Source organism: Trachurus japonicus, chromosome 1, assembly GCF_045865225.1.
Source record: "Trachurus japonicus isolate A0001 chromosome 1, Traja_1.0".
NCBI classification, from domain to species: domain Eukaryota; kingdom Metazoa; phylum Chordata; class Actinopteri; order Carangiformes; family Carangidae; genus Trachurus; species Trachurus japonicus.
The window spans coordinates 11,968,495-12,073,595 of record NC_140907.1 but is presented as its reverse complement, the minus strand read 5'-3'; the positions used below and the strand labels follow the sequence as shown (position 1 = coordinate 12,073,595).

Sequence of the window (105,101 nt, the reverse complement as noted above, 5' to 3'; positions counted from 1 at the left end):
TGTGTGTGCATATACATTTATGTACTTATGAGCACAGAAAAAGTGTAGAAGGGAGACAAAGCACAGAAACAATCGTGTGTGTGTGTGTGTGTGTGTGTGTGTGTGTGTGTGTGTGTGTGTGTGTGTGTGTGTGTGTGTGTGCGTGTGTGTGCGTGTGTGTGTATTTGTTGGCTGTTCTGTGAAGTCATCCTAATTAATAGCTGAGAGTGTTTGGCTGAAAGTGTTGTGCCTTAAATTAGAAAACCCTCTGATGTCCAACTTGGCAGCGTAAACTAGCCACATTAGCACACATGTTCCTAAGCGTCATATTGATAATAATAATATGTTAACTATCTTGGTATTTTCCTAAACAGCTACAGCAGCTACAATGAACTATTCATGGGAAGAATAATTTATGTAGCTACCTATTGGAGGCCCATGAATAATAGTGAACTTCAATCACAGTGAAGGAGACTCCGCATCAGCAATATAGGGAATGAGAGCAGGCTAGTGTGTGTGTGTGTGTGTGTGTGTGTGTGTGTGTGTGTGTGTGTGTGTGTGCGTGCGTGCGTGCGTGCGTGCGTGCGTGCGTGTGTGTGTGTGCGTGCGAGCGATGCTGATTGAAGGAGGTCTTGGTGCAGTGATCAATACTCTATGGGTCATAGTTAGTAGTTTTATGAGCTAGTCATCCTATTGCCTTTTATTTTATGTGTCAGTCACCAAGCTCACCCCCCGTCCCCCAACCCACCTCTCATAATCCCGCACACATAAAAAATACTCTCACACACGCGCTCCATCCATCCCACTGGCAATAAAGATTGTGCTGACAGGGCAGCCTTACAGTAGCCACCGATGGCTAACGTCCAATGAGAAAGGGTGTGTCCATGCCTGGGCACATGTGTGTGTGTGTGTGTGTGTGTGTGTGTGTGTGTGGGTGTGGTTGTGGTTGTGCATGTTTCTCCCATATGTCCACTGCCATAGGATAAGAGATAAGGAGTGAGCAAGGGGAAATATGTTGATAGTTGTTAGTATTTTAATATAATTATGTGAATTGTCAAATTTAAACACTAATAGAATAGAAAAAAATATTTTTCCTTTTTTGGTTGGTAGGTAGGCTATATAAATGTTTTTGAGAGGGAGTAGGCTAGTGGGGCATGATGGACACAGTTGCAAAGAAAATGTTATTAATAATAATTAATGTTAATTCTACTCAGAGGAAGCATTTTAGTGCATTAAATGTGTGAAGTAAAGGTTTGCATTCTTTTGGTGGAAAGCAGCCATCTTATTATGCTTCAACCTCTAGACACCCTCTATTCCTCCCCTGAAGTTAGCATGCTAACCTGCTAGCCCAGCGTGCCCCCACTGTCTGGTCACTTTCTGTCATTATGTCACCATTTAGAGTCCAGTCTGCCCTGAAGAACAAGCTGCTCAGAAGTAGTATAGTAAAAGCAACGATGGCTTAATCACTTGGCCCCAGTTGTGAATAGCTGTTATGCTACAGTAAGACAGCTATGTAGCACTAAAATAGCTCACTAATGAAAAAACTAAAATAAAGTAGGATTTTGAATGGAGTTGCTATATTTAAATTGTGGTCTTACTACTTTTATACACAGTGAGGATATAGTAGCTATTTTCACTAGCCTATACTTAGGAAAATCTACATGTTTTGTTGTTGTTGTTTTTTCCCTTTAAACACAGGAAGTCACACGATTATGTGGCTTTAATTCTTATTTTCAAATGAGAATCTTTTATGATACAATAGCCTAGTTGTTTTCATGAAAATCAGACCCACCACACTATTATAGATGAGACACAAACCTCATACAGACTCTCTTTGTCTCTCCTTTTTAAAACTCTGTGAAATTACCACCTTCTTTGAGAGGAGCACAAATCAGTGTTTATTGATTATGTTTCCTGTCTTATCCTCGAGACACATACACACACACACACAAACTGCTGATGGAGCAGGCTTTCCGGTGCAGCGGAGATCTGTGAATAGATACATTATAGGCTACAGTATGTACACTCAGAGAGGCCATGCATATTTGATGGATATAAAAAGGTAGGCTATGGCTAGGGGAGAGTTATGTTGGCTCTGCCCACTCTCTGAGCACAGCACACTTTCTACTGCTACTTACAAAATTATGCAGCATTATTCAGAATAGCACAAAGAGTCTAAATTACAAACAGGATAATAAGAATGTTTTGATTGCTCTATAGAAAACCACATTTGTCCCTTGTGTCATCGGTCCTGGCAATCACCATCACCCTTTGATTATATTTGTCTGTGCCTCTAATTTCATTTTGCTCTCATTCAAAGTTTCACCCTTAAATGTCTGCAACCACAGCAGAATGTGTACTACTGTGTTGGTTTTAAAGCTGCTCAATGAATGTCTGGGCTAAAAGCATTTTCCCCTCCTCTCAGTTCGCCACTCTCTCTGCTCCGGCTCCCACACAGCCTCTCTATGCTTTACATGTGACTTTGCAGATATGATGTGTGTCCTTGAAAGAGACCTTGGCTTGCATTGCAGTCATGATGATGGCAGTGAAACAAGCTCTTTGGCTATGTTGCTGCCCCTCAGTGGACAGTACAGAAAAGTGCATCTGATTGCAAGAGATATTTGCACGGCATGGTGGAGCTAGTTTGGTTGGAGGGATTTCCCCGAGTGACTATGTATAATTATAGCCTCAGTTGTAAATCATTCATGAACATTTTTTTCCTCTTTGAATGAGCAAGTAACTCCACACTGCAAGGAAAAAATGTTCTTTGTATGATGGAAACAAGTCATAGAAATATACACACAGGTGGTAATGACTGTAGAGAAGTGAAACAGTCTGTTAGAATTAGACTTAAAATGCTCACAAAATAACAACTAAACTCCGAGAGGACATTTATATTTCATTGGTTTCCTGATGGAGAGTGCCATGAAGGAACTGGTCATCAGAACAATGCTTTTCAAAAACTGCCCCATGTTGGGATTTTTGGTTATAGCATTTAATGTTTAAATCATATAAATATGACCAATTCCAAGCCAAAATACTCTCCCCAAAGTCTAACACTGCAAAAATGCAGCATCTGAAACACGCTAGTATAAACTGTAATATGAGTAATCATTTCCTCATACCAGCAAACTGCACAGCTTTGGTCCCACCCAAATATCAAACTGCACCAAAAGTGTCATCAGCTTACAGGAAGAAAAGATACTCGGTTCTTATGTGTAGTCTGCCCTACTTTCCTGAGTGTTGTTCAACTTTAACTCCCCCCCCCCCCTCCTGAGGGATCATTAAAGTTTCTTCTCTATATTCTAGATTGATTCAATCAGATAAAGGAAGCCGTCACAGCCCTGCTCTGTCAGGGTCTCGATGTGGAGCTGCTATTCACCTCTCAAAATACCTAATAGTGTGTCAGAAAACAAGCTATTAATGGGACATGAGCAAGAGAGGTATCCACGCTGTCCTAACATCATCATGTGGCATTGTTAAAAATCAGTCAGTGTAACATGAATGCTCCTCCCAGTGTTAATAATGGTGATGTCAATAAGATGCTGAAAAAGAAACAACCAATTCACCTTTGAAAAATTGAACTGCCTGTACCGATCCCTGTATATTCAGTCAGTCTCCCCCCTTCATTACCTCCTCATCTGTGATGCAGCAAGAAGGCAAAAAAAAGCAGGGACCAAAGAAAGAGAAATGGACAGACCATTAAAGAGAGGTCAGATAAGGCAACTCTGAGTGGTAGCAATTGATAATCTGTGTGCCTGGATAGGATTTTCCTTATCTACTGTGTTGGTTTGCTGTTGTTAGTTACTCAGCTTCAGCCAGGGGAAATCCTGCCTGTTATCTCACACAACCACGGTAATAAGGCGCACCCTAACCTGGCGGGGAGAAAAACACCACAACTGGGGTATTCTTTATCCCTCTGCAACATTTAACTGGGTGTGCATATGTGTGTGCGTGTGTGTGAGAGAGAGAGAGAGAGAGAGAGAGCAAGAGAGAGGAAGGAAGAGCGATGCCTTGCGGGTATACCCTGCATCACATGAGCACAATTATACAGCAGGGACTGGTGCTGGGGTTTCTTTTTATATTTGTACTTCGGATAAGTGGCACATGGTGGCATCAGGTATCCAATGTGACTGTTGAGGTTACATTTTCATAGAGATGCTTTTATCACTGCAGTGTCAAGATAAAGTTATTTGGAGCCTTATGAGAAAAGAGAAAATAACCCGATGAAGAATATTCTCTCTATACGATGATAGTTTTGAGAGTCTGTTTTTTTTAAATATTTTATTAAACCAAGTGAGAATAACTCAGTCACTCAGTCAACACACATAAATTTGGTCCAAAAAATATTTTTAAAAACGTGGCAAATGAATTCCCCAGAGGAACTTCACAACAGCATAGTGAACATTTGTGTAGAAAACAAGTACTGTATACAAAGTCTTGTATGATGTTAACTATAGAAGAGGAAGTGTGACCTGAATAGCATCTCTCACTCTGCTTCAGCACAAAAACCACATGACAGTCACAAGGTGTAAATCCCTGAGTTCTGTGCATGCATGTCACACATTTTCTAGTCGGCCCTCTTTTTTCTTCTCTTTTACTCACTCTCACACACACTTTATATCATGTATGAATGAGGAATCCTATATAACGTCCTCTTTGTTTCATTCCTTATACCGGCCACATAGGTTTAAGTTTTGACTTTGCTCTCTTTTCCGATATCATGATTTTCAAAGAGCAACTGCAGCACAGATACAGCGACTGCAGTGGAGTGCATCCCATTCAGTGTAGCAAAGCCCCCCGGATACATTTTCTCTTTGAGTGCATCAAAATGGATCGGTTTCTTCTGTGTTTCCCCACAGGTGCTGTTAAACTGATTCCATGGATGTGGCCACAGGGGAGGGGCATGCAGAGTACATCCTGATTACTTCAAGAGAATTTTATGGTTTCACGTTTCCAGAGTAAATAAGTGAATGAGGGACAGCACAGCACAATGCAATGAGGAACCAGCTTACACCAAGTAAGTTGGAAGTAACACAAGGAACATGTGGACAGAAAACTGGCAAAACCTGCACCAAAGTGCAGCAAAGTCAAAGAATCACGTTGTGTAGCCTATAACTGTGACACTTGGTTGAAAATAGATTATGTTCGTCACTATTCACAGGTCACATTTGTGGACACAAATAGTGCCGTGAAAATCAGCCAAATCATTCCAGACCTTTTCACTGAAGATTTTATATTACAAAATAATCAAACAGTATGTGCAGTTCACAGTAACTGAATAGAGACAACAGACAGCAATCCTGCAGTGCACCCTCGCTGTTAAAAGCTGTGGCTCAGGCCGAGAGTATATTCCTCCACTCACCCCCCCCCCCCACACACACACAGTAATAAATAGCAGTCCTTTGTGATATCTCAGGGTTGAGTGGAAGGAGGAGAGAACAGAGGGGGAGGTAAAGTAAGTGCATTGCAGTCTCTGTACACGTCCTACTGCGTCACACACAAACAGACATACACTTTCTCATTCCCTCTGACTCATCCCCAGGCCACCCCCTCCTCTTACCCCATCTCAGTCCGTCCTCCACACACTCACCTAACAATCGATCTGTCAACACTCTCCTATCTGATTCCCTTTCTTTCTTTCTGAGCCCACAGTCCTACAAACTTTGCTAACTATTTTTTTTTTCTTTAGGCAAATCCCAACCCTAAATCTCCTTCATCTGGCTATAGCTCCCTCTCAGGACTCCAAACCACCATGATGCTGTCAGTTCTTATGCAACCCCACTCCTGGTTGTAGGGGGAAATAGCCCTGCAATGCAGCACAGTTATAAAATAGCAGTAGGCATTATGGGGGCTGCAGTTGAGACAGAACGCCGCCATATCTATCACTGCTGTGCAGTGTAGTTACTCTGCTCTGCACTGGTTCTGCTCTGATATTCCCTTTTAGTCTTAATACGTCCCCATGTGAAAGACTGAGATCACACCAGGAATACCTTTGTGATACCTTTTCTTCAAGGTCAAATCACTATAACCTTCTCACAGGACTGTTTTCAGACACATTAGGCCTATATGCTCTCATACACTGCAAATATATATCACTTAAATAGTTAGAATTTAGGTTTAAGAAAAATAATGGTCTATTGTGTTGACCTAGCTGCATTAACATATAGCCTATTATTGTTACAGTAACAATAGCCTACTTAAAAACATTACGTTTTTTTAATCAGTCCAGCATGAGTGTGTGATAGTGATACTGAACCACTGGGTCCAAGAGTGTGAGATCATAAACATACACATACACTTGGATGTAATGCGTATTTCCGTTATAATCTGCGTTGTTGCCAGGTTATCTGACGTATCTGAGCGCTGGCTTTACAGCGGCATAAAGCTAGCCAAGATAAAACAATTCACATCCGTCTTTGTTCAACACAATAAGAGCCCTTTTAATTTTCATTGGTTTCAGGTTACAAGTCTTACGTAAAGATATGACTACTTGAAATAGGTCTGCTATCACAATGGACTCCAGTTTTCTTCTCAGGTTAATCCCGAACATTATCTTGAGATCCACACGTGCTAAGAGACTCGTTTCCTCTTGCTGGATGGAACATTCATAGTTCATTCATAATTCGTGCATACTCAAAGTTTAAATGCAAAAGTAACCATGCCAGTAAATGCACTCCATAAAACGTCTATTATTTTACTTATGAGTGTACAAAAGAGAAACAGGCAAATAATAATTATTTAACCCATTAAATTATAAACACACACACACACACACACACACACACACACACACACACACACACACACACACACACACACACACACACACACACACACACGTTTCAATGCTGAAAATGCAAGTAAGTGTAGCGTTTGCCGTTGTATGTTTTATTTTGAAGGTCCAAAGCGCGTACTTCCGGTGTGGCTCTTGCGCTTCCCTCCGGTAACTTGACGTCACTCTTCTCTGCTACTGAACCCCCACGGTGCCCCCCTCCTTACGTTTACTGATAACTATTGTAGAGCGAAAGCAGAAGCCGAAGAGTTGGATGTGACTATCGATGGTTTCAGCGTAGAGCACAGCGCACCTGGACAAGTCAAGGTAACTGTTTGTTCCTGCGGAGTTCGCAGAGAGACGGTCAGACTCAGAGAGAGTGGGACTGGGGAGTTGAGCTAACTTGGGTGCCATCATCCAGTCCATCGGCTAACCTTAGCTAACTTTTACTCCGCTGCTGCAGCACGTTTCAGTCCGTGTGTGTGTGTGTGTGTGTGGGGTGACCTGGGCAACGTGTCCCAAACTGTGGCAACAAAGCGCTGCGTGGGTGTGCAGATGATGGTGGCAGCAGCACCCCGGTGTCGCTGCTGCTCCCCGTGCTTGGTTGCTAACGGGACAGTGCGGCGGTCCTAGCAAAACATTGTTACCGTGGCTAAGGTAAAAGCTTTGATAAACTCTGGATACTGTTGGTGGTCGATTATCCGAGACATTTGTTCGGACACAAAAACAACAAAGTAACAAAATTTAAGTTGGCATGCACCAAAAAGCTGGATGCCAACCGCCGTAAAATAGAAAGAAAGAAGAAGTTAAGTTGACGTGATGCTGTCCCTGTGTGTTCGTCTTAAACTAACTTACTCGTACTAAACTTGGTCACTACATGAATATTTAACCAGCAAACTTTTCTGGCTGCAGTAAAGCGTGTGTTTGTTTTAGTCACCAATGACGACTAATGTGTTTTCCAATACGTTAAAATACACCAAAAACTGAGAAAGTTACAACTAGCTAACTGCCCAAGTGCTACACAATTTACCCTACTGTATACAAGATGCTAGATATAGATAATATCTCATATGGGCCAGCGTGTTGGAGGAGTCGCATTAAACTCCTAACAGCAAAAGTATACAGCTTTTATGAGAGACCTGGTAAGAGTAGTCGCTCCTATTGAAGACTGGCACAAAGAGGTTGGTTAGCTGTTTCGTATAAGACTTCCTGCAGAGTTTGCTTAGACCAGGTAGTGCTGTCATTTTATCTCATAGTATAGTTTGATTGAACACTATCAATTTTCGTCTAGTTTGATATTTACCTGTTTTCTGTGAATCATGGTGTCACTGCTCTGTTAACACTGTCAGTGACTAGCCAGTGTCCCACTGTACATCCATCTTATTGAGATGGTAAATGCATATTGCCCGTCCATCATGGGTGCTAATACTCACCAGACTTCACTTAAAAATTGCTGCAATTAATGTTATGTAATCAGCTATTCACATTTAGTCAATTGTTTCAGTAACTCAAGTTAGAATACATCAAATATTGTGCTTTTCTCCCATGTGATTAAGGAAGTTGGCTTATCAATTGAATTAATTGATAATTTAATTGAATAAATCACAATCTGTCAGTGGAGTTTACCTATGGAGTCCTGCTATATATATTTTTTGAATATTTAAATCAACTGCAATCACATTTAAAATGCAGAGAGTTTAAAGGTAAATGCATAACAACAGAAACAATAGACAGTGAAAAACCACAGAAAGGCGCCCTGGAGGAAGCTACATAGTGATTAAAATGGTTGAAGTGCTTCCAGCTTCTCTTCAAAGTGACTGTAAACTTAATACCCTAAGGGCAACACTCAAGGATCCTGAATGTTTAACACAACTGTTCCAGCAGAAAGAATTTCCCTGAAGACATGGAAACAGTCTTCATAAATCTAAAGCCTTCAAGGCTGTTTTCTATTTTTTAGTTTTCTGCCGGGGTTGGGTTTTAGTTTTTTTATTGTTTGCATTATAGTGTAGCCAACGTCTAGCTATGTGATTTTCTGTTGCCCTTTCCCCAGTTTGTTTATGTCTATATATTTATGAAATTAATTTGGGGAAACGAATATGGTAAAATAAAGTTACCTTGAACTCTTTGGGTAAACTGAAGAAAACAGGAATCTGCAGGTCCTTGAACTTCTTAAATATACAACGCTTGTTAAATTGAGTTATTGACTGCAGAGTCCTGTGTATCAGATATGGCAGCTGATGATCTTTTATGGCTTATTTTTTAATCTGTGGCCACAATATCAAGGTATCTGTTTTATGATAGCCTGTAAAGACCAGTAAAGTGAGGGCAAGCAGGCTGTTACATTCAACTGTGTGTGAGGAGTTTGTATGCAATAGAGACCATTTTCACTAAGGAACCGTGGAACAGAGAATTGGGTCTGGGCATCATCCAGAGTTGATCCTCATGCATGCACCAGTCGATGGGAGATGGCCTGTGTTTTGTCATCTACAGTAGTTGAAGATACCGGTTTAATCAAGGGATGGTGGTTGGGTTAATTATCAACATGACCCTCTGCCCACTGGTTAATCTTCAGACATTAACCGGTTCTATTCATACATTGGCCATTTTGGCCCATTCAGACTCTGAATGAGCCCATTCAGACTCTGAATGTATGAATGTATGAATAGAACCGGTTATGTCTGAATTTCAGACACTGCATCAGGGAGCAGACAGTAAAGTAAAGTCAATTTATTGTGAACAGCACAAGTCGCATTGAATCTGACATTTTCAAATCAGATTCAGGCCACTTTCAAATGTGGTACTGAATCAGATTCAGCGTGCTGCGCCTGGCGTTGTTGTTACTGTTCTTTTGCGCATGCGGGTCAGTTCGATTTCTGATATAGTCCACATTTTAGATGGTAATGTGAACAGCCAAACAAAAAATCCGATCTGAGCAAAAAATCTGAATTGAGCAATAGTGTGAACGTAGCCGTAGAGACTGATGGGGATGGTAAAATAAAACTAACATGCCAGTTAGGGATGCACAATATTGGATTTTTGCCAACATCTAATGTGCCAGTATTTTGAAACTCATTTTGAGCGATTGCTGATATAAAGCTGTAGCTTTTCTATATTTATTTTATTAAGTTACAGTGCATTTATTTAGAAATTAAAGCAGAAGTAAGCGATCCGGTCGTTTTGGCTAACTTCTTGTCAGCCGATGGAGTTAGCAGTCCCCGCCCTCGTCCCTACGTCACCACATTCACGTGCATCCCTTGGCTGCACACACAGAGAGGACCGCCCCTTTATGCCGTTCTCTCTCCTCATTGGATAAAGGTTGTAGGATACAAGGAAAGTTTTCTCCTCGGCTTACAGCAGAGCAGAGGGACTGAGAGACCCGTGTTTCAGACCAAACACTCTATATAAGTGATTGCTGTCGGAAGATATAACTATTTAAGACTTATATTAACTCAAACATTCCGCTTACTATTGCTTTAATAAAAGTGCATTTCCCAACACAGAACACTGTTCGCGTTATCACAGGCTACAGTAGAAAACTGTTCATGTTATCACGAGCTACAGTATAAAGACTGTCATTGTTTTAGAGTCATCTGAGAGGTTTAGTGTATGTGATAGACCTACAGTTCTGATGATATATTCAAACCAAATTGTGGAAAGTAAAATACGGTAATTCATTATGAAGTGTGTTGAGGTGGATGCGTGAGTTGTTCCATCTATTATCACCCTGTATGTTGAGTTTATAATACTCATGTCATGTTCTGATTGACTAGAGCCCCATGTGAAGAAAAAAGCCACCATCCACTTCATTTGAATGAGTTTTGTCTGTTGATGCAGTGAAAGTGAGTGCCAACACAGAGGATCCTGTAAGTTTGATTTTGGTGCAAATAGAGACTTTTGGACTTCTCAAACATTGAATAGAGACAGGGATGTTGTATTACAGATATGAGTAAGGACTGAATTCCAGCAGATCTGGATATACCATAAGCACCCATCTGGATACCTTAACTCCTCCAAAATGTGCCATGTTGTTCTTGTATTGCCATATAGAAATCCAAAATGCAGAAACGTTATTTCTCACAATTTTTTTTTCAATATTTGCATCGTTCAAAGACTAAAAATCATGCTTCTGTAATATGCATTGCATTACAATGATTCCTTTACACTGATATAAAGGAATTGTTTCCTGTAACTATGTGTTTCTCTTTATGAAATTCGGTGTAGTAGAGGAAGAGGCAAGACCTTCTAATTTGAGAATCACACCAGAGAATTTTTCTAATTATTTTCTGAATCTCAACAGATTTAATCTGAAGCATATTGTTTCTGACATTTGTCATTTAGAGGTAGATATGGCCAGAGGTTTATAGAGGCTGTACATGATAGCACAGCCACAGCTGAGACTGCTACAGCTACTGCTGCATGTCTGGCAGGATGCCACATGTTCTTTCTTTTGACCACTCAGCCGACAGTGGGCTTTAAGCCTAAACAGCCCAACCTCGCTCTCGCTCAGCTCCTCCCCCAGCTGTATGTCTGTGTCACCCTACCGCTCTCTCTTCCTTTCCCTTTTCCTCTGCTGCTTGATGGCTCGTGCATGCCCTCCTTTTGTTGCGGCTCGGCTAAGGAGAGAAATTTAAGAAAGAAAAAAAAAGGAAGGATTGGAAAAAGAGCCGAGGCTATTCACTGAGGCGTGGGATGGAAAAGCATACGGGTTCTTTGTGTACAAACCCTCATGTGAGTCAGATGGTCTTTTTTTCCCTCACTCTCCTTTTTATTGCCTTATTTTCCCATCCTTCTTTTCATACTCGCACTGCATCCTTCATATATCTTTATTCTCTACGTTCAGTATCCCTGCCTCCATTGCTGTGTCATCCCAGCCATTGTTTTTTTGCATGCGTACCTACCCCCATACCATAACACTGGCTGCTGATGCTGTGTTACCATGCTTGAATAAATGTAACGGTGTGATGAATGAGCTCTGACAGGATGACAAGATTCAGTCCAAGAGGTGTTTTGTGTGTGTATGACCTGACACATGAACATTGAAGAAAGGTACATCAGCAAAGAATGCGTGTTGCTCCGATTATTTGACACAGATTAGCTAAGTTAGCATTCACATGGTGATGTTGCATCTTTAAAGGTCTCACACCATATGGTCATAGTAGCACTGAACTTGGTGTTTAAAGACTACCAACTAACTAACTCTCACTCATTTGTGAGTTTATATGTCTGATTTATATTTAAGAATAATGAGGAAAATAAGGGATGATGAAGGGGATAAATAACAAAAATATAAGTCAAGAAGACAATCAACTAATTAAAAGAATAGTTTGATATTTGTAATTGATAGAATAATAATTATTTAAAAGAACTACAGCTGAAAAACAGAACTTCCTGGTGGCCTGAAAAGGGGAACATAGCATGAAAAGAAGACTGCCACAAATTTGTGTAAACAAAAAACAAAGACATGTGAGTGAGGCAGGGATGTAGAATCAGAACTGAACTGCCAACCGAAATAGTTAACATATTTTTACAGTTGTGCTTTAAGTGTATTATTAAGACCAGTGTGCACTCTGTAGGACTTTATTAGTGAAATCTGCTGGGATATCTGACAACCCTGTACTATTGTGGATGGTCTTACTTTGGCATACAATCTGCTATACAGATCATGCCTTTGAAAGGTACTACATGTTAAAGGTGTTCAGAAAAGAAAATTGAATTTGAGCCCACTGTGGGTCTTTACATTAGTGTAATAACTCATCTATCAGACCAGTGTTTTTCAACCTTTTTTGAGCCACGGCACACTTTGTTCATTAAAAAAATCCCGCGGCACACCACTAACCAAAAATGTTAGAAAATGACACAGTGCAGCCTAATACAGTAAAAATAATACAAATTTTGTCTCTTACAGTGTAGTTAGTTTGTTCTGACTCAGTAATGGTCACTGTGCAGGCTTCTGCCACTACACTCATTGACATAAAAAAAGTCCTATTTTATTAGCCAACTCTGCCAGACACAGATGCTCAACAAAGCCTTTTTTTTTTTTTTAGCTGTCAATCAACTCATAGGAGCTTGTCAACACGTGCACACTTCCACTCGTGCCTTCAGCCATATTTCACAGCAAACATGAGAGGACTTAAACTTATGTTGTGCACTCCCTGTGATAGAAAGTCAGAACAAACTCTGAGTGCAACCTGCAACATGTGCTTCACTCTGCCTGGTCGCACATCTCGCGCTCTGGAGCGCAGTGCGCGCAGCTGCAGCGCTTCAGATCGGTTCAGTTATATTTTTCACGCGAGCCGTGAGCCAAGAGCGCCGTCAAGCTGGGTAGACCAGGTCGTACCAGACAGGAAGTCGGGCACAAAAAAGGCGAGAGAATCCGGTCAATTTTCAAAATAAAATAATTAAATGATGATTAATTAAGTTGTTGCTCGTCCGTATATTTGACCGTTGCGTCTGCACACGAGACACACACACATGTTTAAAATGACGTGTGTGTGGAAAACCGAGTGAATACGAATAAGGACGGTGCCCCTTAAATAAAAAGGAGGCGCTCTCCAGCCGGCTCCCCGTCACTCACCTGCAGCTGCACAGACGAGCAGAGGAGCGCTCCGCTGGCGTGGATGAGCCGCAGCACAGCGGGAGCAGCGCGCGTGTGTTATAAAAATAAAAAACAAACAAAATGAGACTGGCCGGTCGGCACAAGCCTAGTCACAGACACTCAGTGGAGTGCTGAATCTCACTCGTTAATGGTTATAATCACCTATGAGAGTTGGTTATCGGTCTGAAAAAAAAAATCACAATGTGCATCGCTAGTTTGGATCAATTAAGTAAATTTGGTAATTTTCCACGGCACACCTGGCGAAAGCTCACGGCACAGTGGTTGAAAATCACTGTATCAGACGATGTAGGCCAAACTATGTGCAAATTTATATATTCGAGTAAATCCAGGATGAAAGTGGGGTAGTTTTTTTGCATTGGATAATGCAGGCGCACAAATTATACGTCAGCCTGCTCACGATTCATCAGCCACTGATATTGGATCTGTCAATCAAACGTCTGAGACACACACACACACACACCAAGCTCGGTCTCGCCCCAAACATTGAATATCCCGCCTGCTCGATATAGACCAATCAAATTTGTTTTCCTCACTCGGGTAAACTCGTGCGGCAATCCGTGAAATCTCATGGAAGGAGGCGCGACAAACAGTACAAACGGCCATTTCTGAACAGCTTTAAAATTAGGGATAAACTATAAGTATTGGCACAGATAATTATTGGCCCAAATACTCAGATAAATCCAATATTATTTTCTGTCTGTTTGCCCTCTAAAATTGAAACGATACATAATGTCATAACTGTTGTTGTTTATGTAATTACAGTAGTGATGTTGGTTATATTATTTGGTTAAAGCAGAAGTAAGCGATCCGGTCGTTTGGGTTATGCTGCGTTCCAGGCAGGCTTTTGAAACCGTAAATTACAGCTTCAAGTCACGACTTAAGACTTTGTAGCGTTCCAGGCAACCCACTTGTGTTTTTCCGACCTGTTTTACCTGTGAAAGTCACTATAACGGCCACTCGTAACTTCCGACCCGTGAACTCGCACCAGGTCGAACTGGTACCACTTCACAGGTCGGAAAAACACGAGTTACGGGCTGCCCCGAACGCACCATAACGTCTTGTCAGCCGATGGAGTTAGCAGCCCCCACCCTCGTCATGGATCTATTGGTCCTCGTCCCTACGTCACCACATTCAGGCGCATCCCTTGGCTGCACACACAGCCCTTCATGCCGTTCTCTCTCCTCATTGGATAAAAACTGTAGGATACGATAAATGTTTTCTCCTCGGCTCAGAGCAGAGCAGAGTGACTGACAGACCCGTGTTTCGGTCCAAACACTCTATGCAAGTGATTGCTGTCGGAAGATATAGTAACTATTTAAGACATATATTAACACAAAAATATCGCTTACTTCTGCTTTAAATCAGAGGCATAGCTATAATGTTAAATTCAAAAATGGTATCGGTTATCTGTATCGTCATCGGTTATGAGAAGCGGATAGTGATCGGTTATCGTATGGGTGGGAAAAAAAGACTTATTGTGCATCCCTAATTTGAATGCAAAAGTTAAGTCACTGCCAACCAGCCCCATGGCTAGCTGTTTAACAGCTTCGTCCAACTAGGAGGTACCAATTATGTAATTAGTTTAGATACAATTTGTGAACAGACGACATCATGAATGATAAATAGTGAAAGGTGGACACAAACATTCAAAAGAAGCGTCAAAGCAGTAGAAAGGCATAAATAATTTACAGTCAACAGTCACGTGATTGAGATTGTGGACTGTGATTCTACTTTAAAGGATGTTGTATGATCTTTTGTCCAGATATCCCACCCATGTCAAACAGTAAGGTTGCAGATTACAACCAACTGATTATATAGTAAACATGCAGAAGGAGCTATGGTGGTCTTTAGGTGATGTAAAGGTCTTCTCTGGAGCCATTGCATGGTTTGTCCTGGGTTACTACAAACATGCAGATGCTGAGAAAGAGCACCCACTCCCTATGCAGATGTTAAGCGTTCATCCTAAACTGTTTTGGTTCCCTGCCTGTCCTTTTTTTTCTTCTTTCATTGGCCCAGCTGGTCTGATCACGGCACTTTTACTGCTGCCGACACTCTGTGTGTTATGGTACATGTGCATGTTAGCAAAGTGTCCTGTTTATTGCAGGCAACTCCAAACTTGTTATGAAGTTAACTCAATTTGAGACCTCAATTCCTGCAGGAGGGAGAGCGAGATGATCAGATTCAACGCTGCCTGTAACAGGCCACGCCTAACAGGCCAAAAGACTTCTTACCTCTACATTATTCCCTAATTTACATCTAATTTACCAAGAAAAAAAACAGTTTGCTTTGGCAGAGCAAGAACCTTGGCCCTTTTTTAAATCAGTCTAAGTATTGTTTAACCAATTGTATAATAACTCTCTTTAATGTTGAATTTGATAAGAGAAGATTTCACTGACATGGTTCAGTAGACTACAGTAGAGTTTTTTTTTTGTTGTTGTTGAATTTCCATTTGTTCTTTTTTTTATTTGGCACTAGTTCATCTCGGACTCCTTATTAATGTAAGATTGTGAGACTCTGAGTTGGAGTTCTTACCTAATCTTAAATGACTGCTTAATGTGGATCAATATGTTGTTTGTGGCAAACTCATTCCATGATTTGCTCCACCCCAGCCTCTCTTCTGAATAAATAGCTATTACATGGTTCTAATTGCGGGTTTAAATTTTTGCATTTGCAACATGTTGTTATGAAGACACACAATCTGTTGTGGCGCGAAATGTAAAGTAAATTGTGTAACGAGACCAACATGTTAAATTGCCAGTCCGTTTACCCACTAGGTTGCACGTTGGAATACTGATCAAGCCTGAGCTGAGCTCCTTCAGAATACAAATGCGGATTTCTCCATCTATGCACTGAATAAAACAAATGGTAACAAAAGCCCAGATTGAAAGTCGTGTTATGGCGTCTCATCCCAGTGACCTGACATGACTTCATGAGTATCAAAAACAGATTGGCTCAAGTCAGGAGCCTTGACCTGAGCAGTGCCACAATGTGTTGAGCTTTTTTGAAGCTAGTACAGATCAACTACATCATGGCAGAAACATTGTAATCTAATACTAAAATCTTTCACCCTATGGCAGCATTCTTCATGCAGCTGAACTCACATGACAGAGCACGGGCCTTTGACATCTGTTTGACATGAAAGGGCTTGATATATTTGAAGTTTAAAAATGATTACTCCTTTATTTTTGCATTCCTCTCTGTCTAAATAGGACATCATATTGTTTACTTTGCTCCTTTGCAGTGATGTTAATTTGATATTATTATGACGAAGATGCCATCCACAGTGAGTTTACATGTAGCACTCATTTACACATCAGTCAATGGGACTACAGATGCCATTTAGCTAGTAGCTAACTCTGGTACGGCTGAGAGGCGTGCACTGTCCCTGTTAAATGAACAAATAATAAATAAATAAAAATAATAAATAAATAATAAATAAATAAATAATAAATAAATCAATCAATCAATTGATTATTAGAATATGATATGCAAAGAATAGCAAGCAATAGAAACAAGAAGGGATTTGGCATTTGAGCTTGTATGGCAACACCTCAGGCTGCATGGACTGTGGTAAACAATGGATCACACCATGGAGAACATGATGGAATTTAACATTTGTGCCACAGTGGGGACCCTGTTTTTTTAATTGCTGTTTGTTCTTTTTGACATCAGTAACCCCTCCATTCCTATTCCCAGAAATGCAAAGGAGAGAAACACAGCCCAGCTAAATCTAACTTAAGGGAGTGTATTTTGAATTCCATGCTCTCAATCCACTCAGGAATTTGAGGTCCCTGCAGTTTACCACACTGGCTCTGGTATACATTATGCATACAATAAGTCTCTGTGTGTTCTAGAAATTCCATCCAAATAAGTGTTTAGATCTGTTGGGTGGGCTTGTTGAATGCTCAGTTTGGCTTATGCAACTGTCATGATGCTTTCGCTCAGGTGACGGCAGGTAGCCTTCAGCTCCAGCTATAGATGAATGTAGTTGTATGAGTTATAGAGGGCAGATTTTGAAGGTTAAATAATGCCTATTTGAACTTCTGAATAGAATGCAGCTTTACTGACTGTATCCTAGTGTGACCAACCAAAACGCCCCAAAGCTTTTTTTTTTTTTTTTTTGCTTTGGTGTAACGTGAGAAAAGCTGCATGAAAAGTTAGAAACATAATGGTAACAAGGATTCTTGTTTGACAACATGGTGACACTCAACTTAACCCGTCAAGTCACTTTAGCCCGACCACTGATCTGGGAACAGATAAAGGAGGGAGTGCATGCTATCAATCTACGTACTACACAAGAACATAGAATGCATCACAGAGATTAGTGAATAGTGTAAAGAGAATCCATTGAAAGCATCTGGTGGGCATTCACCCATGTGTGAAACACTGTTATTTCTTATCATTCACGTCTCACCAGACAATAAGCAGAGACAGGCCTTTTGTGTACTTGATTGCCAAAGACCTGTCACCTGGGTGTGCACAAGTTCCTGTCTGGTCAGTATGTTTACAGACAACAAAGGTCAAATGACTGAGAGACACAGCAGAGAACATGCTAACAGAAACATGTTGAACATGGAGGGGTTACCTTGAACTCTCTGGGTAAACTGAGGAGAGAAGAGGCCTGCAGGTCCCTGAACCCTGGAATGAACCTTAAATAAACAGAGAGCCCTGGCTAAAGTCAGTAAAGGAAGACTCCTGTGTATCCAGCGTGGCAGCTGATGTTGGTTGCATTTGTTTTGTTTTTTTATGGCTTTTATATATAACTGACATCGGGCCAAAACAATCAACACCAAGGTAGGCAAATTCATCAAACCTGTTCTGACCAGCAAGGTGAAGACATGCACACTACACATGCTGTTACCACAGGAACAACCAGAGCTCTACTGTGACTCTTTTGTGGGTTTATCTGTGGGAGTCTGATGTATGCAAGTGTAGATAGAAGCCATTTCACGTATGAACTGTGGACCAGAGAACTGGGTCCCTATGTCTAGGGTTTCTCTCTTGTGGGAGCAGCATTCAGCCGAATATCACCCATATCAGATATTTTTTTCTTTTACTTGAAATACCGGTTGAGCTGTAAGGAGGTGGTTAAGGAGAGCCTTCAAGAATAATGATACGAGCGTCACATGCCCACTCGCTTGTTAATTCTTGAGACATGAACCAGGTCTAGAAGGAGCAGGTAGGAAAATCCAATTAATGTTCAGTTCAGATGACTTGGATGTCTGTGTTCACTACAGGTGGGCGATATATATATATATATATATCACCTACAATATTATCGTAAATGTTGTTTTGACAATGTGGAATTTTCTATTATCGAGTATTTACACTCAACAAGAAAACAATAGACGGTAAAGGAGAGGCGCAGTCCTTGTTCACCAAATTCATGTCTCAGAAGCCAATCAGTGGGCAGGATGCAGTCAAGTGGTGGTAACGTGATCCCCCACAAACAGTCTCTGTGGCAACCGCAACACAACATCGTCTGGCATGGAGGAAATATGACCCATTATTTTCAATGCGGCCGTGTGTCATACGCATTTGGTCCACGGCGCAATTGCCTTCAGTTTTGTTCAGACCAAACAAGTGCCCAGTACAACGATAACTCATCTTTGTGTTGTTAATTAACTTTTCCTAACCCTAACCTTCTTTCCTAAGACAGAGCGTGACCACGCTTAGAGCGCATGACCACAACTGTTGTGTCATCCAAAAAAAAAAGATAGTGTCCTGTCAACAAATTTGTTGTGACAAATGGCAAAAAAAAAAGCGTTACGGTATCGCAAGACAAGTACCGTACTTGTAACGAAAAGCCTCCGCGCGCACGCGTAACGAAATTTGGTGGCACATCTGTGGTCTGGTTTAGCACCTCCCCCAGTTATATTTCTGTGTCACTCTACCTCTCTCTCTTCCTTTTCCCTTCGGCTTCTGCTTGTTGGCTCATGCATGGCCTCAGTTTTGATGTTGGTTAGGTAAGAGAGAGAAATTTAAAAAATAAAGGAAAGAAGGATTGCAAAAAGCTGTGGTTTAAGCACGGGATGGAAAATCATATAGGCTTCTTGTGTACCAACCCGCATGTAAGTCAGAAGACCTTTTTTTGTGGCCTCACTCTCCTTTTTTGTCTTTATTTTGTCTTCTTTTCCTACTCACTGTTTATCCTTCATATTTTAATTCTGTATATCTGATGTGATGATCTCAAGCAGTAGGGCTGGGTGATCTGAGGATATCATGGATGATCTTGCTGTACGATCTACTTTCCAGATGAATGCGACAGCTCATTATGTTAAAACATGCAAACAGACATCTGATTACAAGTTTCAATTCAATCGGTGCCAACAAGCCCTGGCACTGGCACGAAATGGGGAATTGTAGTTCATGTAAGGAATGAGGGACTTGTCTGCGGGCAGGGAAAGACAGTCACCGGATTGTCATATAGTATGATCTTAAAGCAATATTAACATTTTGTCAAATTCGCCTATTGCCATAATCCCTATAGTTTAAGAGACGTCCACCAACCGGAAGGTAGGAGGTTCGAAGTGTCCTTGGGCATATTGTCCAAGTGACTAGAAAAGTGCTAAATAAGTGCAAGTTCATTTACCATTTACCATGTCGGAATGTATAGAAGAAGCTGTAGTGGAAAGTAATAGCAAACAATAAAAACTAAACAAGAAGGGATTAGGAATTTGAGCTTGAAGGCAAGACTACAAGCTGCATGGACTGTGGTAAACAATGGATCACACCATGAACATGATGGAATATACTATAACATTTGTCCCACAGAGGGGACAGTGTTTTTTTTTTTTAATCCTTATTTGTTCTTCCCCATGTCAGTGACCCCTCTCGTTCTATTCCCAGAAATGCAAAGCGGTGAAAGAAAGCTCAGCCCAGCTAAATCTAACCTTGATTTTCTATCCACTCAGGAATTTCAAGGTCCTATGATTTATCACATTGGCTTATCGACTCTGTTTTCTATAAATGTAAATTAAGGAATCTTTTTTTTTTTTTTTTACAAGAAGTAGACTTTGAATGTTTAATTTGGCAGCTTGTGCAGCTGTCATGCTGCATTTAGAGCAGCAGAGGGCAGCAAGTGACCTTCAGTCCAAATGAGATGAGCCAAGTATCACCACTGGTGCCCGAGAATGAACACATTTCATTGTGCTTTTGTATCGTGTGGAAAAAATCTAAAGATTCTTGTTTGACAACTAGGTGCCCCAACCTCAACCTCCAGGTGACTTTGGCCTGCCCACTAATGCAGAAACAGATAATAGAGGGAGTGCATATTTACCCTATCAGTTTTATCTACGTGTGTTCAACGCCCAGTAGAGTACATAATAGAGACTACCGGTAACTGATCGGAGCCAGTTTTAAACATCCTGCTTTCATAAGGTGTTCACCCATGTGTGAATCTTCCGTCATTTGCTGATGTGCATCTCAAAAGTCAGTAAACACAGAGACAGGCTATTGTGTGCTTATCACTTGATCACCAATGACCTGTCACTTTAGTGTGTGCAAGCACCTGTTTGGTCAGTGACGCTATAGACTAGGGTTTCTCTTTTTTCCCTCCGACACCGATAACCAATAACTTCCTGCTTGCGATGCCAATACCAATGGCTGATAACATTTTTAATAGTTTATATACCTGAGGTTTAAGAAAGGCTAAGATGTAGTGAGTAAAGATGAATTTAACATTATAGCTCTGTCTCTAACTTTACCAAATAACTGACATCATTATTGTAACTCTTCAAAAATCAACATTTATTACTTTATATGAGCAAATCCAGTCAATGTTGGCTAATTATAATCAGCTCTAGTAATGTCATCATCATTATCAGACTTCTGTATATTTTTGCCGATAATTGTCAGCCAATATCAGGCCAATAATTATCTCTACCTACAGTTGTCGTACATCCCTACTATAGACAACAAAAGTCAAATGACTGAGGGACAGAGGAAATAACACGCATTCTCAGGAATGTTCACAAACTACATTATGTGCTGGGTGGACAACAAAGCACTAGGCCTGCTTGAGGCACTCACTCGCTAGAGCCAAGGATAGCTGCGTAAAAGCATTTAATTCCTCAGGGCATAATTATAAAGAGAGATACGATATAGAGAGACGCGTCTATGTGGCATGTCTCTATTGATTTATAAAACAATAGAGAGATGCATACCGTTTCATAAACCAATAAGGAAATGCCTACCGGCTTATAAACCAATAACTGGTTTTGATGTTGGTCGAAACCGGTCGGTTTACTTCTCTTTTTTCTACTTTGAACACTCGGTGCATTAGTGTTAATTAAATTGTTTGTCATGCCTGATATTCTGCCCATTTTTTTGTTGACCCTTCACTATTTCCCCTGGTATCTGGTTTGATAGATCTGATGTGACAATGCCAGGCTCACCAGTGCCTACTTTTACCACCACCACTGCATCTTTTACACCATTTCTGGGCTAATGTCATTGTCATATGATTTGCTCACGTCTGCGAATAAGGTCTACTGTAATTGAACCAGTAAATTAATAGTGAACTATTAGTATAGTGAAGAGCTATCTTTCCAATCTGTTTTCCTCTGCCATGTGACCAGTGTTCCAGTTTGACTTTTGCCTTGCCATGCAAAGCACTGTCCTACAGCATGTTTTGAACCTCTGGAAAATGTGATAGCATGTGTTATTTATGTGAAATACAAAACATTTTTAGCATAGTTTTGTTGTGTTTTCATGCTTCAGCATCTGAATATTTGGAAGGCCCAAGTGAGTATGACCTGCGGGTGGGTTTTGGTTGGAAGTAATTAGGCCTGTCACAGTTATTCCGTAAGTGCCTGGTTGCAGTTATTTGAGCTTACTGCAATTATTTTTGCACAATTGTTAAAATCGTTTCCAATGATCTGTTAAAAAAAACAAACAGCTGGATGAAACTAACAGTTGTCATATTTCCATCACTATTTCTTCTGACATCATTATGTTGTGCACCCTTGTAACGCCGCATTATGTAATAATCTGACACATTTTGTAATTAAAATCTTGAACACAATATGTAATAAACTTTGCCGCATTTTGTAATAAGTTGTTACATTTTGCATCAGTTATTACAAATTGCAGGTGTTGCACTTTTTCATGAAGAAAATGTAATAATTTGGTGCATTATGTAATAAACCACCAACACCCGCCAATGTGTGGCACGAGTAGCCTATGTGAATATCTACATGGACTCCCAATTAGGGATGCACATTTTGAATTTTCTTTCTGACCGATAACCGACCCGTTAACTGATGAGATTACAATGCCCGCAGGGCGATCGTTTTTAAAAAAGGGCAACACCCGCAATTTGTAATAACTGATGCAAAATGTAACAACTTATCACAAAATGCGGCAAAGTTTATTACATATTGCGTTCAAGATCTTTATTACAAAATGTGGCAGATTATATCAAATGCAGCGTTTTTACATAATGACGTGAAAAATTATTACATAATGCGGTGTTACACCCCTTCTTCCTCTATGGTACTTGAATGCCACATGAGTGGAGCACCACAAACTGTTCTCAAGGTGCCTAATTTCTAATATATTATAGACGATGGCATTTCCATGAGCATCTGCTGACATCGATTTAGTTGCGAAGCCTAAAGGCAAACAGAATTTTTTATTTATTTGTTTCAATGTTTAAAGCCAATAATGGCTCTTCTTCTTCATAAGGTTTGGTGTATTACTATGTTTAGATTTATGCGATAATAGTGGCATAAAAAGATCAGAAAAAGACATTTAAATTAAAATTATTATGGCTACTAAAATTTCACGATTGTGACAGCCCTAGAGGTAATGGATAATATTATGCTTCACAGTCTCTTTACTGGATCTCATAGTCTCCTCTGTTTTTGTTTTGTAGGAGCTTTACTATCTGAGAATGCAAAGAGGCAGAGAAAGAATGGAGAGAGAAAAGGTTCCAGAGCTCAATCAGGTATGTTTGTGCTTTTGTCTCCTTATGAATGTAAAATTAGTATGTGTTAATAAAAAAAATGCATACATAAAATGTTAAAATGAACAACAGTTATTCATGGAGTTTCTTATACAAATGGCCTGTGTGTGTCATATGTGTTTCACTTCTGCTGTAGGGTAAGAGGAGATTGAGAGTGTGTGTGGCGACATGCAACAGAGCGGACTACTCCAAGCTGGCCCCGATCATGTTTGGGATCAAATCCCATCCTGATGAGTTTGAACTTGAAGTTGTGGTGCTTGGTTCGCATCTCATCGATGACTACGGGTAAGAGCAACTGGTTCGAGATAAAGACTTTTAGAGGAAGGAGTTTTGAGGTTTTTTTTTGTGGTTCACAGAAATGCAGGAATGAAAATGAGATACTTGTCAGTGAATTCTCATTAAATGTGATACATACGAGCTTACCTTCTTGAAATATTTGATGTTAACACTTCCTCAGTTCCTCATTGCTGCCTACGTGCAACCTGGACATAACCTTGCCAACCCTTGCGAGCCTGGTATACCTCCCTGTGGTTGGGTTGAGATGGATTTAACGTGAAACTATCCACAATTATCCAAGTTCTTCCTTTAATTTGTTTGTTTTCCTCATATCCCACCACACAGGAACACTTTTCGTATGATTGAGCAGGATGACTTTGACATCGGCTCCAAGCTGCACACCATTGTGAGAGGAGAGGACGAGGCGGCTATGGTGGAGAGCGTTGGGCTGGCGCTGGTGAAGCTCCCTGATGTTCTGCAGAGGCTGCACCCTGACATCCTGGTAGTCCACGGTGACCGTTTTGATGCACTCGCTCTGGCTACAGCAGCAGCGTTAATGAACATAAGAATACTTCACTTGGAGGGCGGAGAGGTGAGGAGGCTCATGTGTTGGAGTGGTGTTTACTGGTGTAAACGAGTCCTACTGTGATAATGTAGCCGTGAATTTTATTTCACACTACATTCACAGTGCATGTATGTTCAGTATGCCGTTACTCTTTTTTACTTTTACGTTTTTAGAACGCAATAAAGGAAGTACTCTTGTGTACGACATATCCCATCAAATGTCAGATGATTGATAAAATGCAGGGTCTTCAAGCATTTTGCGGTTTGCAGGAAATTTGCTGTAATTGTCACCACATAACAAATAACTCAAATATCTCTTCTCATCCTGATGTTTTTCCCCCCAGGTGAGTGGTACGATTGATGACTCAATCCGCCATGCCATTAGTAAACTGGCCCATTACCATGCCTGCTGCACACGTCGGGCAGAGCAGTACCTCATCGCCATGTGTGAGGACCACTCCCGCATCTTACTGGCTGGCTGCCCTTCATATGATAAGCTGCTGGCAACTCATCACCGAGACGACTATAAGGATATTATTAAGGCCTGGCTGGGTATGCAGAGATGCAGAGAGTAATTTGGGCAGAAAGGTAGTGGGAGGTGTTAGTGTGTATATTTGTATGTGATGTGTGGTGTGTTTGTTCATGTTGCAGGTGACAAGGTGCAGGAGCAAGACTATATTGTGGCTTTGCAGCACCCTGTCACCACAGACATCCAGCACTCCATTAAGATCTATGGACTGATGCTGGATGCCCTACTCTCCTTTAACAAGAGGACCCTCATCCTCTTCCCTAACATTGATGCCGGTTAGTTTCACCTTTTGGTCCATTTAGGGACTTTCCCCACTTGTTTTTAGAGACTTTGTTTTCCTTTATATGTGAGTGTTTTGTCAAAATAGATATAGGATAATTAAGATTAATAGCTGAACTGATGAAACTATCCACAGTGGGGATGGTCTGAGACCATTTTCTATTCCCTCTAACCACTGAATGTTTTTCTGACGCACCCCCTCCCACATAAACAGGTAGTAAGGAGATGGTGCGTGTGATGCGGAAAAAGGGCATTGAGCAGCACCCGAATTTCCGAGCAGTGAAGCACATTCCTTTTGAGCAGTTCATCCAGCTGGTCTGCCACGCCGGCTGCATGATCGGCAACAGCAGCTGTGGCGTGCGAGAGGCGGGGGCCTTTGGCACGCCTGTCATTAACCTGGGAACAAGGCAAACTGGCAGAGAGACAGGTGAGGAACCTGTTACCCTGCTTCCCCCTTGTGTTAATGTCGATCTAGTTTCATTCTCTTACTGTTGAGTTATGAATGTTCATTGGAAGACAAACATGGTGCCAAGCTCAATTGCATTATGTTAGTTATCCAAACAAAACGTTATTATTTTTAATTAATCTGTCTTTAGTTTGTTTTTATCTTCCGTCAAATGGACCATGAGTCTGCAATAAAGATATGAATGAATGTTTGATGCAACAACTGTGTTTATGAGATTTTACTCTCTGCCAGGTGAAAATGTTTTACATGTCAGAGATGCTGATACTCACAATAAGATCTACCACGCTTTGGAGCTGCAGTTTGGAAAGCGATACCCCTGGTAAGACCAATGTCCTTCTTGTGTGTCTTCTTGGTTTTTGGTGTTTTTTTCTCTTGTATATCCAGTATTCCTTTTTTTCCTGTACTGATGAAGTAATGGTATCCTTATCCCAATTAGGGCTGCCACAAACGATTATTTTGATAGTCGACTAGTCACCGACTATTTTTTTCGATTAGTCGACTAATCGGATCATACGTAAATTGAATGTAAAACATACAGTTTATCGCACCAGCATGCAGCTGCTCTTATATACCATCATTAGCTTTCAGCTTGAAGTGTTTAAGGTATATGCTAACTAAAATTAAAGACAATTAAGATGATAGTTCATTAAACTTTTAATGAAATATGCAGCTTTAACTGTAGCATAAAGTGCAAACAGCTCAGTAAAATAAAGATAAGGCACTGGCCTAAACAACACCAAAATAAATACTTAAAGGTTTTATAGGTTTTTCTTTCCTTCATTTGTCTCTGGCATTTAACAGCTACATTTAAATAAAATAAGGTAGACACCTGAAACTAAGGAATTATTCACAATAATAAAGTTTTGGTAGGCCTATAGGCCTATTCAAATATAACTTGTGCTCAGTGTAAATAATAGGCTAGTCGTTCTGTTAAAAAAAAAATTGAATAGTTTATAAGACCATCGTCTTGTCTGAAAAAATGTAAATGTGCCTTTTTACTGTCACAGAAGGAGAAACATGGAAAGACTCAACAGAAAGTTCTGTGTGAAACTGTCAAATGAAAACAAGTGAAACTGAGGTGCAGCTCAAACTCTGCAAGGTGTGGACTGTGATGAGAAGCTACCGGAAAATATTGACGTAGATTTATACCGGTAGAGAAGACTTGCTCGTTAAGACGAGCGCTCATTACGTGACCAGGACGCTGTGACCGGACGCGGTAACGTTCTAGTTCTCCAACACCGACTCTCAAAGTCCGCGATTTTGTTTTTAAATGACGAACAGCTGTTTTTCAGTCCGTGATTTAAAACGATGGAGCGGCGGTACCGCTGCTAGTAGCGCTTCTCATTTAAAACGAGAGAGAGAGAGAGAGAGAGAGAGAGAGAGAGAGAGAGAGAGAGAGAGAGAGAGATGAGAGAGAGAGAGAGAGAGAGAGAGAGAGAGAGAGAGAGAGAGAGAGAGAGAGAGAGAGAGAGAGAGAGAGAGAGAGAGAGAGAGAGAGAGAGAGAGAGAGAGAGAGAGAGAGAGAGAGAGAGAGAGAGAGAGAGAGAGAGAGAGAGAGAGAGAGAGAGAGAGAGAGAGAGAGAGAGAGAGAGAGAGAGGCAGGCTACACCGGTGCCGATGAGGGACAAGACAGGTAGAGAGAGAGAAAACCTACAGTCTATGATGTGTACTCGCCTTGAATGAGTGAGTGCACGTGTGTGTGATGCGCGGCTGTGGCGGCGGGTGCGTGTGTGGAATTAGTTGTCGACGATTTTAATAGTCGACGTAGTCGTGACTAGTCGACTAATCGTGGCAGCCCTAATCCCAATATGTGCTCTAATTTGCTCTCAGGTGATTTTAAGTTAAGTTTTATTCAAGTTTAGTTAATGACATCAACTAATGTGTATATCTCTTCTCCATCAGCTCTAAGATTTATGGGGATGGCAACGCAGTGCCACGTATTCTTAAGTTTCTACGTACCATTGACTTGGATGAGCCCCTCCAGAAGACCTTCTGTTTTCCCACGGTGAAAGACTCCATCTCTCAGGATATCGATCACATCTTGGAAACACAGAGCGCCCTGTCCGTCGACCTGGGAGGGACCAATCTCAGAGTGGCAATCGTCTGCATGGAGGTAGGCTGTGCAGACTCGTACCGAGAGAGACATCAGTGTTTTGGGTTTAAAGTGATACGCCAACATTTTTTTTTCGTGTCTTGCCTCACTCCCAAGTCCATGACAAGCAGATAGGCACCATCCTCTCGACTGTGCGTGCAGTAACAAGGGAGATAGAGCCGCATTGCCCGTAATTAGTTTAGCTCAAACGCTGGAAGTGTATCGGTAATGTTAGCCTGCCTCCTACCCGAGCCGAAATCAGCAGTCAGAAGCTGATTTCATTTTAGCTCTAAACTCTGTAAATATATCACTTTATCAACATTTCAAACATTTTTAGGCGAGAAAGTAGCTGTTTAGATCAGTAGTGTGTCGTTTGTCTAAATACCAGCTAGTTACAATTTTGTTCGGACGAATTCGGCGCTACTCAAGCTAGCCGTTGTGACCAACGCACTTCCGGTTACTTTCACGAAATAAAACACCCGTTTCCCTTTACATACAGAAAACCATGACGATAGAATTTGTGCTTTTACTTTGAAATAGGAAGCTAACCTACCCTCGATGTAGCGAGCTTGAACCAAAATAAACCGTCATTGCTTGAATCCTTCGTTTTGACCGATCTCGTCCCGTTAGCGGCATTTGACCGCTCAAGATGCCTTACCAGAGAGTTTTGTCAGCTCTGAGACGAAGATCGGTCCATTTAGAGTTGCTGAAGAGTTTCTCTGATGACTTTAGATGGAGGCAGGCTAACACTACTGATACACTTCCAGTGTTTGAGCTAAGCTAATTACGGGCGATACGGGCTCTCCCTCGTTACTGCACGCACAGTCGAAAAGATGATGTCTATCTGCTTGTCACGGACTCAGGAGTGAGGCAAGACACGAAAAAAAATGTTGGCGTATCCCTTTAACATCATTTTTATGAACTTATTTCTCGTGATGATAAGTGCTACTAAATGAAGGTAATAATTTCCCTTCATGATTCGCCATGTTTTTCAATTTTCCAGTAATTATTCATTAAGCATATTTTCCTTGTCCTGTCCTGTCACATTCCCTTCCTCTGTCCAGGGTAAGATAGTGAAGAAGTATACTCAGCCAAATCCAAAGACCTTTGAGGACAGGATGCAGCTCATATTGAGGATGTGTTCTGATGCCATGCGGGATGCAGTGTCCCTCAACTGCAGAATACTCGGAGTTGGTATGTAAACACACACTGGAGGTGACGTCGAATAGTCGACGATTGGGGTGCTCCCTGCTGCTGAACATCTGATTTTAGATTCTAGATTGAGATTTCTCTGTTTTTTTATGTCTATGGATTGCGCAGCACCCACACACACACACACACACAAAAACAAACAGCACTGTGGACTTCATGTTTTAAATGCCTGACAACATTCATTAATTCACCGCACACATTCATACTCGTCATCGCTACTCTCTCCGAAAGCGATGCTGTGCACGCAGCCTAATGAGTGAGATCAGGAAAAGGATGGACGGAGGTATGTCCTGTTATCTAATGCCAACTGAAGAATTTCTTTATTCGGGTGCTTTAGCTCTTTTTTCTGGAGTGGAAAAAGTCGCAAATGAGATCATGAGTCAATGGCGGAAAAAACAACATGATTCAATGATTAGTCGACTATGGGCAAAATCTGATGAATCAGATTTGACTATGAAAATCCTTAGTCGAGGACACCCCTAAAACACACACACACTCACATTCATTGATGGAAAAACTGACATGATGCTGTTCATTTATAATCATCATCATCATTATTTCAGGAGTGTCTACGGGCGGGCGAGTAAACCCACAAGAAGGTGTGGTCCTACACTCGACAAAACTGATCCAGGAATGGTCATCAGTGGACCTGAGAACACCCATCTCTGACGCCCTGCACCTCCCTGTCTGGGTGGACAATGACGGTAACTGCGCTGCGTTGGCTGAGAGGAAGTTTGGCCATGGCAAAGGAGTGGAGAACTTTGTCACAATCATCACAGGAACAGGTGAGCAAGCAGCAGCAAACCAGTTATGATTGTGGAAGCTAGCGAAAGCAAATAGGCTAAAACTAGTGTAACACCTGAAGACAACAACAAAGTCACACTGTTGATGCTGCTGTCACACATGTGTCTACACTGCCAGCCTGTCTGCTGTGCCTTAGATAATGGCCTTTGATAATGATAATGATAATAATAATAATAATAAATCATACTTTGTTGAAGAGTGGCCTGAAAAGTAAAGAGTTTTACCCAGAGAGCAGTCACAGGATTTATCTACTTTTGGCTTAACTGTTGAACATAATAGATGTAACAGTGTCTTTCAGTTTCTTTTCAAAATGTGGCCTAAAAATTAACTGTAACCATTCCGATGAATTGATTATGCTCCCTCTATTGAGTTCCTTTATTAAATAAGATGTGTTACTCAATAGTCCCAAGAGTCTGTGAAAGTAACTGTTTGTGAATTGTGAATCTGTCTCTAGGTATTGGAGGAGGTATTATCCATCACAGTGAACTGATCCACGGCAGTACCTTCTGTGCTGCAGAGCTCGGTCACATCATGGTTTCATTAGAAGGCCCAGAGTGTTCATGTGGCAGCCGCGGATGCATAGAGGCCTACGCATCCGGCATGGCTCTGCAGAGAGAGGCCAAAAGGCTGCATGACGGTAAGTGTTTGTTCCCATGAGCCTGAATGTTTTCAGAATGATAATAGTAATTAAAAGTAGGGTTGGAGATCCTGGAATGTAATGCCAATTAGGGTTGGGCACCGAACGTCCGGTTCCGGAATCGTTAAGAAGCCGTTTGAATTTCAATCCTTTTTTTCGGTCCCTAAATGTCCGCACTAGTTTGATTGTTTTACTCCGCTCGCACTAGTTTGAAGTAATTTGACCCGCCCCGCACCACCGCATCTATTTTCACAACCGTCCCCGCCGCTATTAAACGTCAGACAGCGGCTTTTTACTTTGAAAGGGCAGACAGAGGCGCTGTGTTGCCGGTAGCTTGTCAGTGTGGAGCTCGTGAGGAGTGAGAGAGTCACAGTGCAGCGCGAGTGCAGCAGCCGCGGTGGCCGCCGCCTCTCACTCTCCCCGGTCTGCTCTCTGCTCTCAGTGAAACCAACCCCGCTCTGCTGATGCGCCCAGCTGCCGTCTCACCCGGTTCCTTCACACCTCCGCCGGCTTTCCCGCCAACATCAGCGCGCCCCTGATAACACACTCTGGACTTCATCATCAGTGTTTTTAATGACCCGCCCCACCGCGCCCCGCACCGCAAATAAAGTAAACATTTCTTGACCTGCACCGCGCGTCACTAGTGTACAGGCCTCCTCAGCCTGAGAAGGCAGACATGATTATCTTCTTAAACAAAAACTGTTTTTGATTTGTCATCATGACTGCTCCAGTTTGTTTTATTTTGTTGCATATACAGTCACCTGTTCTGCAGCTCTTTGTATGTTAGACTGCTTGCCAAGTTTCAGTTTTATAGTTACAGTTAGGGACCCTGTGTGAAGAGTTTGTCAAATAAAAAAATATCCTGTGAAATAAGTTGTGACCTGTTGACCTGCACCTCAAAGAATCGGAATCGAGAATCGTTTAGAACCGGAATCGAAATAGAGAATCGGAATCGGAATTGGAATCGCTAAAATCCAAACGATGCCCAACCCTAATGCCAATGTGAGTGACGCAGCTTGGCGCAGCATCACTAACTTTCTGCCAGCTTTTTCTCACGGCTCATTCATGTGAAAGAAAACGCCTAACATCATAATAAACCACCCAACCGTACTTAGAGTTTAGGATTTAATCATGTGTAAATCTAGCCGGATGAGGGGAACATAGCATGGACTAATTAAAATGAACTTCATACCACACCTCTGTCTCAAAGGGCTTGACAATATAATATCACTCACATACTTGAGGCTACAGAACATCTGACCTGTGTTGATGTGTCTCTCAGAGGACCTGCTGAAGGTTGAGGGGATGGATATGAAGCTCTCAGAGCCAATCACTGCTGCCCACCTCATCAACGCGGCCAGACTGGGGAACTCCAAAGCTGATGCCATTCTGAACAAAGGTGAGGGCCCACATCAAACACGCATGCACACACACACACACCCATGTGAATTGTTTGTTATGTTTAATTAGTTCCAACAGCACAATGTGTTCATTTAACTTGGAAGAAGTTCAAACACAACGTATTACTTTGGTATGGGAACATACCAAAGTAATAACAGGTTAGGTCTGGTGGTGTACACCGTGTGTAATAATGAACTGTGAGAAAAAAAATTCCCCATGGGACAATAAAGGCTATCTATCTATAATAATTCATCTTTCCCTCCGCAGCTTCTACAGCTCTCGGCGTGGGCATCGTCAACATCCTCCACATAGTGAACCCCTCGCTGGTGATTCTGTCTGGGGTTCTGGCATCTTACTACCAGACCACTGTGCAGCACATCATCAAGGAAAGAGCCTTGTTCTCTGCCCAGAGCATCAAAGTTGTCACATCAGACCTGGAGGAACCTGCGTTACTTGGAGCTGCTAGTATGGTGTTAGACTATGCAACCAGAAGGACATATTGAAGGAGTCCTTCAATATGAAGAAAGGACAAAGCTGAAGTGAAAGTAGAACCTGTACTGCCCAGATAGATACATAAGCATATCTAAGGGATACATTCAAAGACTGAAAGACGGTGTGCCATGGCTGTGTTTGGGACACATTTTTTCAAACAACTTTTCTTAAATGTCCTGGTTGTTGATGAGAGCAGTTTTAGTTATATCCAAAAAAGAAAAATCAAATTCTCAAGCCTGAGAATCATGCCTTTTCTGGGTCAGCTGCTGGACTGATTATACCCCAGATATTTGCATGTGTGAAGTGGGTCCATTGCACAGACCAGAAATCCAACCTGTCTTTCAAACCTATAAACACAAGGTTTAATGAAGCCCCAGTTCATTTTCAATGAAGCATATTTATAATAAAACTGTAATAAAACTACATAGACTTCTTCAAGGCAAATTGACCCACACAGGTCAGGACGTGCTGACAATGATGATATAGTTTTTAATGAAAAAGTCTGTAAAGAAATGGAAAGCTTGTTTCAGATGTGACCAAAAATATTGCTGAGACTTGCGCCTGAAGCTTCATCTCCGCGCTCTCAAACTGTTTACCCTCACTTTTCTTTAAATCTTGTAGGGAGTATGGATTTACGTACATCCCTTTTTGAAATAAGGGTACTGATGTTACATTTCCATATTTTAATATTATATTATTTAAGGTGTTAAGAACAAAAGTGCTTTAACAAGGTTAGTATAGTTGGTGCTCTTGGGAGTTTTAAAGGTAATAAATGAAATCATTATTATAAAATCCATAGTGGGTTATATTAATTTAATTTGAATGCAGTAGCTACTTTAGCCTTATTGCTATTGCACTAGGATGGGCGTCTTAGGATGAAGCTTTTGACTGAATCAGGTTAAGCTTTTTTAAACTTCATTACCATAAATAAACCTTATGAAGATTTTGCCAGAAGCAAGTTTTCTTCTTGCCTTTCAGAGATGTATTTTTATCTCTGTATTCACTGTTACCAACTGTATGGTATATTTTGTTTTCGCAAGCATTGTAGTTTTAATTGTGCACAGAAAACATGCAACTTGCAACTCAAATCACATCTTTTCATTTACAGTCTGGAACATATACTGTATGTGGTTCCAGAAAGGCCAAAAGGTTGACTGTGCTGCTATTTCCAGAGGTAGTTTCCCATTGTATGTTTTTCTCTGTAACAATGCCTGAAACATTTCTCAGTGCAAATTGTGTGTCCCTCCTGGATATTCAGACTGAACAAAGTAAGTAACACAGCGTTGTATATGGGGAAAATGTTCGTAAAAGGAACCTTTCACGTTCGGAACCAACCATGTTGGCTTTTGCACTATACCAGATATCTTACATGGCTGAACCTCCAGCAAAGTTGCAAAAAAAAAAAAAAGAATCATACATCCACTTTCCCTGCTGCCATTTTTTGAAATCAGTATGCGTCTATTCATAACTTAGTATTGTCCTTCACACTAATAATTTGGATTATCAGTGAGTGAACCTCAAGAGTCAAGTTATGCATTAACTTTTGTTATGTTGTTCATTCATTTTGTTGATGTAAATTTTTATCCCTGAAATACAACTGTCATAAAAAAAAGTTTCTCTCTTTATCTTTTTCATGATTTATTCCAATCTCCGGCCCTCATTTACAGTATGTCCCAAGACTAAGAAAACTTAGTCACATGAGTTTTACAATTCTGTCATGGCAAAAATGTACATCTGTAAGCAAAGACATGCACATTTATTTGGAGGGGACAGATAGACGGCCTGTTGTAAGTCGGTCCTCAAGATGGTGCTGCAATCGCTGTGTGAGGTCACATGATATCTATGGAAATTATTCTTATGGCTCAGGCTAGAAGAAAAAAACAAGACTTTCTCATTATTTTGTTATAGTGACACTGGTTTGAAAAGCTGTACTACCAATGATTCATTAAAAAATGTAAAGTGCTGAATCACACACTGATATTGTTGTGATGTACACCATTGTATTTGCTCCCAGCTTTGAACCTTGGGTCAGGTGAGTGCTTGCCTGTCACCTGAGCTCTTTGAGACTATCTATGTTAATAATTAACCACCATGACATTAGACTAGGGCTAAGGACTGGGCACAACAAGTGTTGCCAGAGTGGCAGAGAGAAACCCAAAAGACCCAGCAAGTGTTTGACAAATTGTATGATCTAATGACAAAATTAAATAAAAGTTGAATATTTTCATGATTACACTAAAGCAGTGAACATCCGTAGGAAATACAATTCCTATTTCTGCGACAGCAGGAAGAAGGGGTGTTGCAGGTCGTGGAAGGTTTGTAGGCTTAACTGTCTGTAGGATACCCCTCATACATAATTTGTATCAGAATTTGGACAAGAAAAATATCCATACCTATACATAATATTTATGGAGAATATAGATTTGGGGTACTTTTAACATGTATTTAATTAGAGCGCCTAACAATGATCTCATTTATCATACAGCAATTAAATCTCCCCTGACTGCGGATTTTTCACAATGTGATAGCACGTAGCAGGTCATGGGACCCGTATGCATGATGAGTTAAAGATTTGATTGGTTCAAATTTGAGGCAGCTGTTGCGTGATTGGTGCACTGTTCCGTCAGTCTCCCATACTGGCCCCTGATTGGTTGTTCATCCGTTTCCGCTTCGCTAGCTTTTAGGCTTTTCTTTTTTTTTTTAAAGTCTTCCTTCTTCCCGTTGAGCTAATCGGTTTCGGTCAACCGTTACACCTGCCCCCCGTTTCTGACATTTATCCTCCTACAACTACCCACGATATGGATGATTTTGACATGCTGAACGCGCCCGCCGCCGGTAACGGTGTCGGCTCGGAGGAAGACCCTGCAGCCGCTTTCTTGGCCCAGCAGGAGAGCGAAATCGCGGGGATTGAAAACGACGAAGGGTTCAGCATCCTGGACAGCGGAGACGTCCCCTCGTCGCTGGGAGAGTCCAACGGTGGGTCACCGCAGCTGTGGTCAGGTACCGGACCTTAACGGTTCCGTTAAACGGAGCCCTAATTTACCCCTAACGTTAACCCTCGGTTCTGAGGGACAGCGCAGTGGACAGGCTGCTGGCTAACGTTACCGTTAGCTGTGCTAGCAGATGAGCTAAGCGTTGACGTTACCCTGTGTCTAACGTTACCGTTAGATGGAAATTACACAGAAACATATAAGCACGATTATATGAAAGTCAAACTAAAAGGAGTATGTTGATGTTTGCTATGAGGCGATGAAAGCTTTCGACCGTATTTCTAAAATGAATGAAGCTGTCAGATAACATCTGCTCTCGGTCATGTCATTCATTGCTGCCCATTTAGCTCTGAACACTAACTTAACCTGCTGACAGCGCTGTGTTTAGCTCCAGCTGTGTTTGCTAGCTAACCTTACACTCCCCAGAGGAAACTGATGGGGCTCAATGACCTTTGGCCATGACTGCTTCATTTCCTTGAAGCTGCTGCTAAGTTGTGGTGTGGCAATTGTAATCCATACGAAATGCTGACACATCATATTACGAAATGTGTGTATGACAGTATTGAGGATTCAGCAAGAGTAAGAGATTCCTAGTTACAGCTAAAGGCTCTTTGTGATTATAAAGTTGTTGTCTGTATCTCTGCGGTTTTATTTGATTTTTAACCAGTGCTTTCCCTGTTTCTTTTTAGATGGTGCTGTCAACGGAGACCTTCATGGGGTAAAGCTTCATTTATGTGCTTTTTGATCACAGTATTTTGTCAGCCCCGTTGTTTGTAGATGTGGAGTCCCTTAATATTCATATTCATAATTGCCCAATTGGGCCTCCGTGTGCACACGGTTTCGATCACTTGACTACTCAAAAATAGAGGTCTAACTTGCAGCCTCCCAACTGCAAGAGCTTACAATTTTGCACAACTGTCCACTAGGAGTCAATAGCTGGCTGATTTGGGGGGGTCAAAGGTCACAGTGACATCAAGACATCCCACAGCAATTTTATCACATTTATGGAGGTGTAACGATACACAAAAATGACGGTTCGATACGTACGCCGCTCGCTCATCGCCAGCGTACATTGAAAATGAATGGCAGCTGGTCGCCGCGGTTGCTCAAGTCGCTTTTGGTGTGATCGCACAGTAACAGTTCAAGCCAGTGACGGACTAACTATTGGGCAATGTGGGCAAATGCCACAACGGCCGCCTGATGATGCGCCTGCTCGGCCACAAATAAATTAAGAAAGCGGATCATCACGTCCCGATGGCACAGTGCGTAGTGTCAACACAGCAGCAACATGAAGTCATGGGCCCTCACAGTCCTGCTCTTGGTACATCCATGGGCCGTGGCCAACCCACTGGTGCTGAAGCCCGTGCACAACACAGCCCGACAGAGAGAGAGGAACAACCCCACCCCCATAGACACACACACATACAAGCAGGAGATTTTAACGTCTCCAAGCTCTGTTTTCTCGCTAGCCATAGCATTAGCGGTAACCATGACGTAACGGGCTGCACGTGTAGCTGCAGGCGGACAATAAACACCCGCAACTTCTGTTTCGGCAACTCATCTGTACACAGCCCTGTACAGAAACGGTGCAATACAAATACATGTATTGTTACACCCCTAGACATTTATATGAAGGTCTTTGTGAAACTTGCGTCTGATTCAAGTGTGCAGATACTCTTCTTTTTTGATCACATTTATACAGGAATGGATAATATAAAATGTACAATGTACAAAACAGCATGTTGCAGGAAACTAGTCTGAGAGGTGGGGGCATACAAGACAGTCATTTTAGTTTCTTCATTTTATAATGAAGATACAATCATTATATATTTAAATATATTTCTTATTAATCCTGCACTTTTCGAGTATTTGCATGGGAAATTCTGTGACTTGTAGTGTGATTTTTAGAGCTAACCTCTGCTGTTTGAATATCTGGCTTCTAGACTTGCCCAAACTTCCTTTTCCTATGCTGTGATTGCAACATTGCTGCTTTCTGCACTGTCAGGATTTCTTTCTAGCTGTGAGAGAAAATAAGCTGATGAAACCCTGTGAGCCTGATTTCGCTCCAAGAAGGCCTTTCTAACACCATATTGTAAAGCTTTACACACATACATACTGCATGCATGCCGAAATCAGGACAAGAGACTGAATACTGTAGCTGATCCAAATGTACTTGCAAAGTTCAGATGATAATTGGAAAAATATATTGTTAAATTATTCAAGATTATGGACTGTGTTTGTCACCATATCTCTGTAAATGTCATTGAGAACGTGCTTCTCTATCATCTTATTTATCATCATTCCCTTTGTGTCTCAGGAAAGCAACGGTCCATCAGATGCTTATGCAGCAATTTCCAATGCAGACCGGCTGCAGGCTGAACCTGAGAGCCTACGCAAATGGAGGGAGGAGCAAAGAGACAGGCTGGAGTTACTCGGTAAGCACAGACCAAAGGAACTGGAAAGAACCTCTGAGGTGTGAAGAAGTAAAGGTTGTTATTGCTCCAGCCAACTGCTGGAGTTTCCAGTGAAGCAGGTCTTTTTCGTGTTATGTCCTTAAAACACCAGTAAAAGAACATCCATGATAACGTTGACAGCCAAACCAAGCTTAATAACTCCTGCTTTGGCGTTTTTAGCACTGTCTCCTGCTGTTATCTATACCCTTGTATCTGCCTTCTCATGTATGTATCGTTCCTCTCCCTGTTCACCCCCCTCAGACGCCAACTCCCGCCAGCAGGAGTCAGAGTGGAAAGACAAGGCCAAGGTTGAGCTGGAGGAGTGGCACGCCAGGCAGAATGAGCAGCTGGAGAAAACCAAAACTAATAACAGGTATTGGCATCGTAGGGCTCAATAATGCTCCTTTTATGTACACTTTCCCCACTTTTTCCTATGAAAGTGTTGCTGCCTGTAACCATTCACAAAACATGCAAAAGTACGGACAAAATCAATGGACGAAAGTGTATAGACAGAGGTAACATTAGGTAATGTTACTGTTAAAAAAACAAAAAGTCAAGGTGATGACATGGAGGATTACGAACAAAAGAATCATAGAGATTAAAAGGACTTCATTTTGTTTATATTATTATCCCAGAACCCATCCACCTCTGTGTTCCAGATCAGTCTTAAGTTGTCAGATCTCGTGACAATGGCCTGGCTTGTTTCTTTAGCAACAGGTATTCAGTGCCATTGTGATAACTGCAGCATGCGGTGTAGACATGTTTTCTTTTTTTCATTAGGTCCATCTTATTTAACAGGCTCTTAGGTTGATCTGGTTGTCAGATGATAGTTACTGGCCAAGGCCTCACCTGATGCTGATGATTACCATTACTCTAATGAACTGACTTTAAAAACTGTCCTGCAGCACATGTTTTTTATGCCTCCATGTTGGCAATAACCAGAGCACGGGGCGTATTGTTTACGGGTTTTACCGTCCATCCCATCCTTACAAACAGTATATCTCAATAATCCCTAAAACGAACTTCTACAGATTTTGGCACAAATACCTACTTCGACTCAAGGATTGGACTTGGTGTATTGTGCCTTGAATGAAATTAATGGCAGCAATATTAACTACGACTCTACCTATGAGAACCAATGATTCGGTATCAAGTCAAGACTTGCTTTTTTTTTTGGTACCAATGTGTATGAACACAAACCGTACAGGCTGAAAAATTAAACAATGTATCATTTTCACATCTGGTGCGCACACTTGGTCCGCACTTGTATGTGTGAAAACACCCTAAAAGTTAGTTGTAATTAGTAGTTTTCTTGTTTAACTACTCAATAAAAAAAATTATTTTTTGAAATTATTAACATGTCAATGTAGTGTTTGGTCTCAATAAACCAATATACCCAGTAAAATGAGAACAATAGTTCTTTTGTTTAATTACTCAATGAACCAATATACCCAGTAAAATGAGAACAATGGTTCTTTTATTTAAAGCAGAAGTAAGCGGAATGTTTGTGTTAATATAAGTCTTAAATAGTTATATCTTCCGACGGCAATCACTTATATAGAGTGTTTCAAAGCCAGAAGCCAGAATCTGAAAAAGTTGGATTAAGTTTTTCAAATACGTCAGAATCCCTAGCGACCAATCCCGTTGATTTTTTTTGCATCTCATTTGTTGTTCACTGTGATGGTGACACTTCACATCTACTTATACAGTTCGATGTTCAACAACAGCATCAGTGGGTGACGTGGCTGAGAGGCGTTAATGCCACCTTGAATGCAGGAGACCAGGGTTCGAATATCAATATGAGCCTCATGTTTTGACATCGCCCCTCTGCCGTTACTGAGCAACCCGGTGGCTGTGGACGGGCGCAAGTCATGCTGCATTTGCATACTCATGAATATTCATAGAACCTGGATTTTTCAATGAGGGAGAAATAGTAGATGTGTTTCAGCCTCTTTGAGACTTATTTTAAACAACTTTTTTGTGAGAAAGCAATTTTAATCAAAAAATAGTAGTAGCTGAGCATTTTTACAAATTGTAAAATGCCTCTTTAGGGGGACTTTAACTACTCACTACTAACCAATATACCTAGTAAAAGTTTTAGCGATAAAGCTAATTTGTATAGAATTAAAATCAGGGTAAATCAAGTCATCTACATGAAAAAAGATTTAAAAAAAAAAAAACATGCTGCACCTTGGATTGATGCAGGGGAAATTCTTCACTGTGGCTATTTATATTGTCCGGGACAGGGCTCCACCAATGCAGGTTAAGCTTCCTGTTATTTTCGTGTGGCACAGCAGCTAAGAGACATTTCTAAGAAAGCGTCATACCAAAGAAAAAAAATTCAAATGTAGTTTTTTTTTTTTTTTTACTAATCTAGAATTTATTTAATATAAAATACACATTTTAGTAGTGTCCTCTTAACATAGAAGTTAAAATATAGTCTTGTATACTAGTTTTAATCTAATCTAGTTGAACACAACAGCACCCCATAACAATAATGTGCTGTTTTCTCCTATGGTTTGTTAAATATACTAAAACTGGATGGCTGGTACATCTGTGGCATGCGCCCAGGTACCTCATCATTCTAACAAGTTGACTTAACACTTAGTCTCAGTTTCTCGTGTGCTGTAATGAAGCCCTGCTGTCCTATTAATAATGAACTACAAGCAGTCCTGTCTGCTCTCATCTTGCAGCCATGTGTTTCTGCTTTATGGAAAACTGTCTCTACTTTTATAAATCCTATGACATGGATGGTTTTCATCTTGTTGAAACGTATAACTTGCATGTCTTATAGAAATGGGAAGTATGGTTCAAAATATGCAAAGAACTGGGGCTGCAATTAACAGTTTTTTTTTGTTTGTTTGTTTTTTTTAACCACATCTGACCTGATTACTTAATCATTTAGTTTATACAGTTTATAAAATGTATTTTCTTTTCAAATCGGTGAAATTGAATGTTTCAGGCCTCCCATGTTATCATTACTTAAAGAGACCCCGTGGAGTTTGCTTTCAAATGTGGATGAATCTACTTTACCCACACTAGTTAATGGGTCCATTTTCAATAAATCGTTTTGTCTATATAGTTATTTTGATATTATTATTTAGTGGTCAACTCGCCCAGCATTTCCGAGTTTCGGTTTCCCGGATGCGGCCCGGAAGGTCATGGGAATAACGCCGCCGAATCACCGTTTATATTCGTAACTACAACGGTATCTGATCGTCTTCGAACCTTCGACTTTCATTCTTGATTAATGAAAACATTCTTGGCAAATGTTTTCCTTTCGTCCGTCTTGCACCGGTCCAAGAATTTCACCGTGCATGCACGTGGAGGCTCATGGGAAATGTAGTGTGAAAACACTTTGCTTTCCAAAACTCCTTGTTGTCCCTTTAAGCTCCAAAGATCTGTGTAGTCAGGATTCAACTTATTAAAATCTCAAGGTGGAAAATTAGAATTTTATTCTGACTTGCTTAGTTTGCCTTAAATGTGAAGAGCTAACAGTGTCATGGAGATCACCAGTGCTGTGTAATTCAAGATTTCAGGGGGTGGACAGGATCAGCTGAGAGCATCCCTCAACCTTTGGTCACCCCCAACACTTCTGTTGTGCTCTTCCTGTTCCAGCCTTTGATTATATGCCTGAGCGTATTATTGTGTGGTAACCTGTACTGCTTGTTTTTCTATCCTATTCTCCCTTTTACTGCTGTCTCTCTTCTCTCCTGCCTTCTTGCTGCTCTGTCGTTTGGGCGGATGTTTGTCCAGGGTGCTGGATGAAGACTTCTACAAGCAGCCCTTCTCTGAGCTCATTGGTTATGTGTATGTTGCTCCAACTAACATCCTCCTCTTTATTTTTTGTTTTCTCCATCATCATCATTCCCCAGCATCTAACCATTGTCATCATATTCATTTCATAAGTTAGGGCATTAGTTACCAACTCCCCTCTGTTACCATGCTATAGTTTCATCTTTAGTCTATTTACCTATGTGGATTTATAATTGTTTGTTCTCATCTAACAACTAATTGCTGCTGCTTCTTCTTTTTTTTTATTAGTTCTTAATACAAAGTGCAGTCATTTTCACTCCATATGTCTGCATGCCAGTTGTGAGTGGTTACCTGTCAGGATATCTGACCAGAGAGAATGACTGCATGCCACTACACACTAACTTCCACATCTCTTCAGTCATATCCACTGAAATCAAGTTAATTCTGACATCACTGTGCCTATGTTGATTTTTTATCCATTATTCACATGCACATAATTTCCTTCTAACTCATCAGCAAAATATTCAGCAAAAAACATGTCATAAGTTTCCAACAATTATCACTGGCTTACATTAATTGTATGAAATCTCTCAAAGTGTTTTGTTTCTTCTTAATGACTTTTTAATATTTGTGAGTTTCACTAAATTAATCCACAAAGTAATAGTAGAGTAGGATGCCTATAGATTTTATTTGAAGCAATTGTGTGTTTATAAGTGGACGTGGTGTTTGCGTCAGTATCACCTAAGGTTTGTCAAGCTTCCTAAATACTCTCCCCAACTCCCCACATTCCCAGCCACAGCTATTCACAGACATGCAAAGACGGGGGCTATGTGCAGAATAGGATATTGGCAAACCAAACATTAAATTTCTTAGTTCTAAATCTGAATACAGTAACCCTTATTAAGGTGTAACTCCTAATAAAAGTGCATTAAAGTAACTTATTTAACACTATTAAGTGTTATTTTTACCACCTTCTCTTAGCTTTTTCAAAAAATATTTTATGTATTTTACTTGTCATGTAGTTGGCTTCATTTGTCGACAGAATTCAGAACCTGAACCTACTGTTTGAGGATATTTTCTTACATTATAGACTGCTGAGGGATCATGGATCATGGTTCTAGGGCATTCCTCGTCTCCTCAGAGAAACAGTTTTCTAGCTGTGTCCACACAGTATTGTTTTTTTGTTGTTGTTTTTTTCATTTTAAAGGTCATTCCCAGGTAACACTTTACAGTCTTAAGTTTCGTTGCTGCACCCACTGCCCCTACTGTGTCTCTTCTTTCAGTCTTATTGTTAACATTAAATGCACAGCAAGGTTTTATTGCTGGCCCCACTAGTCATGTCATGAATACACAACTGCTTCAAACTGAATTGTGTTCATGCTTTATGAGAATGTTAGCTGCTCTGTAGCTACTGCTGTCATACAAGATGACATGCCGATTCGCCTTAAGCTAGCTGTACAATAGCCTGAGCTGTGCAGCCTTTGGTTTTGCTATCAAATGACCTCTCCTCCTCTCCATTAGCCTGCAACACCATTATTTATGATGAATAGTATGGCATCTCTGCTGATTGAATATTTGTATTTGGCTTCTCCTTCCTGGAGTAGTTTGATGAGCTGCTCTTCTGTCTGGAAATTAGCACTCCAGTTATGCTTTTGTCTGGGAAATAGGTATTCTGTTGTGGTCATACAGTCATCTGTGCACACCTCATGCAGGGTATTTTGAATTCACATTTTGGATTTTCCAACTTCTGTTGAACAAATTGCAATTCAGTCTCAGCACTATAGATGTTGAGTGCTCCTGCAGGTCTGACGGGTACCACTGGTTCTCATTCACAAATGCACACAAAGCGTGTGAATACCACTTCCCACTCAAAAGGTGAACAGACACACCTACACAATCTCTAAACACTGCCAGGAAACTGGAGCCAAACATAATTTTTAAAAAATAGTGAAATGAATAGAGTTATAAGTGATTTTATAAAGAAAGAAAATCCTCTTTGCCCAGTCTTGGATTAGGAGTTTTATAAATGATACCTCAGACTGTAATGTCCCTTTGTGTTTGGCATGACAGTTCACAGCATATAGACACCAAACCAAACGCTGCACACTGTTCTTTCTGTAGAACACAATAACGAAAGAAAATTAACTTTTAAAAAAATGTCGCTTTTGCATGCTTGCTTCCAACATCTGCATTTAGCTCATTTTTGTTGTCTTTCATTTCGTACCCTCCCCTCTCTCTCTCTCTCTTTTAAATTCTGACTTGTGAAACTGTTTCTCCCTGTTTTCTTTTCCTATGCACCTTAAAGCACACACATTAACCATCCTTGCTACCGCCTAGACCAGTTAAGTAAAAATATAAAACCCCAGAACCTCCAAATACTCTCTATTTTTGACAGACCATAGATACAGTTGTTTGTGTGTCTGAGTGTGTGTGTATGTATATGTGTGTGTGAGTGTGTGGGTGTGTTAGATAAGTATGCCTCTTACAGCTACCCATTTTACCAGACCAACAGTTAGATCCACTGCCTAGATAGAGGTTTGGTATAATGTCCCTCCTGTGATGTTGTGGTCCTCCTAGTCCCTTGTGTATTTGTAGTTGGTTGTGACAGTGAATGTTCATTGGCTTCTCATCCCCCATTTTGCTTTGTGTACCGTGTTGTAGTGAGTAGCCAAGTTTGTGCTTGCAGGTGGGGTGGGGACTAGAAAAAAAGCCTTGTAAATAGAAAAAAAATATACGGCAGTGGAATTATTTAATTGTTTTGTGGGTTGGATGTGACAAGGGATTACGTTTGTTTAGCTTGCATCTCAAAATGTTTTGTACTAGTGGCACTGATCCATTCCTAGTTGTTTTTTTTAAGTTTTGTCTTTTTTTTTTTCACTTTTGTGTTTTTAATTTCCAGTATGTGGTAAGTTCTGTAGTAAATGTCTTCTTTTTTTTTTTTCGTTTGGTTTAATCGATGGTTTGAAAAACACTTGAACCTTGACCGAGAGCACATTAATTGATATGTTTCCACAATTATGACACATGTAATCAAAGTGTAAACACATTTTTTGCCACATTTCCAAATAGCCTGCTTTTCAGCCGCAGCAAAGTGCATGGCTAAGGCCCAGTAGTGCTTTCAGTTCTTTTGGTCTTGGTTAAAAGAAAAAAGAAATTGAATACCAGAACTTGTCAGTATTGTTCCTTTTTTAATCAAGTACAAGTATACAGATGAGCTTCTCATCCCTATACTTGGGTCTTGTTCAGGAAAGAGAACATTGTAAATATGCAAATAAGGGGAAAGTGTCACGTCAAACTCCCCTCTCTCTCTCAGTTCTCTACAGAACTGTCTTTTTAACCAACCAAAAATGCTTATCAGACCTCTTTTTGTTTTATTATTTATCGGCTTCAGTTTGTTTTCTCCTTGGATTTCTCATCAGTGTTTTTAACAGTGGGGCCTAAAAATCTCCAGCCACTTTCCCAAGTGGTGTCAAGACTTTTGGATTCCACTGTATGTACCAACCTTTAGTGTTGTAGAGAGTTGAACATACAAGTGACTGTACTGTCATGTGTACGCACAGTTGGGGGCATGTCACAGGTAATGGTACTGTTGCAGCGTGGATCTCTTTGTGAGCGTAAAGACAGGTGGATGTTTGTTTTGTGTGAAGATTGAACTGCCCTGAGGCGACCTCTGCAGAACCAACAAGACGCAGAACAATATTAAACACAGACTTATCTGTCTGGATTTATATTGTGGAGATTTACAAGCAATACACTAGCGCAGTATTTTTAAAATCGTGATGATTTCTCTGGCGGATCAATTGTGCCAGATTGAGCACCATTATAGTCAGGACGCCGCTGCCATGTTTTCGATGAGAACTTGTATTGTGTTTGTTGAGAGTCAGCAGAGGATTTTCTCAGGGCTGTACGTTTATCTGATGTTTATCTTACCTCTCCCTCCACTGACTGCTCTCTGGTCCATGTCCTCTTCTCTCTCCTCTTCCCCGGCGCATGCAGGGCGGCTGAGGAGGCCATGATTTCAGATCTGGACGAGAACAACCCCGGCACCGAGTGGGAGCGGGTGGCTCGGCTCTGCGACTTCAACCCCAAGTCCAGCAAGCAGGCCAAAGACGTGTCCCGTATGCGCTCCGTCCTCATCTCCCTGAAGCAGTCCCCACTCGTCCGCTAGGCAGCACAGGACGAGAGTTATTCCATATCATCCTCTATCACCTCACACCAACCAACCAACCAACCCAACTCAACTCCCAACATCCCATTTGTATTGTAAAGACAAGGGGGCGTATGCCTCTTCTGTCCATATCCGTTTGCCATACAAAGCCCTGTGTTCTCTCCCCCATTGGAAGGATCTAGCCAGTGATCCCATTCCCATCTATTTCCTCCGGGCAGGGCTGTAGAAGCACCAGCTCACCATTTTCTGCCCCACGAAAGGTTCCTACCTGTGTGTACCACTTCCGCAGACCGGTGAAGACCTTTTTAGTTCCTCTTTCTTGTGGTTGAACGAGATCATGGCCAGTTAGATCTTCACCCTGTCTCACGGGTCTGTGGTTACACTTTTGTAATTGTGGCGAGTTGGGACACTAAAAGGGAAGGGTTGATGTTTGTTTGGGCCGACAGCTACACTACAACCTGCCGCTCTGGCCCCCAAACAATATCATTCCCATCATGTTGTACTCTAACTCTTTACCTGTCAATCTTATGAATCTTTCATTAAACCTCAAGGGTTGATAGATGTAAAATGGATTTATTCACTTTTTGCCCTCCAACATATCACCTCATATTTCCCATCCTGACAAAAAGAAGTATCACCCGAGTTTTCTTTGTTTTGTTTTTTTTGTTTTTTTTAAGGACCAAACTCTTAAGACGACTCCAAATTCAGTGTGCGTCCTGAACTGTGTGTAGAGCCTGGCTGTGGCATGTTGTGTTAAATTTTCCAATCTATGCATTTCCTTTTGAAAAGCCTCTCTCCCCCTCCAGTCAGGAAGTGAACAAAGTCCAGTCATTACAATAAATGTGTCCAGTTTGTATGTGCGTTTAAACCTCAGCAGTGTGTGCGTATGTACTCTTGTGTACCTTTGTACATATACAGAAGGCAATATATATACAGTATATAAAACATTTATGTCACCAAATTTAGACAGTTGTGGTTTTAAAGAAAAGTAGATATCAGCCAGCTGTTGCTTGACCATGTGTGTTCATTGTCCATTTGATTTCAATATCAGTAAAAGGTAATGGAAAGTCAGCGTCCTGTCATTCTTCTACCTGATATTCTTTATATTCTGTGGTTGAGGAGTGTCGGCTCTGTGTTCACCTCAAGTTCACCTCACCACAGCTTCTGGAAAGACAAGTTCAACAATAATCTATCTTTAAATCTTTAAAATGATGTTTATTCCACGGTAGCCTGACTAATCACACAGTCCGATCAAGAGTAACGTGTCTAGCTCATAGAGATAAAGAAACGTGAAATATTTACTTTGCCGTGTCAGGCTACCCATCGCTCTGACCCATGCCAATCATAAGACTCGGACTAATCACACAGTCCGATCAAGAGTCATATGTTTCTAGCTCATAGAGGTAAAGAACTGTGAAATATTTACTTTAGCATTTTGTTTCGTTTTGTTGTGCATCAGTGTGTAACAAGGTTTAGCAATAATGAAGTAACAAAACAAGAGACTGCGACCTACATTACATATTACACATTACATTTAAATGAAATGCTTAAGTGTCCATTCTGATAGAGCATCACTCCAAACGCGCACACATTGGCCTCTAGTAGCTATTTGTTAATCGCGGTGTTTTATTCTGAAAAGGGTTTGAACATTGACCGGATTCTCTCGTGTTTATTTGTTTGACTTCCTGCCCGGCTTGACGCGATCGCTCGCGGCTCGGGCACAAAATAGACCAGACGCTTAAACGATCCCTGCAGGGCGCGAGCCGGCCGCGGAGGTGCACGCTGTGGTGCGTCTGATGTGACCAACACAGCTGCGGTTCTCGGCACTTCGCGGTTATTCGCGGCGCTTCCTCGTCCGTGTGTACCCGACGTGAGCGCTGGTATTTAAAAATCAAATGGCAGAGGGAGAATAGCGCCGTTTGGTAGCTTGGGCAGCTTGGGTGCTTCAGGTGGAGCGGTCCAACAGTTTGATCAGACCAAGGTGGCTCCTAGATTTCCTGTTTTTCAAGGGGGGCGGGGGCTCGTGTTTATGTTCTCTTAATTTCAAATTGAGAGTTGTAGTGCCTATTAGCTAGGGGAGACTGGGGACAGTTGCAACAAGGGACGGTTGCAACAAGCCTTATTTCTCCAATCAGAAACATGCTAGTGATGACACTCACACTGCACATTCACAGTTAGACCCTCTACCCACCAATAATAGAAAAGACATATTCAGCATCTGCTCCTGCTTGTACTGAGACAAAGTTGTTTTAAGGGTATGAAAGTAGCTTTTTTCATGAGCTGTATTTTTGTCATACTGTCCTGACCTTTTGTATGAATTAATCCAAACATACCTGGTTTGAATCACTGTTTTGTTGACTATCAAATGACATGGTCAGCATGCGTCAGTGTCATTGTGTCTAGCTAGTACATGATGTTTTGTCAAGGCTGACAGGGTGGGGACGGTTGCAACAACTGCCATTTGAATATGGAAGCACTATGCAAATGTATAAAATGAAACATTTTTAGCTTAAAATATACACAATATATCTATTTTTTTTCCTCATGATGAACAGAACAGCCAATTATATTAAACCATGAGAGACTAAGATTTCAAAATAATTCGCCAGATAACTTCCTATAATGAAATATGCAATTTGTAGTTGTATCTTATTCTATGGGACAGACGTAGCCACATATATTTTCCTTTGAAAATTAGAGGAAAAGTACATTTATTTGATGTCATACAGTGAATAAATCATCCAAAAGTAGAGTACATGTTTATAAGTTTCTTGTATTGCAAATAGTTCCATTCTTCTTGTTTCACACTGAGCTATTGAGTTTCATTACCACTGTTAACCTCTGCACATTGACTCAAGGCCTATGTTCTACGCAAAACAAAACTGTTCTCTGATAAATATTACTAAATAATACTATAGTATTATTGTAAGACAATGCATATTTTAGGAATACTATGCTTATTGAGACAAAAATCAAAAGTTAATTAGTAAAATTTAATGTATGTTTAATATGTTGTAACCGTCCCTGATCCGTGTTGCAACCGTCCCCACGTTTGGGGTCAGTTGCAACGTCTGGATTCTTCCATTCAAATGAATATTGTGATTGATGTGTCATATGTAACCATCTTTAAATGGTATGACTAATTAGCTGACAAATGTATGTTTAATCTATAAAAGTTTGGTGAGCCTAGTCCAAATAGTCTCCGAGTAACTGAGAAAAATGTAAAAAGTGTTGCAACTGTCCCCAGTCTCCCCTACATAAGGTTTTGTTGCACTGTAGCTGTTTCAAAAAAATATTTAGAAGGAATGGTGCATATTTTTCAGAAAATTGAATGTCTCCTTGCTCATGCCCTTTAGTCAATGGTTTGGCTCCTAATCAATACTGTAAATAAATCCAATATTCATTCATTCATTCATTCATTCATTCATTCATTCAATTTCTAGTTTACTTTTGAGTATTATAATTGTCACCCACTCACCTTTTTTGGTATGGCTGTAGTAGCTAGCCTATCCGTAGTCTCAGTATTTGGTCTCAAATTTATATTTGAATGATTCAAATATAAATTTGAATACATGTAAAGCAGTTGGATATGGAATTTTCTTCTCACTTTGTGTAGCTACACACAGGTGCTTCACTGTAGCTGTGTGTAAACACGAAGTTGTTGTTGTTGACCTAACTGATGATATTCCTCTCATGCCATCTTTTACTGTGTGTAGACTGTGGACAGTTGCAACACGTAACATTTTTCTCAGTCACTCAGACATTTGGACTGACTAGGCTCACCAAACTTTGATTGATTAAACATACATGTGTCTGCTAATTAGCCATGCCACTTAAAGATGGTTACATATGACAATCACAATATTCATTTGAATGGAAGAATTCAGAACTCTGCTCTGCTGTAAGCCGAGGAGAAAACTTTCCTTGTATCCTACAACCTTTATCCAATGAGGAGAGAGAACGGCATAAAGGGGCGGTCCTCTCTGTGTGTGCAGCCACGGGATGGGCGTGCATGTGGTGACGTAGGGACGAGGGCGGGGACTGCTAACTCCATCGGCTGACAAGAAGTTAGCCAAAACGACCGGATCGCTTACTTCTGCTTTAACTTTTCTCCAATTTTCATAGGAAAATTCCTATAATTTTGTTTATCTTTAGCATTAGTCATTCATGGTTTAATATAATTGGCTGTTTTGTTCATCATGAGGAGTAAAAGAGAAATTGTTCAATTTTATACATTTTCATATGTGCTTCCATATTCAAATGGCTTGTTGCAACCGTCCCCACCCTATCAGCCATGACAAAACATTATGTACTAGCTACGTAGACACAATGACGCTGCCACATGATAACCATGTCATTGATAGTCAACAAAACTTGATTCAAACTACCGTAGGTAGGGATTAATTCATACACAGTATGACAAAAATACAGCTTATGAAAAAAGCTACTTTCATACCTCTAAAACAACTTTGTGTCAGTACATGCAGGAGCAGATGCTGAATATGTCTTCTCTATTCTTGGTGGGCAGAGGGTCTAACTGTGCATGTGCTGTGTGAGTGTCATCACTCTAGCATGTTTCTGATTGGAAAAATAAGACAATGTTGCAACCATCCCCAGTCTCTATACAGCAGGGGTTCCCAACCACCAGGCCGGGGATCATTTGGTACCAGGCCACAGAGAGAGAATGAACAAATGTATAATTGTTTGTTTTGTCTAATTTACACTTCCGGTCGTTTATTTAGGAAATTTTGCCACTTTCTGTGCCTTTTCCCAGCACTGCACAATTGACAAGCAGGTCAACAAGCGTGAAGACTAAAACACACAACAGAAGACCCGACAACTGCCAACTTGAAGAAAGCTGCATTTAAAAGAAAAAAAAAGTGTCCTATAATTGTCAGTTCATTGCAACAGGTGACATCACACATGCTCCCACTGCACGTAGGTAAGGTTTAATAAATGTGGGGACTGGCCAGCTACTGTGTAGGTGCAGACTAAGGAGGGAGTAACAGCCAATACTTTATAATACAGCCCGTTACCCTCTAGTTACTGGGTAACTAGACAAGTACAGTGTAGGTGCATGACAACTACTGTGTAGGTGCAGACTAAGGAGGGAGTAACAGCCATTACTTTATAATACAGCCCGTTACCCTCTAGTTACTGTCACCATCACTTCGTTTCCTGCGGGTTTTATTAAAGCAGTCAAAAATGTAAGACACAATAGGTTAGTTGAAACATGAGACTAAACTTTACTACTACTTTACTGCCACGGGGCTAATGCTTGACTCCCTCACATTCTTCAACAGGACACAACAGCTCAAATACAATTCAGAACAACTTATATAAAGAAAAAAGTTTCACACCACTCAGGATTAACTTGTTTAAAGGGATAGTTCACCCAAAATTGAAATTTCACTCATGTTGACTAAGGGCTGGGAGAAGTTTTAGAGTTATCCGTGGCTTCTCTGAATTACAGGGGGTCTTGACGTAGCAGTGCATGTCCATATAACGGTTGCAAATGGATACCAACTGTCTTCGTAACAAAAAGACACACCAAAAAACATCCAAATACCTCCATGCTGCTCGTATGTAATGTCCGTCTTGTATTGAAGCCCCGAAATGCAAAATTGTCCCGAAAAAAAATTAAACAAGTCTATATTTCAAGCTTGTTTTGTAGCGGAAGCTTCTCGAAGCTCCTCTTCCCGGTTCGTCAAATTTGGACTCAGAGAAGCCACGGATAACTCTGAAACTTCTCCCAGCCCTTAGTCGACATGAGGGTGAGTAGATAATGAGTGAAATTTCAATTTTGGGTGAACTATCCCTTTAAAGTGGTAAAATGTGTAAGTGTTCAATCTAGTGTTAGTTCTGATGAGGTAATTGTGTGCAGCTTGGCAGTCTCCAGTGTAGAGACACAGGTTCAGCTTTATCTCATCAGTCAGTGAGACAATGGTGTTCTGTTTTATTTGTTAATCAGTAAGGCACAATATCAACTCAGTTAGTAAAGGCAAATATTAGTGTTAAGAGAGTTTTCACCCTAACAGCAGCCGTATTAGTTTGAATGAAAAGTGAAGCTGTGAGAAGGAGGAGCAGGAGGAGAGGCGCTACAGGGCTCTGTAGCCTGTTCACAAATCACCACATTTACAATAAATAAATGTTTTACAATGAACCGATCAGTCTGCATTACATTTTATTTTATTTTATTAAGATATACAACATGGTTACGGTACATGGAAAAGACACTTCACTACTCTAAACCAATAGGGTGAGACTAGGTCATGGGCACATTGCATTGCAGTACACAATGTAGACTGGTCAGATGTATACTGGTGATATTTTACGAATCAGTACGATCTAGGAATTTTTCACATACAGCAGATTTATCTTTTGTTTGCATAGGCTACTGCATACTACATAGGCTACTGTAGGTGCATTTTGGCCGTATCAGTACTACTAGCAGTAGCCATCGTAATGGTAACACAACCCAGAGGCAGTGGCTCATTTGGGGGACAACTGCCATTCCGGCATCCCCGACATACAGTAGGCCTCTAATTGTCTAAATGGCAACACTTAATTTTCTATCAAATGTCCCATCATTCTGACAATTTTTGCCTCCTATGGTCGGAATGGCGGTATTTTTTTCTTTTTTAAAACATCGTGCCTTTCCGATAATTCCTTTAATATCGTATTTTTTCCTCAAAAGATTTTGCACTGGTTGGGTTTAGGCAATGAAGACAGGAGTTTAGTAAAAAGCCCAGGTAGTAGCTAGACAGGCAGACTTAGTCCCTGTCTGCGCTCTGCTGAGCAATTACGCACAACCATGTGAATATTTCTCTATCAGCATGTCTTAAAGAAGGGAGTCACCTGTTGAGTAACGCACATTTCCTTATATGGAAAGCTTTGTCGGAATGGTGGGACGTTCGCATGTCGGGATAGCAGTATATCAGAATGGTGGGATGTCGGAATGACAGCATGTATCCGGCTCATTTGCATTTAAAGGGATGGCCACTGAAACAGGCCGTTTTGCACAGGGCTGTTTTGAGAGGATGAACAGAGTCCTGTGATGTTTGATCTTTGGGGTATTTTGACCGAAGCATGTCACAGACATGTCTATAAGACGTCTCAAGAACTATTTTAATTCATGGGAAAGGAGCATAATAAATCAGGCCTATTTTTTAGGCCTTTTCTCGAAAATTGCATATCCATAATAAAATGAGTATATCTCTGCAACCACAAGGTATATTTGAATACTTTTGGTGTCATAGTAAAGGGAAAAAAATGAGGAATTGCTGAGATGTGTAAATGTCAGTATATCTGTTACTGGTAAAGAGTAAATGAAGATGACACACAGAAAAAAATTAATAAAAATTAATATTCGCCTAAAAAAAAATCATATTTTTGATGAGTGCCCTTTAGAATAATGCTGATGAAGCTCAAACTCTCTATAAAATCATTGTACAACATGTGAACATTGTCTCTGCAGTGGTTGATTCTGATTAATTGAAGCAGGACAAAATTATTGAGATTTTACTACAAAATATCCAGGCGAACTTTCCAAAATGTCCATTTTTGGCACAGCTTGGAACCACCTGCTACTATAAACTATTGTTTAATCTTTATTTTCACACAATTTGGATAAACTAACTGAAAATAAATCTACTGGAACCGATTGGAAATAACTAACATGCTGTATTCATTGTCTCTGCGCCCTGTGCAGCTCAGAGAAGCTTGTTTGGGTGGGTTTGGCTTTCAGCCTCTATCTCTGCAGCGCAGTGGTCGATTCGAGTGAGTGGCGGCTCATTTTAACCAATAGAGAGAGAGGAATGACGCTAGACCCACGTCGATGTGATTGGCCGCACCTGCAGCCATGTGACAGCCATGAACCAGTCAGATCAGCAGATCCACGTGCAGGCCAACGTGGGGTTGTATGCGCGCGCACCAGGCTTCCGTGTAGGGTCCTAGAGCCGTCTGGCTTCGGCCCGGCTGATTCAGATGTAAACACTAGGCAGAGTTCAACTGGAAATATTGTGGATTTACCCATAACACAACCTTTTCACGGCAAAACAGCAAAGGTAAGAGCAAATGTACGACCATGTTTTGGCCACGCAGTGTCTGTTTTTGCTCGACTTTGCTGGTTGTTGTCTTCTCCCTCTGCCGTGCTGCTGCTAGCTGCTGTGTTAGCAGCTGTTGTTGGGTGACGCCCTGATGTTTACGTTCAGATGAGAGGTCGCTGATGTGTTTTGCATAATGTACAGTTGTATACGAGCCAGAAATGTGGCGACTGGGTCCACACAGAGGTGCTTTATGAAGTTTGATGTCTAGTTGTTTGTTTGAGTAGTGTTTGGGCTGTGTTTGGGTCATATAAACATGGTTTTTACACGTTGTAGCCCAGCTTCTGCTGTTTAATTTGACATATAATATGGCCATATTCTTTCATAATCAGTGCACTGGGGGCTCTGTTATTGTTATGCATGTCTTCAAGTCCCCCATATGGGGGACTCTGGATTTTAAGTGAGATAATGTGAACTCTTTTTACTCTTACTCTTTTATGTATAAAATAAGGAAGGGAACTTGACCTCAAAAAATAATATAAAACAATCTGATCTCAGTCCACCACACACCCAAGTCCTCAGCAGAGACACAGCTAATCAGACCTCCAGGAAATATTTCTTACCTTGTGTCCAAACAGTCAGCACCATTAGTCATCCAGCTCCAACTGGTTAATAATCCACCAATATTATTTCCTGTTTCCATCACAAGTAGCAGAAATCGACAGAACACCGATGGGAGCAGGACGCGCTCTTGGCAGCGAAACTGAAAACTGACAGAGTAACGTCAGGTTGTAGTCGGTTGATCCAGTGAATGATCAACTTTCCTTACTCTTAGTTTTCTTCTGGATGTAAGCGGTGATAAAAAAGAAAAAAGAAAAAAAGAAAAGGTTGGGAACCCCTGCCTTGCAGATTGTGTGTAAAATCCAGGAAGATAATATGGGCAGGGCAAGGGGTTCCCAACCTTTTCTTTTTTTATTGCCTGTAATCAACTGTAAAAATTTACACTGAAGGTTCTGAATGTAAGCAATCTCATGGTGAGACACTCACGTGATTGGCTGTAAAGGAGGGAGACATTTACACGTTTTTGTCACGTCAGGGGAGTCTCAAAAGTCTCACACACAAATGCAGCGAGGTTTACAAAAAAAACAAAAAAGCACTTTGTGCAGCTCCGACAGTTCATATATCAATGTAACAAGCTCCAAATATGTATTTGATGAAGATTGCAAATACTTTTACATTTGCAATTTTTTTTTCTATTTGTGTGTGCATCAGAAATATGTTTATGAATCTCGTCTTTTTTTTACTTAATGAAACATAAACATTAAGGGCCCTAGTTTCTTAGACCAGGTGAAGTCTAACATCAGCGCAGCTTCGCCACGTCAACGAGGTGTGGCCCAGGTCCATTTCGCAAGATTGGTGGGCCATGCAGTCCGACTTAGACCTGCGCAATCCCTCCCCTCGTCCCTCCCACCGGCGCAAACGGCAAAGAGGGAGGAGAGAGGGCAGGAGGGAGACAGGAGGAGGAGAAGTGGGATTAACACAGCCGATTCGGATCTTCACCAATCAAAGGAGCTCCTCTCCTCACCTTTAACTGCGCTGCGGGTGATGCGCACTGCAAGTTTGTCATTTTATACTTTGACATGGACGGAGGAGACAGCGACGCCAGAGGCCGAACCTCTCCCAGGAGGAAACAGCTGTTTTGGTCCGGAGGTCCGAGCTCAGAGTGACCAATAATGAGTTTACTAATATACTTAACCAGGATTGATCTGATACACTGAGAACGGCTGCCCAATGTAAGAAACAACAATTAATAAACTAATAAAGAAACTCACATTTATTCAAACCCTGTGTAAGCAAGATGAGAGGTGTAGGCTACACTAATCACAACATAAACAAACACCATGCGGAATGAAATCAGCGTAAAGGACGCTCTCTCTCTCTCTGTCCTCCTCTCTCTCTCTCTCTGTCCTCCTCTCTTTTTTTTCTGTGATAGAGATGCTGAGTATACTGTAGTAGGCTATATACTGACTATCTGATACCGAGGCTGTTGTGGTGGGCTAAGAGAGATGAAGATTTGTGTTTTGTTTTTCATTACGGCTGCGTGATGCGGTCGCTCTCCGCTCATGAATTAATAAGTAAATAAATAAATAAAGCGATCATCACAAGGGCAGAGTGGTATCTCGACACGGCAGCGACATGCAGTCATCCACCCTCAGTCCTGCTTTTGGGACATCCACAGCTGCTTTTCAGTGCCAGTTCGTCCCTGCTGTGTTAATTCAGGTGGAGTTTCCTTTACGCACCGACAGCCTTTGATCTCTGCTTTGATCTGACGTCAGATGTGACGGGACAATCTATATAGATATAAATTCACGTGTTGATTCCGTTAGTTGCATTAAATAGTGGTTATTGTGGATATTTATTGCATTGAAATGTGTCTGGAACTGTGGAGATCTGCCTGTGAGGTCTTGGTGACGTGTGTGCACTGCAGGTCAGTCAGCCAAACTTCCACTGCACCTGCTGCGCTCCGCCCTGCGCTGAGATTAGACCTGGTTGGAGGTGGCGAGCTTTCAGCGCAACCTCGGCGGGACATTTTCGCACAAAACTTCCACTGCACCAAGCTGAATCTGTGACGCCTCCCCCTGCTGCGCGGCCACGCCTATCTCAGCGCAGCGCGATCTGCCAATCTTCCAATCTGACTTTGCGCTAGGCTGCGCTGGTCGAAACTTGCATTAGACCAGCTGCGTTACCTTGCGCCACCTGCGCTGCGCCACCAAACTAGGGCCCAAAAAATATATTTGTGTTTTGAGTCACATATAAATCCCCAAATGCATTTGTGAATCTTCTTTTGTGCATTTATGAGACTGTTTTAGCTCTATAGAACATTACATTATTTGTTTTGTGCATTCAGTCTGCCTGCACAACATCTAAAAAAACATAAAGAATTAAAGCTGTTGTTCTCTTGTTTGCTGGGTGTGTTGCTCTCAGAGCACCAGTAAACCAGTGTGTGTGTGTGTGTGTGTGTGTGTGTGTGTGTGTGTGTGTGTGTGTGTGTGTGTGTTGTGTGTGTGTGTGTGTGTGTTGTGTGTGTGTGTGTGTGTGTGTGTGTGTGTGTGTGTGTGTGTGTGGTGTGTGTGTAGGTGGGATCACTCAGGTGCTATAAAAAGCTCATTGTGACTCCAAATCTTCCTACTCATTTGTGTACCTGAAGGACGCTGCATCACTTGGCATCTTTCACCTGAAAGGCTTTGAGAATCCTGACTCCTCTTCACCTTCGCCACCAGAATGCCTTTGCAGTTTGAGTTGTGTCCCGGTCGAATGATTGGAGGCGACCACCCATGCTTCATCATAGCTGAAATTGGACAAAACCACCAGGGAGATATTGAGATTGCCAAGAAAATGATCAAAATGGCAAAGGTAAATTAAGAAGGTTAAACTGTGGCTGTTTATTTTTATTTATTTATTTTAAGAATATTGTTGCTTTAATCTGTCAAAATTAATCCAGTCTCTTCTCTTCTCCTATCCCTGTCATCTCAGGACTGTGGTGCAGATTGTGCCAAGTTCCAGAAAAGTGAATTAGAGCACAAATTCAGTAAGCGAGCCTTGGAGCGCCCCTACAATTCCAAACACTCCTGGGGCAAAACATACGGCGATCATAAACGTCATTTGGAGTTCAGCCATGATCAGTACAGGGAGTTGAAAAACTATGCAACAGAGATCGGCATCTTCCTCACAGCCTCTGGCATGGATGAGGTAACATAATTAATCTATATAGAGCAGATATCTGTTAGGTGCACTTTGATTCACAATATATTTTGACATACTGGCTTTCCTTACATTATTGTATTCCTCAGGATCAAGTAGAAATACCCAACATCTTAGAAGATTCAATTGCCATCACTTGAAAGCACTTAAGAACAGAGTACATACAGTGGGTTTGTGTCCTAACCACGTTGATTTCCACAGATGGCTGTGGAGTTCCTCCATGAGCTGGATGTGCCTTTTTTCAAAGTTGCTTCCTGTGATGCCAACAACTTCCCTTATCTGGAAAAAACAGCCAAAAAAGGTACACAGCTGTACAACATATAACATCACATCTCTCTCTCTCAACAAAAAAACAAACAAAAAAACTGAAGTACATGTGAAGGTTAGGGTGGGGCCCCTAAAATGTTGCTGTCACACATGCTGAAAGGTTAGAATAGATTCCATTTAATTTGTCTTCTCTCTTTAACCGAGCGTTATAAGAGGGAAAACCCAAGCAACCTTTTAACCACACCTCAATATGTAAATTCTAGGAGTGGCCAAACTAAACCACGGGGATAAATGGTGCCTATCTGACAATTTCCTTCAATGAAAAACATGCAAAATGGTCACAGGTGTTGTCTTTCTTGTTTTCTTCCATTTCTTGATGTACTGATCTGTGTGTGTCAGGTCGTCCCATGGTGGTGTCCACTGGGATGCAGTCCATGGAGACGATACGTCGGGTCTACAAGACCGTGAAAGCCCACAACCAGAACTTCACCATCCTGCAGTGCACCAGTGCCTATCCTCTGGATCCTAAAGATGTCAACCTCAGAGTGATCAAGGTACCATGAAAGCCTTTGAACCCTTTGAACCCTTTGAATTTTATGCACCTGTTCACTACATTTAGATATACATTTAGAAACATGAAAGATGGTTACAATTGAAAATTGATAATCAGTTTAGTTCATCTAGAAGACAAACTGGGCGTGACCATGAATGTTATGTCTAGACAAAAACAAGCTCAACAATAGCTTCAATCCACTTGGCAGAGTGTCATCTGATATCACTGACATCATTGTTATATCATTGACAAACACAAATAATATCAGCATCAGCATATAAAAAGATACACATTAGTGGCAAATACACATATGTTTCACTCTTCTGCTGAAGGAATATCAGAGGGAATTTCCAGATGTTCCCATTGGATATTCTGGGCACGAACAGGGGGTCTACATCACTGTTGCTGCAGTGGCAATGGGGGCGAAGGTCGTTGAACGCCACGTGACCCTGGATAAGACCTGGAAGGGAAATGACCATGAAGCTTCCCTGGAGCCCTCAGAGCTGAAAGAGCTGGTCCGAGCCATCCGACAGGTGGAGATGGCCATGGGATCACCTGTCAAGCAGATGCTACCCTGCGAAAAGAGCTGCCACGACAAGGTTGGTTGTACTCCATCAGGCTGCCTCCTCCTGCTCTGATTTTTCACTCTCAGATTGAAACCAAATTCTTTGGTATCACTCACCCATAGATCTGAATGATGTGTAACCACTGAAGCAAAGTTGGGCATCCAGTTTGCCAAGTCTGTTAACCGTAAGGTAAAACTATATTTTTTCTTTGTCTTTCTGTGTTTGCTGTCCCAGTTGGGCAAGTCAGTGGTTGCCAAGGTGGCGATTTCCAAAGGAGCGTTGCTGAGCCTTGACATGTTTGCAGTGAAAGTTGGCGAGCCGAAAGGAATCCCTCCAGAGAATATGCAGCAACTGGTGGGCAAGAAGCTGAATGAGGACGTGGAGGAGGACGACAGCATTTTGGGAAGCATGATAGAATAAAGGAACATCTACAAAGGTTGGGAGAAAGAGGTAGGCAGACAGGCAAACTGACCGAGAGAGGGATTGAAAGACAGAGAATGAGAGACAGAGAGAGAAACAGACAAGAGGAAGGCTTACAGGTTGTGATGCAGTGTAAACCAAGGGCGCCGGAATGGGGGGGGCCAAGGGGCCATTGGCCCCCCCACTTTACGCCCCTGCCCTGCTCTACCGATCACTGATCACCATAGCCCGCTATCCCGGTTTCAATAATTCCCCCGGTCCCACCCACATCAAATGAAATAAACAAATAAAACATAGGCTAGAAGAATCTTTCATTTAAAATCAAATCTAATGCTACTCTGTCTGTAGTGCAGCCCAGTAGGCTAAGTAGTCCCAATTCAAGTCTCTCCGGCCATATGGTGCCCACGTGAATGCACAGCTGAACGAAGCTTCTCCGGCTTCCGTCGTCCTCCCTCCGCTTATTAGTCACCTTCACCTTCGTCACCTTCTCATCCTGTAGGCTTCATCCACAAACACTGTGGACCAAGTCAAAGTCCTTCCTAATTAATCAATATTAGAACGTCTCGCCTCTGACCAAGTGCACCATCTCAGGAAGTGCAACTTCTGCTCTGCCGGTGAGCGAAGGGAAGTTTACTTTGAAAAAATGCGAGGAAAAGATTAATTAACCTGACATGTTAATAGCCTAGTTCAGCTTGGTGATATGCCTTTAGTTATTATCAATTCCAGGTGTTTTACAGTTGTTACAGTCGTTTCACCTGGAGATGACGTACATGCCAGGTGATGAACCGGACTACAGCGGCAAGAGATTTATGACGTTACGTACAGTAATTCAATAATCAATATTAACTAGGGCGAGTATGGTGTCTGCTTATTTCCAGCATGTCACTGTCTGTTTACAAAATCACCATCTAGCTTATTCCTAAAGTTTGTGAAGTGTGTGTGGAGCGGTCAAGCGGACCTGCTGACAGATGTGCAGCTGACAGCCATGACATCACCAAACCTGAGCCACCAGCTGATCCTCCCTCGCGCACGTCCTGAGGACGGGACAAAGTCTCCTGGATATTATTTTTTCTTTTCCTTTATTCATTTCTAACTGGCTCGTTTTGCCAGTAAAAACCATAACTTGTGAGAAAAAGAAGAGACGCAGAAAACAACAAAATGGAAACATTGTAATAACTCCTGTGGCCACAGCTGGCCCGAGTGGTCTATAACAGCTGTCTTTATGAAGCGAGCACAGTCACGGACTGAGACAAAGTTATTTAGCTACATAAAGTCCAAACGTCTGTCTAAGCAGACGTTGACCTTAAGCATTGTTCCTATTATTAAAACATGAATGACAAGAATAAGAGGTGAAAAGTAGCCGCTGCAGACTGATGCGCCACAGACCTGATGAGTGCTCATAAACTGTTACTTCTGCTTTTACAAAGGCTGATTTTCTGCTTGATCCATGATGATTAATTTACCTACAGAAAAACTAAATGCATGGTAAAAGTAACATTACTAATATTTTAGAGATCTCAAATTCACAAATGATGTTTTCTATTATTAAAATTCTGATTTAAAAAATTGGGTCAGGTCGGACCACGGGCTTCTTTTATTTTTTTATTTTTGCCGTGGTCCAGCTGAGAGACTGCTCGTGAGTCCGGCTGCATCAGGTCCAGGCTTCAACACCTGGATCGGACCGGGTCGGGTCGTTGAGAACCTAGCAGTTTATAGAAACTGCTCAAACGGGCTTTAAGAGGTGTATTCACAACATTTTATTTACTTAAACCTGCAGCCAGACCAGCACAGGAGACCGGAGTATAGGGCTTTCTTTTTTTTCTCTTCTTTTTTTTGAGAAGTTACGGTAGGCATGACGGTCTGGGAGATGCTGGAGGAGGGGGATTACGCATGCATTGTGCTGGTATTACGCATCACGACCGGACACTACAAATGACTATTGCACCGACAGTGAGTGTGTAAATCTATGCCCCGTAACAACCCAACCTCCATGGCCCCCCCACCTCTAAAATGAATCCGGCGCCGCTGGTGTAAACAGACAGATAAGCAGAGACTGCTGATGGAAGAAAAAAAAAGAAGTAGACTAGGCTATGTGTTCGGTTTGTGTGTCTTAGTTATAGACGAGACGTTTGAAAGACAAATTCATTATAGCCTACAGGTCTGAATAGGAATGTGATACGGCTGTAAAAAAAAAAAAAAAAAAAAAAAAAAAGGTGTCTTAAAGGGATAGTTCAACATTTTGGCAAATTGGCCCATTGCCATAATCGCTATAGTCATAGCAGTAGGTTCGTTACCTTTAATTGTAGGTGTAAGCTATTTTTAGTACAGCGGAGCGCAGCAGCAGGCTGCTCAGAGCTACGCTATGGAGGCTAAGGGAATTTCTTGGTTTCCCTCATTAAACTCATCAAATACAAAATCCCAAACTCCACAGCGCTTTTGTAGACAAGTTGTGAGCTGCACAACCACCACGCTATGAGATAATGACGGAGCGATACGAAACGGAGCCGTTTTCGAGGTAAATTCATACAAAACCGCTGATGCGCGTTGCGTTCAGGGACAGTTTTTCAGCAAGCAGTCTCCGTATTTACCCTGTATTTACCTCGAAAACGGCTCCGTTTCGTATCGTTCCGTCATTATCTCATAGCGTGGTGGTTGTGCAGGTCACAACTTGTCTACAAAAGCGCTGTGGAGTTTTGGGATGTTGAATTTGATGAGTTTAATGAGGGAAACCAAGAAATTCCCTTAGCCTCCATAGCGTAGCTCTGAGCAGCCAGCTGCTGCGCTCCGCCGTACTGAAAATAGCTTACACCTACAATTTAAAGGTAATGAACCTACTGCTATGACTATAGCGATTATGGCAATGGGCCAATTTGCCAAAATGTTGAACTATCCCTTTAACAAGACAGTAATTTCAAGATGTGCCATGATATTGTGCCAAGCCAGTTTTACACCAACTCTGTAGCTACTTGGATACTCAACACTATATTTTTTAAGATATTCTCAAACCAAAAGGCAGACAATGGGATTGCATGGCTATAGTGTGATGTGTAGGCTACTACATCTTAAATGTTGTGGACATTTGCATAATGGGAACACATTTGCGCCGGCTACATTTGCATCCCTGCATTGCATAGCCTATAGGCTACTTTCTGCACGCCACAGGCCTCTAAGAGAGAAGTACAGTCTGTGAATGTTATTTCTGTTAGAATGATCTGTCCCTGCCTACTTAACCCCAACTGTAAATCACAATTTTAGCGTGAGATGTGGTTATATGTTTGAATGGGTTTCAATGACTTCCTAAATGTATTGGTGGGGCATTAAGTAACTGGGAATTTACCTACACCCTGTGTTGATTTTTAAGGTGTGTCAGGTGGCCATAAATGATTGTGTGTTGTTCATTTTGTAAATAAACATGACTATAAACATGGCTGTCTGGTTTTATTTTTATTTTTGTACAGAAATGGCCGTTTGTCCTGTTTGTCGCGCCGAGTTGTCACGAGCTGCAACACGAATTTACCCGAGTAAGGGAAACGAATTTGATTGGTCGTTATCGAGCGGGCGGGATATTCAAAGCTTGGGGCGAGACCGAGCTCCGTGTGTGTGTGCGTGTCTCAGACGTTTGAATGACGGATCCAATATCAGTGGCTGGTGAATCGTGTACAGGCTGACGTATAATCCGTGCGCCTGCATTATCCAATGAGAAAAAAAAATACACTTCATCCCGGATTTACTCAAAAATAGAATTTTGCACAAAGTTGGCCTACATCGTCTGATAGATGAGTTATTACATTAATTTTATGATCCAGAGTGGGCTCAAATTCAGTTTTCTTTTCTGTACACCTTTAAACAATTTTCTATTCAAATTTGAGAGGCACATAAAATCGGTAAAAAAAAAAAATGTGTGTAAAGCTAGGGGTTGGCGCCTATTTATTTATTTATTTAGTTTTAATTTTAATAATTAAATATTTTGCATTTTAACGACATATGATGGACTGACTACAAATTTATTCGCCCACTTTTTCACTTTCATCCGTTTACTGTAATAGGCTATTTGAGCCGTTTCTACATTGAACCAGAGAATTTCTAAATAGACTGGCTCTGATTGAACTACGAAAACGGAAGTCCTTCGCGGCCCGGATGTGCATCGCCGAAATAGTTCCGGTCGGCGGCTCATCCTCGGAAACAACTCATCACCACCCTCCTCCTCCTAGTCCAGTTCTCTGTGAAGTGATTACCTACTGTCGCCGGCCGCTCTTCGTGTCTTCTCTGCGGACAAAATGCCTCTAAAGTTTGAGCTGTGTCCCGGCAGGATGATCGGGGGAAACCACCCGTGTTTCATCATCGCTGAAATTGGACAAAATCACCAGGGAGACATTGAGATTGCCAAGAAAATGATCAAGATGGCAAAGGTAACACAAACCACACAGAACGACGATGTAATTGGTTTGCTTTGAATGGGTTTGCTTTTTCCTATCATCTAAAACAGCTTGCACACATAAACACACACACAATCACACACGGATGAACGTGCAAACGACGTCTCCACTGAACTCCATTGAAATATTAAGCAATTTAATAGGCTATGATGCTCGCCACAGCTTCCTCCAATGAGCCATTCGTTTGAATGAAATAGAAACCGGGTGTACTTTGTGATTATGAACCTTAAAGCCAGAATCAGTAATAAGGGTTAGAGTTAATATGCACTGTTTAGTATGTTTCATATGTCATACACCACCTTGCTGTGTAGGTTCAGCTCCTTATGCAACCGATTGTTGTAGGATAGTTTGAGACTACTGGAGTCTGGTCTGAAAATTCATGCATGGCCCGTCATAGTAGCTGCCTTAGGCTACTCTATTCAGACATAAGCCACTGAACATGACTGCTCTTGCTTATTCAGTTCAACAATATAATACAGCCAACACGTCTGGTTTCCTTCTATTAGTTGGTGTGGCTGTTGGGCTTTAAAACTGCATCAAAGAAACAGTAAAGGTGCCATTTACCTTCTGTTCAGTAAAATCAGATAAATACATAGAGTATACTTATAGGCTACTTGTTCTATCGGTAGTTTGGTTTCTGGCTGCTGCTAGCTTTGTGTTTTACTGCCCTTGTACATTTATTTCATTGTACTGGAAAGCAAACATATCTGACTCACACATTATAGCCGAGTTCAGTATTTACTCTGTGTTGATAACTCTACACCACCACCACCAATCTTGTGTCACACACGAGAGTTGCGTTTGGTTCTGTGGGAACTCTTGATTTGTTGATTTTTATTTTTATTTTATTTTAGTTTTAAAAAAGGAAATCTAATTTTTGCATGTTCAGATGTCCTTTACTCTTCAGTTGGATTTTCTATCCCAACCCTTTTGAATACTCACTCATATTCATCTTCACAGGACTGTGGTGCAGACTGTGCCAAATTTCAGAAGAGTGAATTAGAGTACAAATTCAACAAGCGAGCCCTGGAGCGGCCTTACACCTCCAAACACTCCTGGGGGAAGACCTACGGAGAACACAAGCGCCATCTGGAGTTCAGTCATGAACAGTACAGGGAGCTTCAGAGTTACGCCAAGGAGGTCGGGATCTTCTTCACTGCCTCTGGGATGGATGAGGTAAGGAAGATATGATTGAGGTGCTTGGTGGTCGAGTGGTTAAAGGGATAGTAGCATTTTTTAAAAGGTGGGTTGTATGATCTACAAATAGCCCCTAAGTACTTTAATTGCAGTAGCAGACTCTCTACACTCCTCCCGTTAGCAACGCCAGCCCATAGCCCTGCCTAGAGATTTACAACATACATTGTTGTGAATGGACCCAAAGGAACGGCCTATTTTCACGGCCTAAAAGAGGTTTTACCTGTTTTTCCATTGTTTGCTATAATACAATTTTTTCCAGCCCCTCAAGGTGCAGGAAAAACGCAGTTTTTATTTGGACCTAACCAACTGCTGATCGGCGGGCGCTAACCCTGGGCCAGAGGAATACGCGAGTTGGTTAGGTCCAAATAAAAACTGTGTTTTTCCTGCACTATGAGGGGCTGGAAAAAAATTTATTATAGTGAACAATGGAACTGTGTATTTTTTTTTCAGGTTAAACTTCTTTTAGGCCACGAAAATAGGCCGTTTCTTTGGGTCCATTCACAACAATGTATGTTGTAAATCTCTGGGCAGGGCTATGGGCTGGCGTTGCTAACGGGAGGAGTGCAGAGAGTCTTCTACTGCAATTAAAGTACTTAGGGGCTATTTGTAGATCATACAACCCCACTTTTAAAAAATGCTACTATCCCTTTAAGAGCAAGTCCCATGGTGGCTTTGGACAAAGTTCCCGACCATGCCGATATAACTGTGTGTCTTTCCACCCGTCTCTCTCCTCACCTAACCGTGTCTCTTCACTGCCCTGTAAAATAAAAGCAAAAAGAAAGAAAGATGTGATCGCCTGATGACATTTCAGGCAGGTTTAAGTTTAATCTCATCTGTTACTCTCTGTCATTAGATGGCAGTGGAGTTTCTCCATGAGCTTGATGTGCCTTTCTTCAAAGTGGGATCTGGAGACACCAATAACTTCCCCTACCTGGAGAAGACTGCCAAAAAGGGTGAGCCTGATGATCTGTTACAACTAAAATGGTTTAAGTTGACATTAACTAAGAGATCTCAACTATGAGTGAGCTAAAAAAAAAAAAAAACAGGGTATCCGCGGGGTCTTAAAAAGTATTAAAAGGTGATAAATCAATTTTGGGAAAATTAAGACCCTTAAAAAGTATTAAAAAGTCTTTTCACGACTTTATAAAGTCTTAAAATGTCAAGGTATTTTTTCTTAATTAGCTTCTGAAAGAGTTTGAGTCCTAAAAAACATTGTAAAAGTGTGTGAATTTATTCATTTTATTATAAAACAAAGATGAACCGGTACATAAAAAAGAAAAGAAGATTGATCTTTTTGTTTTTTGAGTGGAGCAATGTTTTTTTGTTTTGTTTTTTGATAAAACTTTGCCTTTGATTTATTATCCCAGCCTATTTTTAATTCTTGTTGTATCATAGTGGTCTATAGTCTTTATCACAAACTAAAACTGTTACGTTAAAAGTGTCACTGATGTAAATGATGATGATGTAAGTGGCGGTGAGGTGTTGAAAAATATTGAGAAGGTCTTGAAAAAGTCTTAAAAAGGTATTCAAATTAACTTCAAGATTCCTGTATATACCCTGTGTATGAGGTTTTACCATAGCACTCGTTACATTGCTGCCCTCATGTGTGTGTCAGGTCGGCCCATGGTGGTGTCCAGTGGGATGCAGTCCATGGAGACAATGCGCCGCGTCTACAAGACGGTGAAAGAGCACAACCAGAACTTCACCATCCTGCAGTGCACCAGCGCCTACCCTCTGGAGGCTGAGGATGTCAACCTCAGAGTCATCGCTGTAAATACACTAGAATCAGATTTTATTAAGTGTCAGAGTGAGGCTGTGTCGGTGGGGGGCCATGTTGTCTCCCACACCGGGAGGATGATTAGATTCATGGCATTAATTGCTGTTTGTTTGACAGATCTATAAATTTAAAGGTTTACTCATTTATTACTGTGGAAAATGATGAGTATGAGAACATGTGCTGCCATATATTCAACATGAATCAGTCCAAATTGCACTGGTACTGATAAAGAGTTAGTTCATGTTGTAATGATAAAATATCTGTTGTGCCAGTGGGGCACAGTTTTACAATTTCACATACAAGACATGAAATATGACTTCATTGAGAGTATTTCCATAGTTTTTGGGTGAAAATTAGAAGGGAATCATTATTTATTTTGTTCTGATATGTGAAAATTGTTTTAGATGAAGTCCATAATCTAATTGAACTGAAATTTGAACGTGTCCTACAAACTTAAATCCAGATTTCATTGAGGTCTGTTGTCCACAGGTATATCCTGATCACGAAACATGACCTACATGAAATATGAGATTAATAAGATGGGATTCACTTGTCTCACCCATTCCAGGAATACCAGAAGGAATTCCCTGACATTCCCATCGGGTATTCGGGCCACGAGTCTGGGATCAGTATCTCGGTAGCGGCTGTAGCTCTCGGGGCAAAGGTCATTGAGCGTCATATAACTTTGGACAAGACGTGGAAAGGAAGTGACCACGCAGCCTCACTGGAGCCGTCTGAGCTGACTGAGCTGGTCCGCTCCATCCGACTGGTGGAGAGAGCGCTGGGCAGCGGCCTCAAGCAGATGCTGCCCTGTGAAAAGCCATGCCATGATAAGGTCGGATTTCCTCCTGTGGAAAATATTTATAAAAACCTCTCAGAAAGAGAGTTCCTGTTATGAGAATATTAATTATAATGTGTTTCTTTCCCTTCCTTTCTTTCTGTCTCTTTCTTTTCCCACCAGTTGGGTAAGTCAGTGGTGGCAAAAGTCAAAATCCCCAAAGGAACTGTCCTGACTGTGGACATGTTGACGGTAAAAGTGGCAGACCCCATGGGTGTCGCAGCTGAGGACATCTTCCAGCTGGCCGGTAAGACTGTGACGGAGGACGTGGAGGAGGACGAGAGCCTGGTGCCGGGGGTGGTGGACAACTACGGAAAGAGGGCGAAGTGCTGAGGATGGAAGAGGGGTTTGACACGAATAAAGAAATTGGCACTTAATTTGAAAGAAAAAAAAAAAAAAAAAGAATAGTTTCCTGTGGAGATAACTCTGAAGGAGCTGGAGATGACACCTGCAGGGGTGTGATGCAATTTTGGTTTGGTGCCGCTGAGATCTCTGACTCTGTAGTCTCAGACCACCAGTGAATTGCCACGATAACTCATTCAGTGAGGTTCATTGCCAAAGCATTCATTTTATTTTGTAAACCATGCCTTAATATAAAACACACTGTCTCTGGAAAATAGGCTCCTTAATCAATCCACCATTATCGTACAAGAGGCTCAGAAGCAGTTTCAGCTCCTTATACTGTACAAATGCAGTGCTTTTCTGAGGTGGCACATAAGCCAGTTACTGTAACTGTCAACTACAAATGAATATTGAACACGTGGAGGTGAGGCTGCTACCCCAACATCTGTTTGTCCAAAGGTCAGTGTATTCTTTTTGTTTGTGCTCACTGAGCTGAAATAGAGTGACTGAAGTTAAACCCTTGTACTTTCTGTTTGGCCTTGTTTTTGTCATCACCCAGGATTCTTCTGTCTTTTTCCTATAGCACCCCAACACTGTCCACTTACTGCACTTACCTTAGGGTGTTGTTTTCATGTGGAAAAAATGTTGAGACTGAATAAAACAAACAAGAAACATCTCTTTGCAATATCGTTTTGGTCTTTGGCTGGTTTTAACCATGCGCTAATCTTCACAACAGGTTCTTTCTGCATACATTTTCTTAATTATACTATATCACACCTTATGCCAGAACATAAGAGCGTTAAAGGGATAGTAGCATTTTTTTTAAAAGTGGGGTTGTATGATCTACAAATAGTCCCTAAGTACTTTAATTGCAGTAGAAGACTCTCTGCACTCCTCCCGTTAGCAACGCCAGCCCATAGCCCTGCCCAGAGATTTACAACATACATTGTTGTGAATGGACCCAAAGAAACGGCCTATTTTTGTGGCCTAAAAGAGGTTTAACCTGAAAAAAAAATACACAGTTCCATTGTTCGCTATAATATAATTTTTTCCAGCCCTTCAAAGTGCAGGAAAAACACAGTTTTTTTTGGACCTAACCAACTCGCGTATCCCTCCGCCCAGGGTTAGCGCCTGCCGATTAGCAGTTGGTTAGGTCCAAAAAAAACTGTGTTTTTCCTGCACTTTGAGGGGCTGGAAAAAATTCTATTATAGCGAACAATGGAACTGTGTATTTTTTTTTCAGGTAAAACCTCTTTTAGGCCACAAAAATAGGCCGTTTCTTTGGGTCCATTCATTTGGGGCCATTGTATGTTGTAAATCTCTGGGCAGGGCTATGGGCTGGCGTTGCTAACGGAGTGCAGAGAGTCTTCTACTGCAATTAAAGTACTAAGGGGCTATTTGTAGATCATACAACCCACCTTTTAAAAAATGCTACTATCCCTTTAAGGAGAGTTGTGTGTGCATCATCTCAGTGAGTTTAAAACATTTCAGGTCATAAACTAATTAGGTTAGATTTGATGAGCAGATGATGGGTGTGGATTCGGAGAGACATAGACAGGGAGTGATGTTGCAGTACATCTGTGTTGATTGTTTTACTTTTGTTGCAGGCATCATGATGCTAATGCAGATATCTCCCTTCTGCTATATCTGTTCTGATGAGAATTTGCCTTCAACTGCAATGAAGTTACTGCCATTGCGTATAAACGGTCACCTCTCTCACACAATTGATGTCAGCAATATGATCGCAGTCTTTTACACCACAGGCCCCATAGCTCATGAGTCCAGTGATATTATGGATGTGGATCATATCAGTGCGGACCATCCAGCTCGTCAACATTAGCCAGAATTTGTGAGTCTCCAGCTGATTTTCTACAAACAACATCTGTGTTTGTTAGTGCAGGTGTGCGAAGGCCGCATCACACTGATGATCACGTTTGGATTTTCTCACCAGTGCACGCAGAGCACTAAGCACTTTGAACAGGGGACAGGGTCACAATTATGAGGACTAAAGTTTGATTTAAAACGTGTGTTTTCTTTCAAATAACAGAAAAGAGAAACACACTGTTTTTGATCTGATTCGTTCAATATCACAAAATGCTGGATGATTGAAACCGCAGCTGTGCCAGTTCCCCACAAACAACTACTAGCACAGTAACTTCTTTGTGTCAAATATGCATGTAATGTTGTGTTTGGACCACTAGATGGCGCTGTTCCTCTATTGTCAATGTCATATCAGACTGGGTTTACACAGGCAAGAGTGTTGGCCTATCTCTGGCTGTTTCAGGGTCAGTTTATGCCTGTGTTGCCAGTTTTGTAGCAAACTTTACATTTCTTATCCCAATGTCAAAAACCCGACAAACTCCACACCTCATCTGACCTCATGATTCCATTGTTACTTTATATAAATTACTGTGGCCTGCACTGTGCCGGGAATAATCCAGCCCTCAGCGTTTGCGAATCAGAGGATTTTCCCAGGATTATACAAAGTTGTCTGTCTGACACGAGCTCCAGGCCTCTAGTGTCATGGTTGTACAGGCTGGCTGTCAAGGTGGAGCTACATAAAGCTAATTACCAGCTCTGTCAGACACTGATAGCATGATCCTCACCACAGTCTATCATAACTTTGTCTGTAAAAAGAAAAGAACAAGTAATCACCATACCACTGAAACTGTGAAACCCAGTAATACAGGATTTATAATAAATGTAGTTTTGAAAAACAGTTCAACAGTGCACTGAGCAAACTTTATATTCTACACTTCTAACTTCAGTATAGAAGTATTTAGATATACTGTTTTTATATTATGTTTCCAATCTTTGAACAAACACATATACAGACAGGGAAGACACATAACCACTGTATTATCAACTATCAAACACACACTGACACACACTAACACAGTAAGCACTGGCAGTAACATTAAAAGCAGTCACCGATCTGACTGATTACCTCGCCTGTCCCTGCTCATAGGGTCTCTCCAGAACTAATATATAACTTGGAGCTATTTCAGGAAGGAGCTTTAGCCAATAAGCTGCCGCTGATCCCAGCTTCACAGAGGAACATCATTCTCTTACTTTTCACTGACAGGACTACCAGTGAAAATGACTTCTCACCTTGATTCATTGTAAAAAGAAATAGGAAAAAAAGAAAATCTAATAATTTTATGGAACTTGTGAATTAATTAGTATCTGATGCAAAATCTAGTTTTTTTATTTCCACAGCCATGATTTGTCTCTTGTTTATGTTAACGTCTGCTATGTCCAATTCACCTAGTCCCTAATGGATCTTTCAGATTTTTGTGAAAGACGAGTAAAGTTGACCTGACGTGACTACTAAAGGTCTGATGGGGTTTTTTTCTCTGCATGCCAACAGACTTATTTGTATTTCAGGTTCTGCAGGCGATGTACCCCAGCCTACCTGGAAGGTTATGTTGGTTGGTTATGTAACAAGTTTAGCCCTTCCAGGACTTTGCATAGCCCTTAATATAGTAGCAATGGCCCAAATAAAGAATTCTCCCCGAGGTCAAACACCTCTGCACCCTACCTGTGTCACCTTACGCTGTGACATTGGCATGGTATTTAACATAGAAATACACTCATCAGCTACAACATTAAAACCTTTTAGTGGTTTAAACAAACAGCTTTTATCAAAGTCATTTTGTATTTTTCTCCTTTAATTTCACTAAAGCGTCCTCAGTTAAACATAGAGCACCCCCCTGCCCTGCTTCTTGAGGGTATTAAACCCTTTAAGTGGTCGTGGCTGAGAGGAGACCAACTCTAATCCATTAAGAGCAACATTTTGCTTGTGAGAGAAAGTTAGCAGTCCATTCCATTAAGGCTATGCTCCTGTTTAATTGGATAAGAGCAGCTGGAGGTGAGAAACAATAGGCAGGACTGGTTGGATTTATTCCCAGTAGGGAATATGCTATTTATGTGGGAAATTAAATGGAATAAAGCATAAAAACAAAACAAAAAACATGTTTTAAAACATCATTCTGACAGACTGTCAAAATCTCTATCTTTTCAATATTCTTTTATGGTTATAAGTGATCACTGATTAAAAAAAAAAATTAATTACCATGTTATGACCATAATTACTCAAATTACTAAAAAACACACACAGGCACTGCACCGGTAGAGGCAGAGGTGGAGCTGTGTTACGGACATGGCACTTGACAGAATAGGTCACATCATTTGACCTCACCTACAGGTGGCTATTGAGGCTTACAGTTCTCACGTGTAAAGCCTGACCTGACTTGAAGCTTGTGCACCGTGCACACACATTCAACCACACACACTCACCCTTACATCTTTTGAGGACACATGCTGGCATAATACATTACCCTCAGCCTTACCCTAACCTTAAGAGTCAGAAGTAAATGCTTGACTCCTGCCCCTTACCTGAACTTTATTTTATTGTAACCAGACCGGCAAAAATGCCCATACTGTCAGGAAGCCCTTGGTCCTTGTGTAGCAGAGCTTCCTAGCCTTGCAGCCACCACTGTGATTCTGCAGTTCAAAGTGTCAGGACCTGTGTCTGTATATTGGTCCAGATTAGCATAATGTCAGTAGTCTTTATTGTTGTGCTATAAATGTAGGATGCAGGATTGTCTCTTAAGAGCAGGTGTTGCTCCCAAAGCCCACATTTATATTACATAATAAGTCTGAGGTTACAAAGCATAGACTTTCTCACCACCTCTAGAGTGAAATGTACATAATTTCTTTTGTTCCACTGGTGTTAACTTTAACTTTATGGCATGGTATTAGCAAAACATGCATTCTAAAATTGTGAAATTGGACTCACTCATCGGATCACTTTGAGGCCTGGTTGACAGAACTGATGGGTATCCTGAGGTTTGAACAGCGTGGCAACCCTCAGTCGCTTCACACATGCAACCTGGTGCTACAGCAGAGACCCAGTAGACCTGTCCCCTCTGTATCACATACCCATGTACCTTTCACAAAGCTTGAATATGCTGTAATATCAATCAGAATAGCACTGTGACTTTAACTTGTCCTTTTTACTACGTATTGTCCCTGTTGACTTTGTATGATATATATTTTTCACTGCCATTTTAAAAAATCATGTACAACCATCATAACAAAACACCAAAAATATGAATACAATGTAATGTAAATCTAAACAGTATCCCAGAGTGAGGATTTGCTAGACTAAGTGTGATTCAGAAAGGTCTCTTGTGCCTCTTCATCTCTATTTGAAACCCTAGTTTAAGTAAAGACATGTCGGTTTGACTTAAATTTAGGTGAGTAAAGCTGTAAAGCTCTAATACATGATGTAAGTATATCATGCAGCAAATCTTCTGAACTTTGCTCAAGTGCATTCAATCACAGAGCAATTGGGATAGTTTTCAAAGGCTTTATGCACAGCACTATGATCTGATGGCTTCAGCCCCATCAAGCTGTAAGCTCGTTGTGTAAGACAGGAAGAAATGATACATGACACTATAGGGAAGATGGGAGTGGGGCAGGGAGGGGGGGGGGGGGTCGAGGAGAGGCAATGACAGACAGCACTGATCCTCATTCTTGGGCAGTGACATGGAGAGAGAGAGAGAGGAAGGCGGGGAGGGCGGGGGCAAGGCAGGTGTAGGGAGGTAGAGGGTGCCAGTGTGGAAGGGGGGAGGAACATGCAACATCAGCTTCTGAGCTGATGTCTTGGAGCTCCACCTCTGCTGAGGGAGGAAAATCTTACTGAGGATTTACTGTTGGGATCTTCAGACTGAACACTGAGCCCGCGGGACCTTTCTCCTTTGGTTTTCAATTTACTAGTGGAATATTTACTCAGAGACTGTGGACCAGCCTGCCTACTGGACTCCTTCCTGCTGAATGGGAAATATCCAAGAGTGGTATGAGAAAATGATGCTTGTGTGCATATTGTGTATAGCTGTAGTTTGTCTTTGCTCCAACAGAGTCCAGGGTGTTTCTTGAAGAACTGCTGTTATAGCACAGCTGGATCTGAAATTCTTCTATAAATGTTTCACAATGACTGACATTGGTCTTTGATTTGCAGATGAAGACTGTTCAATCGAATTGTTAAATTAAGGAGCTGTGAGAATGTATTTTGACATTGCATTTAATCCCCATGTGGCTGCCTCATGATTAAATGATGTAAAACATTTATTTCTAAGTTGTTATTCAGTTTGATTTGCTGGTGTAAAGTTGTTTGACTGTGTGCAGCGGCATCAGTGTGCAGGGCCTAAGGCTAATCTAAATCTATCTTCTCAGAGATTAAATAGCTTCCTAATGAGCTTTCACTAATGTCCAAGCTTCACCTAAAGGAGAGCTCTCCCTGCAGGTTCTCAGCACAATGTCAAAAAGGCCACAGCACTTAAGCAGAATTGTTGCTATTAATACTGGTACTATCAACTATCAGTTGCAATTTAGTTACAGTAACCTCAAATGCAAGAGACATTTATGTAATATTGTATGTATAGCCACATGAATGCTGACTAGTTTCAGATGCAACATTGATTTATCATAAGCAGTCTGTTTACATAGAACAGACTGCTTAGACTCCTGCCCTGCAATTATTATAATTTATCTGAACCTTGAACCGTCAATTTTGTTACAATATTATTGATTAGAATCTTCATCTATGAGACAGCTAGTGCAGTAGTTATATAATGTAGTTGTATAAATATATATTTGCAATGTATATATCCAATTAAGACGTAGCAGTGTAGAGGTACAAAATAACAGGAAATGTCCTTAAGGACAGTGGTTGAACTTATTACATTTGCTACAATTAACAACGCTACAATTAACAAGGCAAGTGTGTGACAACTGGATGATGTGAGGAGTGGACAAAGTTCAATAAATGCAACATGCCACGTGTAAGAGGCTTAACTTTATTTATTTTCGTCTAATTTAATGCATTCATTTACATTTGTATCACTTTTTTCTCTGTCTTCTAGTGAGTAATATGAAGAAGCCTTTGAATGGGCTAGATCCAGGGATCAGACAGCAGGGCTTCCATTCTGCTTAGACCGGGGAGCAGCATGCAAACAAACCGGTGAACCGCCGCGGCCTGTCAAACCCCCGCCCTCGTTGCCACCAGCACCACCAGCCCAGCTTTGGGGGGGACTCCAGACACTTCCACTCTGCCTGACGAGCTACGCCAAACACCATGGATTTCATGCTACCTGTGAGAAGTCGAGACACAATGGCTCCCTCCAGCTCTGCTCCTCTTCTGGGCCCTCGCAGCAAGTGCACCAGGCATCACTACCAGAGCATCAAGAGAAAGCTGCGGCCTGGGCGGATTATGGGCTTCATCATCAGCCTGGTGGTGGTCTCCACAGTCTGTTCATGGAGTGCCTTGTCGCTGGCCACAACGTTGGCCTCTGAGCTGGAATTGCCCGCTGAGGGCTCAGCTGAGGCAGCAGTGCCCCAAAGAACTCTTCTGCAGTACCACAACCTCTCAGCTGCCCCAGAGGACACGCCTGTGGCCATGAGATCATCTGACGAGATGAATCAAGGGGACTATCCAACAGACTATTTCAGCGTGGAGGACAGACGTCAGGGCTTTGTGGTGTTTCATATGTTTGGCATGTTGTACATGTTCATATCCTTAGCCATTGTCTGTGATGAGTTCTTTGTCCCAGCACTCACTGTCATCACGGAGAAGCTGGAGATCTCTGATGATGTAGCAGGAGCCACCTTCATGGCAGCAGGTGGTTCAGCCCCAGAGCTTTTCACATCTGTCATAGGAGTCTTCGTCTCCCACAGTAATGTCGGTATCGGTACCATCGTGGGCTCAGCTGTGTTCAACATCCTGTTTGTGATTGGGATGTGCGCCCTGTTCTCCAAAGAGGTGTTGAACCTCACCTGGTGGCCTCTGTTCAGAGACGTCTCATTCTATATCATTGGCTTGCTGATGCTCATCTATTTCTTTCTGGATAACCAAATCACATTGGGGGAGAGTATCAGCCTGCTGTGCTGCTACATAAGCTACGTGACATTCATGAAGTTCAATGCCAGTGTAGAACTTCTCATCAAGGGCCTACTGGGAAGCAACCAGGTGGACGAGCTGGAGACTGCACCAAAGGTGAGCCCCATTTCACCGAACCATCCATCCATCCATCCATCCATCCATCCATCCATCCATCCATCCATCCATCCATCCATCCATCCATTATCCATCCATCCATCCATCCATCCATCCATCCATCCATCCATCCATCCATCCATCCATCCATCCATCCATCCATCCATTCTTCCATCTATTATCCATCCATCCATCATCTATTATCCATCCATCCATCCATCTATTATCCATCCATCCATCCGTCCGTCCATCCATCCATCCATCCATCCATCCATCCATCCATCCATCCATCCATCCATCCATCCGTCCATCCATCCATCCATTCTTCCATCCATTCTTCCATCTATTATCCATCCATCCATCCATCCATCCTTTAACCCCCATTCTTTTGAAGTGCCCATCCTACTGTTGGCACTTACAACACTCATCATTCACCCCATCTTGGCTGTTAACAGCTGAAGCCTACATAAATCCATCCATACATTTATCCCATTCTTACTGACTGACCCCTCTAACCACTGAAGGAGCATCCCCATCAGAAACAACCATCAAGAGCTTTCCAAGTAGTTTAGCATGTCAGAGAGCAGGGGGAATAAGACGGTGAAAATGTAGTATAAAAAAAGTATAAAAGATGCAGTTTCTGTTTTTTCTTTAAGAAATTATTAATGTGGGTTTTTGATTTGGATGAGGGGATTAATCAAACCATCTCAGTATAGTAGTAGTATAATAGTGCTCCTGTTCCGTGACACTGCAAGAGTGTTATATTGAGGCGCAGAAGGTGTTAAAACAGAGGTTGCTAAACAGACAGCACTCTGTCAGGCAGCCAAGCCCTCTTGAATTCTCCTCTGGAAGGATATAAAGATTTGTCTTAATTTGCCACCTGTGCAGCTCGCACAGTACAGACGCAGAGCCAGACTGCTGTGTCTTCGTGCTGACTAAGTCTATGAACAGGCCTCATCTTCAGTTACTACTTTTAGTAAGGGAATAGGATCAGAATAGGACTGGTGTAACAGAGCTGGTCAGTAAAATGCCCTCATTTGACACGGATTAAACGACAAAGACAATTTGTGTATAAATACTTTTGATATGGTAATTTTGTTTTACTATTAAATACATGGTCACATGTATCACACATATGTTTCCAGTTCAGTAAAGTACACAAACTAAAGATAACAATAATGATCTTCAGGCAATATTCAGCTATCCCTTTATTCTTCCAATTTGATAATTATTGAATTATTTGTCATCAAATTGGGATTCATCTTTCTATTCTGAGACTCTCAAAAATAACATTAGTGCTTTTTTAATCCCATGCCAGTCAGTTTTCAATGTAATTTTCCTAAACATGGTAATTGTTCTCTTGCCATGGTGATTTCTGATGTCACGTTGATAATCCTGAAACCTACATATAGTGGAGATGGATGTATTTGAGATGGATGTCAGAGATGACGCTCTGGGTAATAAAATCAAGGGGAAAAGTTAAAGCAAAGACATGGTAAAAGCAGTCAAAAGGAAAATCCACGTAGGATCACTTCAACCCCATCAGCACACTCCCTCCTCCAGCTCCCTTGGTATTGGTTATGACACTGGGTAAAGTGTCTTCTGACGCTGGTAGGAAACCTGTAGCCCTGAGCTTTGTTTGTCCTCTGTTTCAACTCAGTCACACTAAAGATCATTTCAGAACATCTTTGGTTGTTCATCCCAACTCAGATTATACACAGATAATATCATCCTCCAGGGTTAGCCAAGCATAGACACATGAAAGTAGTTTTCTATTTTACTTCCAAGAATTAAAACCGACCATCATTTTGTCACTCAGAGAGTGCAGTGTTACTGTTTCAGCATGTCTTCTACTGACAGGCTGTTGACCTAATTGCAACGCACTTACAATTACCATTAGTCACTTCACAATCATAGGGCCAATCACTTCACATCAGGCAGGAGAAGATAATGGGATATAAGTATAATTTTGAGATTAGCTTGATGGCGGATTTCCAAACTGAGCTGCGAGCTGATGATGTGGTGCAAAAGGTTCAACACAACACACAAATAAGCTTATCATTGTTTTGGTTTTTCACATCTGTCTCTCCGTCTGTTGTATGTTCTGTCTGTGTGTGCAGTTGGAGTCAGATCTGTTGCTCTCTGATGTTGTAATCTCATACGGCGCTCAGGTGACAAATGCTAAAACTACTGTTGGCTGATCTTAGAGCAGCTTGCCCGTAGCTTAGACCAGCATCACCCATTACCAGTTCTTCAGGGGCGTATACAGTGCAGTGCTGCTTTTGTTTTTGCCGGCAATATTAAGTACAGATAATGATCTCTTTTTTTTTTAAATCACCATAGACCTATAATATGAGATAATAATACAAAAAATAAACAGAACAACTGTTAAGATGCAAAAAGGACTGAAACACTTCATAGAATGATGCAACTATTTCTATGGATGTATTTCAGGTCAGTAGATGTTTGATTTAGGCAGCAGATGAGCTTATGATCATTAGCCTCTAATAATGGTTGGATCTGCTTTAAACCTTTTCCTTTGAATGCTTAGGTAAGATAGAAAAACTGACTTGCTTTTATTTAGAATTTATAGAGTTATGGCTTATTTGCTACTGCATTGCAATTAATTACTTATAAAAACAATAATATCTCCCATTACACATGTCTTTCTTCTCTTTTACATTATTTTTCTAACTATAGCAGCTGATTTAGTACTCTCCAGTTCGTTTCATTTTCTTCAGGCAGATGAAGAATGTATTTAAGATGTTTTTATCTCAGTGTAATCCATCGGTTTCAGGCTTTGTTGTTGTTATCTTTTATTTTTCCAGGCTGAAAGTGTATTATTAGAACGGTGTAGAATCCACGTCTAATGTCATATTCTTTGTATTTCTTCTAAACATGAGAGCCAAATACCTTTGTGTACTGATCAACCATCTATCAGTATCAGTGTTGTTGCAGGAGCCTGGTTTGACACTTGTGCCCTTCTTGGAATCAGCTGTTCTTCAGGCTGCCTGCACCTCAACCCAAGAACAGCTTTTCTCTTTCTGTCGTCTGGCACTTGATGTCCAACTGCCTTGCCCTCATGTGTTGGTAGCTGCTAAATAATCCCTGGGGTTAATGCTCTCCAATCCCATTAGCCCCGCTAATAATAGCCTGATGCTCCTTGGGGGGAGCGGGAATCGGCAGATCACTGAGAAGAAAGACTGAATGCTCCTTCACCAGCCTGCAGTCTTTCTCATTGCATTGTGTGGTTTTTATGTTTGTGCATGACTGACAGTGTTTCAGGCAGTTTTGTGTACTGTACGTGTGGCATGCTGTGTCTGTTTAGGAGAGAGAGAGAGAAGATCCGTTGGTTTGCTCGCTGATGGCACTAAAGATGCCAATCCTCTCTGATCCCCTTATCAACTTCTTACCTGCAGTGACGACAGCAAACATCGGCCTAGCTCCTCTGCAGGGAACTAAGAAAATGTGCAAATTCTTCTCAATCATATAGCTTTGTGCTCTGCATAGATCACAGTGCAAGAAGTGGCATCGAACAGAGGAAGCATTAGCATTGGTATCTGCATGGGATCTTTGGTAATGTTTCTTATATTAATGATTGAGAGTGCAGATATATATTGACTTCCATTCATTCAACAAACTACAGGCAATATTGCACTATAAAACCATCTGATGGTTTTCTTCATACAGTAAACTTGTGTTCTGAGGTCAGCACAAAGCTTAACTCATTTATTTTACACTTGCAGCTGTCCGCCTAAGTTCCACAACATGACTTATTATCTTTTCATGTGATCTTTATCAAAACCTTCCATCCTAATGCAGCAGTGTCAATGTAAGAAGGAAGCAGCTTTTTTTATTCACCATTAGCTTCAAAGTTGATGCTGTTGATCGTTGATGGATGCCTATCCTGGCTGCAGGGGAACTTTGAGTTGTAATTAGCAAAATGAAAAAAGGGTAGCAGGGATCTGCTGACAGAGCAGTGTGAAAGACAAATGTTTGACAGAACAGTGACCTGTGAAAGTTGCCTTACACACAGGCTTGAAAAGTCTAAAAGTGGTGATCTCTGCTGATTAATCCTGGCTAAGTCCAACAGCTCGGACAGTCAAGTGGACACGGGAGAGAGAGAGAGAGAGAGAGAGAGAGAGAGAGAGAGAGAGAGAGGGCAAAAGAGAGAGAGAGAGAGGGCAAAAGAGAGAGAGAGAACAAAGGGCAAAAGAGAGAGAGAGAACAAAGGGACCAGGAAAGTACACACAAATAGATTTGAATTTTGTAAATGTGAACTGATCGTGCTTCACTGTTGACAGGTTGATGGTTTCTGTGATGAAGAGAAAGTTTGGTGTAAAAAAAAAAAAAGTCTGGCTTCAGGACTGCTGTCCATCCTGGATTCTGGTGTCTGGAACAGGGATGAGACAAGTGAACCGGAACAGCAGCTCAACCCAACGTCCACAAATCTCTCAGGGAAACTTTCCTCTTTATCTGAGCAGATCATCCTCAAATCACAAACTATTATTCTATTTGTTATAACATGAGTGAGTCATCAGCTGCTTCTAGTAACCCATTTTAATTCCAGAGGGAGATTCCCATTGTTGATTATATTTTGTATGCATATTATCCAAGTTTACTCAAAGATTAAAAATCAAGTCCCGAACACTTAATCTGAGCATACATACTGTATATCTGTACATATACAAGAGAGCAAGTTTTTATATAATCTTTTTTTCTCTGTCTTACGTTATCGGCCAGTAAAAAAAAAAACACGTAGCCTACTTTATAGGACAAAGTGGAGTTGAGGGTTTTAATTGTCCATGAAACCTAAGAAATGCATCACAATTCATCAGGGAATAACAAGATAAGAATAACAGCATGGCACTTCATAATAGATGGACTTTGTAATCACATTTGTCTTTTCGATTATCTAATCTATTGATTAAAGCAATTATTTTGATTGTGAGAAATAGAAACTAGGCTACTGAAAATGTCCATATCAAGGTAACATTCTGTTATTTAGAGAGCAGATGTCACTCAGGTTTATATGAATTTGTAACAGCTGTGTTTACATTTCGACAAGTCCAGCAGTTACAGATATATACATATTTTTGAATGTGTTTCTGCACCATGTTTGGATGACAACACAAACTGGGTTTTCACACAAAGGACAGTTGTGAAAAGCCAGTGTCAGTGCCGTCAGACTCTACAGCAGCATCTGAGCGTCTTTTATCATCCAGCAGCTCTCAGGAGCCATGTGAGCGTTAGACAGCATCAACTAATGCCAAGCTGGCCTCAGCCATTAGGGCAGGAGCTGCACTGCTCAGCAATCACATGGCCAACACAGACAGGTGTCCACCACTTATATTCTGTCCTATACATCTTTGACATTGTTTTCTTCACAAACACTACTACATACTGTCTAGTTAACTTTATAGTTCCAGGGGAAAAACATTTCTGAAATGATATCCTGCATGTGTTCAGCTCAGTTTGGTGAGTCCAACAGCTCTAATGTAAACTTAGAGATATCAATCAACATCAAATTATCTGCAGCCAGGAGATCTTCATGCAACTTAAATTACAAATACTTCCTCAAACTAATCTGGACCGGAGAAACATATAACAGGTATATATAGGTGTGACAGCCCATTACAGTAAATAAAGAAACCCCTGGCTTTAGCTTTGCCTCAGCTGCCATAACAGCAGCAGGTATCTTGTCAGATTCAAGCTAAAGGGATTATCTGCTCAAACTCTGAGGCCTCCATCATGAAAACGTGTCAACAACAAGACGCTCCACCTCTCTCTGTAGTGTCTCTGGATGTCTGAGTTTTATTTTTCTTACTGTGTACGTATAGGACATCTGTACTTTATCATTTGAGTTAGGGGTTGTACAAATTAAAGAGGAAGAGTTAGCTCAGCTGCGTGCCACAATTCCTTACATAAGCTTTGTGTTATGTCTATTTAAGGAAAAAGATGAGGCACGCAAGCAAACAGACAAAGCAGTGCTAATGCAGCTCCTTACTAAGGTTTTAGGTGTTATCACATTTTATGAACACCTTGAGTTTTAATTATATGCCGTGTGACTATATTTTTAACTACGAAAACTCACACAGTTTTCAGTGCTTTGAAAATATTATGAGCGGATAAGTGCAGTAAAGGAGCGAGATGAGATAGTGAGTTTATTTTGAATTACAAAAGTGCATTAACATCTTCCTGAACCTTTTAGTACTGATAAAATAGCTGAGAGTTTTAGAGGTGAATCAAGTATCCAGTTTATGAGAACTTGCCATTAAAACTAACATTATGTGGCACAGCAGTACTGTAGTCAGATAATCAGATGTAGTTATGCTTAAACGCTGCTCAAGCACCTTCAGCATTTCACATTTCTAAACTATCATTTTAACTTATTTTAGAAAATATCTAAGTAACTGTAAAGTATTGTTGAATTCACATGACATGACCTATCATTACAGTGCAATCTGCAAGTTGTACCTTGGTTCTTTGCTTTAATTTTTCTGTCTTACTATTTTCAAGTAATCTAATGCATACACTAAAGAGACATCATATAAGGAAGTAGGGGCACACACACACACTAATTTTCATCATGTATATACTCCAGTAAAACCAACCAGCAACATACAACAGACAAAAGAGAAAAAAAAGAATTCTGCCCCTAAATGACTCCTCCACCTTAAGTGCCAATCACCTATCAGACAGGGGTGGAAACACTTAAAATTCATAACATCTGTGATAATCTGTGAAAACCTTCATTCATTTGATAATACTGTACAAATAAGAACACATTTACATTACTCTGTGTTACATTTTTAGGGCCCACTAAAGTTACTGTTCCCATTTGTTTTCTTGAACATCTCCAATTCCCCCGACTCCTACACTAAACCATCCCCACTGCTGACATCACCACCTCTGTATTTCTGACAAACCCACACCGCAGTCTCTGTCTGTCTGTCTCAGCCAGTGGACTGTGCGTGTTTGTGTGTGTTTCTCTATGTGGTGACACTACTGTGCTGTATAAGTCCTCTGAAGAAATGGCTGGGGTTGAGATTAGTGTGAGTCCTCCTCTGTGTGTCGTGTGTGTAGGATCCTAGTTTTCATGTTGGAACCTCTGGCTCTGGCTGTGCATGGTTCATTCATTTATTTATGGTTCAATTTTGATGAAGAAAGAAAATTGATGAGTTGGTAACAATGAGTTCCTTTTTCTTTTCATTATCCTATTGTGGACTGAACAAGGCTCACGTCATCTTTCCTAACCATTGTGCAGTCAACAAAATGATAGGGTAGAAATTCATTATACCTCATTTTTATAAAAAAGAAAAAAAGAAAAGAAAACATAAAATGTGCTTGTGAGTCTGTGCCATCTGTTTTATCTGACTCAAACTAAGACCTGTTCTTTGTGTCTGTTCTTAAAGTTTCCCTGACTAAAATCCACCCCTGCCATCTGCTTGTTTCCATTAAGCGATTTTACATCTTCATTTCACCCCTGTTAAAGGTCCAGCAGGGTCTGTAGGAGTTTCACTTGTGCCCTCCCCACCCCGCTGATGTGAGATGAGATGCAATCCAACCCAACAGCAACACTTACTCAAAATTGCTGTCGTATAAACATGTCACATGACACAAAGACAGGTCATAAATAATTGAGTTCATCGCAGGTCTAATGTGTTGGATTGCATATAGCACGTATGTTTGTGTCACTGTATTCATTTAAAAAAAAGAAAATTAAAATGTATATTAAAAAGACGGTATATGTACTGTACTGTATATGGACTGTACTGTATGTATTATGTTTTCTTTCTCTGTGTTTTTCCCTAAAGGTAAATGCTCCAGGAGATGATGAGCACAAGCTGACGGTATGTTTGTTTTGTGTTTGTAAAATTATTATGCACTGTCTGGTCCTGGTCAATGTGTAAGAAGGCAATCAATGTGTCTGATTTGATTCACATTATACTAAATGTGTGAGATTGTTCATTTAAAAAAAGGAGTTTTAAATGTGATGGATGAATAGAAATGTTACTTGAACAATTTGAGTAGCTGCTTATTGTAGAGTTTTTTTTTACTTTGCACACGTTTTAAAAATGACTAGAAATGATGAATGATGTTGAGCTGTGGAATGATTATGCATATGTTTATATTTGCACACATAAAAACATTTTTGGTGTGTTTGCATCTTCACAGGCAAAACCCAGACTGCAGAGAGAGGGCAGCTGTGCTTCTCTACACAACTCACTGATGAGAAACAGCATCTTCCAGCTCATGATACACACACTGGACCCCCTCAGTGATGAAGGTATGTGTACAGAACTCAAAATATAAAAAGATGTAATAATCAAATCATGTGAAATGAGCACAGAGTATTAATTATGTACATTTGATTCCTCTGCATGCAATTAAACTGTGTGACAACATTAGGCGTAGTAGGTAAATGAATAAAAAATGTGCATCACCTCTTCCCCCCTTCAAGTCCTACCACAATAAAACATTTTGTTCCACTGTACAGTGCATTTCGATCACCACCTCTCAGATGCCGTCCTGTTTTAAATGTCCCTTTTCCTGTTTTAGGACGTTTTAAAGAAAAAGCATCAATTCTTCACAAAATGGCCAAGCAGCAGTGTAAAGAAGAGGCTGCTGCTGCTGCTGCTGCTGCTGCCAATGCCAATGGTGTAGGTGAGTGACAGTGATTAATTTTATAAAATGGGAGCCAATTTGTGCCGCTCAACAATCAACATGTAAATCATGTTACAACTCAATTAGCCAGTCACTAACATCATCAAGAACTGTAGCTATTTATAGGTGAGAGACTACACTCATGAATCATCTGTGTGTTTATTACAAATGAATCAAAGAGTGGTGGGCAGGCTAGAGAAGAATTGATTCAATCAGAATACTGTGAAACTAAACTGAAGTTACAATGATTATATTAAAATGTCAATGCTGCCGTCACTTATTTTGCAGATGTTATCTATTACAGGGCCTCGTCTATTATAGCCTGTTTTATTTATCATTATTGCATAAATACACATCAGTGATATCTAAAGGGGCAAGCTGAAAAAATAAGGCATTTTCCCAAATTAACACTATTCTTGTTTTAAACATTTACCTTTTCTCTCCTCTGTTTCTCTCCCAAAGCTGATAAAAACATCCCCAACAGTTCTAATGTTGCAGTGGAAGTCACGCCACCCATGAACGGTATCATAGGAGGAGACGAGGTATGATTACAGAGCCTCATACAAGAGCAGAAAAACACTTACGTGAAATATATACATGTGACTCCCCTGCAAAATAGAGATGTCTTCGTTCTCGTGTGGTTATATTTGGTGTAACTGATGAACTCTTCCTCAGGGTGAGGAAGAGGAGGATGAGGACCAGCCTCTGAGCTTGGCCTGGCCCGACACCAACAGGAAGAGGATCACCTACCTCCTCATCCTGCCCATCGTCTTTCCACTGTGGCTCACACTACCAGACGTCAGGAGAGAGGTGCCAACACACACACTCACACCACGAAAGAGAGTTATTGAGAAAGAGAAAGAGAGATAGAGAAAGACACAGAGAGAGAAGCTTTCTTATGATACATAAGGAACTCAGCTATTCCCAGTAATTGCTTTTTCACCATATATGGTTTGTCAACCTGTCTTACTGCTGTCGTCAGACTCTTTGCTGATCACAGTTTTCTCTACAACTGGATTTAGTGTTGTACATCTGGGATCCAAATGAAGCTTTAAATACAAAGGGTACACGTTTAGACACCACACACAGTGATGTAAAGGACTTTGTGCTTTATTATGCCAATAATTAGCATCTCACAACTGATAAATTGGATATATGAGGTTTTTAAAGGGATAGTTCAACATTTTGGCAAATACGGCTATTGCGCCTAATCCCTATAGTCATAGCGGTAGGTTCATTACCTTTAATTATCGTTGCATGTTGTTTTGAGATCTGCAGGGCGGAGACATGAGCTGCTCAGGTAACACAATGGAGGTGAATGGTACAGGCCCCCTGCCCCTCATCAAACTCATCAAATATACAATCCAACGCCAAAATGCTCTCTTGCACAAGTTGTGATTTGCACATTCACCACGCTATAAAATAATCATGTAACATTATGAGACGGAGTTGTTTTTGAGGCAAATGCGTAGCCGGAACTACTTTCCAGAAACGGCTGCTGGGCGGAGTGATTTCAAAAGCGCGAGTTCAGAGTATTTGCTTCATGTCGTAATGTTACAGTACATAATTATACATGATTATTTCATAGCGTGGCGAATGTGCAGGTCACAACTACTCGACAAGAGCATTTTGGAGTTGTTGGATTGTGTATTTGATGAGTTTTGAGGGACAGGGGACCTGTACCATTCACCTCCATTGTGTTCGCTGAGCAGCTCACGTCTCTGCCCCGCGGATCTCAAAACAACATGCAACGATGATTGAAGGTAATGAACCTACTCCTAAAACTATAGGGATTATGGCAATAGGTGAATTTGCCAAAATGTTGAACTATGTCTTTAACCAGGCCAAGGCCAAATATGGATTTGTTGATGTGTTTTCTTTTTTCATTGACAGAGCTCAAAAAGGTTCTTCCCAATAACTTTCATTGGTGCCATCTGTTGGATTGCTGCCTTCTCTTACCTGATGGTGTGGTGGGCTCACCAGGTACAACCCCCCCCCACCCCCACCCACACACACACACACACACTTTTAAACAAACACACACTCACGAAACACAATTCCAAAGATGCCTGTGAAATCTGTCCTTCAAGATCATATTTCTTTTCATCTCTGTGGTTCTTCGTCACATGAACATAATCTGATGTCTATTCTGTTCTATTTTATTCTAATTCTGAAGCTGAGGATGCAGCTGACCATGGCAGCTAGTCCCAAGATAATCTGTCTTGATCCACAGCCAGATCAACCTGTAACGCTCTATCTTAACAGTGCAAACGCAAAGACAGCCCTGCAGCAGGGGGCCATATGTACAAGGTCACAGAAGAAGCACACCTGCGTATCATGTTATTGCTGCTTTTTTTTTTTGCAACAAAATGATTCATAGTGTTGTCTATACTCAACAAACAGTACCCCTAAAGAGTGACTATACTCCAACTTTAGTGGCTGTGTGCACGCACCATTATTAAGTGTTGACAATGTGCTTTCACCACAGCCTGTGCAGCTGTGATGTAGAGTGGATGTTCGGCTACAATGCTACATCATAGCATTTATCGCTGTGGTCGAGTTGGGCTACAAGTAGAATACCTGACCTGAGTTCAATCAGCGGTTGTAAAATGATGCATTTCTTAAAGACCCCCTAAACCAAAAATGCACTTTTTTAAATGATTAACATGTCAATTTAGTGTGTGGGCTCTGTTACAAGGCATTTCAGGAGCAAAATTGCTAATCCACCACGCCATAACTGAGCATTTTAGACTTGAAAATGCAGTTTCAATACGTTTCAATACCAGACTCTGAAAAAACTGGATTCAATTTTTCAAATTGGAGTCCGTTTTCGTGCGTCACAAAACTGTAGCAACCAATCCCGTTGATTTTTCCCCCATCTCATTACATAAAATATGAACAGGGTACAAAGCGGGAGTAACCCTGTTCGAGTCCCGGTGTGGTCTTTTTTTTCTTTTCTTTTTTCTTTGTTATAAACTTTATTCACATTTCGGTTTACATTCAAATTTACATTTACTCGCCGGAGGAAACACAAGCTTGCACGTGAAACCTGATGTGAGCTTTGTGTTTTGACATCACCTTTCTGTCTCCCTTGCCCCTAACGCGCACCGCCGTTACCTAGCAACCTTGACCAGACAGTCATGCATATTAATAGAAGATGAATTTTTCAATGAGGGAGAAATAATGGACGTGTTTTTAGTGTCTTGGAGAGTTATTTTAAACAACTTTGTGTAGGTAAGCAATTTTAATCAAAGAATAGTCATAGCAGAGCATTTTTACAAATTTTAAAATGCCTCTTTAGGGGGTCTTTAACCAAACAAAAAAACAAAACTAGCAACATGACAAAAGCAGTGACTTTTCTGACCCTGAAGTTTGTGCAGCTGCAACATGAAAGTGTCTAACTTTTCCTCTCAGGTTGGAGAAACATTTTTTATCACAGAGGAGATCATGGGTCTGACCATATTAGCAGCCGGCACCTCAATCCCCGACCTCATCACCAGTGTGATTGTGGCACGAAAAGGCCTCGGTGACATGGCTGTGTCCAGCTCTGTGGGCTCCAACATCTTTGACATCACTGTGGGGTGAGTCCAGCAAACAACAAGGAAGACATCATTTCTATCAACTATGCTGTAGCAACCAAAAACGTAATAACAGCCAATAACGTAATAATTTTGGCCATTTTAAATGTAATAAAGCCAATAATGTAATAACGTGCCAATAATGTAATAACATTTTTGAGCCAATAACGTAATAACTTTTTTGCCAATACTGTAATAAGTTATTACATTATTGGCCTAGTATTAAAAAAACCTTTGAAAATGTAATAACTGGTGCCGATAATGTAATAATACATTGCTTAAAGATATGTTAATGTAATAACTTATTACATTATTGGCAAAAAGTTATTAAGTTATTAGCTCAAATGTTTTATTACATTATTGGCACGTTATTACATTACTTGCCTTTTCCCTCCCGATTGACTCCTCTCTGTTCTTTGTATTCCCTCCAGTCTGCCGTTCCCCTGGCTCGTCTACAACATCCTCAACGACTTCAAGCCGGTTGAGGTGAGCAGCAACGGCTTGTTCTGCGCCATCGTCCTCCTCTTCCTCATGCTCCTCTTCGTCATCATCTCCATAGCGTCTTGCAAGTGGAGAATGAGCAAGTTCCTGGGCCTCCTCATGTTTCTGCTCTACTTCGTGTTCCTCATCGTCAGCGTCATGCTGGAGGACAAAGTCATCACCTGCCCTGTCACCATCTGAGAGAGAGAGCAGATCCTGCTGATTCTCAGAAAATGGAAAATCTAACATGAATGTGCTCGTGCGCACAATGATTTAAAATAGGATTGACACACAGACACAAACTCATCTGTCTCACACATGCACACAGTAGAAGACAGCACCCATACAGACACACACATACACAGACATGCACAGACAGATGAAGCAAACACACAAACACACACGGGTTGTTACAGGTGCAGACTGGTGCATCGCAGCCTTCCAGCAGTGGCACGAAGGTCAGTCCTTCGTTAATGGACTTGTGCCACCCAACAGGAGACTCCACTCGCTTTGTACCATGTGGCTACATTCAGTAGCTGCTATTGGTTCAAACCAGCTGGAAGCAACTGACGGACAAGTGAAATGAACACTGCCCAGGATGGAAACGTCAATCGAAGAGCATCAGCTGTTTTGTTTTGTTTTGTTTTTTCAACTAAGGGGTTGTGTGGCAATAGAAGTACCCCCACTACTCATGCAAATTAACTGACTTTGGGGGTTCAAAGAGACTTGTTGTTTTTGTTTGAAGTTCCAGAGAGATGTACATCCTGCATGTCACAGGGAGGGGGGAGGGAGGGGGGTTGCACATAAGTGTGAAAGCTGCTTAATAGACCTTTAACAATGTCCGCTCCAACACCTGTATGGCTTTGCGGTTTCATCAACAAGAGAACTATTCAGTGTTGATGATTTTCAAAGACAGTGCGTGACACCTCAGGACATATTTGGCAGAAATTGTTACTTTCCAATTCATGAATAACTATGATAGAACACATTGAATGCTAAATAGATTCAATAGAGCACAGATAGCATGGACAGAGATTAAACCGGCTAAAGTTTTATCATGCTCAGTATTTCTGCTTATATCAGTATATCCCACCTATATTTTCATATTATGAGTTTGTGAGTGTGACTTTTTCCTCTTCTGTCTTTTTCTGTCTGCCTTTACATGCATCATTCTAGAGAGAGAGACAGAGACAGAGGGAGAGATTATTTCAGACGCCTGTCTAAAAGTGCATGGCTTTGGTGCGTGGAATAGTGACAAAGAGGTCAGCGTCACATTTGCATCCCAGTTAGATAATGAAGATACATTCAGCATAACAAACGATGATTAGTGTTTTTTTTCTATGATGTAATGGAACCAGAACTCATGTACTGTCATGCACTAGCAAGATTTTTGTCTTGGATTTTCCACTGCTGTCGGCCTTTTGTACTGTACCAAATCAAAAAGGCCTAATGTGGGCCATCGTCGCCATGTTGATGTTCCACTTTCTTTCGCTCAGTATGTGATATAGGCTACAGTGGGAAATCTCAGACTGAGACTGGTATGAGGAAACATCAAGTAGGCCCATATTTTTAATCTAAAATAATCCACTGTTGAAGATACTCATTGAAAGAGGTTCACTTAGTTTTGGCACAAACTTTGGTGTCCTCTAATTCCTTTCGATCAGAGTTACAGTTGTGTCAGCGAGAGAAACAACACTGAGCAAATGCATTACTAGGGTTTTGCTGTGGGAGACAGTAGTCAGTTAGTGTACAATATTTCCATTCAAATGTTATAAAAAAAAAAGTGTTTCCATGAAATAATCTAATGCAAATATACTGAAGCAGTTGCAAAAATATTAAACAGTTAAAGAATACCACAACAAAGAAGTCTTGCATTTTCTTGCATGAATCTTGCATTTTTTCTCTCTGAATTTGGAGAATTGTGTGATTGTCTCTCTTTTTTTTCCTTTTTGGCTGATGTTTCCATTTATTTATTTTTTTTGTTTATTTGTTTGATTTATTCTTTCCCCCCCCCCCCCTGCTTTGTCTTTTATGAGCAAAGTCTATAAACTGCCTATAAACACAGGTGGGAAGGAAACATACTTGTGACATGAGGCAGATATAGTCGTGACCCAGCCACATATCAGTGCCAGCGTTGTTGATGTTTTCTGCATCAGCTGCACCGCCTGGCGCATGCTGAGCTGCCTGACTGCCGTTCTACAAGCTACAACACTCAGACAGTCCTAAAATATGTATATAACCATCCTGGAATATCTCAAACAGACCAAATTAGATTCAGTGCTCCTGAAACACTAGAAAAGTTGAGACCAACATCCCCTCTAGACAAACAGATCATCACCCATTAATGATCAGCTGACATCTATTTTAAAGAAAGTCTTAGTGAATAATTTACTGTATATAAAGTCACCATTCATTTCCCCTGCTTTCTATATCAAATATATGACGTGAGACTGAATGAGGAGAGATCATTTATTCTCCATCAGTCTTGGAGAGAGGCTCACTAAAGGTCCATCCTCTGTTGTTACACCCCATATTGGTGCATCTGAAACAAATAGGTGATAAATAATTTTGAAAGCTGGTGTACTGCAAAAAGTTTTCTGTGAAACTTTTATATTCTGTAATCTGGTGAAGGTTAGCATACAGAATGAGAGCACTCAGATCTACTCAGGAATACATTTGCATACATTTTTTGTTCTTTCCTCTATAAGGAGATCAATTGTATGTCACCAAAGGTTTAAAAATCACATTTTTGTGTCACTGTGTTACCCAACCACTTTTTTATTTTTATGTTTTCGTAATTGGATTTTTTTTTTGTCTAAATGTGAAAAGAAATTGTCCATGATCCTAAATGTTCCCACGTATTTAAAAAAAAATCTGTGTTTTGTATATGTATAAAATGTTTGTAAACTGTAAAGCGAGACTGTACATAAGCTCCTGTATGTAATGGTAGTCAGCACATAGTTTAAAAACATAAGGTACAATCTCAGAGTCCATCCTCATATTTAGTCTGTCTCTGCGGTACCATTTGTTACTTTGATGGCTCATCCAAATGTGAGAAACATGAGTATGAATGAATGCATTCAGAAACATTTATAACAATTAATCCTCAACCAGTTTGACTACCATGACGGATGATAAAATGCTTTTGTATTTCCTGTGTACGTTGTGCAAGTGTGAAATCATATTCATGTACTACTTGAATCATGTATTATACTGTAAAAAAAAAACCATATATCATTCAACGGTGTATAAAGTGTTATATGATCAAATAAATGGAAACTCAAATTTTCACCACCTGCGTCATAATGCTGGTCAGAAACAGATCTCTAAACTGGTCAAGTACAGAATATTTGCAAATGATGATCAAGGCTTGTGTGAAAAGCAGGGACAATTGCTAAGTGGGTATTTTAATATTACCAATAACACATTGCTGGTATCATTATAGACTGTCTAATTGCAAAGGTCACACAAGATTATACATCTAATGAGCCACTTAAAAAGTCAGTTCACGTTTCCTCGCAGGCTCCCTCACAACAGCGATGAGATTTGCAGCGTCATCTACCAGGATGTGATCTGCTTTTCTTTGACTCAAGCCTCTTACAGCAGCATGCGTGGCTCTCTGCCATGAACAGTGTGATGCAACAGGGATTCACTGGACACCAGAGGACAGCCTTTAAAGGACAGACTCACCTCTCTGCTTTCTAGATGCAGTTTCTGCTCAAGATGCCCAATTAGTGTGTAACCCTTAGTGCACCCTCTGCGAGACCTGCAGAGATTCTTCCTCCTCGGTTTGACGCTGAGTGGGCAACAATGTTAGAGTGATGCTTTGCAAGTGCAGTAAACACAGCATGGTCTGTGAATAAGGGGGTATAGGACGTTAAACTCTTGACAAAATCTACTTGGAGAAGCCAAAATCACATGTGAGACTTTTATTTGCTGATTTCTCTTCAGCTTTTAACAAGATGCAACAGCATGTTTTAATTCAATGGCTCTCCTCTTATTTTAATTTACCTGATCAGTTCCTATTGTTGCTTTAAATATTTTTACTGATAGGAAGCAGCAGGTTTTAGTTAACAGAGCTACTGTATGTTGTGGTCTCAAACGCAGGCTCCCCACAGGGTTGTGTTTTATCTCCCCTTCTTTTCATTCTGTATACAGACAGTTGCAGGTCTCGTAAAGAGGGCAGCTATAGGCTACTTGGTGAAATTCTCAGACGATACAGCACTTCTGACTCTCCTTCAAGGGTCAGAGTCGGACCAAAATATTTCCAGAAAAAAAAAAAATCCAGAAAATTTCCTTGACCTTAATGTGAAAAAAAACAAAAGAGCTTGTCATTGATTTTAGAAAAAAACTGTGTAAAACCTAAGGCAAGTTCAAGAATGAGTTCGAAATTGTCAAAAGTAGGCTACTAAGAAAGCTGAACTCCTTTGAGGTCTGTAACAGAATTTTGTTTATGTTTTATCAGTCTTTTATCGAGAGCATTTTAACTTTCTCCTTCATCTTCTGGTTTGGTGGTCTGCTGTAAAAGACAAAAAACAGCATTTGTAGCATTGTAAAGGTCTGCTCTAATGGATAGGTCTGTTAATATTTTAATAATGCACTAAAACAAAGGGAAAAATTCAAAGTTCTTTAGGTTATCGTGCTAGGGTTAGGGTTAGGGTTAGGGCTATCAAATTGCGCTGTATGTGGCCCCTGAACTAAAATGAGTTTGACACCCCTGATCTACAGCCTACTACGCTAACTATACATTACCAGAGAATTTCTGGCTCTGGCATAGCCAATGCAATTATAACAATAGAAAGGGGCAGGTACACTGCAAAAATTCAAAATCTTACCAAGAATATTTGTCTTATTTCTAGTCAAAATGTCATTTCTAGTCAAAATAAATCCAATTATACATAAAATAAGACTCATCACATTAAAAAGTTGCTTGTTTTTAGACACTTTTTTACTTTTTTCAAGCAAATTTTCCACTTTAAATTAGTAGAAAAATCTGACAGTGGAGCAAGTTTTTCTTATTACAAGCACAAAAAACTTGCTTTCACTGGCAGATTTATCTACTTATTTCAATTGAAAATGAGTTTGAAACAAGTGAAAACTGTCTAAAAACAAGTTGGTTTTTAGGTGATGAGTCTTATTTTAAGTGGAAAGAGATTAGTTTTGACTAGAAATGAGACATTTTGACAAGAAATAAGACAAATATTTTTGGAAAGATTTTGAGTTTTTGCAGTGTACTATAAGTTTTTCTATCCTGCTCCTTTTCATTCATGGTGACTATGTAGTACATTATGTAAATGATAAATAGAAATGCAGTACTAGTGAGTTTCCCTATGAGGGCGCTAGAGGCGGCGATGCTCCCGGGTTCAGAGTTTAAAGTAGTAGTAGAAGGAGACGAAGCCGGAAGCGTGCAGCTGTCACTGTCGTAACAACAGAGCGGGGCTGTGTTTTGTGGTTTTGTATGGATCACAACGACCACCGGTCTGCGGGGTCTCCTCACTCATGTGCGTGCGGTGATCGGTGTTGTGGAGAACAGCATGGATCCCTCAGGGTCTGGAGGGGTGGACGCTGCCGGTCCCGAGCAGGAGCACCGTCCTCAACCCGAGCAGGAGCACCGTCCTCAACCCGAGCAGGAGCACCGTCCTCAACCCGAGCTCTCTGCAGCGATGCGCGCTAAGATCGAGAGGAACCGGCAGCGCGCCCTGATGCTCCGGCAGGCCCGCCTGGCGAGCCGCCCTGTGTCCGCCGTGGAGGGCGCGACCTCGGCTAAAGTCTCCAAGACCATCGACTCCGGAGCAGGGTTCTTCATCGAGGAGGAGGAGGGCGGAGAGGAGGAGCAGAGGGCCGTGAAGGTGGTGCATCAGCCAGGTGAGTGTGTGTGTGTGTCTGTGTGTGCGTGCGTGTGCAATGCAAACAATATTGACTTGTGTAGTGAGCATCTCTCTCTCTCTGGTTGTATTTTGTTTCCAGCTCCGGTGATTGAACCAGACTACCTGGTGTGTGATGACTGTCAAAAACCCTTTATGGACTCCTACCTCAGCAACAGCTTTGACCTGTCTGTGTGTGACAAGTGCAGGTACACACACACACACACACACACACACACACACACACACACACACACACACACACACACACACTGTGAAGTATACTGTTACATATTTGTAATTAATTCTTTTTATTTGACATTTGTTTCTGAATTAATGAGAAATGTTAGAATCTATTCTTGTGTTTGCTGTTAATTATGTCCAATTCTGACAGACTGTGTTATCTGCATTATGTCTGAATAAAAATACCAAGTTGTATGTTATGAAACTATTATCAATATTCTTATTAGTAGAAGTATAGTTGGAGTTGTAGTAGTAGTTTTTACAGGATACAGCATTCTGGTTATTGTATGACAGTAGCACGTGTACTGTTCTGTCATTTCTCTGTGATTGTAGTCTGTCTTGATCAGACAAACTAACAGTTTCAGGATCTCCCCCCTCAGAGACAACGAGGAGAAACACAAGCTGATCTCCAGAACTGAGGCCAAGCAGCACTACCTGCTGAAGGACTGTGACCTGGACAGGCGAGAGCCTCCGCTCAGGTTTATACTGAAGAAAAACCCCCACAACCCACGCTGGGGAGACATGAAGCTCTACCTCAAACTACAGGTGCTGTGTGCGTGCCGGTGTGTGTGGTTGCGTATGTGTGTGTGTGGGCTGAAGCTTCAAGAATGCAGGTTGAACACCTGCATATATAATAGTGTGGTACATCACAGCTGCTCTAAACAAGTGTATGCTCATTTATATCACACTGTACACAATACAAAATTGCAACAATTACATGGTTTGTAAAATGTCTAGTGGGTCTGTAGTTGTCTTATGTGTTTTGCTCTTCTTGTTTCACTAGTTGGTGGCCACCTGTGTTTGTTAATGGCCACGACTAAATGGAGCATAAGCAGAAATAACCCTCTGTTGAGCTTGTTGAGCTTGATTATGTGCACAAAATATTTTAAAATATCTAGACGTTTTCACATCATTATACAAATAGTAAGAGTTTATCAAGATATAGGACATGTTCCAAACTTCAGTCCTGTAATTATTGAAATAATTACATCCAATTCAAATTTTTTGAATTTGAATTGAATGTAATTATTTCAATAGTTCTGAAATGATTAGTTGGCTAATTAGTTAGTCAATCATTTATAAGTCCAGCTCCCGTTCAAAATTCTGAGCTGTTCTTACAATTTTCCCCCCAAAAAAGAAAAAAAGTAAATGAAAAATCAAAAGTGCAATTAGGTTAAATCTATCTATCTATAAACTTAAGCCAGAAACATTTTTGTCAAATACCAAATAACGCAGTTTTTCTATAAGGTTTCCTTCCCCTGGTTTTGCCTTAACGAGTCTGTCTGATGTGTGCACTGCAGGTGGAGAAGAGGTGTACGGAGGTTTGGGGTTCAGAGGAGGCTCTGGAGGAGGCCAAGGAGACCAGGGAGGAGAACAGAGAGGTGCAGAAACAGAAACGCTTCAACAAGAAAGTCAAAGGTTGGTTTCCTGCTTGAGACTAAACTCTCTAATGCAAAGTCACTTACTCCGAGCATTGTTTAAACATCAACATTTGTGTGTGTGTGTGTGTGTGTCAGAGCTGCGCAGGGCAGTGAGAAGCAGCATGTGGACCAAAGACACCAGCGTTCACCAACACCAGTACGGACCAGAGGAGGTGGTGGATCCAGAGGAGGACCTCTACAAGAAAACCTGCACCACCTGTGGACATGAACTCACCTACGAGAAGATGTAGACACTCACACACACACACACACACACACTCTCACTCACTGTCTGTTACAGTAGATGAAGATAAGCTGTTCGGTGCTTTTGTTGGCAACTGTGCCACTCACAAACTCTCCACTAGTATTTGTTTTCTTTCTCATGACTGAAACACTCCATTTGTATCATTTACAAGGGGCCAAAATCACTCTGTGTGACATAGACAGACTTTTTTAGTAATTTCTGTTTTAAATGGCGTTCCCTCACCTCAGTTTAAATACTAACTCAGCATTAGAAGCACTCAGCACTAAGTTGGTGGACTGCCTGCCCAGCCCAGTGCCAGCTGCTTCACTTCCTGTGAGGGAATCACACTGAAATCTGACAATGATGAAACTGTGAATTGTTGGGTCAACTTTCTCTTTATGAATGAAACAGTCACCATTAAAAACAAAACTCTGGCAAAGATTTACTGGTGCATAGACCTCAGTCCCATCTGAAGCTGCTCGAAAGTGGTTGTGGGTGTGAGTTCAGATTATTTAAGATGGTTTCTGTGAACAAACATTTGATTCCATTTAGTACAAGTAAAGACAAGCTGGTATTATATTTACATTGTGATGAAAAAGGAACAGTGTTATTTCTCAGGGGTTGTTTTGATCTAAAAGTATGAGATTGGAAAGAAATATGTTTATATCTTTTTTTTAAAAATTTTGCAACATGGTAAAAGTTAACACATAAAGTTGTGAAATACTGTAGATTTAAGTAACTTCTTTTCATTGAGTTGGAAAAGCTGATATTAATGTATGAAAAACAAAAAAGATGTATGAAAGAAATGTTTTTCAGTATGTTGAGCCCCCAGGTGTTCTCTGGCACCCATGAAGCTCATATCAAAAAAATAAAATGAGACCTTTGCATATATTTTGGACCTGCATGCTTTTTAGTTTAATAATGTATTTTTATTTACAATAAATTGTCTTAGCCCCATTTGTGTTTGTATGCAGGGAGGAGAGAAGTCCTCAAGGAGCTTAACTACCATACAGTGACAGATAATGTAACAGCTAAAAATGAGATAAAAGGACATTGACATCAGAAAAACGTGGAGTCCAGTTGAGGTCTTACCCGTGCAAAGCTGCCCCACTGTGAGGACACAGAACTCTCAAGTGACTCCAGGACTGAGCGTAGCATCCACACCGTCCCCTGGTGGGGGGCAGCTGTAATACATGTCAGAGTCCAGAGACAATGGCAGAGAGTCTCTGGACTCTGACAATTAAGTAATTTGACAGATGAACTTTTACACATTGCCAATTCAGATTATCAGCAATTATGCCATAGTTAGCAAAACCCTTTGCTGTCAGTACTGACTGTAGGATTTGAATATCTGCCTTGAGAAAGAAGCAAAATGAAGTTGTCAAACAAATAGTGTAATTTTGTATTCAAATGGAAACATGACCCTTTACTGCATGAGTTATAGCAAAAGGAATAATCATATGCACTAAGTCCATCACTCAGAAAAAGGCAGTTTGCTGCAGTTGAAGTGACGTGGTAGACGTCCAGAGGGAGATTATGTTCACTGGTGCAGAAAATCCTGTTGCTCTTGTGTTGACTATGCCAAAGGTCATCAACTGTCCTCACTTAACATTTTAGAGTTGCACTCAAGTGTAGAGAGCGTTACTTGTGCTGTTGAGCTCGTTACTGAGGCATTTACATCATTTTGCCCACTCAAGGCATGGTAATGAGGCCAAGCTAAACAAAATTTGTTACAAACCACATCCCCAAACAGTGAAGCAATGTCACTGACAAACTGAACCTTTAACCTTCATGAAGGTGGGATAACTCGACTGAAGTTTTAGCTTGGTGTACCCAATATGCTGGTTTCAACATTTCAAGTCAGTCTGGTTGCATTTACCCACAGCTCCACCTCAGCCTTGATACATGCACCACCCCTACATGGTCTCAAACCCAGACAACCCGCTGTTGATTCGTTTGTTGACAGACACAGAGTACATGAATTCAGTTATATTTATTGATTTTTCCACAGACATTAAAACATACAATGGTATAGCCAAATTTAAAATTCAAAGGTTTTCTGAACATCAGAGCACTGAAATTCAAACGCATCATTGGTAGAAGCAACCTGGATTCCCTCAACGTCGTCCTAGAGGGATGAGAAGAGTCAAATACAGACATTACTTCATGTCCATCTGCCAAGAATGCCACACAGATTACCTCACCTCCAGATACAAATCAGTTTAATGCACAAAAGACCTTAGATATGAGGTTTATAATGTCACTTACGTCACTAAAGTACTTCTCTATGAGGGTACGTGCAGCCTGGTATACCATCTCATTGTCATGGTTCTGCAGCATCTCAATGCGGTCCAGCCCTCCCAGCTCCTCAACCAACAGGCCAAGTTTCTCTATCTCACCAACCTTCTCTGCTGCCTGAGAAGACATGCACAGCAACTGAAAACATCAGACATCTGCTCAGCTTAAGAGTTCTGGTTGATCCGATTATGACCCCACCTCCTCCTCACCAGGAAAATGTTGTTGATGGCATCCAGTATGACTAAAACAACTTTAGGATCCTTGACCTGCAGCAGGTTGATTATTGCCTCCAGTGCTCCAGTCTGTACCAGATTGATCACCTGCTCCACAGTGCCCCCACTGGTGAAGTTAGTCACAGCCCACACTGCCTCCCTTTGAGTTTTAAAATCTCCCTGAGGGGATAGAAAAGGCTTTTTAAAAAGCCCTCCTTATTTAACATTTTACAGTATCCAGTTAAAACAGTTAACACTGGGCTCATCAAGTTTAGAAAAAAAAACAACACAGATTTAATTTCCCTTACAGCCACAACTACTTGGGTCAAAGTTGAGGGGCTGTTATTCTTGGTTAAGTTAATGCTTAAGATGCTTGTCACAGGAGGGACACCATGTCCCATGATGTCACCTTATAGATAATCAATCCTCACATGGTCATGTTCTCAGGCTAAAAGGCCAGTAGTAGATTATGCGAAGGCTTCATGTTCACCATAGCCTCCAAATTCCAGTTGTTTGAACATGTACATTTTAATCTCAAGGGAATTTATCAAGTTATTCTGAAGGCAGCTGAAGGGCTTCACAACAAAGTTTATTGTATAGATAATACAATAACCCCCCCCCCCCCAAAAGATTAGAGTCTCCACTGTAAAGTTGTGTTTTTGGGAGCACAACAGCCATGTTCAATAAAGATGTCTGATAGAAGTGGCTGAAGTCAACAAAATCATGTAAGAAAAAAAAAAAAAAAACTACTATCATCTACTCACATTTCTAAGTTGTTCTACCAGAGGAGGGAGCAGTCCACAGGTGATGAGCTGTTGGATTTGCTTACATGGTCCTGCAGCAATATTGGACAATGCCCATGCTGCTTCCTTCTGCACGCTTGCCTTTGGGTGCCTCATCAGTTGAGGTAGGACATCCAGAACTCCAGCATCAATCGCTGCCTGGGTCTGCAAGTCAGAGCCGCTCACTATGTTTCCAATGGAGCGAAGAGCCGGGGTCTGGAGGTCAGGAAAAAAGGTCAGAAGTGGTTTCCCAAGTTTATGCCAATTATGGAATTGGCAGTAACCCTAAAGAAACCGTGAAATACAGAGACTCCCAGGAAAACCAAGGTCATGGTACAAGTTGCTAAAGGACAGTCTGTACTGTTTGAAAATGCTACCATGACACTGAGCTCCTTGTGGCTCAGGAGCTCCACCAGCCGAGGGACAATGCCAGTTTTTACTACAACATCAATACGGTCATTGTCGCCATCCGAGAGGTAGGAGATTGCCCAGCATGCATCAGACAAGATGTCCTTATCACTATGGTGGAGCAACTGGATCAGAGATGGAAGCACCTGGAGGAAAAGTACAGTATAGTCAGTATAGTCGCTGGTATTTTGGGCACCTTTACTAGAAAGGGTGAGAACCTATTTGGGGCATTCATTTACCTGCAGGACTGCAGACAAGGGTGGACATGGGTTCTTGTTTCGGCACAAGTTGGACAGGGTCCATGTTAGGTTGCGCAGGTAGCCAACCTGGAGATATAAATCACAAGTGAGCTGAAATAACCATACAGGAGCAAAACCTGTGACTGACTTGACCGACCTGAGAAAATGTTGCAGTTGTTAAGGGGTACACTATTAACTTCTTTAAGTTTTAGGTTGAGGAGTCAACATGTGAATATTAATGAGTTGAGAGCTCTAACCCACATTGGACAGTTTCAAAGGGGTAAATTTGGAGACCAAGATTTCATGCTATTCTTCAGCCAGTTTAGTCAGATTCAGAGTAAATTTGAAGATGTTAAGTGCTGCACTAAAACTTATGGAGCTGCTTTGTAAGCCTTTTAAGTCATCAAGAGTTCTGTAGATTTATCAACATGTAAAAAATGGCTTAACTTTAGGGTTTGTAAACCAGTTCAACTTCATGGACTGGTTGCTGGTTTTGACTTACGGGTGTGTCTGGGCATATACGGGCCAGCAAAGCCGGGATGACATTGCACTCAATCAGGACATCTCGATAAGCTGCACCATCGCCTGTCAGTTAATGTAGTCACACGAGTACATCAAGTCAGTGAAACACAAATTCTCCATCACTGCGTTACTTTTCAGCATTGAGCCCTTCAGTCTGAATCATGACTCAAAAGTGACATCATACCTTAACACCCAACTGGACAACTGCTTAAGTAATTACTTTTGAAAAATGAGAACCTTTCATTGAAAAGTCAGTAAACATGATGCAAATATAAAAAGTTTTATTCAGCTTTTCTACCTGCAATGTTTCCAAGAGCCCAGACAGCCTGTTCACTGATATGCAGCATCGGTGAGCCCAGCAAGGCGATGAAAGCTGGTACAGCACCGTGTTCCACCACCTAAAGACATTAGAGATTTAGGATAATGGAAGACATAAGAGCGCAAATACAGTGAAATTGGATTGTTATGTCAATCACAGTACACATTAGGCCAACCATTGTTTTGCTGTAGAGGTCTTAATACAATGTTAACACCTGTTGTGTGTGCCAAGATGTTCCAGAGGCGATGTTCGTCAGAGCCCAAGCTGCTTCAAACTGCAGAGCCGGCTCGTCATCCATACACAAGAAGGACACAAAACGGGTCAGCAGACCGGCATCGATGATCTCTTTCAGAGGGGGGTTACGCTCCTGAGATAGCAGCTTCCTGTGGGGAGTGGGACACATGTTCAGTTTATATTTGTCTCTGGTTTCTCTTGCCATTAGTTTCAATGGATGGAGCATAGGATGGACATTCAGCTACTTCAAGGTGTCAGAAAATTAAATATTAGCTACTCCCAGAAACCCCAGTTAAAAGTTTTCCCAATCAGTCAAAAACACTAATACATTCACTTATAAGATAGGTGGAAAATTATTAAGTAGATGCATTAGCTTATTCCTCTGAGGACTCACCTGGCTGCCTGACAGCCTCGGGTTTGGGACTCCTTCTGGTCGCTGTTCACGTCTTTAACAATGTCCTCAATGGAATAAGAAAACACCTACAAATATTAAGCAACAGTTTAGAACCGGAACAAGTTTTTACTCAATCATCGAAAGATTTCTGGAAACTGACCGTCTCGTTGATACAGTCGGAGGAGAGGGCCTCCTCGTCCGGAAGAGACGACAGTGTGATGTTTCTCCTCTTGAGGAAATTGTCATTCTTGTGAGCTTTGCGCAGCTCCACGCACTCCGCGATTCTTCTCTCACGAAGTTTCTGCCGGTTGATAATATTATGCAGTGTCGATCAAATAATAATAATTTAGAGCTTACAGCTTACAGTTTATTAGTGATGGGATCGGAAGTTATTTTGACTGTACTGAATCACTAGAATCAGTTCCTTAGAATGAGTCGTTCAAAAAAATTCGTTCACCGAATCACTACCCCCCTATGCAAACGGAAACATCAACTTACCGCGAGGTCTTTGCCCTTGTTTTTGAATTTGGAGAGCCGCTCGTCAGTGACCATCTTGGTGGGCATTGTGGACCTTTTTGCTCTTTGCCTTGGTACGGTGAACACGTCGTGCTGCTTCACTCACACGGATAGAAACTTTAAAAAAAAGCTTGGGCAGGAAGGTTTAAATAGTAGGACTGCTGCTGCTGCTGCTGCTGCTGCTGCTGCTGCAGGTGAATCTAATTAGCTGTGATTGACTTAACGACCTACAGCTGTGCCACTTTCAATTTAGTAATCAGACCTTCCCCTCCAGCAGCTGCTATCAAACACCTAGCTGTGTTTATGAACAAAATGTCCCCGTCTGTTCAACATTATTGATGATTTTGCTCTGTAAGTTCCACTTCTACTGTAGGTATGCTCACAGTGTGGCCTATCATTGCATGCCTCAGGCGATAGATGGCAGTATAACATAATTGACGCCCATACACAATAGGCTACACTGCAGCTGCTACAGTCATTCTGTGTAAGTGTGTATTTGGGTGACTGACTGTGATTAAATCTAATGTATTGTAGAATCAAAGAAAATTGACATGGACATGATGTATCTATGTCTTTGTATCTACCAAAACAGGGAGGGACAACTTCCTTAAAGTGCAGTCAAGGGATATTTTTAGGTAGCCTGCATAGTTGCAGATGGAGGAGGTCAAATTTTTGTATTAAAAAAAAAGTGAAAATAAATAAATAAATGGATCAGACGAGTGAAGGAGAAGAAAGAGATTGAGGGAGGCAGAGAAAAAGTGTGACAGTGATGGAGTTTGCTCTTCCTCTCTAACAGCCAGGAAGGGCTGAACAATTGCAGCCGCAAGTGGAGGTTTCCCCCTGACCAAGTTATAATCACTTCCTCTTGATAACACATGCAGTACACACACACACACACATACACATGCTGCACAAAACAAACAGTGTTGACTGTGGGTCCTCAGACTCATGTATAAAAACACTCTGTCCCTCTGAAGCCTTATACCTCTATACCTAGGCTAAAGTGTAGGTTGCGGCCACTGTCATGGTTGTTTTCTTACTCACACGCACACAGGCCTTGTCCACTCTAATGTGGAAACATTTAAAAAGACATCTTCACCTCTATGTTTGGGGAAAACAAGACTTATAAAGTACTGATGTATTTTCTTTTACATATATGGCCAGGGACATCACCAAACCATGCAGTGTGAAGGTGGCACTGGGCGCTGCGGTGGTTAGCACCAAATTTCACATCAGGAGGCTCTGGGCTGAAATGGATGGACACATCTGTCTGACTGTTTCAGGTGTTTTATGCCCCCTAGTGGCAAAACATGCATCAATGCAGCTTTAAGAAGCCACAGTCATGCTGAATTTCTCTTATTTGACAATGACCAACCCACAGACATTCACTTGAACTGCTCTACTTTTTTACTTTTTTTATTTAATGTGTTTTTACTGTGGTTTTAGGTTTTGTTTTTAGTGTAATTAGTGCTGTTTTGTCTTTGTCTTTGCCAAAGATAATTTCCCACCTCAGTGGACAATAAATATTCATTCTATTCTATTCTATTCTATTCTATTCTATTCTATTCTATTCTAATTTCTGATCACTTATTCTGTGGAGGGATCTATGAATGTGTCTGACAACATATTAGATTTGATGACTCATATTTTGCTATTTGTGTGTATCATTAATTTTTCTGTAGACCCAGGGGTTTGTACATTTGACCAGCTAAGTGGATTCTTAAGGGTCAAAGGAGCATCAGTCCAGACTTTGGCAGCAGGTTCAGAGCCATATTACAGTAAGAAGCATCAGTCACATCACAGGGCCAAAATGAAATCATGGAAAATGATATTTGACTTGTCTCGTCACCGCCCCTGACATTTTCTCTACCTCTGCCCTGTTTTCTTACCCCTGTTTTACTATTCCTGATTTTCCTCTGTCAGGCGTGAGAAACCAGGCAGGATAAACACAGATGGATGACTTCATTTGTTCTCATGCACTCTAGCTACTTTTTTTTTTATTGTCATTGGTGTAAAGGTCCTTAAAAGCAAGACCAACCTCATCCTACTGAATTGTGTTAGTGATGGTGAAATATAAAATGCAGTTTCAAGACATAATATCTGCCATAATGACCTGTCAAAGTGAAGTTTTGCACAGAATGTGTGTGTCTGCTCTTCTCATTGCCCGTGAGATCGCCCTGCTGGCCTTTTGACCTGGAAGTGCTTATGGTTCCTCAGAGACACTCTGAGGGTGTGGAGTGTTTTAGTCGTGCCCTGTTGTATTTGACTCCTTGTTAGTCTGAACAATGTGAGGTGATTGGAGGAAATTCCTCTGTGCAGGTTCAAGTTTTCACACACGCACACACGCTTGCATCAGCAGACACTATCTATTACATGATCTGAAATTCAAATAAATATCATGAAAACTAAGAAAAACACACATCAGTGATGTGTTTTTTAATCATACCACAATACAATCAGTAGTAAAAAAAAAAAAAACCTATGGCATAAATTCAACACAGTCAAATTTGCCATTTAATATGTTTAATTTCATTACATTTGCAAGAAATAATAGTATAGTTACTGAGGTCACCCTATTTTTCAGATCCCAAATAACTATTTCTATACATATATGCAGACACTAAATCAAGGAGCCTCAGCTTCAAGTCAAAGCTTACATTCATAGCCAGGCAGATCACTTTCTGGCGAGTGTGAATCATTAACATCATTAATAGTAATTAATTAATAAAGAAAGAATTGATTAATTCTTTACCAATTAATTATAAGCCAACATTGGAAACACCTTTCCCAGGTTGTGAAAAATCTCTTGGGCTGAGAGCTGCTTTGACGTTTCCCCTGCAGGGCATGAGGGCCACAACCAGTAATCATTCATTAACATTTACAGCTGCAGACTTATGACTTATTAACATCACTAATTACAGACTGTCTTAATTTTCTCTGATGGATTTTTAGAAAGTGAGAA

The 105,101-nt window shown here is 41.1% G+C and overlaps 7 protein-coding genes across 14 annotated transcripts; 6 read left to right on the top strand and 1 right to left on the bottom strand.

Moving 5' to 3' along the window:
* The first annotated feature begins 11,401 nt into the window (after positions 1 to 11,401).
* Positions 11,402 to 33,698, top strand: gne (glucosamine (UDP-N-acetyl)-2-epimerase/N-acetylmannosamine kinase). 2 transcript variants are annotated; one of them, XM_085773100.1, is made up of 15 exons: positions 11,402 to 11,482; positions 22,092 to 22,115; positions 23,248 to 23,319; positions 23,474 to 23,622; positions 23,959 to 24,205; positions 24,522 to 24,729; positions 24,829 to 24,981; positions 25,200 to 25,412; positions 25,683 to 25,770; positions 27,354 to 27,564; positions 28,608 to 28,737; positions 29,319 to 29,540; positions 30,014 to 30,196; positions 31,479 to 31,595; positions 31,865 to 33,698. In XM_085773100.1, the coding sequence occupies exons 1-15, from the start codon at positions 11,444 to 11,446 to the stop codon at positions 32,098 to 32,100; spliced, it is 2,292 nt and encodes a 763-aa protein (XP_085629226.1). In that variant the 5' UTR covers positions 11,402 to 11,443; the 3' UTR covers positions 32,101 to 33,698. The 2 variants fall into 2 exon arrangements, with proteins under 2 accessions (XP_085629226.1, XP_085629218.1); XM_085773092.1 differs by lacking the exon at positions 22,092 to 22,115.
* Positions 33,699 to 34,798: 1,100 nt separating this feature from the next.
* clta (clathrin, light chain A) lies at positions 34,799 to 46,525 on the top strand. 6 transcript variants are annotated; one of them, XM_085773151.1, is made up of 7 exons: positions 34,799 to 35,065; positions 35,769 to 35,797; positions 37,397 to 37,514; positions 37,794 to 37,905; positions 41,289 to 41,342; positions 43,594 to 43,629; positions 45,285 to 46,525. In XM_085773151.1, exons 1-7 carry the CDS (start codon positions 34,888 to 34,890, stop codon positions 45,454 to 45,456), a joined length of 699 nt encoding a protein of 232 aa, XP_085629277.1. In that variant the 5' UTR covers positions 34,799 to 34,887; the 3' UTR covers positions 45,457 to 46,525. The 6 variants fall into 6 exon arrangements, with proteins under 6 accessions (XP_085629277.1, XP_085629270.1, XP_085629286.1 ...); XM_085773144.1 differs by having other exon boundaries at positions 34,799 to 35,089; XM_085773160.1 differs by lacking the exon at positions 43,594 to 43,629.
* Positions 46,526 to 56,695: 10,170 nt separating this feature from the next.
* On the top strand, positions 56,696 to 59,112 carry LOC146991455 (N-acetylneuraminate-9-phosphate synthase-like). Its single transcript, XM_085773116.1, has 6 exons — positions 56,696 to 56,915; positions 57,036 to 57,251; positions 57,465 to 57,564; positions 57,930 to 58,084; positions 58,416 to 58,682; positions 58,884 to 59,112. The coding sequence occupies exons 1-6, from the start codon at positions 56,784 to 56,786 to the stop codon at positions 59,067 to 59,069; spliced, it is 1,056 nt and encodes a 351-aa protein (XP_085629242.1). The 5' UTR covers positions 56,696 to 56,783; the 3' UTR covers positions 59,070 to 59,112.
* Positions 59,113 to 63,288: 4,176 nt separating this feature from the next.
* On the top strand, positions 63,289 to 67,683 carry LOC146991454 (N-acetylneuraminate-9-phosphate synthase-like). Its single transcript, XM_085773109.1, has 6 exons — positions 63,289 to 63,478; positions 64,466 to 64,681; positions 65,556 to 65,655; positions 66,318 to 66,472; positions 67,048 to 67,314; positions 67,441 to 67,683. Exons 1-6 carry the CDS (start codon positions 63,347 to 63,349, stop codon positions 67,648 to 67,650), a joined length of 1,080 nt encoding a protein of 359 aa, XP_085629235.1. The 5' UTR covers positions 63,289 to 63,346; the 3' UTR covers positions 67,651 to 67,683.
* A 5,572-nt stretch (positions 67,684 to 73,255) lies between these two features.
* On the top strand, positions 73,256 to 88,816 carry slc24a2b (solute carrier family 24 member 2b). The gene is made up of 10 exons (XM_085773072.1): positions 73,256 to 73,520; positions 74,589 to 75,718; positions 83,536 to 83,571; positions 83,897 to 84,008; positions 84,281 to 84,385; positions 84,848 to 84,927; positions 85,061 to 85,195; positions 86,279 to 86,368; positions 87,800 to 87,966; positions 88,395 to 88,816. The coding sequence occupies exons 2-10, from the start codon at positions 74,801 to 74,803 to the stop codon at positions 88,642 to 88,644; spliced, it is 1,893 nt and encodes a 630-aa protein (XP_085629198.1). The 5' UTR covers positions 73,256 to 73,520; positions 74,589 to 74,800; the 3' UTR covers positions 88,645 to 88,816.
* Positions 88,817 to 93,893: 5,077 nt separating this feature from the next.
* On the top strand, positions 93,894 to 96,405 carry xpa (xeroderma pigmentosum, complementation group A). 2 transcript variants are annotated; one of them, XM_085773061.1, is made up of 6 exons: positions 93,963 to 94,001; positions 94,050 to 94,308; positions 94,411 to 94,516; positions 94,931 to 95,096; positions 95,852 to 95,969; positions 96,068 to 96,404. In XM_085773061.1, exons 1-6 carry the CDS (start codon positions 93,978 to 93,980, stop codon positions 96,220 to 96,222), a joined length of 828 nt encoding a protein of 275 aa, XP_085629187.1. In that variant the 5' UTR covers positions 93,963 to 93,977; the 3' UTR covers positions 96,223 to 96,404. The 2 variants fall into 2 exon arrangements, with proteins under 2 accessions (XP_085629179.1, XP_085629187.1); XM_085773053.1 differs by having other exon boundaries at positions 93,894 to 94,308; positions 96,068 to 96,405.
* Positions 96,406 to 98,194: 1,789 nt separating this feature from the next.
* Positions 98,195 to 102,263, bottom strand: kpna7 (karyopherin alpha 7 (importin alpha 8)). The gene is made up of 12 exons (XM_085773084.1): positions 102,122 to 102,263; positions 101,784 to 101,924; positions 101,624 to 101,709; positions 101,210 to 101,378; positions 100,975 to 101,074; positions 100,657 to 100,739; positions 100,155 to 100,241; positions 99,885 to 100,061; positions 99,490 to 99,723; positions 98,723 to 98,905; positions 98,484 to 98,630; positions 98,195 to 98,343 (listed from the first exon to the last, which is right to left on the bottom strand). The coding sequence occupies exons 1-12, from the start codon at positions 102,185 to 102,187 to the stop codon at positions 98,257 to 98,259; spliced, it is 1,560 nt and encodes a 519-aa protein (XP_085629210.1). The 5' UTR covers positions 102,188 to 102,263; the 3' UTR covers positions 98,195 to 98,256.
* Between the last annotated feature and the right edge of the window lie 2,838 nt (positions 102,264 to 105,101).

Excerpts from the sequence above, each read along its gene's own strand:
- slc24a2b (XM_085773072.1), top strand. The coding sequence starts at position 74,801 with ATGGATTTCATGCTACCTGTGAGAAGTCGAGACACAATGGCTCCCTCC. Across the intron at positions 83,572-83,896 it reads ATGATGAGCACAAGCTGACG|GCAAAACCCAGACTGCAGAG; the intron begins GTATGTTTGTTT and ends GCATCTTCACAG. Across the intron at positions 87,967-88,394 it reads ATCTTTGACATCACTGTGGG|TCTGCCGTTCCCCTGGCTCG; the intron begins GTGAGTCCAGCA and ends TATTCCCTCCAG.
- kpna7 (XM_085773084.1), bottom strand. The coding sequence starts at position 102,187 with ATGCCCACCAAGATGGTCACTGACGAGCGGCTCTCCAAATTCAAAAAC. Across the intron at positions 101,925-102,121 it reads ACAAGGGCAAAGACCTCGCG|AAACTTCGTGAGAGAAGAAT; the intron begins GTAAGTTGATGT and ends ATCAACCGGCAG. Across the intron at positions 101,379-101,623 it reads CGAGGCTGTCAGGCAGCCAG|GAAGCTGCTATCTCAGGAGC; the intron begins GTGAGTCCTCAG and ends CACTCCCCACAG.
- LOC146991454 (XM_085773109.1), top strand. The coding sequence starts at position 63,347 with ATGCCTCTAAAGTTTGAGCTGTGTCCCGGCAGGATGATCGGGGGAAAC. Across the intron at positions 65,656-66,317 it reads GGAGAAGACTGCCAAAAAGG|GTCGGCCCATGGTGGTGTCC; the intron begins GTGAGCCTGATG and ends TGTGTGTGTCAG. Across the intron at positions 67,315-67,440 it reads AAAAGCCATGCCATGATAAG|TTGGGTAAGTCAGTGGTGGC; the intron begins GTCGGATTTCCT and ends TTTTCCCACCAG.
- xpa (XM_085773053.1), top strand. The coding sequence starts at position 93,978 with ATGGATCCCTCAGGGTCTGGAGGGGTGGACGCTGCCGGTCCCGAGCAG. Across the intron at positions 94,309-94,410 it reads GAAGGTGGTGCATCAGCCAG|CTCCGGTGATTGAACCAGAC; the intron begins GTGAGTGTGTGT and ends TTTTGTTTCCAG. Across the intron at positions 95,970-96,067 it reads CTTCAACAAGAAAGTCAAAG|AGCTGCGCAGGGCAGTGAGA; the intron begins GTTGGTTTCCTG and ends TGTGTGTGTCAG.
- clta (XM_085773144.1), top strand. The coding sequence starts at position 34,888 with ATGGATGATTTTGACATGCTGAACGCGCCCGCCGCCGGTAACGGTGTC. Across the intron at positions 35,090-35,768 it reads GTCACCGCAGCTGTGGTCAG|ATGGTGCTGTCAACGGAGAC; the intron begins GTACCGGACCTT and ends GTTTCTTTTTAG. Across the intron at positions 43,630-45,284 it reads CCTTGCTACCGCCTAGACCA|GGCGGCTGAGGAGGCCATGA; the intron begins GTTAAGTAAAAA and ends CGGCGCATGCAG.
- gne (XM_085773100.1), top strand. The coding sequence starts at position 11,444 with ATGGAAAAGCATACGGGTTCTTTGTGTACAAACCCTCAT. Across the intron at positions 22,116-23,247 it reads TGAATATTTGGAAGGCCCAA|GAGCTTTACTATCTGAGAAT; the intron begins GTGAGTATGACC and ends TTTGTTTTGTAG. Across the intron at positions 28,738-29,318 it reads CTGCAGAATACTCGGAGTTG|GAGTGTCTACGGGCGGGCGA; the intron begins GTATGTAAACAC and ends TCATTATTTCAG.
- LOC146991455 (XM_085773116.1), top strand. The coding sequence starts at position 56,784 with ATGCCTTTGCAGTTTGAGTTGTGTCCCGGTCGAATGATTGGAGGCGAC. Across the intron at positions 56,916-57,035 it reads AAATGATCAAAATGGCAAAG|GACTGTGGTGCAGATTGTGC; the intron begins GTAAATTAAGAA and ends CTGTCATCTCAG. Across the intron at positions 57,565-57,929 it reads GGAAAAAACAGCCAAAAAAG|GTCGTCCCATGGTGGTGTCC; the intron begins GTACACAGCTGT and ends TGTGTGTGTCAG.